Source organism: Diceros bicornis, chromosome 19 (genome assembly GCF_020826845.1).
Source record: "Diceros bicornis minor isolate mBicDic1 chromosome 19, mDicBic1.mat.cur, whole genome shotgun sequence".
Classification (NCBI taxonomy): domain Eukaryota; kingdom Metazoa; phylum Chordata; class Mammalia; order Perissodactyla; family Rhinocerotidae; genus Diceros; species Diceros bicornis.
This window is the reverse complement of record NC_080758.1, coordinates 30676371-30820549: the sequence shown is the minus strand read 5'-3', so window position 1 is coordinate 30820549 and position 144179 is coordinate 30676371. Positions and strand designations below refer to the sequence as shown.

The window sequence follows — 144179 nt, the reverse complement described above, 5'->3', positions numbered from 1 at the left end:
GTCTCCAGCCACTCTGACCTTCAAACCCTGGCTCTGCCATTTACTCGTTTTGTGACCTTGGTCAAGTTACTCAACCCCTCTGTGCCTTAATTTTCTCATCTGCAAACTGGACATAATAATAACACCTATTCCACAGGATTGTTAGAAGACTAAGTGAATTCGTATTTATAATGTGTATAAGACAATACGGTCATGTGTCACTTAACGACGGGGACATGTTCTGAGAAATGTGTGGTTAGGCGATTTCATTGTCGTGCGAACATCATAGAGTGTGCTTACACAAACCTAGATGGTCCAGCCTACTACACACCTAGGCTCTATGGTACTAATCTCATGGGACCACCGTCATATACACGGTCTGTCGTTGACTGCAATGTCATTATGCGGCCCATGACTGTACCTGGCTGTATAGGAGTCTGTTAAACAAATACACACACTGTTCTTTATCTTGATTTTTTATTTATCTTGCTTTTTATAACTTAACTATCGGGCTTGGGGATCATCCAATAACAGTATAGAGAGTATTTCCTGGTTCTGTTTTTTTTGGTTGCAGAATATTCCATTATATGAGTGTACATAATTTTGCAATTAGGTTATTTTAACGTCTTTGCTATTACAAACAGTGCTGCAGTGGAGAAACTTGTCATTTCACGTGTGTGCGAGTGTATATGTAGGACAACATCCTAGAAATAAAATTGCCGGGTTGAAGGATTCGTGTATTTGCAGTTTTGATAGATCCTGCCACATGGCCCTCCATCGCGGTTATACCAATTTACACTCCCACCAGCGGCGTATGAGACGGCTGCTTCCCCACAGTCTCACCACCAGAATAGTTACCGTTTCCCAACTCCTCCTACCCTCACGACAACCCATGGGTATTGTCGCTCTCATTTGCCCGGAAGAAAGTCTCTTTCTTCCAAAGAGGTGAGATGACTTGCCTGAGGGTGATCAGTGAGCTTGAAGAAGAGCCCAGATGGAACCCTCCCCAAGTCTGGTGCAGAACTTCACAGTATGCAGAGCACTTCCTCTCCTGGAGCAGAGGATCCCTTGGGTGCCAGCTCCCAGGATGCTCTCACTCCCGGCAGCCAGCACCTGTGTCGTTCAGAGGACTGCTCTGGGCCTGCATTTATGAGAGCTGGAAGCCTCTGTCCTCCAGAGGGGAATTTACTTCCTCCAATCACTGATGAGTACAGGAGTATAAACACCCCAGCTCCTTTGCCCCCAAGTGGGACAACTCTGAGATGTGACCTACACTATCTCCAGAGCACTGCTGCAGGATCTACCCAAAGTGGGACTTTGAGACGACACAGCCTTGCTTGCTTCTGTCCTTTCCCTGTCCTGGTTTCCCATTCTCTACCAGCTTTCCTGAGAATGCTTCACACTAATTATATTATATTATATTATATTATATTATATTATATTATATTATATTATATTATCAAACGGAATCTTTACTTTCACAGGAATCCTTGTCTCAGGGTCAACTTCTGGGGACCCTAACCTAAGACACCTGCCATAGTCTCCTTCATGCTTCCCTGTCATTGTCCTCACTATACAGATGAGAAAACAGATTGGGGAAGTGACTAGTTGGAAGTTACAGAGTTGCCATGGGGCCCAGGCAGGGACTAGGACCCAAGACGTCTACTCCTCGTCCATGTCCCTTCGAAGGAAGGACTGAAGCTCTAGCCCTGGCTGAGAGTGAAATTTGTCCCTTCCTCTTTTCTCACCTCCTGAGTGCAGTGAATATTCTACAAACACCTCCCCACGTGTGCATCTCCCCATATGGCATGTCTGGGTCCCTGGGCCTCTGCCTTGTCTTGTCTCTGAAGTGATTATACTGTCTGATACTAAAATCAGTTCAGTATTTCATGTCAGTCACATCTTAAATGCTGAGTTTGACTATAATTGCAGCAGGCAGACCATAATACATTTATTTAACATACCTGGAATTAGGACCTCTTGCATACATTTGCATGCTATTTGCATCTACTTGATTGGACTGGGAAAAAAAAAATCAACAGATGCAGCTCCTGAGTCAGGCGAGCTGGAAAGGGGACAGGGGAGCCCCACACTTGGGCCCGCCCCAGGGTCTGCACCTGATCAGGTGCTGAGCAGACTCACACCTCTGTGCCGCCTCCAGGGCTTAGCTGGGCAGGAGCTGGGCTCTTATGTGAGTCTCGCCTCACCCCAGGACTCACCATGGACTGGGATGATGCCCCCTCTGTGTCCAAACCCCCATCCCACACATGTTACCCCAGACCATGCTCCATGAAGGCCATCATCGCCTCTGTCTGCTCACTGCCGGATTCCCGAGACTGTTAGATGAATGAATGAATGAACAAATAAACAAATGAATGCACACCATCTGGTTTATCTTCCTGAAGCACAGTTCTGATCCTGTCCCTCCCTTGCTCAAAAACTCGCCATGGTTTCCTGTGAACTACAGGATAAAATCCAGGCTTCATCCTGGCGTTCAAAGCCTTTCACATCTTATTCCAAACCTCTGAGAGTACAAACGTGGATTGCACACTTACCCTGCCAGGCCTGTGACAATGACCCTGAAACCTGGCTTGCACAGTTGAAGAGGTGAGCTGACTTGCCTGAGTCACACGGTTCCCACTTCTCGCCTTCCTTCTGCACACCTGCTCAGGACATCTTGCGGGCCAGACCCTGGTTGCACTTCCCCAAATGGTCCAGGAGGGGGTGGCAACGTCCCTGGTTACAGGCAGCAGAGCATGGCGGAGCTTCTTGGCAGGATGTGTCTGGGAGTGTCTGAACGTGTGAGCCAGACGAGGATGAGTGTGAGTGTTTGCAAGTGTGGAAGAGGATCTGAGCATGAGTGACGGCCTAGAGGGAGAGTGTCTGTGGGTGCGTTTATTCATTCAACCCTCTCACTCATTCACAAGTGTTTATTAAGTGGCCACTCTGTGCCAAGCCCTGCTCTCGGTGCTTAGGACACAGCAGCGAGCCAGAGGGATGTGGCCCCTACTGTCATGAAACCAGGGCTAGGGAGAGGGGAGACAAAGAATAAAGCAAGCCAACAAATAAAGTGATGTCACAGAGTAATCAAGATGACCTCAGGTCGGGGGTAGGGACTCATTTAGAGCCGGTGGTCAGAGAGCACCTCTCCAAGGAGGTGGCACTGGAGCTGAGACCAGAAAGAGAAGAAGGAGTCAGCCACTCAAAGACGTGGGAGGTCGTTCCTGGCAGAGGGAATGAAGAGGGCAAAGGGCTGACAGGGATGCGGGTAGGAGTTTGAATCTTAGTCTAAGGACAGGAAGTCCTCAGACTTCAAACAGCAGAGTGATGTGGTGCTCTGTTTACAGTTTTAAGAACTCTCTGGCTTCTGAGTGGAAGATGAGTTGGAATTGGGCAGGGAGACAGCGAGGAGGCTACTGCAATGGTCCAGGCAAGAGCTGATGGTGGCTGGGCCCTGGGTGTGACCGTGGAGCTGTGGGGAAGGAGATGGACTCATGCATTTTGGAGATGGCGCTGCCCGTAGGGGCAGGAGGAGGAAGCACTGGCACTCCTGGGTTCTTGGCCTGAACAGGGCTAGGCTTCTAAGTGGACCAGCTGTATCAGGGCAGTTTTGCATTTTAAACGCCTGTTTCTGCCTGGGGCCTCTCTGTCTCAGCCCCCTGGCCTGTCTGACCAGCTCAGACCTCTAAGGGCCAGCCCCTCCTGCCTGCTCTCCTTTGGGAGAGAGGTTCTGGGGGCAGCTGCCCTCCAGGCCTACCCAGGGTTCAGGGGCAGAACATTCTGCTTGGACCCTATATGGGAACCTGTCATCTCCAGGCAGCTCCCTCCCCCAAAGCTGTATTCTCCACTCGTTCAGTCCTTCCTGGGGGAGAACTTGTGCTTTGCAGATAGACTCTCTCAGGACTCTTGCTCTGGGAACCCAGGCGCCATGTCGTGAGGAAGCCCAAGTCCATGGAGAGCTGCTCAGCTGGAGACTCAGCCAACAGCCAGCACCGACCACCCAGCACACGAGTGAAGAAGCCTTCAGAAGATTCCAGCCCCTGCCTCCCAGCTACCCCAGCTAACTGGAGCAGAGATGAGCTGTCTCCACCAAGCCCTGCCCAAACGGCACATTCATGCACACAAGTGTTGCTATTTTAAGTCACGATGCCATGGGGTAGTTTGTTATGCAGCAAGAGATAACAGAATAATAACCTTGAATCCTAGCCCTGCCCTTACCTGCTGTGTGGGCCTGAGTAAGTTGCTTAACCTCTCTGAGTCTCAGTGTCTTCAACTGTGGAATAAAGATAATGATACCCAGGTGGGCTCGAGTGGTTGCTGTCGAAATGGGCAAGTTCATGAAACCCGGGAAGGCGGTGCTGGTCCTGGCCGGATGCTACTCCGGAAGCAAAGCGGTCATGGTGAAGAGCATTGATGATGGCACCTCAGACCACCCCTACAGCCATGCTCTGGTGGCTGGAATTGACCACTATCGCCGTAAAGTGACGGCTGCCACAGGCAAGAAGAAAGTCGCCAAGAGGTCAAAGATCAAGTCTTCTGTGGAAGTTTATAACTACAGTCACCTCATGCCCACAAGGTGTTCTGCGGATGTCCCCCCGGACAGAACTGTCCTCAACAAGGATGTCTTCAGAGACCCTGCTCTCTAACGCAAGGCCCGACGAGAGGCCAAGGTCAAGTTCGAGGAGAGATAAGAGACTGGCCAGAACAAACGGTTCTTCCAGAAGCTGCGGATTTAGATCTGTTTTGTTTCAGTCACTAAAAATTAAGAAAAAGAAAAAGAGAATGATACCCGTTAGAAGTGTCCTCAGGAGAAACCCTCCTAACACCTGGAAGGGCGGACTCCTCTGTGAAGTGTCGCACAGACAGCAGGCAGAGACGTGGGAGCTGGAGCCCGAGGCTTGCACAATGTATAGTCCAGGGATCTTTGTCCCGTACCCGAAGCATTCCCTAAAGACCCCAGCTGGACTGGCTGAGGAAGGGATGAGGTGGCATGTGAAGAAATGGATCAATAGGCTGATGGATTCAGTAGAAATGGAGCCAGAGGCTCAGTGCTTCAGGTCCATGATCCTGAGTGTGTCCACCGAAGGGACTGCCTCCCGGAGCCACGGCCCAGAGGCCATGCAGGCCCGTCCCACCCCGAGTAGCTCAGGACTCCGACCACTTCTCCTCTGGGGACGGCCACCTCCTCTGCAGCCTCTCCCTGGACCTCACATCCCCGGGACTTGGGAGGTATCGGGCCCATAAACGCCATCTCTCTTCACCTCCTCATCGTCCACCTCTCCCACCAAATTGGCCCTGAAACCTGCTACGGCCTCGGGCTCCTCCAGCCTTCCTCCCCTCAGGCCACAGTTGAGGGGCTGTCCGCTGACCCGCCAGCTGATCCTGGGCCAGCCGCGTCTCAGCGTCCTTACCAGTGCGGAGGGGATGATGATGCCCATGTGCCGAGCTCTTGTCAGGATTAAAGACAATGATAACGACACAGCAGTACCTGTGCTTCCAGGAGGTGCTAGAAGGCTGGAGGCAGGGAGAACCATGTGAAAATGCCCCTGCAGAGGGAACATTTGCTCCCAAGCCTCCAAGGACACTCTACCTGCCCTCTCCAGCACCCAGGCAGGTCTGGTCTGGCTGGTGACGTGGGCCACCACCGGAACACTTGCCCACCCACTGTATGTGATGGTGCCTGTTGCCAGGCAACAGGCCTCAGCTCAGGCCCTGAGCCCCAAGGTCAGCCGCCCACCAGCTGGCCTGCTATTTCTGGGCTGTGGGGGCTGCCAGTGGCCTCCTAGATTTCTTTCTTCCATTGAGGCTGGGAGGGAGGAGGGGGCAGGCTGTGCTTTGGGGGCTCCATAAGTTGTCACGCCCCTCGAGAGGCAGACCCAGGAGAGGCCGGAATGAGGAATCCCAGTCCATCATCACGTTTGGGGCCCAGTGAAGGGAAGGGAGCTGCCAAGACATGGAGCAAGTCAGTGGTGGAGTGTGGGCTCTAGAACCCAGATTGATCTCCTAATTCCCATCCCCACTGGAGAGGTGATGCAGATGGCTCAGAGAGGTAAAGTGAGTGACCTAAGATCACACAGCAAGAAAGGGGCAAAGCGAGGATTCCAGCCACATCCATAGATTCCAAGTCATCATTTATGTACACTTGTGGTTTGCAGCTGGGACTCCTTGGAGCCTCAGGTGTCTGCAGAAGTGTCTCGGGAGCCTCGGAGGGGAGGTGACAGAGAAGCCGAGCTCACTAGTGGGACTCTGGTGCTCCTCCCCCACTTCCATCTGTTTTATTTGGGTCTTACAAGGAACAAAGCAAGACTAGAATGTTTTTGAAAAATCGCTGATCCCCTCAGCACCTTAATCACATCAATGTGGAACCTGAGGCTCACAGAGGGGAAGGGACTTGCCCAAGGCCTAGGAGCCAGGGCTCCTGATCTCCCGCCAGGGGTTTTTGGGGGGGAGGGGAGGGGAATAACATGGAGGAGCACATGGGGACTCTGCATGCATTGAGCAGCAGCTAACAGGACGGCCACTCATTCCCTTTACGCAGTCCCACGAGGGCCTCCCTCCACCCCATCACACCTCCCGAGCAGCGCCTTGTCCCTCTCTCCCATTCGTCCCGGCACTCGGTGCTCCCAGGAATCTTCACGTTATTCCTCAATTCACTTATTCAGCCTCCCCACAACTAGAAGGTCAGCCCTGAGGGCAGGGTTAGGTCTATCGTGGCAGTCTTCTCTGTCTCCCTGCGCAACGCGCGGCTCAGGAACAGGAATGACAAAGCCGAGTCCTCGCAGCACCCCCCGGCGGGGACATTTATTACATGTGGTCACCCAGGATCCATCCTCCCCTTCCTAACTGAACTCTGATTTCCTTTTGGGAAACCGCCTTTCCCACATTGCATGGAGCCTTAGTAATCTGATAGATCCCTCAAGATAACTTCTGTGGTTCTCCCCTCCCACTACAGAATATAATAATGATAATAATAATACCAACGAACATTTATTGAGTGCTTCTGGAAGCCTCAGTCCTGTTCTCAGCTTTACACACACCACTTCATCTCATCTCCGCAGTAACCCCAGGACGTAGATGCAGCTCCCGGCCCTTCTACAGAGGCTCGGAAATGAACTTGTTTAAACGTAGCAGACTGGGATTAGGACTGAGATAGGTGGGCTGCAGAGGCTTCATGCTTTATCACTGCCCCGTGGGGGTCTTTCCCTCAGGCCCTGCTTCTTATGATACACACAACCGAGACTGGACGTGTGACCTCGTTCAGCCACATGGGACTTTAACTCCTGAGTGGAATGAGGCCAGGTTGGAAGGATGGTGGAGTTGCTCCTTCCACAGGCAGGGCCTTGACAATCATGTAGCTACCGTTTTGATTCCTGCCTGATCCCAAGCCTGGCTCTCCAGCCCTCACGTCAATTCTGTGATCCCCGGTAATCTCCCAATAAATCCTCCTTTTACCCAGGTACCAAAGAACCTAATGGAGACAAAATGAAGAGGTGATGTATCAGTTAGCTGCCGCTGGGGAACAAAACAGCCCCCAAAATTAGTGGATTGAAACAAGCAATTATTTCTCACAATTCTATGGGTCTACTGGGAAGTTCTTCTTCTGGACTAGCTCATCCGGGGCTAGATGGTCTAGGATGGCCTCACATACTGTCTGGCAGTTGACAGGCTGTTGATCTGAGGGCCCTCCACTGGGATGGCTCGTCTTTGTCTCACTCGGCCTCCCGTCCTCCAGTGGGCCAGCTCGGGCTGGTTCACATGGTGGTCTCCAAGTCCCAAAGAGCAGCAAGTGCTTTGTGAGCCTCTGCTTGTGTCCCATTGGCTACTGTCCCATTGGCCAGAGCAAGTCACATGGCCGTGTCCCAAGTCAGGGCGAGGGGACCACCAGAGGGCACGGATAGAGGGAGGGGATAATGTGCAGCCACTTTTGCCATTTACCACCAGCGGGGATTATTAGAGGGGCATGCTGTGGTGATGCCTATGGTCCAGACGAGGAAACTAAGGTGCAGAGAGGGAAAGTGCCCCTCCCAGCAGCGCACAGAGGGTAGCGGCAGAGTGGGCATTTTCCAAACCGTCTGGAATCTCTCACCTCAGTCCCCCATTTCAGGCAGGCCCTGATTTTCTCTCTGATGTGAAACAAGCTAATACAATAATCCTTGTAAAGCCGCAGTGAAACATTTGTTGTGCAAAATTAGCCAGTGCCACTTCCTGTGTGGAGTGCTGACCTGGGATAATTGCCTTTGTGCACAGGAAAATAAGAAAGGGACCTGAACGCGTTTTCCAGAGCCCAGAAAGGTTGCCTTCTTTAAAAAATCAATTACCTATTCCCACTTCAGAGAAAGCACTTCACACAAGCATTTTACATGCTAAGTAGAATTCAGTGCTCCCGGCTGAAATCTACCTGAAAAATCTTTTCAGGGACCGAGCGGCCAGAGAGAGGCCTCCAGTTACCTCGGCTATCGACGTTTCAGGCGGCGGAATGCAGCAGCCACCTCAATGATGAACTGCTTTTTCCATCCGGAAGAAAACCCCAGAGCGTACAGTAAGCCTCGGATTTGGTTTCTCCTCCCCTGCCTGGCTGCTGATCCTGCCCTCCTCCCCTCCCACACACGCTTAACGGTCACGTAGAAAAGGCGTTGAAGAAACCACCTTCTTCTAGGTCTGCATGAGCTCTGATGTCAGACAGACCCAAGTTCAGTCGCTGTTCTGCCGCTTGCTAATTTTGCAAAATTGGCTAATGACACAACAGCTCTTGATCTCGGTTTTCTCATCTATAAATTGGGCACGATAACAGCACCTCATGAGTTGGGTACAACAGCGATGTAATTAGCCATTCCAGGCATCAGTACTTTGTGGGAAGGCAGGGGCAGGGGAGTGGATGTTTGTCAAGCACTTGCCATGTTCCTTGGGCCCCAGCTCCCACACCAGTCTTGACGGGTGGGCAGGCAAGGGTGGGCTCTGCAGTAGGACTGCCCAGGTTCAATCCCAGCCCTGCCACTCAGTGGCTGGCTGACTTTAGGCAACACTTCACATCTCTGTGCCTTGGTTTTCTCATCCGCACAATAGGGTTATCCATGGTGCCTGCCTAGTAGAGCAGATGCAAGGAGACCGTCAGTTAATACCTGCCAAGCACTGAGGGAGGCACGTGGTGGCCTTGCCCCTGAGATGGGAGGAAGAGTATGAAGGAGGGGGGGCGTGGAGGGAGGTCAGCTCCCCTTTAACCTGTTGACTTTGAGGTGCCCTTGGATGGACGAATGGAGTCATAGGCAAGTTTGGATGCAGGGGTGAGGCCCTGGGCAGGTGGCTGTGTCACAGACAGCTGAAGGCATGGAGATTTCTCCAGCTCTGTAATGTGACAGGGAAACAGTATCTGGCAGCGTTCTTCTGGTAGAAGGAAGAGTGTGAGACGCGGATGGAGGGTGAGCCCTGGCCTGGGCCCCAACTTTTCTGAGAAGGAAATCTCTCCGAGAAACGTGGTGACGACCTTCTGTGTCCGTACCTAGGCTGAACCAGGCTCAAGTCACCCCCTCTCATTGAGCCCCGGTTCCCCATCTTTAAAATGAGGACAATAATGTGCAGCTTTCAGGGTGCTTGGTCGTTAGAGACGTCTCCCGTATGGAAGGGCAGGACCCAGAGAAGCTGTCAGGAGTCAGTAGCTGTCATTACTGCAGCTCGTCCAGTGTCAGCCAATCCTGGTGGCTCTACCTTCGGAATCTCCCCCAATTTCGGCCCCTTCTCCCACCTCCACCTCTACCGGGCCCAGCACGGCCTCATCTCCCAGGGTTATGGTGCTGGCCTCCGGACCCCATTCCTTGCTCCTCTAACTACCCCCCACCTCAAATCTATTCTCAACGGGGAAGCCGAGGGACCCTTTGAAAATGGACTCTGGGTGCTATCACTTGGCTCAAAACCCTCTGAAGTCTCCTCCTACCACTCGGAGGAGAAGACAAAGACCTTGCAATGGCCTGCAGGGCCCTGAGTGATCTGACGCCTCCAACCTCAGCCCTCTCCTCGCTGACTCTGCTGCAGCCAGCTGGCCTCCACCCCACCCAGACCCTCCACTCGGGGCCTTCGTGCTTGCTGTTCCCTGCCCCTAGCCATCGGCCCAGCTCTCCCCTCTCTTCAGCCAGGCCCTGCTCAAGTGTCACTCTGCAGGGAAGCACGCTGCCGCCCTGACCCTCTCTGTCCCATTGCCCTGATTTCTCTCCTTCAAGGCACTCACCCTGCTGCAGACTTTTATTTCTATCTGTCTCCCTGCACTGCGCCCTAAGTGCCGGGAGGGAAGAAGCAGAATGCGTGGACGACTCTGGATCCCCAGCAGTCGGTGCGGCCTGGCTCAGAGTGGCCCCTCCGTGGCTGGGACCATAACAGCTCTCACTTGCTGACCTCTGAGAGGAAGCTGGGCCCCTGACGTGTGTTACATCCCATAACTGTGTGCGGTCAGTTTCCAGTGTGACCCCCCTGCAGACATAGGAGGATGCTGGGGCTGGCAGAGCTCCATGACCTGCCCTGGTCACTCTGTGGGTAAGAGGAGGCCAGAGGCACTGGGTTGTGCCCTTTGAGGCAGCTCAGGCCATGAGTCCCAGTGCAGGAAAGGTCAGCGGGCAGATAGGCAGTCCCAAGTGATCACCTGGAGCCCCGGGCATGTGTGGGCAGGGGGACAGGTGAACTCGGCCTCCCAGGGTCACCAACGCCCAGGCAGGGCTGAGGCCTTAGGCAACAGCATCCGGACGTACCAGCGTCTGAGCTCCTCCCAGGCCCCGAGCGTCCGTGCAGGCTCCTTTCAGAGCCAGTGGGCAGGGTGAATGGGTGGTGGGCCCTGTCGGGGCGATTAGGGAGCACAAAGCTGAAGGGTTGGCAGCTCGGGATGTGGCCTGGGGAAGCTTCTCTGGGCAAACACAGAATAAAGGCTCTGCCTGCCCCTCTCACCCCTGCCTGGTGCCAGATTATGTAATGTGTTGATGCCACAAGTGGCATCCACCCAACCCTCTGAGAGCTCTGCCTACACCCCAGGAAATGAGTCTCAGGAGAACGACCCAGTTGGCTCACACCCCCTAGCCTGCCCAACACACACGCACGCATTTGCATATGCGTGCACACACACGTGCACACCGACGTCCAGAGGGAAGCAGAAACCTGGCTTTGGATTCAGTCACTCAAGAAATCTTTATTGAAAAATGGGCAGAGGATATGAACAGACGTTTTTCTAAAGAAGACGTACAGATGGCCAACGGGCACATGAAAAGGTGCTCAACAGCACTAACCATCAGGGAAATGCAAATCAAACCACAATGAGATATCACCTCACACCCAGCAGAATGGCTTTTATTAACAAGACAAGAAATAACAAGTGTTGGAGAGGATGTGGAGAAAAGGGAGCTCTCACACACTGCTGGTGGGAGTGCAAACTGGTGCAGCCACTATGGAAAACAGTATGGAGATTCCTCAAAAAATTAAAATTAGAAATACCATATGATCCAGCTATTCCACTTCTGGGTATTTATATGAAGAATATGAAAACACTAATTTGAAAAGATATATGCACCCCTATGTTCATTGAAGCATTATTCCCAATAGCCAAGATGTGGAAGCAACCCAAGTACCCATCAATGGATAAATGGATAAAGAAGATGTGGTATATATACACAATGGAATACTACTCAGCATAAAAAACAATAAAATCGTGCCATTTGCAACAACATGGGTGGACCTTGAGGGTATTATGCTAAGTGAAATAAGTCAGACAAAGACAAATACCGTATGATTTTACTCATATGTGGAAGATAAATAAACACGTAGATAAGGAGAACAGATTGGTGGTTACCAGAGTGGAATGGGGTGGAGGGAGGGCAAAAGGGGTAAAGGGGCACTTATGTATGGTGACAGATGGAGACTAGACTTTGGGTAGTGAAGACAATGCAGTTTATACAGAAACCAGAATATAATCATGAACACCTGAAATTTACACAATGTTATAAACCAATGTGACCTCAATAAAATTAGAAAGAAAAAAGAAATTTTTACTGAGCACCTACGATGTGGCAGGTGCTGGGAATACAGCAGTGAACAGACAAAAATGCCTGCCCTTGGGGAGATGGTATTCTGGGGAGAGACGGACAACAAACAGGACAAAGAGACAGTAGGTGAGAGGCGGATGTGTGCTCAGGAGGAAAAAGAATAAGGCCAACAACGAAGACAAGAGGAGAGGGAGTGATCAGGACATTTCAGGAGAGAGGTCAAGTGCAAAAGCCCTGAGGCAGGAATGTGTGGCCATGATGTGTGTCCTCAAAAGACCACAAAAGTGTGGGGCTGGAACAGTGGGAGTGAGGTGAGAAGGAGAGCAGATGAATCGGGGAGGGGACAGTGGCAGACTCAGGGTCTGTATGCCTCGGCAGGACTTCAGTCATTATCCTCAGTGAGACGGATGCCCTGCAGTGTTTCAGCGGACAGGTGTGGGGCGAGCCTAGTCCTGTAAGCACACACTGTGTTCTCATCTACAAACAGAGCTGGTGGCCTCATAACTCCTGAGGCCATTACAGGGTCCATAGGACATTTGCAGGCTGCCATTGTACTAACTGCTCAATGTTTGCTTCCTCCCCTGGCAACTCAGCCATGCTTTATTCTGAGCTCTACTCCAGGGGGTTCTAGGAGGGAAGACACAGAAGGAGGAGCCGGGCAGGAGGGGACAACTGTCCTGCTGTCAGTGGCCCAGGCCAGATGGGGCCAGGCAGGGCCGTGGCTGCTGAGAGGAGAAAGAAGCACCAGGGGAGGTAGGTTGGGAGAGGCCCAGGGATGCCTGGTAGTCAAAGGTCTGAGCCAACTCTCCAAGCTGGAAAGACCCCCCTGGGCCAGCTACCTCTACCCCTTCTCCTCCAACTTTTAACTGGAGTATTTTCATACCGACGGAAAAGTTAAAAGAACCGTACAATGAACACCCCAACTGTTTGCATTTCACCACATACATGCTCCCTTCTCTCTCTCCCTCCCTTCCTCCCTCTCTTTTTCTGTCTCTATAGAGAGGAGAGAGAGAGAGAAGTACAGAGGTATAGGGATAGCTGTCACACCATTTCACCTGTAAATACTTCAGCATGTACCCATGCATCACCCCAAAACAAGGGCATTCTTCTAAACAACAACAACACCAACCAAAATAACCAAAGTGTTTAATGTTGTTATGATGCGATCATCATACATTATTACAGTACAATCAGCATACAGTCTATCATCATATAGCCCATATCCTAAGTTCCCCAGATGCCTTGATAATGTCCTTTATAGCTGTTTTATTTTGACTTTTTTCTGTCTAGGGTTCCATCCAGGATTGGACACATAAGTTGGTTGCTACATTCCTCTAGTGTCTGATCTAGAATGAACAGTGCCCGCTGTACCACCCATGGGCCTTTTTTTTCTTTCATGACATTGACATTTTTTAAAGAGACAGCTTGGTTGTCTTGTTGACTGTCTCTCCATTTGGGCGTATGTGATTGCTTCCTCGTGGTTAGATGCAGGCAGAACATTTGGGGCAGTCACACTGCAGAGGTGAGGTCGCGTCCTCCCCAGTGCATTATGTAAGGAGGGCACCGTGCCAGTTTGTCCTACCATCAGTCATGCTAAATGTGATCATTTGATTAAAGTGGTTCCGACAGATCTCTCTGTTGTAAAGCTAATCTTCCTCTTTGTAAATAATAATTCATCTGTGTAATGAATGATGATGTTTGAGACTGTGTGAATATCCTGTTCCCCCACAAATGATCACACAGTGCTTTTAGCAGCTACTGATATCCTGCCTGAATCAATTATTGCATCAATGACTGCAAAATGGAGATTTTCCTGACTCTATTATCCTTTCCACATTCTTCTGTAAAGAAAAGTTTTCCTCTCCCTCCCTTCCCTCTTTTTGTAACATTATGACACACTTATGGATTCTTTTATTATTACTACTAGTCAATGTGTTAAAAATCCTTTATCATCATTGCTCTTTTTGATGTTCAAATTGTTCTGAGTTTGGCGTGTGGTAGTCCCTTCCAGCTGACCCTTATGTTCCTCCGCGTTTTGAAAAAACAATTTTATTGAGGCATAGTCGACGTAGAATAAATTGCACACATTTCAAGTGCGTTAAGTTTTGACATGTGTGTACACCCATGAAACCATCACAACATTCAAGATAGTGAACATATCCATCTCCCCATAGTCTCCTCAAGCATTTTTGTAACCCTCCCCTGTAGCCCTTCATCACCCCAGGCAACCACTGATGCATCTGCTTTCAAAAGTTACCTTAGATTAGTCTGCATTTTCTAGAGCTTGATAGAAATAGAATCACTTTTGTACTATTTTATGTCTAGTCCCTTTCACTCAGCATAATTACTTTGAGATTCATCCATGTTTTTGTGGTATCAAGAGTTCATGCCTTTTTGTTGCTGAATAGCATTCCATTGTACGGATATATCACAATTGGTTTATCCACGTGTTGATAAGTTGATGGACATTTGGGATGTTTCCAGTTTGGGGCTATTACAAATAAAGCTGCTATGAACATTCATTGAGTCTTTGAACGGACATACATTTGTTTTTCTCTTGGGGAAGTATCTAGGAGTGGAAAGGCTAGATCACGCGGGAGGTGTACGCTTCATTTTTAAGAAACTAAGTGTTTCCAAGGTGGTTACGCCATTTTCCACTCCGTCCAGCAGCAGATAAGAGTTCCAGTTCCTCCACACACTCACCAACCTTGTCATGGTCAATCTTTTCAATGTTGGCTATTCTGTTAGGTGCATAGTGATAGCTCACCGGGGTTTTAATTTAATTTTTTAATTTAAATTTAAATATTTTTTTAAATTTAATTTTTCTTAGTGACAAATGATGTTGAGCATCTTTTCATGTGCTATTTGCCGTATGTTTATCTTCTCTGGTGACATGTCTATTCAAATCTCTAGTCAATTTTTGGGGGGTTGTTTCTTTGCTTATTGTTCAGTTTTGAGAGCGTCTTTAAATATTCTGGATACAAGTCCTTTATTAAATATATGCTGTGTAAAGATTTCCTCCCAGTCTGTGTTTTGTCTTTTTATTCTAAGTATCTCTTGAAGTGCAGAAGTTTCACATTTTGATGTAGTTCAATCTATTCATTTGTTCTTTTATGGATTGTGCTTTTGGTGACATGTCTAAGAGGTACTTGCCTAATTCTAGGCTACAAAGATTTTCTCCTATGTTTTCTTCTAGACGTTTTATTGTTTTGGGTTTTACATTTAGACTTATGACCCATTTTGAGTTCATTTTGCGTACAGTGTGAGGCATAAATTGAAAGTTTTTTCTTTCATATGTTTACCCAGTTGTTCCAGCACCATTTTTAAAAAGGCTATCCTTTCTCCACTGCATTGTCTTTGGGAGACTTGTCATCTTAACAATATTGAGTTTTCTGATCCATGAACAAAGTACAGTCGATTCTCATTAGTTGAGGTAGTTACAGTTCTACAAGGTCTCCGTGAACACTAAATTAGCGAATACTGAACCATTTCTTCTAGGGGAAACACAAGGCTGGGATCCTGTGAGCCTCTAGGCCAAACACTTTTGTCAACTGATCAATACGTAACCTTGTTTTACGTGTGTTTCGGTTTCAAGTCACCTTATGTAATATCTATTATTGACCTGTTAACACTGAATTCTTGGGCAACAGTATTATAATGAATGAAGCTCATTTAACACACAGATTTTCTCCATAAGGCACGTGACAGCCTTCTTGCATTTAGGAACACCACACAGCACTTCAGGACCATGCTTGGGGGCCATTTAAAAATCACCAACAGAGGGGCTGGCCCTGTGGCCTAGTGGCTAAGTTTGGTGTGCTCCACTTCAGCGGCCGGGGTTCGGATCCCGGGCGTGAACCTACACCACTCATCAGTGGCCATGTTGTGGCGGCAGCTCAGTTACAAAATAGAGGGAGATTGGCACAGATGTTAGCTCAGAGCGAATCCTCCTCAATGATAACAAAAAAATCACTAACAAAAATACAGATGCGAAAAACTTGGCACTAAATAGACTGCGGAAAGAACGCTTGCCTCCAGTCCGAGAGCTGGAACAAAGAGGCAGAGTGGCGCCTGGTTTGACCTCAGCTGGGAATGTGTGCTTGGGCTCCTCAAATTTTTTGCTGCCCTGTGCATGTCTGTGAGTAATTGCAGCAGCACTGCCGCTATTGATTTTGGGGTTACAAATAAATTTTAGCGAGTATGTGAATTTGCAAATGCAGAATCCACCAATAATGAGGATTGACTTACATCTCCCCATTTATTTCGGTTTTCTTTAATTTCTCTCGGCAATGTTTTGTAGTTTTCTCTGTACAAGTGTTTCCTATCTTTTGCCAGATTTATTCCTAAGTAGTTCATATTTTTTGATGATATTGTAAATGGTATTATTTTTTTCTATTTCAATTCCCTATGATTCACTGCTAGCATCGAGAAATACAATTGATTGTTGTATATTGATCTTGCATCCTGGAACCTTGCAAAACTCAACTAATTCTAGTAGCTTTTTTGTAGATTCCATTGGATTTTCTATATAGATAATCATGTCATGTGCTAACCAAGACAGTTTTACTTCTTTCTAATCTCATGCCTTTTATTTATTTAGTTTTATTTCTTGCCTCTTTGCACTGGCTAGAAACTCCAATAAAATGTTGAATGGTAGGAGTGGACATTCTTTCTTGTTGCCGATGTCAGGGGGAAAGCATTTGGTCGTTTACCATTAAGTACGATGTTAGCCGTAGTTTTTTCACAAATGCCCAAGGAGGGACAACACACTTGGAAGGAGTTTAGACCTTGTTGGAAAAGGTGTAGTTCAGCCACCAGGTAGCAGAGAAGTTTGATGGTTTAGCCAGGCTGGAGCTGGTCTGGAGTTTCTGGGCAAGCAGTAGGCAACCCTCCAGAGTGTATGTGTGCCGGCAATAGGCCTTCAGCAAACAGTGGCTGTTGTGGGTAGTGAAAGTCTGGGCACCGGTGGGGCAGGGGGCCTGCAGACTACCTGGGCTACACACGGGCTTGCAGAGGGAGCACTGCTGGGCATGTAAGACTCTCCAGGCCACGGGCATCTGTGTGCAGGCCACAAGGGACTTTGGTTTCAAGAGGGAAAGGTTATCACCGGGCTTTGGCTGCAAAGTCACAGAAGGATTGTGTTCTGTGCCTGTGGCTGGGGTAGGACTCTACTGCAGACCTCCCACCCGGAGCTGGAAACTGCAGGGAGCCTTTTCCTCCTGCAACATCCCTCCAGAACCCTCTCCTGAGAACTTAAAATCATGCCACTTTAAAGGAGAAATGCTTAAAGGAATTCTGTTGCTCTTCACAGAGCATATATTGAAGGAGCACTGGGAACTGAGGCCACCAATTAATAACAGATGGGCAGAACTTACTATTCTAACCAGTTTCCAAAGCTGGATACGGGGTGTGAGGGTCTCGAGAATAGGGCAGGGTGGGGAAGAGGTCAGGAACAGCCCTGGGAAGTGAGTTTGGGGCCCTGAGAGCAGAGAACTGGCTGAGTGCTGGGGTGAGGGCAACTGGCAGGGCTCTGCAGGCATCCACCGCTAATTGTCTTTTGTTCCCGGATTACTGCTCATCTGATGACCCAGGAAAATCAAGGGCCACTCTTCTGTGCTGGAATTGGGTGGCCTCCTGCCCTAGGCCCCAACCCCAGGCCCGGCCTGGCTGCCTGTCCAGAATTACGGGACACAGATGTCCACAGGCTGCATCCCACCAACAGAGCCAGGACCAGACTCCACGTCTCTTGCCCCTTAGATCCCTCTTGCCTGGACCAAAGTCCTCAGGAGATGTCCTCTGTGTATCTAACACCTGACTCCACACTCTGTCTTGTCTCCTTCAGCACTGCCAGCTTGTGACATGGAGCTTGGCATATAGTAGGGGCTCAGAAAGCATCCCCATGATGAGGGAATCGGGTCTAGATGTATTTCATCCTTGAATCTCCAGCACCCAGCAGAGAAGGCGCTCAATGAGCGCTCAACGAGGGCAGGAAGAAAGCAAAGTAGGTATTAAGGAGCCCTACAGGTCCATTGACAAGATCAGAGCGATTTTTTTCAGTGTTCCAACACTTTATTTGTATTAATTCATTTAACCCTCAGAATAATTCTGTGATGGTGTTTATCATCCTCTCCACCTTAGAGCCGAAAACAACAAAGCTGAGAGAGGTTAAGTAAATTGCCCAGAATCACGTAGGAAGCAGCAGACTTGGGACTCTAACCCGGGCACTGTATTTCAGACCCCACCCTCTTAATCACCACAAAATACTGCCTCTTCACCCATCTCTTCTGCATCCCCAGCCCTAGAAGAGTGCTGACACAAGCCAGTACTCAATATATGTTTACTGAACAAATGACACACGAGTCAGGAACCCAAGCCTACAACTCTCCTGGCATCAGGTTGTTCCCTGCTTGTACCACACAGGTGGCCGTTGCCCCAGCTCTGAATAAGGCACCCTGGATCCCCTCTGGCTAATTTGGTTATTTCTTTTCTTTTTGAACCCAGGTCTGCAGAGCTGTTATTAATAATGATAATACCTAACCTTTATTAGAACGAGCCAGAGGCACGCTTGTGGGGCAGAGTGGCTACTTGCCTGCCCAACACCCAGTCTGCTGTCAACCGTAGTAACAGGTCCACGGCCTCCTTTTTTTCCCAGCTTCCTTGGCACCAGATGGGGCCATGTGCTAATCTGTAGCTGATGAGATGTAAGTGGAAGGGTGGTGTGGGACTCCAGGGAAGGTTCCCTAAAAGGAGGGGGCAGGATCTCCTTCCTCTCTCTTTGCTGTTGCCTGGGATAAGAACGTGCCTGAAGTTCCAGGAGCCATCCTGGACCAGGAGGTGACTTTGTAGATGGAAGCCACTTGCTGACGATGTTGGAGCGGCAAGACAGAAGGAGATGGGATCCCTGATGACTTCATGTAACCAGCCCGACAGCCCTGGACTGCCGCCTCACACTTCTTTTCTGTGAGAGAAACCAACTTCTCTCTTGTTTCAGCTGCTGTTCTTTGGGGTCTCCTGTTTAGGCAGCCACACTGGATCCTCACAGACAGATGTGCAGTTATCTCTATTTTACATATGAGGAAACTGAGTCCTAGAGAGGTAGCGCCACTTGATTTGAACCCAGGCGGTCTCACGGTGTGGCCTGTGTGCGTAATTGCTAACCTACAGGTGCCTCCCAGCAGAGCATTAATTGCTCACTGCACCGGGTAAACACTAGCTGGAGGGCGGCTGGGCTCTGCCAACGTGGGAACCAAGAATGCAAGGGTTTTGGCAGCGGCTTGGTCTGCTGGCTGGGGAACTGCTCTCTGTGTTCTCACCACATTTGAGTTGTCTGGGCTGGGGCCCTACAGCATTTTGGCAGGGGACCCAGATCGTGGTTATTAAATTCCTCATATTCTGATCTGCCCTCAAGGAATCAGTAGACCAAGCAGAGGCAATTATTGGAGGCTTTTGCAAGAGGGAAGTGATTCCAGCCCCATGTGAAACAGGATGGGGCGGCTAAAGTTCCCTGACAGGGAGTTAGGATCTGAGAGCTGCCAAGATGATCTCGTTTAGCATCTCCCAAAGTGGGCTCCAAAGCAGACGCTACTATCAAGAGATGTGAAGAGATGTCCAGTGTAGATGTATCGATGATTCAAGAAGCTTGGGAAACCGGACTCATGACAGGCCTTCTCAGAGCCTTTAGCATGCACTGGGACACTCTTGGAGGAAAATGAAATATGTAACGTTCCTTCACAGTATTAGAGTTTGAGACCTTTTTTCTGAGGAACATCTCAAAGGATGTTTTTCCCCTTTAAAAAGTATTATCCATAGATACCGTTTATGGATAATTGACTGCATGCCAGGCACTGTGCTATGTATTATATATGCATTATCTCATTAATTCTCAGAAAAATCTATGAAGCGGGCACTGGAACTGTTGCCACTTTATAGGTGAGAAAACGGAGGCTTAGAGAGTAACATGCCATGGTCACAAGGCTGCAAGTGATAAGCAGTAATCCGATCCTTTCTGTCTGATTCCAGAATCCACCATGCTATTTGGCCCAGAGAGGAGAGAATTTGCCACATCCCATACAGCTGGTAGGAGGCCCTGCTGGATCTGGATTCAGGTTCCTTGACACCTGTTCCAATTGTTTTTTCATACTTTGCTGCTTCTGGATTCATGAACATACGTCGGATGATGGGTGACGTCCATCTCCCTACACTGCCCTTCCCTCCCACACACCCAGAGCTGCGGCCAAGAGACCAGCTAGAGATGATGCAGGCCCTCTGGTCCTGGTTCCTGCCCCGTCACCAACATAACCTCTCATTCACCCTTATAGACCTGACATGTGACACAGGGACACACCCCTGAACTGGACCCATCAGTTATGGGCCATGCTCTCCACCACAGGCCCGGCTCACAGAAGCAAGCCTAGACTGCTCTGGGTGTGTGGATTTTACATTTTTAAACGGTTGAAAAAAAATAATATTTTGTGACACTCTGGTGCAAATTATATGAAATCCAAATTTCAGTGTCCATAAATAGTTTTATTGGCACAGGCCACACTCACTTGTTTCCATATTGTCTGTGGTTGCTTGTGTGTTACAATGGCAGAGCTGAATAGCTGCAACAGGGGCCCACGGCCTGCAAAGCCTCAAGTATTTACTTTTTGGCCCTTGACAGGAAAAGTTTGTTGATTCCTGTTCCAGATGAAAGAAATCAAACCCCAATAGTACCATCAGCCACATCTGGCGATTCCTTCTCAAGTGGCTGGTTTCATTATTATTTCTCAGGGGTTGGTGGGAATGAAACGGACTGTGAATAAACCTCAGGAATGGAGAGAAGGTGCAGGCCAGGCAGAGGGAGTGGGCAGAGGAGCCCCGGGTTCACGTCCTGGGCTGCCTCCCACGCTGTAGGCTCCTGAGCAAGTTCCTTCCACTGGGGTTGTGTTCCTACTGATATAACACTCTCATCCATCTACTTAATAAATATGTATTGAATGTCTACTATGGCCATGTCAGGCACTGTTTAAGGATATAGAAAGATTGTCTCTCTCTCTATATATATACATATAGATAGATAGATATACACACACACATACCTGTATAGGTATTATATATATATGTATGTAATATATAAAACTTTCTGCTAACGATAAGTGCTATAAAGACAAATAAAGCACATTAAAGAGAGACCGATGGTGATGAGGTGTTTCTTTAAATAAGGGGGCAGGACATCTCTCAGGTGTATGAGTGGAGACCTATTTGAAGCAATGAAGTATCATGCATTCCAGGCAGCGGGAACAGCAAGTGCAAAGGCTCTGAGATGGAAATGTCCTGTGTGTGCTTGAAGCACAGCAATAAGGCCAAGATGGCTAGACGGCAGAGCCTGAGGGGGTGCGGGGTAGCAAGTGGGTCTGAGGAGTAAGCAGGAGGAAGGTGGAGAGGGCACGATAGACCAAGGAGAGGGCCTGGGTTATACCCTAAGTGCAATGGGAGGCTATAGAGGGTTTTGCGCCATGACCTGTTCTGACTCGAAAGGAAATCTGTTGTGTGGGGGTTGGACTGAGGGGTGGGTCTTAACGCCACAGGCCCTCCTTTGGATCCTCAGGGTGCGGTATGATGAGGCAAAGGCCTCCTGGGAGGCAGGGAGATGCTGTAACTCTCCAAGTCGAAAGGCTAACAAAGGATGAGGGTGCCATGCCCGCTGCAGTCTGCCAGGGCGCTGCAGGCTGAGGGGCCGCAGCACAGCTGGGAGAGGGCCAGGGCTCAGGTCAGGCAGCAGGTTGGCTGAGTGCTGCCCTCAAGCCTCACCTCCCCCAGCAGGTCTCTACGTCCTCGCTCCACAGCCCCTGGATCTTCTCTCTCTCTCAGGCCCAGCACGCGATGACGTACCTGTCTTCTCTGAGTCCTTCCCTCTCTGGACCTGGAGCTCCTTGCCAGCAGGGCCTGTCTGGTTCACCAGCACTGAGCTGGGAGCGGGAATTTACCAAAAGACTAAGCCAGAGGCTGGAAGTGGAAGTTCAGGTGGGAGCAGGTCAGGAGGGGAAGGTCAGTGAGGGCCCGGATGTCTAACTTCTCGTTCCACCAGAGCAGACAGAGGCCTGCTCTGGGGATGCTAGATCCTTCCCCCCATGACCTGGGTGACACACCTCTCTCCTCCATGTAGAGTCTGGTGCTCAGTAGCCCCTGTGTTACAGTGATAGGTCCCATGTTCCTCATCACCCACACCCAAACCCAACACACTGAGCTCCTCAGAGCCCTTTCATCTCTGAACCCTGCCCTAATAACTACACAGTGGCTAGGACCAGGGGAGAGAAGGAAATGCTCTGAGGGAGTGTATTTTGCATGAAAAATTGTTAGACCTTGCAACCATCCTATGAAGTGGATATTTACTACTTTGCAAATGAGACAATGAAGTCAGAAAGGTGATCTGCCTGGGTCAAGGAGCCAGTAAATAGAGCCAGTCTGTTCTTTGAACTCTCCTAGGCACCTAAGACTTGATGGATCAGGGACTGAATCTGAATCTCGTGTATCTATTTGCTATTCTCCTCTTATCTGCCATTAATAATACAACGGTGTTGACATCTGTCACACCCACAAGGATGACAGTGATAAAAAAAGACAGTGACAAGTATTGGTGAGGATGTGGAGGAAGTGGAACCTTCAAACACTGCTGGTGGGAAAGGAAAATGGTACAGCCTCTTTGGAGAACAATTTGGCAGCTCCTCAAAAAATTATAGTTACCATATGACCCAGCAATTCTACTGCTAGATATGTATGTGCCCAAAGGAATTAAAAACATAGGTCCTCACAAAAACTTGTACACGAAGGTTCACAGCAGTATTATTCACAATAGCCAAAAACTGGAAACGATCCAAATGTCCATCAACTGATGGATAAATAAAATGTGGTATTTCCATACAATGGAATGCTATTCAGTAATAAAAAGGAACGAAGCACTGATACATGCTACGACATGGATGAAACTTGAAAACTGTGAAGTGAAAGAAGCCAGACAAAAGCCTCACACTGTACGATTCCATTTATACGGAACGTCCAGAAGAGGCAAATCCGTGGGGACAAAGGTAGATTAGTGGTTGCCTAGGGCTGGGAGTATGTTTTTGAGAGGAGATGAGAAGTGACTGCTAATGGGTATTGGTTTCTTTTTTTGAGGTGATACAAACGTTCTGGAATTAGATAGTGGTGATGGTTGCACAACTCTGAATATACTAAAAAACCACTGACTTGTATACTTCAAAAGGGTGAATTATCTCAACGAAGTTATTAAAAAAACAAACTTGCAGGTTGCCCTTCTCCAAGCTCCAGGCTATTTTCCAGGCTAAGCACAGAAGTCTCCTTTGCAAGAAGCTTCACTGCCAGCTGCCACTGGACACCAAAGCCCAGGCCCGGAATGCAGCTTGCTCACTCAGATTAGGCAGGAAGCCTGTCTTATCTTTTCCTCTAACACACATTCCAGAGCCCTGACCCTGTCCTCCTGCAGTTTTTACTCCTGGGTTCACTGGTCTCCTCAGGAAAAGCCTGAGTGGTGGGTCCCACGTGAAAATACCAACCCTTGCCAGGCTGGTGAGCTCTCCCGAGGCTGTGCAGCGCCAGGAGAGCCAGGGCCTAGCGCTCCGCAGACTCATCCCAAACCTGTCTCTTCAGGAAAGGGAAACTACAGAATCATTTGTTGAGAGCCTACTAAGTGCTGGGCCCAATCCTAGGTTCTTATTTAACCCTCAGCCACTCTGAAGGCATCGATTAGCACCTCCATGTTACGTGAAGAGAGATGTGCAGCGAGACGAAATCACTTGTCCCCCTGGAAAGAGGCAGAATTTCCTGTCTTCCTGAGCACCGAGCACTCACCCAGCAGTGTGCATTCCTCTGGACTTGTCTTCTCATCAGCAGAAGCCATACACCATAGCCACCATGCAGGCCAGTGGAGGTCTCTTAATAAATGCCCGTCCTCAGTCCTCATGGGATGTGACTTTTGCTGGCCAGGCAGAGGGACATGGCTATCTGCTCTTTCCCCCACCCTCAGGCCACCCACTAGGGCCTGGCCTGATTAGAGCCCTCTGCTCTCTGGACATGGTGCTACCCCCTCAGCCAGAGGTGTTCTGCCCTGCTCCTCTGAGAACCCACCTCCCCGCTGAGCTTTTCAGAATGTCCCCTTCCCCTTGCTGCTGTGGTTTGGAGACCCCTCTTATCTCCACATTAACAATCCCTGAGGGCAGAACTTGCAGAAGCACAGGGCTGGGGCTGATGTCTGAGGAGGGGCCACAATGTTGGCTGGGGCCCTGGACCCCGGTGAAGAGCAGCCCAGCCTTGGAGTGGATTCCCGTTCCGGGAGGGCAGGCTCTTCATTCCTGTGTGCCTGCTCCCAGGTGTGGACTGGGACGTTCAGTGGAAGGCCCCCAGGCAGTTTCCTCCTCCAGCTTGAGTGTCCTGTCCTTTTCTTTCCTGCGCTCACCCACGGGGGCCACCCACCCACTGGGACTGGAGCTGTGGCCGGGCTGGCTTCTCCCTCTCCCCAACAGGTGGCAACAAAACCACAATGCACGCGTTTTCAAATCACATATGGCTTCTTTGACCGCATAAAATAACTTTATTCACACAAACGTCCCTTAATTTACAAAGCCTCAGTCATTCATACACATTAGGGGGATCCACAGTGTTCAAGGAACTTAAATATAATGTATCATACCAACCCAAGTAAACCAAGTACAAAAAATATTCATATAAAGTTGTTCACACGTAGGTCCTAGATTACCAGCTTCTGTGCAAAAAAAGAAAATAAAGAAAAATAGATTTATTAACTAGTATTTGAAACTAATTTTGTGCCTGGGTTAAAACCTCCCTCACACCCAAGTTGGCCCCACACAAATGTTAAATCATTGCAACATTCTCCCCTGCTCTGATGGAGAGAGGCCCTGGGCCACAAGAGATTTCTTTAAAATGTCCCTAAATAAACTCCCTTCGTCCTATGGCCTCTCATGGAATAAGATGTGGGGGCCTCCTTCTGTCACCCCCTGCAATCCTAGGGGAGCTCTGGCAACAAACAGCAGTGGACTCATCTCTCAATGAGGGCTGCGGATGCTTACGTTAGCCCACCCTCATGGCACACCTCCTGCTTCCCCCTGAGGGCATCTCTCCAGACAGGAGCCCCTGCCCTCCAAACCTAGGCAGGCAGGCAGGACCAGAGACGGGCCTGTGTTGTCCTGAAGGCTGCGCCTCAGCCTGGTGTGGGAGGATGGCCAAGGCCCTACCGTTGGGCCTGGCGGCCTGAGGAGCTAAGAGTACGAGCTTGGCTGTTGTCAGGCTGCCAGTTCCTAGGAGACTCCAGTAGCCATGTCTGTCTGGGTGCTGCCAGACAGGCCTAGGAAGGGGAAAGGAGTCACTGCGGAGCAATAACCCAAGAGCCCCACTTAGCATCAGAGCCACCGGTGCCCCCAGATGTGTGCGTGTGGAAGGTGCACGAGCAGGAATAAAGGGGGGAGGTGCACTTGGGGGGCCGGGCTGGAAGCCCAGGCGGCCTTGGCATGGAGCACGGCAGGGGCAGAGAGGGTCCCCTCCTCGGGGTGGAAGCCTGACTCCTGCTTTTCCAAGCTTCCAAAAGATACCCCAAGGCTGAAACCCAGACATCCATCCTATTAAGATCTGTCTTCTAAAGAGGTAAACAGCCAACAGCATAAAAAGAAAGAAGATTCCCACGACGTCAGCTCTTTTCCTTTTCTTAGAAAAAGACTCAAGCAAAAATAATCATCTTATTGCTCCAAAGACTGGCTTTCTAGGAGACGACCGATAATGTTAAGGAGCCAAGAATCCTGGAGGAAGGGAATGACAGAGGCGGGGAATGTCCAGGGGAAGAGGGCTGCGGGAACTGTGGTGAGTGGTCTTAGCACCGCAGGGTCAGGGGCAGAGGACGTCCAGGGTGTGCAGGGCGTGCGCTCCTGCTCCTGGCTTCTCCGCCTTCACTCACTCTGGGACCACCACTGGCAGTGCCATAAAGGAGGCCAGGCCCTGTCCAGAGTCAAATCTCCACCCACTGCTGGGCATGCTTCTCCTCCAGCTGTAAACAGGGTATTTCTTCAGTAAACATTTAATACACTCCCTCAGAAAGGCAGCCATGGGGGCAAACCATGTCCGGGTGGGAGGACAGAATTCCCATCCTCCTGTCCCAGTGCCTCTGGGATGAGATGAGACTAAGGCCTGTGACCTTAGTCCCCAGTGCCCAGAAGGGGGTCAGATGGAGCCAGTCTTAAATGAACAGACTGTGGCTTCCTCCTGGCTAGAGGTAAGAGGCAGGGGACCTGCTGGGTAGTAAGAGGCAGAAAGCACATCTGTCTGAAGCAGTTTTTCTGTCCTCAGCTGAAGCTGCTAGTGAGTGCCCTGGTGGCGGGTGGAGAGACACGTGCCTGGACACAGCCCTCAGGAAGGGGTGGGGGGTGACGGAGGAGGAGTAATCCTTCCCAGGGGCTATCTGTGAGGGGGAACGTGAGTTTAAGTGGCAGACGGACACAGAGAGGGAGAAAGCCGCGTACTTCCAAACGAGCCAGGAGGTCTGGTCGGGAGGACAGTGGAATAAGGCACTATGATCTGTCTTGCTGATTCTTCTCCCTGAGGAGACACCGAGCTCAGACCCTCCAAGAGGCTATCCTTTTCACAGATCCAGGGAGAAGAGAAGAACTGACCGCTATTTTAAGGTCTGGAAACTCCTAGAACTTAGACAGGCCTAACAAACTTGGTGGCACTCGGATGATGCACCACAGGGTTGCTGCCAGGTCCAAGACCCAGGTGGAGAGGGTGAAGCAGCAGGAGGAAGCGAGGAAGCAGACCCACGTCGGGAAGAGGTGGAGAGCGAGCGGTTGAGAAAGACGACAGGAGCTCCCCGAGCCGAACCCCAAGGCTGGTCCCCTGACCGGGCCGAGGCGGCATTTTACTTCGGGCTGACTTCCACTCGACTGGCGGGTGCCTGAGGTGGACAAAGCGGAGAGAGTGGGAGAGGGAGGAGAGGGACAGACAGGCACTTGGGGGCTAACGAGCTGGCCCTCACGGGCTAGGGAAGGAGGTCCCGCCAGCAAGCAAGGATGGGCTGGGAGTCCTGCAAGATAAGGGTGCACGGAAGCTGGCTGCCCACTCTCCCAAAAGGTATGGGCGTCCTGTGACCTGCAGGGAATACTGTGGTGCCAAGAAAAATAACAAAGGGGGAGCACGACAGCTCCAAGACCTTGTTCAGACAGAGCTAAGAGACCTGGGAGGGCAGAAGAAAAAGAGTAAGCAAAAGGTAAATAACATGTCAGGCTTGAGCCCTTATTAGGGACTTTAGAGCGTGGGCTGCAGCCAGGGAGAGCCTGAGGGTGCCGAGTTTGGGGACTGTTTTTCCCATCTGCTCTTGTACAGAGACAGCCGCTCCTGAGGGAGGCAGGGTGGTGGGGCAGAGAAGGGGGGCACACTGCAGTTAGGGGATGCCACTCTCCCAACCCTCCAGCTGCAGCTCAGGGCACACTCGGGAGGTTCCCTGGGAAGTCAGAGAGCAGAGACAAGAGACAGGTGATCACAAAGATTTCAGCCAAGGAAGGGAAGGGCCTGGGTACCATCTGCAGCCCTGCTGGATCTGCTAACCACTGCCAACTGTCTGCCCAGGAGGAAGAGAAGCCTTGGTATTTGAGGAGCTTGAGAAAAGAATGTGAGCAAACATATTGCCGACTCTGGTCTGATGCTGTGCTGGTCTCTCCCGAACTCCCAGGGCCGAAGGACTGCTGCTTTGTGGGGAAGCCCCCCTTGGTCACACACCAACTTAACTGCCCTCCAACCCTCTATTGAGCCTACGCTGGCCTAGAGAAAACAAAGCACAAATTAAACACAAAAGATTTCCTTTCTCCTTCCCCAAAGACCCTTTCCTGCTTGGCCATAATGGGGTGAAAAGCCTTTGGAGTAGCCAAAGTCGCTTCCAGGTGAGAGGGACAACACAGGAACGGCTCCCCCTCTCCTTGCAAGGGGACAGAACACCCAGGTTCAGAAGCCCGCGAGGGCGGAGGCCGCAAGAGCATCGGTAGAGAGCGTCAAAATGGCTACACAGAGGGGCTTAGATCCACACTGGTGGTGAGGTTGAAGGGGTCACGGCTGGGGAAGCTTTAAAGTGGCAAGCCCCCAAACGGGCCCCTAACGGCTGTGGGGTGTCCACCCAGTCACCTCCCTGCTCTCGGCAGGCCCATTCTTTTCTCATCAGACACATTTACACGGAGGGTGGGCACCTAACACTAAGTCCCTGGGGGTGAGGGAGATGGCGTTTGACACTGTCACCACATGTGATACCATGGGGCCCAGCACACAGGGCACACCCTTCACTGCGAGGAGACGACAGTGGCAGCCAGTTCAGGACACCTTGTTCTTATGGCAAGGGTCACAACTGGATCTCAGGGACACAGGCAGTCTCTGTGACAACCTGGACGTTTGGTTGGCATGTCTGGGAGGAAGACGATCCAGGAGGCAGTAGGTGGTGGGTGCTGACCTCACAGGAGTGACAGATACCTGCTGAAGACCCAGCTGTGTCCCAGGCAGAGGTCTGGTATGAGTTTTTTCCTGGGGATCTTCCTCTGGAAAGGTGGGCTTGCAGAGCTGGGGGGCTGGCCACTCAACCGCCAGGAAGTGGGAGATGGTCACCTTCACTCCCCCCTCAGAGCTCCCGGTTAGAAAGGGCAGAAGAGGGAATGGATTCCCACCAATGTAAGTCCTGGTGTGGCCCGGGGCTGCCAACAGCGACAAGAGAACAAACCTGCAGGTTAGACCTTCTTTCTCAAGTTCTCCTGGCCAAAGTCTGGCCTTCCTCTTCCAGGTGGTTCTTTGCTTCTGACCATTTCCAAGGCCTTAGTGCTAGCCAGGAGCAGCCCATCAGCGAGTCCGGCAGTTCCTGCATCTGGTGGGGAGGTGGCCCATAGGCCTCCTTCTGTCTTAATGCACCCATCCCAGGAGAAATCCCAAAATTCTCCATGGAGAAAGCAGGCCTTCTCTGGGGAAGTGAGGTGTTGTAAGCAGAACTGAGAGATGGGTACAAGAAAGAAGACAGGGAAATAAAGGACAAAAACAAAATAGCTCCCTAACCCCTTATAAAAATTAAAAATGAAACTTATACATATGCTTTGTCCATGTTGAATTTCTTTAAAGAAACTGATGCCTGTCCACAGCACAGCTTCCTGCTCTTCTGAAGTCTTAATCGTTTAAATTAAAAAAAAAAAAAAAGAAAAAGAAAAAAAATGAAATAAAATTAAGCGAAACTAAAAGGAGGGGAAAAACCCAAACAAAAGCTTCACATTGCCGGAGCTCCAGCTGTCGGGAGATCGCCATCCGACCAAGCCACCACCTGTACCCTCTGCCATCCTGTGTGCGAGACATGATGAGACTGTGGGTCCCGAGGATCAACCTGGAAGACAGAAGGCAGGGAACGAGTGGACATTGGGTCAGTGGGCCTGGGGGGCCTCCAAGCTCCAGGTCCCCCAAGAGGTACCAGCACCCAACCCAGACAAACTCAGGAGCTGTGATGTGCCAGGGGCAGGGGAGGAGGCTTCACTACAACCACTCTGCCGTGGACACACACTATTCTCCCTTTTCAGATCAGGAAACTGAGGCACAGGTTCAGCACCATGACCAAGGTCACAGCAACTGAGGGGCAGACCCTGGCTGGGAACCCATGATGGCTCCAGCTGCAGATTCAATCATGCACCCAGCCCTCTCTAATGGCTTCTCTGAACTATTAGGAAATGATGCCACAGGACCCCAGCCATCTGTCCCCACAGGCCTTGGCAGCCCTGGTTCCCCTCATACTTTCCTCCCACTCTCTCTGACTAACGGTGCTGTACTGAGACTTCACAGCAACTCCCTTGAGTTTACTTATCCCATTTTAGAGACAAGAAAAGCAAGGCTCAGGCCTCTGAGAACATGTACGAGGCAGCCAAGGTTCTCAGGTCTTAGGGGCCAGAGTCCCACAGCCAGGCGCAGTGTTGACTCAGAGCCACCCGCTTGACCCCACACTGCAGGACACGGCCATGGTTAAACACACCTCACTTCCCCAGAGAAGGCCTGCCTCCCCATGGAGAATTTTGGGATTTCTCCTGGAACAGGGCATGGAGCCAGAACCTGTGGCTGAGGTAACAGGGTCTGCCACTGGACCATGGGCAAATTTAGGTCCTCTGTTCTTTGGTCTCATCACCTCTATCTAATCACAGGTTATTATGAGGACCAAAGGAACTAATACATGTACAACTCAGAACAGTGTGTGGCCCTATTATTATTAGCTTTTATTTGGGAATTGCCTTGGTGCTAGACCTCAGGACCAAGAACAGCCCCCCACCCTTCAGGGACCTGTTCTAGTGGAGGCCTAGAATACAAGAGCCTTCAGAGATTAGCCTTGGGCCAGCCCCCACCCCCAGCCCGGCTTTCTCAGTCTGAGCCGCCTCATCAGAGCTAAGTATAGCCCTATCCTGGGCAGGGGGGGCACCAGGGCAGCAATGCTCCACCTGCGCTGCACACAGACTCATCTGAGAGTTTCCAAGGGCCCACTTCACCGTGAACAACTGATCCAGACACGTCTATCACTGTGTACTTGAAATCCTCTCATCAGCTTCAGTGCTCTGCAAGCTCTCTGCAGCCCAAGAGGTGTGCCCTCCCAGCCCAGGGCCCTCCCCACCTTACTCGCCACCTGTGCAGCCTGACCACACTGGCCCGTTGTCCTCAGGTCCTGGAGAGATGCCTCACTAGTCTTCACGACAGGCAGCACTGTATAGCGATACTGGACAATTTACCACCTGTCAGCCTCAGTTTCCTCCTCTGAGAAATGAGGGGCTCTTTTCTGAGGTTTGAGTGGCATAATGACTATAAAGCACCTGGCCACAGCAGGAACTGACACACTCCATGAGCCCATCCTCTGACGGTCATTCGTCCCCAACCAGAAATTACGATTGTGTTAGATTTAAACAGGCCGTGGTCCTCAGCCATTTAACCATCAACACTGCTTCTAGCTGGGTGAGGATGCATGGCAAGGACACACCCCGTGGGAGGAGTGTAACAAAGCCTTGGGGAGTTGTGTTTTCAGAGCTTCAGATGTGTTTTAGACTTGTACAACCTATAATTCCACCTCTGGAAATGTAGCTTTACCAATAATCCTAAATACGAAAAGGACTTGATGAATAAAGATGTTCACTAAAGTATTATTAAAATTACAAGGCGAGAATCCACAAATCCAAAAATAGGAGATTTAAGCAAATGAGGCATCTACTCAATGATACATTACCGAGGAGATGAGAAGGCTGTGTGGCACTGTGAACAACACGACGGCAGAAGCACTTCCCCAGGTTAAGTGGAAAAAAACAGGCTACAAAGTTCTGTGGCATAGAGTACGACCAAACTATGTAAAAAACAAAACACCTCCAAGTATAGGAAAATCTAGCAAGAAATACATCAAAACGTTGTACTTGTCGTGAGCGTATTTTCTTCTTCCCCCACTTTTGCTCTGTGTTTTTATAGAGGCATACCTCAGAGACACTGCGGTTCAGTGTCACACCACTGCAATAAGGCAAATGCCGCAATTAAGCGAGTCGCACAAATTTTTTGGTTTCCCAGTTACGTTTACACTACACTGTAGTCTATTAAGTGTGCAACAGTATTATATCTAAAAAACAATGCACATACCTTAACTAAAAAATACTTTGCTAAAAAATGCTAACCATTGGGGCTGGCCCTACGGTGCAGTGGTTAAGTGTGCGCACTCTGCTTTGGCGGCCCGGGGTTCACAGGTTTGGATTCCGGGCGTGCACCGACGTACCGCTTGTCAAGCCACGCTGTGGCGGCGTCCCATATAGAGTAGAGGAAGATGGGCACAGATGTTAGCTCAGGGCTGGTCTTCCTCACAGAAAAAAGAAAAAAAAAATGCTAACCATCATCTGAGCCTTCAGTGAGTCGTAATCTTTTTGCTGGTGGAGGGTCTTGTAAAAAATGCAGTGTCTGCGAAGTGCAATAAAATGCGATATGCCTATATCGAGTACCCACCACATTGTTTCAAGTATTATCTAAATTACGTTTTACTTTTCAATGGGAAAAACAGTGTACTTTAAGGAAATAAGAAGAGCTGGCAGCTCCCAAGAAAGGTCCCTGGAGTAGCAGTCCCAAAGGGCAGACCCGGGCTCTTCCACACAAGTGGACAATGGAGAATGTTCCACGTGTCAGACAAGGTTGGACTGTGTGGCTCCCTCCTCCACGGCACAGCTGAGGGGTGACCCAGTGTCTGTGTATGGAGTAAAGGGGAGATGAATGATAAAGGCACTGGAAAGAAAAGTATTTGATCTGGAAAGAAAATACTGGACTTCTCAGACCCAACCTTTTCTTCTGCTGCTTCTGTTTCCCTGCCTGTTAAGTCTCCTCAATCAGCAAATCCACTGGTGGGTCTTGTATCCCAGGTTTTTTTTTTTTTTTTTTAATTTATTATTTTCATTGCGAAATTTTTGTTGTACATTATTGTTTATCAGTCACCATATAAGTGCATCCCTCCACCCTGTATCCCAGTTTTTGACTTGGAAAAATCCACTCATCATAAGCCCGTCCTGTGATGATCCAGCAGCCACCTCAAGTCTAGCTTTATTTGACACGCCTATTGTCTTCTCCCTGGGCTTTCCGTAGACGAAGCAGAGCCACCAGAAGACGGGGGGAGGGAATCTCACCATCCAAGACCCTCTTAAGTCCTTGTGAAATATGACAAGAAAAGCCCAGGAAATCACACGGTCGTGTATGATCCGCTAAGATAATCTCTGGAACCAGTTACGACCTTTTCAACACTGTGTTCCTCCCTCCCTTGGTAGGACCCAGGCTGAGGACAACCTCCTCAAAAGGATGACCATCAGCAGGAAGGTGGCCCATGGCAACTGGAGAGCAGGGTCAGCAAGGAGGCAGAGAGACTCAGAAGCCAGAAGTCCCTTTTACATAAACTGGTGGAACAGCGTGTGATTACAGAAGGTCAAAAAAACAGCACAGCATCCTGCAAAAGCTCCTGAGACCAGCGTGTAACGACTGCCGTAACCACCGGGGTCCCCTGCCAGGACTGGAGGCTGACATTTCCCACAGGCTCCTCCGCCCGCCCTCCAGCTTCGGCACTGGCTCCAGGCCTCCTGGTACGAAGCCTCAGGAGAGCCCACAGGTCTCAGTCTGCTTCTCCCTGGTGGGTGGGCACAAGGAAAACCAGAGGGCTCGCTCTTCCGTGGAGAGGACCTTGGCTTTGGGTTCCTCTCGCGTCTCCCCTTAGAAAAGGTACACCTTCCCCACGGAGCAATGGCAGTAAGCACACGGGAAGATAGTAAGGCCCCTTTCTACAGCCATGAGGAGGAACGGCTCGGACCACACAGGTCTGGGTTGAAGCAGCAGCAGACCCTCCCAGGCACTTGCTGGAACAGGAAATGGTGTGGGCCCCAGCCCTTGCACTTCACCCCAGCAGACGCCACACCTCAGCTCCCTGACTGCCCAGGCTGCAGCTTGATGGCCCGGCTCAGCTCCACTCTGGGACTGCCTTGTCCCTTTCAGTGGAACCCCTACCTCCGACTAGAGCCCTCCTCGAGGGCAAGGCCACACCTGCTGAGCATAATGAAAAACTGTGGTGCGCTAAACCTGCACGTGACACGTGTAGTGCACGCCATCTTTCACCTTCCCAGTCCCCTCTTCTTGTGAGGACAGATTTGCCCCGTTTTAATAAGAGAACAGGCCCAGAGAGATGGAGCAACTTGCCCCACATCACAAAGCTGTTGAGCAGTAGAACCAGCACTTAATTTAAAGTTTTCCAGCTGCACTGCCCAAAGTCCTTCCACTACCACAGTCTTCATTTAGTGCTGTCAGAGCTGGCTCAGCAGCGGTTCTAACAGCCTGCGTTTGAGATGCTCTTGAGAAGAAAGGTGTCAGTGACTGGGAAGGTGTGCTGGCACAACCTTCCCTTTCTTATTTCCGTTCTCGGACCAAGTTCCCTCAGCACGTCCGACCCCCTTATTCCTCTATGATTATCATAACGGCAGTCACTCCCTGAGCATTTCATAGGCGCCAGGCGTGGTCCATGGAAGTGCGATACGGTATAGAACAACCTGGTAAGGCAACTTTCAACCCTCCCGCACTGCGTTCCATTCACTGTGTCCCAAAATGGACCAAGTTTTACATCTGCTGCCTCATTTCACCCAACAACCCTACGAGGTAGGGGCTACTGTCACCCCAGCCTTAGAGATGAGGACACTGAAGCTCAGAGATGATCTGCACGGCTAACAAGTGGTAGAGAAAAGGGTGTGAACCTAGGTCTGTCTCCTGACAAAGTTCCTGCTTTTAACATGTAACTTTGTAATGTAAAATCCCTTCCTAAAGAGAGGAGAAGAGCTTAAGTAGAGTTTAAAATCCATTTAATCCCTTCATTTATGAACAAATTCACTGAGAAAAAGGTTCATAGAAGGCCTGGCTTAGGTACCTCTGTATAGGTCTGGTGTCCAGAGCACAAAGGGAGGTGCAGTGCCAACCAGGCAGTGAGCAGCCTTCTGGCAAGCTCCTCTGCCAGCCAAGTAGTTGTCTGGTCTGTCCAAGGAGACTGGGGAACCAAACTGCTCGCATGTGAGGCCATCAGCAGTTTGGAGAACAGAAGCTGGGGAGAGCTGCAGTGGGAGCAAGTGATGACCGGGCTGGGGACCGAAGGGGCTCACACGTCCATCTCCCTCCCCTATTCCTCAACCAGCAGACACGGAACATCTAGGTGAATAAAAGATTATCCTTTATTCTAAAAGTATGGCTTTCCCACCTTGTTGGTGTCAAAATGTCATTTCTTTGATGAAATGATGGAAGTAAATGGGAGTGGTTTAAAAAACTGGTCCCCATCTCCTACTTCCCCTCTGCTTTTAAATTATACTGTCCTTCGACATGTGTAAGTCTGGCAATCACAGGATTTAAAAGTCTCTGGGAACCACAGTTACGTTTTAACTCGGCATCTTCCCTCTAGTGTTCTGCCAGGGAAACAGCACAGGCTATGTATGGTGGACAGTCCTGGGTTCAAGCCCTGCCACTTACTATCCACTTACATTATCTGAGCCTCCTTTTCCTTACTAGCAAATGGGGGGTGCTGCAATATTTACCCTTTTGAGGTCTGCTGTAAGGAGTGACAATTCAAGTAAACTGCCCATCTCAGCACCCAGCATAGAGTGGGGCACTCAGCATGATCTAGCTTGTTGTTAGTTGTGTTAATGGTCACACATTTTGGTTCTTAGGGTGTTACAGACTGAAGTATATAACTTATCTAGAGTCAAAGCTTAATTCAGGGGCCGGCCCCATGGCTTGGCGGTTGGGTGCGCGTGCTCCACTGCTGGCGGCCCAGGTTCAGATCCCGGGCGCGCACCAACGCACTGCTTCTCCAGCCATGCTGAGGCAGCGTCCCACATGCAGCAACTGGAAGGATGTGCAACTATGACATACAACTATCTACTGGGGCTTTGGGGAAACAAAAAAAAAGGAGGAGGATTGGCAATAGATGTTAGCTCAGAGCTGATCTTCCTCAGCAAAAAGAGGAGGATTGGCATGGATGTTATTAGCTCAGGGCTGATCTCCCTCACACACACACACACACACACACACAAGCTTAATTCAGGAACTTTCTGTCCTATGTTTTCATGAAGGCAGTGGAAGTGGTAGAGGAGGGGGAGGGCGGCTCTCCAATCCCCACTGAAACACCTGGCAAAAGTGTCCTCAGCACCTTTTGATCTGCTCAGGCCTCAAGGTGGGTTTTTGAAGCCCAGGGACCTAGAAATCTGGCTGTCTGCTAGGATCTATTTCCGTGGTATTGCAAGAAGTGTCACACCACTTTTGAAAGGGTGGGCCAGTATCCCAGGCGACCACTGGCACTGGTCAGGAAGAGGGCTCATGCACCAGTCTGCAGGCCTCAAGGAGGCACACGAGTTCCTGTACCTGCTGCTAAGGTGAGCAGAAACCCTAGGCATCCAGAATACTGGGTGTGAGTCCTTGCATATACTCTTTCTGCTCTACACCCACATTGATCCATGAAGCAGGTTCTCTCTATAGATGAGGAGTTTTAGTCTCGGAGGTTACTCAGCTGCAAGCTGCAAAAGGTTAAATGGCTAGTAAATGGTTAACTGGGATTCAAACCTAAAGTCCAGTTTTCTCAATTCCTCTCTGCCTCTCATCCATTTAACAGAAACGAAAGTCATCTGGTTGGCATGCCCATAGACTAAAGCACAGTATAAATTCAAATCGTGGTATTATTGGGTGGGCAGCCAAGAACTCACTCTTACCTAAATTGTCCCTGCAGCCCCGCCTGGTGGTATTATCACTGAAGTTAATGATATCTTTGATATACTAGACACCATGCAAGGCTTAATATGCAATGGCCCTTTGTCCAGACACAGGAGCATGTAGGAATCATCCCCATTTTACAGAATGGCAATCTGAGGCTCCGGTTATTCATTTGCAGCATATCATGCTGTGGAGGCATACAGGCAAGGTAATCTCAGGGTCACAGAGGGCAGGTCTCTTCTTCTAAGTAGGATTAGCTTCAAAATGAGTCATTCTTCACTTGTTTAATACACCAAAGCAGCTGGCTTTTCATACTCAGCTATCAATGTGCCAGCCCTGGGGGTTCAGCGCCCCAGCACTGCTGTCTATTCCAATCTGTCAGAGGGACTGAAGCCAGGGAGCCAAGCTCTCTGATGCCTCATTCCCCTAGGGCTTAGCTAGCAACAGTGGTGCTGAGAGTAGGGCAAAAACAGTGACGACTGTGCTGTGAGCAGCCCATGGCACAGTATCTGGGTGGGGCCGTCGTCAGGGTCCAAAGAATGGGGGTAGAGACGACAAATGGGATAATAATGTTTTCATTCTTCAGGTCTACAGAGGGGCATGGGGTTAGGGAAAAGGGGAACAAGAGGCCAGAGGTTATCAAAGCACACCCAACAGGAGCTTCACAGCAGCCACGACAATCTGAAAGGCCGTGGGTGCCAGGCCTGATGGTCTCTGAGCCCTGACCAGGAGACCAAAAGAACGCAGAAGTCTGGGAGCAGGTCCTGAATGTAGGGGGAGGATCAGTCACAGAGCATATGTTACAGAATGGCAAATAGCTGGTGCTCTGTCAAGGCCATAGGCTACGGGGCAAGAAGATCTAAAATTTATACCCCAGCTCTACCAATAAGTAGCTCTGACCTTTACCAAGTCAAGGCCCTCCAAGCCTCAGTTTTCTTAACCTAAAATGTCTACTTGCAGAGTGTTAAGTCCAGTGATGGCATCTGTAACAGGCACAGTGAGGCACACAGGAGGCACTTAATAAGCTGTCATGGTGGCTTTAAATCACATCCAACAAAACAAAACAAAAACCACAAAAACCTCACAATAGTCATCAGCTCAGGCTAAAATTCCAGACAAGATGACTTGGCCTCAAGTCAGTCTTCTCTCAAAGTGACAGCCTCCTTTCTGCCTGGGGTCTCAGCAACGGCCAGTCGGGTTCACACTCCACTCGCCCCAGCCCCCTCATCTGTGCCCTTGCTGTTGGCTCAGACGGCACTCACCTTTTGAGGCCCCCTCCACACGGCTGCTCCCAGGAAGCATTCCCAGGGAACTCCGTCTCTGCAGGACTCTTCTGTGCTCCAGTGAGCAGGCACAGAACAACCACAGGCCCCCAGTAACCCCGCTGTGTGCTCGACTCCTACCACCCCTACTACAAGCTTCCTTAAGGACAGGGACAGTCTCAGGCTTCTCTTAAGCCTCTGGGGTTGCCAACCGCAGGAGGAGCTCAAAGACTGGGTGACTGACAGAAACTGGGAGTTAGGACATGGCAATAAAAATTAATTTACGCACTTTGCAGAATCATTCATTCCGCACAAGAGAATTTTAAAATAAAAATATGGTTACAAAAATCCCTGCCTTTGCTTGAATTCCCACTGAACATCCCAACCAACCAGGTGCAGAGACAGATGCTCACTCTCACCTCAGAATGCCAGGCGGCTTCTCCAGGCTCCAGCGCTGGGGAGGGAGGAGCTGGGTAGGAGAAACAAGGCACGCAGGAATGAAGGATTTTCCTGACACGACACAGCCTATCAGTTACAGAAGGAGGCTCCTGTCTCGATCCCAGCTCTCTCTACTACTCCTTCTCTCACCAACTTCCCATCAGAAGCCCCTAACTTCACAGGGGAAGAAGATAGCCAACCATCTGCAAATACGGTCTATTTAATCTGGAGAGGGCGCTTGAAATCCGGGTGTGGCTAGTTGGAGCTGGCCTGGCTTCAGAGCATGTCCTTAGAGTCTAAGTCAGTAACAGTACGAGGTTAATGAGAAGGGCAGAGTTAGGACTGGAAAACTTGGGTTTGGCCTCAATTCTGTGGACTTCCCCAGATCTTAAAGACCCACCGTGGCCTCCTACCAGGCCCAACCATCCATAAAATGGCAAAAATGCCCAACAACTCTCCTTAGCTGACAAGGGGCTCAAGAGGTGGTGGTGGAGGTCTGGCTGGGGTGCTACCAGGTATGGTGGAGACTCCCATACGCCATGTTCTAAATACACAGATTGTGGAAATAGGCGGCGGGGGCAGGACTGCCCCACGAGGAACTGAGCACCAGCCCTTGTGCAGCCAGAGGTCTATTCTCTGCCTAAGAAGCCACCCCTCCCATCTTCTACATCTTCTTCATCTACTTAGGCATGTCCAGAAGAAGCATCTCCGTGAACTCTCTGAAAGGTAGACTGTCACCCAGGCTGTGACAGCACGATTTTAACGGTAGGAATGCACTCCCAGGTGGTAATCTATTAGGAGACCCTAAAGTAAATTGGAGGAAAATGATAAAGGATCTAGGAATGGGAAACGTGGCTTCTGGTCTCATCTATCTCTCCGTACTGTGCTCTGGGGACTTCGTTTCTTCAAGTGGCAACAAGGGGCTTGGGACCAGGGCAAGGGGTCTTACCCTGGGGTCCTTCTAACTCCAAGGATGCATAGGTTCTGCAAACCCCCTGAAGGTACATGAAACGTCAAGGTGTGTGTAAGTTATGTGCACTTTTCTGGGGGAATATCTCCAACATTCAGATTCTGAGAGGGGTCCACGACACAAGGGATCCTGAGAACCAAGAGGACCTGTGTCGGCTCCTTATCTGTCAAGACAAAAACTCTACCCAGAAGTCAGCACAGGGCTGCTCAGTGGGGCTTTCCACAGCAAAGTGGAGTAGGACCCACGTGGTTGGGGGCAAGTCGGGGAGGGGAGTGCTGTGGGGACAGACTTTAGCTCTACACACCAGAGCCCATCCTCACAGTGAGAGGGGGAGGTCGCTCTCCCTGCAGGTCTTCAAGCAGACCCTGAGCCTCCCTTAAGGTGGATGAATGACACAGAGGGGAGACCGGCTCTACGCCATGTCAGCTGAGCTCCATCCGCTGCCCATTTAACACAGGAGGACACACGCTCTTGCAGCAACGACTGGCAGGCCCAGTGCATGCCAGGGCACGGCTTCCTGAGAGCAGACCTTAAAGCCAAGGCGGAAAGTGGACGGAAGCAGATGTCAGTTTCATCTCAAGGTTCGATCAGGGCAGTGAACGGTTCTATACAAACTGCAGCAAGCAGCTCCTATGGAAGCTCTCAGGCACGGAGCCTTGGTCATATTACAGCAGTGAGCATGTTGTCACCACTGCTGACTCGGTTGGTATTGTTTTAAACCTTTCGATTCCTTGGAGTGTGCTGCCAAAACTGCTAGGATTTAAAAGTTTGCCGAATGCACAAAAAGAAGAACCACTGGGCAAGATCTAAGATTCTGAGATTTGGAGGTCTCTCTGGTGACCAGCAATCAGTGGGGTTATCCCACCTGGATCTAAGAAAAACTGGTCTTTCTGGCCTCGGGAAGTCACATATGGAGGCCCTCGGGCACTGGGGTTGGTGATTTCTCCTAAGCACCTTAGCTGGTAAACAGGTACTGGTGGAACTCATTCGAGAGAAACTAAGGGGGAACTTTTTGTCTCCAGAAACAGCTCTGGTAATTGGCAGCTGGCTACAGGGATACCCTAACTAACTCCTTTCCTCAACTTATTAAGTGTGGGGATGAAACGAAAGCTGCCAACTGTCTCAATTGGCCCCCAAAGAGACTGAGGTTCAGCTGCGGCTCCTGTGATTAGCAGAAAAATGGCTCAGGGCAAGGGCTGGGCTCCTGCGAGAGTTCTCCTTGGGGCCTTTGCCAGGAAGAAGCTGTGTAGATGCTGCTATAGCTAAAGGTGAGAGGTCGCTTTTCCATATGGGGACAGGACAATTTGTGGTTATAAAAGGAAAGGCTCAAACAAGGTCATGCCCAGAGTGGTCTGGGCAAAAGGAGACCATCTGGACTTGTGGTTACAGCAACCAGTCTAAAGCCCAGTACGCCGAGCTCACCGGGGGCACTTGCTAAGGGGTTTGGAGCTCTCTTAGGGAAAAGAGGGCACTGTAAATTGTTCATGAGAAGTGAAGTGGAAACAAACGATTACCCTATGAGAATTTGGTAAAAAAAAAAAAAAAAAAACAGGACGAGGGCAATACACAGAGCCACCATTTACTGCACTCTCACTGTGTGCTAGGAATTGCACTAGATACTTTCTATTTCTTGTACATTTAGTCTCACAATAGCATACAGTGGGCATCAGTGTTAAATGAGCATCATTTAACGGACAAGGAAATGGGGGCCCAGAGAAGTTACGTGACTGCCCAAAGTCACCTAGCTAGTAAGTGGCAGAGCTGAGATTTAAACCTGTGTTTATCAGCATATCAAGTTCAAAAGCAAGTCTCGCAATGTGCTGACACCACTGGAAGCCCAGGGTTTCTAATTGCCCTAGTCAGTTGTCAACCCCTTCTCCCTTCACATGCTTGGGAAGGTGCCGTGCAGTCTCACACCTTCTGAAGACTGGTAGTGTCAGGTGTGGCATCTCATCCTCTTTCGTGGGGGGCTGACAGTTCTCCCCTCACTGTGACCAACTCACCTGCCAAAAATACAGCCTTGTCCACCACCACCACCACCACCCACCCACCCCACCTTTTCTGCAGAAGAAAGTTCACCCTCTTGGCAACTTTGTGCTATTTCGCTCTCCCACTTTAGCCTTTGTGTGAACCAACCCAAAGATCTGCTCTTTCCACAAATTCCCAGTGTTCTGCTTAGAATACCCTCATCTGCCTTCCTGTCTTCAAGGGCCATCTTAAGTCACAGGTCCTACACATCACCATTACTTACTTCTTTAACAAAAACCTAGCATTCCGTCCTCTGAGCTCCTGGGAGCACTGAGACAGCACTGCGCCACTACGGACTTGCTCACGTGACCCGTCTTCAGAAGCTCTATGGAGAAGAGCGTGAGCGCCAGAGCTCTATCGCTGGAGCTGGCACTTGCTATCCATGTGCAGTGGGAGTGGGGAGGACACTACACCCAGGACGCACGTGAGGATTTAACAAGATAAGCAGCGGGAGAGGAAGTATGAAGTCTGGCAAACAGCACATGCTCAGTAAGTTCAGATAAGGGAGAGAAAGTGCTCCGGCCCCCACCCCCCGTTATGCCTTATGGTGATAAAGACTCCAGGCTACACCAGGCTTGTTCCTATACAGAAACAACACAGTGAATACAAGATGGCCAGCAAGCTGCAAAAGCTCTCAGTAAGCAACTGCTGAATGTGTGTAAAAAAGGCCCAGGCTCTCCTGGGTTCCAGGGAACGAGATGTGGTGAATAGGCTGGCTCCGCTCCACGCCCTGTATATAGTTCCAACCAAGGCGTGAAAGGACAGCTGAGGACCGACTTTGAAGCCCCTTCTCTGCTAACTCAACGTCAAGTTAAGACCATAGAGCCACCACCTAGCTCCTGGTACTCACACTTAGAAACCTGAGGTAACTGAGACCAGAGACCTTCTCCCCCCACCTTCTTCCCATGTACTCCTTCCTTAAATCATAATAGAAACTATTTCCCAACTTACAAATTAAAAGTGGCTCTCGAAATCAATTTTATAGCCAGCAATCATGGTCCTGATGTTATATAACTATTAAAAAAACAAAGAGTGAAATGCTGGTGCTAGAATGCTCTTTGGCAGAACCACCAGCCTGCCCATGTGACAGGACAGTGCACAGGTTTTCAGCTCTAAAAAAAAAAAGGTAAATACAAAACAACAAAACGCTATGTTCTTGAGACATAATTATAGCACAGCACATACGCGAATAAAGACAAAGAAGAGCCAGACACATCAGTCACGTAATCAGAAGCTGATTACAAAGGGAACAACAAAACACAGCAAGACTCAGCCACCAAATGAAGACTGTGAAGGCAGCCCTAGGTCTAAGGAGGTCACTCCGTGCCCACAAAGATGCCCTAAATTCAGGATTTCAGCAGGCCTCCAAAAAGATCCACTTACTCACAACTTACCAAATACCCATACAGAGGGGAGAGGATTGGTTTATGTAAACACATCCAAGATATATCTGCGTATTCCCCACCCCGCAAAACCCCTCTCCTCCTGCCGTGTTCACTCTCTCTTAAATGGCTCTGCCCCACTGCCCAGTGACTCAAGCCACAGATAATGGAGTCACCCTTGAGCCACCCCTTCTTTCACCCTCCTAATTCAGTCCACCTGCGAGCCCTCTAACAAACTCCAAAATGCACCTTGAATTCACTCTTCTCCATCCCCTGTACCATCCACCCTAACCTGGAAAACTACAGCTTCCTAACTGGACTCCCAGCTTCCACGCGTGCCTCTCTCCAATTCCACTGGCCACAGAGCCAGAGTTTTCTTGTCACCATGGGAATCGGGTGGTTAAAGCTGCTGTGCAATGATTCACCATAACCTAGGAAACCTGGCATGACGGGCTCCTGTCTCCACCTCGCTCCTGCCAGTTCCTTGCCCCTCTGCCTGGCAGAAGCCTCACCCTTCAGGTCTCAGTTTCAATGTCACCTCCTCACAAAAACTTCTCTGACCACCTTGGGCAGGTCCCCTAATTTCTGTTTCCTCCATTCATACACGCCTGAAACCGTATCTGTAGTTTTCCCTTATGACGTGTCTCTCACACCGAGGTCTAAGTGCCTCAAGGGTGGGACCACGTCTGGTTTTTCACTGACGTACTGCAAGCACCTACCCCAGTGCCTGCAACATACCCAGGCAATGAGAAAATTAATGGGCCCATCTGGGGGGTGGGTTTTCCTTTTAGTGGTGGTGATGGTGGGGGTGGGGGGAGCACAAGAATTGCACACATTCTGAGATACTACTTCTAGTTCTGTCACCAGCGTGGCCAACAACTGGTGTGAAAGGACAGCAGAATTCAACAGCAGTGGAGGGCCTCTGCATGCCTAGCACCCTTATGCTAGCTTTACATTAATTTGCCATTTAACCCGCATGAAAATCCTATGGGGTAAGTGTTAGCAACCCATTTAATGAATGAGGACGCCCAGGCTAAGATGCACACGGTTTAGATAGAATGAGATCAGGGGCTCTTCATCTCCACGGCCCATGCCTGGCACACAGCAGGTGCTCAATACACCTGTGGAATGAACAAGTTTTCTAGTTCGGATTCAAAGCCATGTGTAAGATCCAGTTAGAGACCTAAGCCCTCCCAGTGCACCCACTGTTTCCCCAATCCCTGTGCCTTGCTGCCTCTCAAATTCCGCTTCTCTAACGGTGACCTCCTGTCCACCACCAACACCTCACAGGGACCTGTTACTCTGCTGATGCACTCACCTGAGAGCAGCCCAGGATGTCCACTGTTGTTATGGCTCAGAAGTCCACTTCCCTAGAGCCAGGTGAGCCCATGGAGAAGTTCAATTGTCTTCCTCCTCCTCTTCCCAGGAGCAGGCAGCTACAAGGTCTCCCCTCATCCTTAAGATACATGCACTAAGAGAGAAACTATCGAGGATCAGGAGTCTCTGGTCCTAGAACCACACCCACTGTGGAACTGTGACTGTGCCAGGGCTGGGGGAGTAGGGGAGGGGGGCTGAGAGTGGTCCTTTAGGTACCTCGGTTTTCTGGGTGAGGAACCCAGAAAAGCCCACAGAGAAGCAACTTGCCCAAAGTCCAATGCCAGGTAATTACAGAAGACAGAGCCTAGAAGCTGGCAGCCCTTCCGAGCTCTCAGACCTAGATCCAAGCTTTTGGGGGCAAAGGGGTAAGAGAGGAGGCAGATGGCTAAGTGTCTGACAGATGGTAAGGTGGCAGACTGCGCCTTTACCCTCTTTTGCCAGGGTAGTTCTCAAACCGGAGTGTGCATCAGCATCATCCAGAGGGCTTGCTGAACATCCCTCTCCAGTTTCCATCTCTGCAGGTCTCAGGTGGGCCCAGAAACGTGCATTTCTAACTAGTTCCCAGGTGATGCTGCCAGTCTGGGGACCACGCTTTGAGAACCATGCCACTCACGTTCGTCACTGACACTGTGTGCCGGGGGATGGAAGCTAGTGAGAAGGAGCAGCGAGGAGCGTGGCACTAGCTTGTCCATATCTTCAAGTTCACAGGGCAGAATCTCGACCCATTAAGCAGACAAGTTTTTACTTGTGACATCGTCAGTTCCTTCCACTGATAAAATAGAAGCAATCTTTCTAATGATGGTTAAACTTTACCAAGGCCATGTAATTAGGCTGCAGATTCTGAACACTCACACCTGGGTCTGCCCGTGGCACCACTGTCTTGTGCTCAAGCCAATGAAATTCTAAGAGCAGGTGGGAAACCGGAGTCCTAGTGACAGCTGTCCCTCTGCTTCAGGGCTTCCAAAACACCGGCTGGAGTGACATGCTCTCCAAAGGTGCTACACCTGGTTGGTGCCCGTGCCCTGAGATGCTCAAGGCAGGAGAGGGAGGAGCATTTCTGGATCACACCAGTGGTGCATCTGGATTTCAGTTCAGGCAACTGGCCTAAACCCCCAAACAATTTTTTTTAAAGGTAAAAGTCACCCTGTTGTTTGTCTGGGGTGTGGTATATTCACACTCATTTCTGTTGTCCCATACAAACCAAGGGTTCCTTCCAAGCATTCATCAGATCCAAGTACGCAATCTGGTTACTAACAACAAATGAGTCTTGACTCGTGACTCCCAGTTCTCCTTAAGTCTGGTATAAGGCTGGGCTGTCCTGGAAACGCCCATGCATTCCACCAAGATCTGACAGCACCACACTTCCAGTCCATGCCTCAGATTTGCCCTAGACTAGAGCCTTCTGGGAGAACATATCTGAGACATGTCTGAAAAAAGCAGAAAGAAAAAAACAAAAGGGGCTGTTTGTGACATTTAAGAATTTCCTTTTTCCAAAAGGACAGAAGTCAATGCAGAATGAGTCAACTGGCTCATCATCTGTGACTTTCCCATTGGAACAGACGGTCAATACTAACATCCAACATGGTATCCCAAGGCCAACCTGCCTTTCAATACTGCCATAGTACCACGCCTCGGAATTATGAAAAGCCAAGGTCACCGTTCATGAGATTACCTGCCCAGGCCCCACGTCTAATTCCTTTTTTGCAGCCTGAGAAGAGAGAAGCAATTTCATCTTCCTCACTATGCCCTATGGTGTGCCTGGGTGGCTCTAATCCATTCCTCGTGAGTCCCTAGACATCACTTTCTTTTACAAAGAAACAAAACGCAGAATTCTGACCTGTGTATGATGCAGGCTGAGTTATAGCTTTCCCCTGGCACCTCTAACTAAAAGTGAAATTCCTTTAAAGTTGGGAAATTCATTGCAGTATTTTACCGTATTGATTTATTTTAAACTTGGCTGGCAGTTTTAAAGCCTGCCATGCCTCTGAATACTAGAAATGCTGGAGGAGGTCTCCATTTCCTCTGATTTTGTAATGCCACAGAGGACTCACTAATGGAAATGAAAAGAGAGGCCGGGAGCTTGTCTGCTGCTGCCGTAGTTTATCAAGACAGAACCTTGGGCATTCTCCAAAGGTCCTGGGTCTAGAACGCACATCTGGTTGGGAATTTCGCTACTAGAACAGGACCCTCTCTCCTTGCCAGCTGAGTCTCCTGTATCCAACAAAGCCCCAGTATGCCAAGGCAAGTTTCTGACAAACCCTGAGATGTGACCTCCTCACTTACGATATGGCTTACAAGGTGCCCCTAAATGTACCTTCAAGAACCAACCCAAGGAACCATCTCCAGGAAGGTTCCCCTCCACCCTCTGCAGGCTTTCTGCATCTCTTCCAAGCTACACCTACCACAATCAAGCATCTATGTCTTATCCCCACTGCTAAACTGTGAGCTCCTAGAGGACGACGCTGGGATCTACGCTATCCACACTACCACTGTGCAAGTGCCCGCCGTACACCAGGAGGGTTCTTGCTCACCAAATCCGACTTGGCCCCAGAATCCTTCAACACAGGGCTGCGAGAAGCCACATCCATGATAGGCATGAATGATGAAATCCCTTGCTGTAGTCGAGATTCAATAAATAAACGAGCTCGAAGATTTATCAGGGAGAAACCCAGCAACCCCTGCCATTCTGCTTTGGGTCCTTATCAACCTCAAAAGCCCAGGCTAAGCTCACTTGGGACAGGCTTCTGCCCAGGTACCAGGGAACAGAGACAACAGAGTGCCTTTGGGTTGCATCAGAGCCCTGTCCTTGCACTGTGTCACAGACTGTTCTGCCAGCACTCCCTCAGTGCTGGGGCTTTCCTGGCTGCTGTTATGTGGCACGCACTTTGGGTCTCCCGCTTTCCAACCTTTTGGTAATTTTGACCTCTGCCTGCTTACGTGGGTCTGCCTATTGCTGCTTGACTCTTGATTATGTGGGTGCCTCACTGTCCCAGCCTGGCCTCACCTGCCATGTTTGGGGCTGGATCAGTGTGACACAAGAGGAATCCACACACAGGTGATCTCACCTGAAGGAGCAGATGGTAGCCCTGCTGCAGTGTGGCTGTGCTCAGATCAGCTGTCAGACTCTGCAAGACACCCGTGCGCAACACCAGACACTAATACCTAAGGGGCCACCTGTACGGTGCCATTTGGAGGGGGAGCCCACCATCTGCCTCAAAATATAAATCCATCAAAGCAGCTTTTAAAGAGCCTGTAGGAGGCAGAAATGAACAGTGGAATTTCCATCAGATACCCTATTTCAAATGCTGACTCTCGAACCCTTAGGAAAGTGCTTCTCAGCTTCCTCATCTGCAGAATGACAGCAGATAACAATAGTTACACGGATGCTGTGTGACAATAACTGTAAAGCACTTAATTCAGGGCTAGAGGTAAAAGGGCGGGGTCTCTGCCCTGCAAAAGTCAGGGGGCCCCTCAAAGCAAGTTTTTACAACCAGGGGCTGTTATTGTTGGTGGGAAGTGTCGGTGTCCCTGGGGTAAGAGGAAATGGGAGTTGGAAGGACCCCAACCATCAGGCAGCTTTGCTTACAGCTGGATGATTATAAGAGCTATTTTGATTTCCCCAAAGGGATGCTGCCTGGCCAGGAGGAGCCAAGGATGCCAGGGAGAAAGAGAATGTGAGCAGCAATAGCCCTGGGGCAGGCCTGTCCCCCCATGGCTGCTTTGATGTACAGCAGAGCCTCAAGGGACAGATTATCTCTGAGGGCCACCAGCCCCAGTATGTAATGACAGCTCAGCTTCCAGCTTCCTCCCATTGATCCAGCAGAAGCAGTCAAGGGACAGCAACAGCAGGGGCAAAAGCCAGCCGCGGGGAGCCGCATGGCCTTACAAACTCCAGCCCTCCCTACCTGGGGGAACTCCCAGAAAACACAGCAGTAGACAGACCAGGTCCCAAGGGATGTCTGCTCGTATACCAGTACCTAGGGCTGCCATGTCTTCACAGAGAAAGCTGAGCTTTAAGTTCCTGGGGAAAAGAGAAGCAAACCCTCTGATCTTCACTCTTGCACAGCTCTGTGAGGCACTAGTGAGATAGGGCAAGGCTGGGACTTCCATTTTACCGACTGGGACTCAAGAGGCCCAGAGGTTCTAGATCTGCTTGGATCATAGAATTAATCATTGGCTAGACACATTCCCCTCCCAATGACCTCTCCACTTTAAATAAAAGTTCCATTCTTTAAGGATCCAATCACCCACTTCAGGGTAAGGCTGGCATTTCCCTCCTCCCATCCTTCCTTTTAGCAGTTCAAGGCTCCACACCAGAGACTAAACGGTATGAACCTTGGGTATAAGAATCAAACCTCTCCCCTCTGTCCCTTTGGCAGTTACACCTCCTCTGTGAAGCCTTCCTGCTCATACTTTCCTAGAGGCTCCCCAGCTGTTTACCAGCACGCTGAGCTTTTTCAGAGTAGAAGAAACTACGGTCATGTGCCACTTACCGACGGGGATACAGTCTGAGAAACGCGTCGTTAGGCAATTTCGTTGTTGTGTGCACATCATAGAGAGTACTTACACAAACCCAGATGGTGTAGCCTAGCACACACCCAGGCAGGCTCTATGGTACTAATCTCATGGGACAACTGTTGTATACACGGTCTGTCACTGACCGAAACGTCGTGTGTGGCACGTGACTGTACCTCCCAAACCAGTGTGCCAGGCACCTCACGTCCCTGTTACTCACCTCAGAATACATGGTGCTAGGAGGGAGGAAATCAAATCTACTTGATGCTCAATTGTTTGAATTCAATTACGGAAACATCCGAGTTTTACAGGAGAGTCAATGAGGCAATACACTATACTGGTTAAAGCCATGGACTTAGAGCTGAGCTCAAATCTAGACTTTGCCCCTTATTAGTTCTGTGACCTTCGGGAAGTTTCTTGAAAAGAAGTAAACGAAATAATGGTCACAAAGCACTTCACTCAGGAACGACCATTCTTTATCATCATCTTTGGTCATCTTCAGCACTGTGGCTCTCCTTCAAAGCCTGGAGACCTGTCTAGTCCTGGACTCCCAATTTCTCACCTAAAACTCTTTTTTAATTTACCTCCCAGGGACTCTGTTTTGAAGACTTTACTGTTTAAAACAAACCACATTAATTAAGCATTTCTTTTCTGTTTTTTAGTTTTTAGTATCACTTGTGATTAACTTGATACCAATAATGAGACACAGTTTGGGTACCATTCCAGCCAACAGGAAGCAAATCATGTGAATTGGCTTCAGTGTGAGCAAACACATTGTTGTCAGAGGTTTGGGGACCCCCAAACTTGAGGTTAAAAAACCGCAAATCATATAAAACAGAAGCAAAATCTGAAGCTCAGGTCAAGGGGACAAACCAGGTTACCCAGCATGTTAGCCCAGAGCCACATCTTTGGACTCCAGGCTAAGGATAAACATATCATTTATTAAGTAAAAAAAAATTAGGCCTGACTTCTTTCTCTGATGTTAGGTAGCTACCAAGATGGTATACAGAGCAAAGAATATTTTCTACAACCCCTCAGGTTACACCAACATCTGATTTCCTTCAGCAGGCTTGAGCTGCCCACTCCAAACAAACGTCATTCAAGGGTCCGGCTTCAAAAGGCCCTAGTAACCAAGGTTTGTATATCAGACGACAAACTTGGCCGTGAATGCAGATTCCCTCATCTCACAACACCCTCCCTGGTAACGTGTGGGTGGTGGCACCTGGAACATCAGTTTGGGTAGCTTCCCACTTTGAGTAAGACTTGTGGCTATTTGGTAGAAACCATTAGGAATTATTAAACATCTTCAAAAAGTGACAAATAAGGGAGATAGGATCCATCATTGGAAATAGATAATTTTTCTGGAATAAGCAACTGGACAGAGTTGCCTGGAGTACAGCTTTGTTTAAAAGAAAAAAAACCAGGCTATTTAGTAATCCTTAGAAGCAAATTAAAGACCACTGTCGTTAGAAAGGAACGGAAAACAAGACACCTCAAGCCAAAGCGTGTATCTAAAATTTTACCATTTAACATTTCATCTAGATAGTCTATATAGGGTACTTTCACAACCTCTTGTGATTCCCCTAACAACCTCAAGATAAATATGATCTACTCCATTTTACAGATGATAAAACCCAGAGAGGTAAAATAACTCGCCTGAGGTCCCACAGCTAGTAAACCACAGAAATGGGACTCAATCCTGGACAGTCCACTAGGCAACACTCCTTTCAGAGGAATCCCGTGGTTCCAACCCAAAGTACATTTCCATTCATTCTTGCAAAAAACTAAAACCATTTAGCCCTGATTCAACCATCACTCTGAAATCTACAATCCTAGACAACTGAGGTGTTTCTTCATCATGCTTGTACTGGGGACAAATGTGTTTCCTATACGGAGCTACACTTTGAACCATGACAACAGGTCTAATAGGAAAGCCCGGCTAGGAATCGGGACACACGTGTTCTATGCCTTCATTTGGAACCTGGAATAATTCCCTTCTTTCTAGGTCTCCAGCTAGCCCCCCCTTCTCAGCAACTCTTAACAGTAAAATTCCTCAAGAAGAGTCATCTATACCATTGGTTCTCAAAGTGTGGTCTGGAGTCCAGGAGTCCATGAAGCCAAGCCTTTTCATAATAACACTAGGACATTATTTGCCTTTTTCACTTTTATTCTCTCCTAAGCGTACAGTGCAGTTTTCCAGAAGTTACATGATGAGTGGCATGGCACCAGCTTATGATGCAGAAACAAATACGAGAATCCAGCTGACTACTAAGGCAGATATTAAAGAGATTTGCAAAAATATAAAATGATGCCACTCACTAAATATTTTTGATTTTGAAGTTATTTTTCATAAATTATGATACTTAATATTAACATGTAACCAATTTATTACTTATTCATTTGAAAGGAATATATAAACATTTCTCAGTTTCAATTTCTAATACCACAAATATCCATAGATATAACCCTAAGCAAAAGCTCTCTCGAGTCCTCAATTTCAAGAGTGCAACGGGGTCTTCAGACCAAAAACTTTGAGAAGCATTGGTCTATTCTCTGTCTCCAGTCCCTCTCCTTTCATTCCCTCTCAAATACACTCGAGTTAGGGGTTTCCCCCATTACGTGCCACCAAAATTGCTATGAGCACTAAAGACTTTCCAAATGCTAAATCCCATGGTTAATCCTCAGTCCTCATCTCACTCAACCTACTGGCACATGGGCCGTGGGTGACTACTTCCTCCTCCTGATGTCTTTTTCCACCTGGCTTCCAGGACACCATACCCAGGTCTCCTCTCTCTGGCTCCTTTCCTTCTCCCCAGTCTCAATGTTGGATGGTCCAGAGCTGAGTCATTCTTTGAAATCTTCTCTATACCTACTCTAGTACCTTGGCTGTCTCTAAATTTCTATCTCTAGACCAGATCTCACCCCTGAACTCCAGACTCATCCAATCACCTACTCTACCTCTGTATATGGATTCTAAATAGGCATTTCAAACTTTCAGATGACTAAAACCTAACTTTTCTCCAGCCAAAACCGTTCCTCCCAACGTCCTCCCCATCTCATCTGATGACAACTCTATCCTTCTAATGGCTTCCAAGGCCAAAATCTTGGAGTCATCCTTAATTCCTTTCTCTCATACCTTACCTTCAATCTAGCAGGAAATCCTATTGGCTGACTTCAAAATTCTCCCCAAACCCAATCACCAGTTGCCCTGCTCCACTGTTCAAAGCCCCCCTTCTCTCTCCCTGGGTTAGTACAGTAGCCTCCCACCTTATCTCCTCACTTGCCCCCCTACAGTTTACTGTCAACACAGCAGTCACAGTGATCCTTTCAAAAGATCCAGTATCACACAGCTGCAAACACACCAATGGCTTTCCATCTTAATGACAAATAAAAGCCAAAATCCTCCCAGTGGCCTCCAAGGCCTACTCTAGATGACTGCTAGTTACCTTTCTAGCCTCTTCCTCTATACTCTTCTCCCTGCTCATGCTATCCAGCCTTCAAGCCTTTATACTGTCTTTTCCCTGTCTGGGATGCTCTTTCTCCAGATCCTCATGACTCACCCCCTCAACTCCTTCTCTTTGCTCAAATGTCGCTGTCTCAAGGAGATCCACCCTGACCTCCATCGAAAAGTAAACCTCTATCCCCCACCTCCCAGCCTTCTGATCTCCCTTATCCTGCTTTACATTCCTAGAGCACTTTCTAACATATTACTTATGTTTACTGTCTGTTTCCCCAATAGAATGTAAGCTCCACGACTGCAAGAATTTTTGTCTGTTTTATTCACTAATGTATCTTCCGTGCCTGAAATAGTCCCTGGCAAACAGTCTCCCAATAAATATACTGAATGAATATATGGAATTAACTTCTCCATCTATAAATCTTGGTGGGAGGGAGGGGAGTCTGGACTCAATAGTTCTTCCCAACTCCAGCCTTTTGATTCTCTAACCAGCCAGAGCTCATCTATACCACAACTGATTTGAAGCTTTTGGCACCACAACGCCCAAGTGCACAGACATGGGCCCAGGCCCACAACTGTACGTGCCCAGCTGGAACAGGGCAGGATAGGCTACGGTCAAATAGGCACCAACTGACCAAGTACTGTCTGATCAGCTGTCAGAGCCTGGGACACTTAGCAGTAACTATGTTCCTAACCTTTTCTCAGCTCAAGGTCACCTATCTCTCCTACCTACCTGAAGAAATCACTCCTATTTAGCTCAAACTTTGCCCTGCAAAACCGCACAAATCCCAAGTGTGGGTGTTCAAATGGGAGCCTTGATTTCAACGGGTTGCGACAACCCCACAATCCTAACACAAATTCAGGTCCCTCTTCCAATGACAACCTCTTCCTACTCCAGTGCAAACCTGAATTCTAGGAGTTTTTTTTTTTAAAGTGGGAAAGATAAGATGGAAATGGGAAGTGACAGCATGAACCACAATTAAAACACTGTCTAGCCAACTCTTTTGGGGCTCTAACATGGTAGCACCCCAAACCTAGCTTTAGGGAGCTCTATTCTCTTACTCACTGGGCAGTAGGACAAATTGGTCTGACACCAGGAACATGGTACCACCCCAAACCTAGCTTTAGGGAGCTCTATTCTCTTACTCACTGGGCAGTAGGACAAATTGGTCTGACACCAGGAAGGTACTCAATAAATGTCTGTGGAATGGAAGAATTAAACCTAGTGACTCATTCCAGAAATAAGTTCACAGAGAATAATACAGATGTAACCAGGTTCAACTCAGTATTAACCAACTCCAACTAGAAATCTGAGGGTTGGGGCCGGCCCGGCGGCGCAAGCAGTTAAGTGCACGCGTTCCGCTTCGGCGGCCCAGGATTTGCAGGTTCGGATCCCAGGTGCGCACCGATGCACCGCTTGTCATGCCATGCTGTGGTGGTGTCCCATATAAAGTGGAGGAAGATGGGCATGGATGTTAGCCCAGGGCCAATTTTTCTCAGCAAAAAAAAAAGAGGAGGATTGGCATCAGATGTTAGCTCAGGGCTGAACTTCCTCAAAAAAAAAAAGAAATCTGAGGGTAATGAAGGCAAAAGAAGAGACTAAGAACCCACCCAGGTGATGCAGGACTCTGCACACCATATGTAGAGGCCCCTTCCTTGTGACCACTGGGATCAGCACCACCCCCCAACACCTTATCTCAAGGCTTCAACGAAATATAAAAGGAGCACATTTCCAGCTTGCCATAGTGACACTGAGAAAAAAGGAGGGAGAAGGGAGGGTGTGAGTAAGATATCCTGCCCTTAAATTAATAGGATATTGGGTAAATGACTTAACACCTGCAGGGTTGCAAAGGTGAAACAAAATGGTACATGTGAAAATACCTAGCATATATGATAGTCAATGTTCTTTTCTCTCCCCTTCCCACAAAACAAGGCTGGGATTTCTGCTAAGGAAAATAATTCAGATCTGACCAACAGACTAGCCAGCATTTGTGTCTACTGCCATTAATCTCCCAATATCTATTACTTTCTTTCTTCTACTTCCATATCCGGCCAGTTGTCTTGCCAATTCTCTGCCCTGAAGACCCAGGCACTCCTCTATCCTCATTGCTACTCACAAGTTCAACAACATCCCGTTCTAGTGTGAAGAAAATAATTGGTCCAACTGGTCTCCCAGTCTCCAGTTTTTTGTTCAAGTCAACTTGCAAATGCTAAAATTCTTTTTTTTTCTTTTGTGAGGAAGATCAGCCCTGAGCTAACATCTGCCAATCCTCCTCTTTTTTTTTTTTATTTTTTTGCTGAGGAAGACTGGCCCTGGGCTAACATCCATGCCCATCTTCCTCCACTTTATATGGGTCGTCTGCCACAGCGTGGCCTGACAAGCAGTGAGTTGGTGCGCACCCGGGATCTGAACCAGCGAACCCCGGGCCGCCTTGGGGGAGCGCACGCACTTAACCGCTTGCGCCACCAGGCCGGCCCCAATGCTCAAGTTCTTAATGCTGCATTGTTTCGCAGATGGCTCCCAAATGCATACTAAGTCAAGGTCAAATTCCAGTGCCCCATGTTTCACCTTATTTCTGATCTTATTTCTTTTGCTCACACCACAGACTCTGGTCTAACTCAACGACTCCTGCTGTTCCTGGTACACACTTCTGGATTTTGCACTTCAGCTCTGTCCACTCTCCTGGCAGGTCACTATCCTCCCTGATTACCACTTGTCTACATTCTTCACTAACCCAAATTGGTGCAGTCTCTCAAAGGTGCGAGGTTCCCTCTGGCTTCAGGTCCTTCGTAGAGGCTGGTCCTTTTACCTGGACTGTCCCTCACTACTCCCAATTCCCTACTCTTGCCTGCGGGCACCATCCCCCGAAAGGTCAATTTTCCTTAATACCTCTTCTCCCTCATTGTAAAGCAACTATAGTAGACACTGATTACTGTTTCTCTCCCCGAAGAAGCTGCGGAATTGATGATGGGGCAAGTTTCTGATTTTGCTTACCATTGTTATCCCAGAGCCTAGCACAGTACTTGACAAACAAAAGCCCACATTAAATCTGTTAAATAAGCAAAGATTCCCATATAATATTCAGTCATATTTTTTATGGTATCTAAAATGGAGAAACCATCTGATATCTAAAGTAGGAGAATGGTTACATTATGGCACATATAACGGAATATCAATTATTGATAGCCATACTTTCAAAGTATGACATGAGGAAATGCTCAGATTAGTGTCGAGTGAAAGAATAGGAAATAAAACTATACCTAACTATAGCATAATCTAAACACGTAGAATTGGATGTGTGAGTAGGAAGGAGACGATTAGGGACAGCGTTTTTTTTCTCTGAAAAAAATCGTCCGTACCTCTTTTGCACATTTTCTACAGTAAACATTTATTAATTGATGAAAAAAGGCATTTCTAAAAAACTTAAGAGACTCAACTCAAATGCAATGTCCACTCAAAACTTCTCTAGACTTTCCAACTCATAAACTCAAATAATCCCACATATCTTCCTCATTGACACGTGGGGGGATCTTTAATAACAAGTACTTAGTTCTCTTCAACTCTGCATTTCCCCCAACTCCAAAGGGCCCATCCCAGGGCCCAGGATGAAGAATCCAGTCCAGGAAGTGTGTATGCAGAACAAAAAGTACACTCACCTAGTTTAAAAACACCCAAGATGCTTTGCCCTGAATTTTAAGCAGCACATGTGACCTGGTCCATTCTGGTTTCAAGTTCAAAGGCATCAGGCCGGTCCTGTGGGTTAGCAGCTAACATGTCTTTCAAGAGCTGCTTGATCCCCTCAGACATGGAAGTCCTGCGTTTCTGGGGGATATGCAACTCCATCTTTGGGTTTTCTAGCAGCGCCTCACCAACAGGGACGATCTCGGTCCCCTGTTTGATATAGGTCCCCAGGAGCTCCTTCTTGGTCTCAGAGTCAATGAAAGTGATTCTTTCTATCATTGCCCAGATGATAATGCCCAGGGCAAAGATGTCAGCCTTGGCTGTGTAGTGTCCCTCCCAGACTTCAGGGGCCATGTAGAAGTCTGAGCCGCAAGCTGAGGACAGCCAGTATTTATTCACATTCACATTTTTGTTGTCTTGATTGCCCTCTTTGCCTCGGGGGGCCAGTCCAGCACAGACCTTGCTTAGTCCAAAGTCTGCCACCTTAAGAATAGGGGTGCCAGACCGCTCCGTGATGAGGATGTTGTCTGGCTTTAGGTCCCTGTGCACGATGTGGTTTTTGTGCAGGAAGGCAATGGCGCTTGTGAGCTGTAGCATGAAGCTTTTGTTGGTGGCTGGGTCTGGCCTCCGGGACAGGACGTACTGATTCAGGTCTCCACCTTCACAGAACTCCATGACAAACCAGAGATAGCAGGGCTCTTCAGCATAACCCAGGATCCTTTCTCCTAAATCAAAGGAAGACTGGAATGAGCTTGAGTGAGACGGACACATTCATACCATTTTTAGACTATACGAATGCATATTATAGTAAGTGACAGTGGTGACAACTGCTCCAATCCAAGACCAGCACATCTGGCACTGAGCCAACTCTACACAAGTAGGCCCATCTCTACTCACATGAGTCAAGGGATAACAAATAAGGTATGACGCAGGCTGCAGGGACCGGCGGCAAGACCTGGGTTTAGAATTAAGAGTGCCTGGGTAGCTACTCTGGTTTACTGCTGACCTGTTGAATATCCAGGAGCCAACTTAGTTCACCTTTCTAAGTTTCTACTTCTGCTTCTTCACCTGTAAATGGCCACGTCACCACTTACGGAGTGTCTACACTGGCACCTGACATTCAATTTAATATTTACCACCACCTTCGGAGTAGGAGGAAATAGCCCCATCTTATAAAATGAAGAACCTGAGGTTCACAGACACTTAGAGTTAAGACACTCAAATCCGTCTGACGGTGAGCCATTGTGTTTCATTATATACTGTCTCCAAATAGGCAGCACCATACCTCCCATACCTCCCAGGGCTGCTGATGGGACAAGGGAAAGCATGCGAGAGGACCATCAAAAGTCTGCTACTCCACGCCAGGTAAATGACCTTCCCCCTCCCTTCTTCCCTGACTTGTATAATGGTTCTTGGCAATGCATCTAGAATGGCACTACAATTTTATTCCAGAGGCACACTCCAACTCATCAGTATTTCCTGTTAGTCTACCATACGCCTAGCACAAGTTAGGTACATAACACGCCTGTCTCTATGAAGCTTAGTTTCAAGGAGATAACCGGTGTTTAAAACAGCAAGCATCATAAGCTGTGAATCTGCACCACGGTCAAGTTTTATGAACACTGAAGGGTGGGCAGGAGTTGCCAGATCTCAAGAAGCCAGAAGGGGCAGGACTTGCATCACCCCTCAAGGACAGGCAGCAGACCCGCAGGGAGAAGCAAGCAGGCTGAGAGACGGAACGGACAACACAACACAGGAACGCGGCATGGATCAGAGAAGTGTCAAGAGGAACTGGTGGGAACCCTGGAGTCCGAAGTGATGTGTAAGGTGAAATCAAGTTGTGTGGGCTTCAAACTCCAGCTCTGCCTTTCCAAGTCTTTCCTTTTGAAGCACAGAAACTCCAGGAAAGCTAGCGATTGGCATGTCCAAACAAATCCCAATATTCTTTATAAAACAATGAATGGCACATTGAGCCCTTACATGAAGTTATTTGGTGACTATAAGTACCTCAAAAAGCTAAGCCTAAGTAGGCAGATGTCTTATCTTGCTGATGAAGTGGCTAGGCCCGCCCTGGGTGGTCACCTGAATCATTCATGACTGAGCCAGGGCTTGAAGAAAAGTCCTCTGATCCCCATTACGGCGTCTCCATTCTACCAAAAACGAGGGCTGCACCTCTTCATACAGCCTCTGCCAGTATATGACTTTTACCAGTCATTTACTCTATTACAAAGAGAACTGGTGATGTGGATGATACCCCGCTAACCCAAATGGCCCCGAAATTACCAAGGCACACAGTCTATCAAAGGCCGTGGTTTGGGAATTCTAGGTTGAGGCAAGAAGATGTCTAGATGGACAAGGCCAAAGCTTTAGGTTTTTGACCACCAACTGATAGACTTCACTTCCCCTATAATTATATAATTTGTTTGTTTATATTATTCACAATCAAAGTAATACAGGTAGAACCAGTTTAGGGCAGATGGTTTTTGTGGTTTTTTTTTTTTTGAATCACTTGTTTCCCATCTCATAATCCTCTTTCTAGGTCACTGGCTCTACTGAGCTGAGAATCTTTACCTAAAACACTGCAAAATGAAGCAGTGATCTGACGCCCGAATCAGTCTAGACTCCAGAGTCAAGACCCATAAAAAGGAGGGCAAGAAATATTTGCTGGTGGGAGAGCCAGAAAGGAAACGATTAACAAGCCATCAAATTCCTTCTGCAAAGGCCACATCCAAAAACTGAAACTTTTTCACTGAAACAGTGAGGAAATAAAGGGTGGGGAATGATGATTTTATATACAAAGTTGGTAACTACGGCAACTGAAGTAAAAAGAAAACAAGTCTGCAAAACAGATGACAATGTGAGTCCAGGTTATGAGAATCCAGGGAAAGAGAAAAAGGGTAAAAAGTGCGCTGAGTCAGTGAGTGAGCGAGGCAGACGGCCCGGGACTAAGAGCTTGCTCAGGGGGATGGGCTAAGCTCAGCAGATGCTCAAGGAGGGGCTGTCTGTGCAGAGGAAAGCCCTGGACAGGGAGAGGCATTCTCAGAGTCAGAAACAGCATCAGCGAGCACGAACGCAGGGAAGACTGGGGAACGCAGCCACTAGTCCCCGAGACAGAAAGGACTTTGCACAGGCAGGGCCTTGGGCTTGTTTCATGAGAAGCTGCAGCACCTGTGTTCACACAGGAGTCCCCGGCTGCCACTTAAAAACATAAGCGGCATGGGAGAACTCCGGTCCTTTCCTTCAGGCAGACTGCGTACCTGGACCTCTCCGTTAGCTCGCAGCAGGATGGAGGGAGAGGAGGTGGCACTCGATGCATTTCTGCCAAGCAGCCAGCCAGGATGAAGTAACAGGAAGAGTGCAGACCAGAGGCAAGGAGTGTGGGTGTAGACCTCCACTCTGCCCACTGGCTTACTGTGTGGTGTCTTAGTTCAAAGGAAAACTTGGGGAGACTGGGGTATGACGGAAAGATGGCTAGAATCTTGGGCAAGTCCCTGAACCTCTCTGAGCCTCAGTCTTCTAATCTACTTAACCGTGAGCTAAGTCACAGGCATGAAATACATTTTGCTGAGTGTAAGATACTTTGGGGGAACCACATCCTGACCATCACTAACATCATCATTCCCACCGGACCTCAGTTGAGTCCTAGGAAGTCACCGATTTCAATAACCCCAGCGCTGTGGGCCACAGGATAAAGGTCTCACACGTTAGGCAAAACATGAAACTGAAGTCAGAAAACGAACATGGATGATTACATCACACTTCTCAGGCTGTAACAGCCAAAACTCATGTTCTAGCCAGATCAGGCGACTTTTATTTGAAGTGATCTCCACCTAAAAAGAGACCCTTCTCCCCAAATCTCTGCAGGTATGTCTGAATGTGCACCTTAGGGCCCAGCTTGAATGCCAACCTACCTTACGCTTGCCTGATTTCCCAGTTAACTGCCCTCTTCTGACCAGCCAAGGTTCTAGTCTTATAATTTACCAAGGTGACTGTGCACTGGGGAAGGGAAAGTGGACAAACTTTCAGGGAGTACTGAACACTGGTTCTGAAATGACACTAATTCCCGGACACCCAAACGTCACTGTGGTCTACCAGTCAGAGTAGGGCCTTATGGTTATGGAGGTCAGGTGACCAATGGAGTTTTAGCTCAGGTCTACCTCATAGTGGGTCCACCGGGTCACTGAAGCCACCCTGCAGTTATTTCCCCAGTTTCAGGATGTATCATCGCAGTAGACACACGCAGCAACTAGAAGAATCCTCACATGAAGTTTACAGTCTTGAGCCAATAGAAACGAAATTTACTTGGGTTTTATAATCCCCTTGTTTGGTGTAATCTGACAGTTCCACAAGATTAATAAGAGTTAAAAATTTAGCTTTCCAGAGGGGGAGAAAAGAGTGAGTGTGTTGTTTGGAGGTGATAAGGATTTGAGGCAAATAAACTTTGAGAGCCCACTAGGCTCCAGGCACTATTTTAAAGGCTCAGTATATAAGCTGTCTCATCCTGCTGGATACTGTTTTATAGGTGGGGAGACTAAGGCTGGGAAAGGTTAAATAACTTACCCAAGACCACTGCCATGAGCAGTTGGATAGGATATGAGCCTCCACAGCCAAGTCCTTCCACCAGACCATGCTATCTCCCCCAGGTCACAGGGGGCTAAGAAATGCACTGTGATTAAAGAGACACAAGCCCACGGCGAGGACAGTTTTATTACCTTTCCCTCAAGTACGATAACCAGGAGACCATGAAATAAACTCTGTATTTCAAAACATATCCCATGCCACATTTCAGAGGGAGACAGAGAAAATGAAAGAAAAAAAAAAAAATCAAGCAGGTGTCCCACATCTCATTACTCATGGGACTAAGTAGTGCTGAAGTCCCCCCAAAAATGTGGCCTGCTTTATTTAGAAACTTGAGGCCAGCAGGCCCAGCACAAGGCTAAGTCAGTATGAGCAGTGGAAAGGCAGGCACCTCCTGGAAAGGGATACAAAATACCAGGATTTTATAAGCCTAATCCCTCCAGAAGTTAGATCTCCACGCTCTAGTCATCTCCGTTTAGACATTTCCTGAGCACACAGTGCGTGTCAGACACAGAGATGAGACGAGCAGTGGTCTCTGCCCTTACAAAGGTTTCTGATCATTAGAAGCAGAATGACTACAGTTGTGAGAATAAGGAACAGGGTCCAGTTCAGCCTGAGGAGCAGGGACAGGTGGGCAGGATGCGAGAAAGCAGGCTGCGAATCACTGCCACAGTGGTGGCCCCTGAGCTGTCTCCCAAGATGAAGAGAGTGAGCACACAGCACAGAGGGTTTGAGCTTGCGGCCGGGGACCCCAGTAATCTGGGGTGACCACAGAAGAGATGTAGTAGGAGACGGGCAGAAAGGAGGCTGGAGATGAAGAAGCTGGAGTCAGGTCACAGAAATGGTGTCTGAGAGAATAAAGGATTTGAATTTAGATTAAGAAGTGGGAAGTGACTAAAAATTCTTGATATATTTTAGAAAGGTTTACTGTTTATTGAATCTAAGAAGTCATCCATTTTAAGACACGCCATTTAAGTAAGACATACAAGCTACTGACGACACTGACACACCGCTGACTCAGCTGAGTTCAGATTTCAGAGATGTTAACGTGAGAAAGAGCAAGTCTTAGAATCGATGAAACAAGTGCCCTCTGGAGGCATGAGGAGTTCAACGTGAAGACAGACTAGCAGCCGAGAGACTCAGGAGGTTCTGAAACCCAAAGAGGTGAAGGCGGGCTGGCCAGGGAGGAGGCGAGAAGGGGGTGGAGAAAGGTCTTGGAGGTTTAGAATCAACAGAACTTAGTAACTCAGCACGTCACGTGGGAAAGTATTCTGAGAGTACTCCAGCCAATCTTCTGACTCCAAACCCCTATCTACGTAGGTGATAATTATATCCCCTTTCACAGGTGAGGGAACTGAGGCTCAAAACATTCAATAAGTTGCCTACAGTCTCACAGCTAGTTCGGGGCAGGACCCAGAGCCTCTGCAGCCAGGATTCCTACCATGACGCACCACTACTGCCTCTCTGTGCCCGTGGCAGAATTTCACACCCAGATGTTCTATTTCCCACTTGGACACAAGCTCCTCGTAAGTACCCTCTTATGTATGCCCCCAAGGCGTTTAACGTTCATCAAGTCCCTAGTGTTACAGTCCAACCACACAACATGCAGATTCATTTTTCAGTAGAGGACTAATTATGATTTAACTTAAATGTGCTGAGATGATAGCAATTTGGCAATATGTATCACAAGTCTTAAACATGCTCAATCCTTGGGGCCGGCCCCGTAGCATAGTGGTTAAGTGCGGGTGCTATGCTGCTGGCGGCCCGGGTTCGGATCCCGGGCCTACACCTATGAACCGCTTCTCAGGCCATGCTGTGGTGGTATCCCACATAAAGTGGAGGAAGATGGGCATGGATGTTAGCCCAGGGCCAATCTTCCTCAGCAAAAAGAGGAGGATTGGCAAGGGATGTTAGCTCAGGCTCATCTTCCCCACACACACACAAAATGCTCAATCCATTTGACACAAAAATCCCACCCTAAGAATATATTCTAAGAGAAGAATATCAAAAAGAAAAAAAACCTACCACCAACAGCAATAAAAAAGGAACAACGAACACCAAAAGCACCCAGAACCAGTATTCCATACAGTACGGTAAAAGTGAAGTATTAGAAACAACTGTCTGAGACTAGTTAATGGTTAATTATGGTATTGCCATTTGGTTGAATGCTTTAAAGGGCCATGTTATATTTCAACAACATTTACTTAAATGAAAAGCTAAGAGGTCACAATACATCTTAAGTTTAATGTGAAGTAAAAAATATAAAATTATAAAGTTATGCTTAAGAAAAAAAGATTAGAAAGGAATCTATAAGTATGAGTTTGCTATGACTACAGCCATCCCTGTTTTTGATTCGTTAAGAGCTGCACATTAAAATATTTTATTTACAGAAGTGGCTCAGCTGAAGATCAGTCCTGAGAAGGTAAAGACAAGGATCCACCCAGCATGTCTTCCCAAGGAAAGATGAGCTTATAGACCAAGCCCAGGTCCCAGTCTCAATGACCTTGGGCTGTGTTGTGTCACTATAGAGAGGCTGGGTCCAGTGTCAACACCACAGGGTGTGTTCAAAGTACTTTATAAGTCAAATGTCATTGTGCACTAGAGAATCCCCTTAGGGTGGTGCCAAGGCAAGATACAGTGCCCTACAGAGGCCAAGAGACCAAGTATGAACCCACAGGCCCAGCAAAAGGAAAAGGGCTATGGAGCCAGCCAGGCCTGGGGTCGTCACCACCCCCACTCTCTCACTTAAATGGCTATGTGACCCTGGGCAAACTTCTTAAGACCCCACAAATCTGTTTCATTTTCCATAAACTGAGAAATGACACCTATCTCACCGGGCTGTTGGAAGGCTTCACTGTAACATCGAAGCATCTTGCATGGTGCCTGGACACCAGAGCAGACAACTACTGGGAGTTAATTATGTCAACGTGTCTGGACACCACTGGTAGACCTCCAATATGGTCAGAAGGCAGCATGTCAACAACATGGAAATTGGAAAGAGCACTCAGACGTAAATCTAGACCCTGACCGTTCACTGGTGCAGGACTGGGAATGTTACTCAACCCTAATGGATCTTGATTTTCTCAGGTGTAAGACTAGGTTACAAAAACACCAACTTAACTTAGGATTAAATGAGAATGAATATGAAAGGCTAGCTATTAATACTTGAACATTACAGGGATCTTGTTAAAATGTGGATTCTACCAGCCATGCAGAGTGTCTGGCTCGTTTCTCTCTCCATATGCAACGGGCCTTGCCACATACCTAGGCCTTTCTTCTTGCCAGGACTGCTTCTGATTTACCCTTTTACAACTCATTCTTCCCCTGCCTTAGTCTACATTCCCAGCAGCTGTTGCCCCTTGAGCATCTCTCATGGGCTGAAGGGAAGTAACATCTGTGCTGTGTCCACCTCCTCCACAGACTGGGCACTCACAGTAGAACGAAATCAAGTATCTGGGCTCCTCACAGTGCACTGCATACAGAGCAGGTGCTCAATAACTGGGTGAAATGAAACAAGATTAGAACTGTGAGCTGGAGAGGCTTAAAAAAGAGAACAGGGAAAGTTCTAGTACAAGGCACGCAGAATATGTAAATTAAAAACAACTAGGTAGGCATCCAGAATTTATGAGTCACTAAGGAGGGCTGGTGGCCCTAAGGGTACCACCGTAGTCCAAATTTGAGTTGAAAATAAACTGATGTTCTATTAGGAACCTAAGCTCTCTTTGCGAGTTTACACTATAAAAAGCCCTACCCAATGCAACCCCAATTAACCAAAGCTCTCAATTAAGGGTTGCTTCTATCTCCTGTGGCTGGTATCTAAAATCCCCACGGTGCACAGAAGGAAGGCAGTCAGTCGGTAGCAAGAGAGAGCAGTCTGCACGGTTGTCCCAAGACATTCAAGAGTAGACCAGAAAAGAGGTACAGGGTCTCTGGCAGCTGAGACATAGGGAAGGCACCAGCACAAATCAGCAGTGCCACCAAGTACTGATTAACACATAATTAAAAATAAAGAGTAGCCATTAGTTTGAGTAAAATACAATTATGCCTATTTACCAACCAAGAAAAACAGAAGCCAGAACTTAAGCCACTTGTCTGAAGAGTGCAGCACAGCTGTTAAGGACAGCAGACTCAACCTAGGATGTCTGGGCTGGGATCCCGGTTTGGTTATTTGCTCAGCTGTTTTACACTGGGCAATTTCCTTAACGTAAGTGCCTCAGTTGCCTCACCTGTAAAATAGGGATATTATAGTACTGACTTCAGAAGGTGGTTGTGAGGACTGAATCAGTTAATCGGTATAGAGACTTTAGAATAGCACCTGGCACACAGCAATCAGTAGGTTTTAGCTCTTAGGAGGGTCAAACTGAGACTAAGACCTCTGACCCCAAGTCAAAACCGTGTTCTATTCTATCCCGTTAATTTCCAGGGCCCCTAATGTGTCCTTTTATTTATGTTAGGAGAGGCAAAGATCACCATCCAGGTCTCGGCGTTTATCTGGGGGATCTCTAAACTCTGAGGTCCCAAGCTACAGGAGAGAATTCAGAGTTGCTTTCTAGAGGCCTGGGCAGCGGGTGGCCCAGCTCTGAGCCTAAGCTTTCCCTAGGCACTCAACAGACTGGTGGGAGTCTGCCAGTCCACCACTAAGGCCCTATCTCTCTCCCCACACTAGCTCCTCCCTCAGCTCACTGAAGTCTACTTCCTTCCCTGCTTCCCCATGTCTCTACACTCCCAGAGAGAGCCTCTACTGTTATCTAGGATACCCACCACTCAGGAGTGACCCTGAGTTGTTGTCAACTGGGCATGCTGTGTCTTCTGCATGCCTCATAGAGGAACCTTTGCATAGCCTCTTCTAACACAGTGCCTGGCTCTCAGTCACCACTGGGCATCAGTACACACACAAAACTACCCCCAAGGGCCGAAATTCCCACCCATGTCAAGCCACCTAAAGGTATTGTGAGTACAGCAAACATCAAATAACTGTAAAGCATAACTAGTGCCCTAGCAGGCTGGGATAAGCTCAATTCCCAGCATTTCCAAATTTCTAAATATTCAGTTTTATGAGCCTTGAGAGCTTGTCCTGGATTTTTTTTTTTTTTGTCCTTACTTGCTATTTGTCAGAAGGACCAGCATGCGTTAGCAAGAGCACCAGCACCAGAATTTCCGAGTGTGACAATGACCTCAGGGTTCCTGCTGTCTTCCAAATGGCAGTAATCTTGAACTTAGTTTTAGGTGTATTCAGGACAGGGTCCTTTAGCAATGGAAACAAGGGGATAAAAGCAAACTGTTGGTGCCTTAACTCCTTTTTGTGAAAAGTACTTAAAAATTAAGACATCAACCAAATAATTTATAGGATTGTTAATCTGGTTTAAAAAAGCCTGGGAGGCTGGTTTGAATATTACCACTAACTCATTTGGGGCAAATTCTGTCCCTTTTCTGGGCTTTAGTTTCCTCCCCTGTGAAAAAGGAGGCCAGATCAGTTATCTAAGACAGCTACTGACTCTCTGAAACTTCTTTTCTTTACACAATGCTCTGGGCAGGACTTGTCTGGCCTTTGTTCAGAGAAAGGAAGGACATAAGACATAGAAGTTTATTAAACGAAGTTGGATGAGACCAAGAACTACATTAGTCCCCTCCCCTTTTTGATATAGGGTTATTTCTATGTCAAATAATTTCTTAAGACTATAGAAACACCCTCTGAGTAGTATTCACTAGAGTTGATACTGAAGGGGGAAAAAAACTATTCTCTATTTGGCCCACCTGTGAAATAAATTCCACTTTCTCTCCTCTACCTATCCACACAGTCCTAGGCAACCTTCTTTCAAGCCCACCTTCTCTGCTAACTTCTGGCTAACTCCTGATTATCATTCCTGTTAATTCTGTACAACAAGCTGTACAAAGCCCTTGTTAATAAGCCACCTTGCCTTTTCCTCCTGTGACCTTGATGAGCACTGAAGTCTTCTACAGGTCCTCAAACTTTTCAAATTAAGTTCCTTTGAGGCAAAGAGTGTTTTTTCTTCCCCCCTGCAAATATCACTACAGGGACTCAGTAAAAGTTATGTGGATTTAATTCAGTTGAGACTTTAAGGCAGATTAACACTTTTTGGTCTAGTTCAGAATTATTCTTATTTGTACTTGTCTAGGCAAAAGGTGATTGCAAAGGACTTTCTGTCTAATGATAAAACTGAACTAGATTATCTCTAAAATTCCTTCCAGCTCTGACATTTCGGAATGATATCAGTATGCTGTAAACCCAGTGCCCCAGGGCAGATTAAGACTGCTAAATTTTGGAAGCTGAAGTCAGGAAAACTTAACCTAGAGTGGGTCATTCTTCTCCACTTTAATATTAAAAGCAAAAAGCAAATGCCTATTTACTCCTTGCTAAATTAACACGACTTATAAATCTAAACATCAGTTTCATAAGGCGAGGCGATGTGCATTTTCTATATTGCTCTGAGCCCAGAACACTACCTAACCCATGGTAGAGGCTCAAATATTTTGAAGACTGAACAACTGAAAGGGACATATTAAGTATGTGATCTAAAGCAAAATATTTCATTTCTCTAGGCCTCAGTTTTAGCTCACAAAGGGAGGAAGAAAATACCAGTGTTTCCGTCAATTTGGGGTTGCTGACAATACAGGCAATAGGATGTGTTCCATGGTCAAACAAGTTTGGGAAACCTGAACAAGAATATTGTGACTCTCAAAAAGGATGATGGTGGAAGAGAATTAGAGATGTAGCCTGAACTTACTGTGGCAGTGAATTCCTCCTTCTCTGGAACACTTATCAACATTCCCAGGCTGTGCAGCAAACCTATGACATAGGTACCCTTATCTTATGGATAAAGGAATGCTCTCTACAGGTTTTAAACAAACTTGTCCCATGTCTCATGCAGTCAGTTCAGACAAGCCACGACTGAAAGTGAGTCTAACCCCATAGTATCAACCACTATGCTGCCACTGTTTATTGTGGAGTTTTGACAAATTCTACATGTGAGAATTTGAAGAGCATTTATAAGTAGGGTGAAGAAGCAAAGACTTCAAACCCAGGCCAAAGTTTCAAGCCTGGCATCAATGAACTGAAGGAAGAAAGGGATCCTCTAGCAAAGCTAATTCCCACACCCCAAGGCAGTCGTGTAATATAGAAGAGTCCAGATCATTCACTAACCACAGCAGAGAAGACAGTGAGAATGGAAGAGAAGACCTTGTAGAAGACAGGTAAGCTAAAAGAACCTCCTGGAAAGTCTTTTCAAGACAACTATATTCACCCTGGGGAGAGGGGAGGCTTTTCAGAATGGATGAGGCAGGGATGGACAAAAAAGTGGAAGCCTGTTTTGACAAAGGACCCCAGCTGATACTGATCATGTCCCTCAATCCGCAGTCAAACAACTGACTTGGACAGGGATTTCTCTTGGGATGGGCTTGCAGAGATCATCAAGTTGGGCAAAAGCTCCAAACAAAATGCACTATGCAACCCCACCCCAAATCCTACCCATTCTTAAAGGTCAGGTTTAGCCCATCCTTGGGGCAAGGAGGACACCATTACATGTCTGAAAGGATCTAGGCGTTGAATCAAGACAGATCTGGCTTCATATCACTTAAGCTATGGAAAATTGTAAGGAAACCAGGAGTACAACCCGACTTCCCTTACAAGCTGATTAACCTGCAACTTATTTATTCAACTCTAATCCTTACTTTCTCCATTTTATAGGAACAGGATTTGCTTTTAAAAGTTATTACCTAGGGGCCGGCCCGGTGGCGCAAGCGGTTAAGTGCGCGCGCTCCGCTGCGGCGGCCCGGGGTTCGCTGGTTCGGATCCCGGGCGCGCACCCACGCACTGCTTGGTAAGCCATGCTGTGGCGGCGTCCCATATAAAGTGGAGGAAGATAGGCACAGATGTTAGCCCAGGGCCGTCTTCCTCAGCAAAAAAAGAGGAGGATTGGCGGATGTTAGCTCAGGGCTGATCTCCTCACAAAAAAAAAAAAAAAAGTTATTACCTAAATTCACTTTTGTAAGACCATCTAGGAAATGGTTGGAACTCAGATTAGTAACCTCTCCCCCGAGGAAGTGTCCTCAGACCTTTCTAGCCCACTGGTCCTCTCCTCTCTGAACAAATCCCTGGCTACTTGTAGTCTGAACCAGACATGTGAGTACTGAGCACTCATGATGAACACACCCTCTAAATGCAGTTAAAACCCTGAAATTAGGATTGGCCCTCCCACCGCTGCAAAGCTCCCTTGCCTCACTGTGCCCCATCTTCCCTATAAGAAAAACCACTTTCAAGTCAGCCTCAGAGAATTAAAAAAAAGATTGACAATGTAAAACGGAGGAAAACATGTTAGATGTTGTCATGTGACAGCTCTAGGCCCACCTGGGGCATTATTTTTCTGCATGCCCCAGAGGACTTAGCCAGAAAACTGCCAGTTTGCTTGACTGCCTGGGATGAAGGGGCTGGGGTCTCAGAGGAAAAGGAAGACCAGGAAGCAAGAGTTTGGGGGGTGGAGCTGGAAGGTGTCAGGATATTTGGAACCAGACAGGGAGGGGGTGTGGGTGGGTCCAGTAAAGTTTTTTCTTTTTGTTTGCTTTGGGAGGGAAAGAGGAGAGGCCCTGGAGGGTGAGGGGGCTCTGCAGTTCTTCCACCAACTCTGAACCCAACCCCCTCCACTCCCGACCCGTCTTAAAAGTGCTAGACGTTTCATAATAATGGCTTACACTTATTGAGTACTTACTAAGATAATGGTTAGCACTTAACAAGCGCTTGTTATGAAAATACCAGCTAACGTTTGTGTCAGGGACTGATTCCGGGTTCTGAGAAGAGAGGAGGGCCCGAAAGCCCGGCCCCGGGAAGGAGGGTGTGTCTGGGCCCAGGGTGACAGGATCAGGACCGGGGCCTCGGGGTCCCGCGGTCAGTTTGGTCCGAGCCGTGCAGAGCAGGGGGTTCGGGCCTGCGTGGGGACCCTCCCCGACCCGCAGTGCTCCTACCTTTGAGCGAGGTCTCCACCAGGCGCAGGTAAAGCTGCGAGCTCTTGTTGCCGTGGCTCATGCGCTGGGCTAGACCGTTGCGCTGCAGGACGCACTCCTCAAACTGCACGACATTCTGGTGGCGCCGCTTGAGGCTGGTCAGGGCCCAGAATTCGGCCAGCGCCAGCTCCACGTTCTCGGGGGCGTCGCAGCGGATCTTCTTGACCGCCACCCGGGCCCCGCTGCGCCCGGCAACCGCCTCGTACACCACGCCGTAGCTGCCGCGCCCGATCTCCGCCAACAGGCTGTAGCGCGGCCGCGCAGACCCGCCGCCGCCCTCCGGCCGCCGCCGCGCCAGGTAGGCCTCGCCCGGGGCCTCGGCCGCCACCGGATCCATGGCTTGGGCCGCCGCCGGCCTCAGCTTCGCGCTGGGCGCCCGCGGCACTGGGCTTCGCCTTTTCCGCTCGGGGCTTTGTGTACCTCTGCGGGCGCCGTCCTCCTCCCCCGTTTCCATGGCTGCGGGCGGCGGGGGGAGCAGCAACGGCGCTGCCCGGGCCCCCCCTGCCTCATCCCTCCGTCCGGCCCTGGGACGCGGAGGAGCGGGACCTTGGTTTGTGACCTGCGGGCGAAAGAATCGGTTAAACGACCAGGCCGAGGCGAGGAGGCCAGGAGAGCAGCCGCAGGGCGTCCGACCTCCTCCTCCTCCTGCCGCAGCGGCCCCTTTAAGACGGAAGCCACCGCTGCTGACTGAACAGGGGAGGGGAGGGGAAAGCGGGCAAGAGGAAACCAAAGCGCAATGACTGAGAGGGGGAGCCGGAAAGAAAAGCAAAGTCTTCCCGCCTTCTTAGTTAATTTATCATGTATGAATACGAAAAACAAGGACCAGCAGTCTTCGCGATTTACGAAAATCGCCTTAAAAGAGGCAATTCGGACTGTGGAAATCTTTTCCCTGCCTGGCCCCCTCTGGGATCCCCCTCCCCGCGTCCCGCCTTGTGTTCTCCCGGGTGTAAACAGTCCATTGAATTAAGCCTGAGCGGAGCCCAGCGGACCGACCCAAGTCCCCGAGGGCTGCGGGTGGAGGGGGTTGGCTTAAAAGTTGGGCGTCCCTGAGAGCGCCAAACCGGGGGCCCAACTGCCCTCCCCAAGCGCCCGAGGCGGCGGGGTAGCTCCAGTTTCGGCGCTTGGTTTTAGTCCGCGGACCGGGCCCTTACCTGGCCGGCGCCCCTCCACTTCTGGGCGGCCCGTTTCCCCCTCAGGGTCCCCGGCTGGGGATGGTCCGTTCCAGGCCTGGGCTGCCTCCCGCACCGAGCAGCGCGAGAGGCCGCGGCCCGGGCCGGGCGTGCAGCGGAGCCTGGTGCTGCTGCAGGCTCGGTGGTAGCGGCGCTCGCGGGCGAGAACCGGGCGTCCAGGCTCCCGCGGCTCTCCACGTGTTCGCGCCAGCTGAGCCCTTTACATAACCTCTTTATATAAGCCGAACCTCCCGCCGGCACTCGGGCCAGCGGGGGCTCCTGGTGGCCCATCCCCTGGGAGGCTGGTCGAGTACTGAGCCGCCCGAGTCCTGCCAAGGTCGACCGAGCAGCCGCAGCCGGGGCCCAATCACAGGCGAGAACGCCCAACCAACAAAAAATAGGCGCCAAATTCCCGCGATCCGCTGCGGCCTCCGGGTCTCCGCAGCCTCCTGCGCTCCACAACCTCCTCTCTCTCTTCGCCTGCGCTGCAAGAGGAACTGCACGCAGTAGGCGCCTAATAAATACTGATTGGTTGGTTTGATTGATTCATAGCTGATGCCTGGGAACCGCCCGAACTGGGTTGGAATCCACACCCTGCCTCCAATTAGCCCCTTGATCCTGGGCAAATCAGAGCCTGTTTCCTCTGCAGCAAAATGGGTAGACTGGGCCGTGCCTACCAGGGTTGATAGGACCAAATGAAATATAAATATAAAATTATGTAAAGTGGCTAACTGGGTGCAGGGCTGAGAGTTAGTGCTCAGTGTAAGCTCCATGTACGCATGGATTTTAGAATATTTTGTTCACTGCTTTGTACCCCAATGCCCATGTTTGTTAACTGAATCTACAGATATTTATTGAATTCCTGTAATGTGCTAGGCACTGTTCTAAGTCGCTGGGGAAGGAGCAGTGAACAAGACCATCTCTACCTTCGTTGAGGTTCTGTGCCGCTGGAGGAGACAAATATGGGTGCCCTTGGGCAAATTAATTGACTTTCTTTTGTCTTCCTTCGTCATCTGTAAGATGGGAAGAACAGTAGGAGGAGTCACTGAGGTTATACAGGTAAAGCACTTAGAACGGGATAGGGCCTTGCACACAATAAATGTTAAGTATTATTATTAAATAAACAAATACACAGGATAACTTGACAATAAGTGTGATGGAGATAAATAATAAGCTAAATAGTTCCTGGGGTTGGGACAGGCCACTTCTGATAGTGTGGTCACTGAAAGACTCTAACTTTTCTGTGTGTGTAAAATTTCAAATTTACATATAGATTGCAAGAATAGTAAAGAATTCTCATATGTTCAACCAGTATAGCAAATTGTTACATTTTGCTACATTTGCAGTATCATATTTATTCTCTGTGTGTGTACATACACATATATATTATATATAATATGTATATACTTTTTTCCTAAATCATTTTAGAGTAAGTTTCAGACATAATGCCCCTTTATTACTATATACGTCTGTGTGTATTTCCTAAGAACAAGGACATTCTCTTGCATAATCTCAATATAATTATCAAAATCAGGAATTTTCATGATATGATTCCTTTTTTTTTTTTTTTTGCGAGGAAGATTAGCCCTGAGCTAACGTCCCTGCCCATCTTCCTCTACTTTTTGTATGGGATGCTGCCACAGCATGGCTTGACAAGCAGTGCGTCGGTGCGTGCCCAGGATCGGAACCTGGGAACCCCAGGCCGCCCAAAGGGGAGTGTGTGCACTTAACTGCTGAGCCATCGGGCAGGCCCCTCTTTTTTTTTTTTTTTTTCTGGGAAAGATTGGTCCTGAGCTAACATCTGTTGCCAATCTTCCTCTCTCTTTTTTTTCCCCTCCCCAAAGCCCCGGTGCACTGTTGTATATCCTTGTTGTAAGTCGTTCTAGTTCTTCTATGTGAGCCACTGCCACAGCATGGCTACTGACAGACAGTGGTCTGTTTCCACCCCGGGAACTGGACTTGGGCAGCTGAAGGGGAGCACCTGGAACTTTAATCACTAGGCCATCAGGGCTGGCTCAATATGATTCTTTTATTTAATACACCTTCCGTATTTAAATTTTGCTAATTGTCCCCAAAATGTCCTTTATAGCTATTTCCAAGGATCCAATTTGAGATCACGTGCTGCATTTAGTTGTCTTGTCTCTTTCGTTCCTTTAATCTGGAAAGGCAGTTAGTTACTCAGCCTTTCTTTGTCTTTCATGACCTTGATGTTTTAGAAGAGCATTGGTGAGTTACTTTGTAGAAGTCCCTAACTTTGGGTTTGTCTGATATTTTCTCATGATTAGAGGCAGGTTCTGCATTTTTGGCAGGAATACCACTGAAAGAAAGTTGTGTCTTCAGTGTATCACAGTGGGAGGCACATGACATTGGTTTGACTCAATATTTGTGATGTTAACTTCGATCTTTGATTAAGGTGGTGTCTGCCAAGGTACTCCACTGAAAAGTTACTGTTTTTCCTTTTGTAACTATTAAGGTTTCTTGTGGGAAGATATTTTGAGACTATCTATTCTGTTCTTTTCACTTACTGTTTTTAGCCTTCATTGATGATTCTTGCCTGAATCAATTATTATTATAATGGTTGCAAAATGGGGACTGGAAAACTGTGTTAGTCTGCTACGGCTGCCATAATAAGGTAACAGGTTGGGTGGCTTAGCAGAAATTTATTTTCTCCCAATTCTGGAGGCTAAAAGTCCAAAATCAAAGCTTTGGCAGGTTTGGTTTCTGCTGAGACCTGTCTCCTTGGCTTGCAGAGTGCCACCTTCTGGCTGTGTTCTCACAAGACCTTTCCTCTGTGGGGGTGTCTTTTCCTTTTCCTGTAAGGACACAGTCATATTGGATTAGGGCCCCACCCTAATGGCCTCATTTTAACTTAACTCCTCTTTAAACGTCTTATCTCCAAATATGTGACATTCTAAGGTACTCAGGCTTGTGAATTCAACATATGAATTTGGTGGTAGTGGGGGACACAACTCAATCTATAACAGCTTCTTTAGAATATGACATTTGAGCTGAGACCTGAAGCCAGCCATGCTAAGACTAGTGGACAGGCATTTCAGGAAGAGGGAACAAGTACAGAAGCCATGAGACAGGAACAGGATTGATGTTAACTTAGGCCAGTTGGTGAGAGTGTAAAATGGTACATCCACTTTGGAAAAAAAAAGTCGGGCAGTTTCTCAAAAAGTTAAATATACATCTACTCTCTGTGCCAACAATTTCATGCCTAGGTCTTTACCCGAGATAAATGAAAACTTATGTTCACAAATATACTTGCATAAGAATGTATATAGTGGCTTTTTCCATGAGTCCCAAGCTGGAAACACTCCAATGTTCATCAATAATTAAATGGATAACCAAATTATGGTATTCATATACCATGAAATGCTGCTTAGGGGGAAAAAAAGGGAATGAAGTATTGATACAACAATGTGGATGAATCAAAACAATGCTGAGTGAAAGAAGCCAGGCACAAAAGAGTACATACTGGATGATTTTATATACAATTCTTAAAAATGCAAACTAATTTATAGTGACAGCACATCAACAGATGGGTGAGGAGGGAGGGATGGAATACAAAGGTACATGAGGAAACTTTTTGGGGTGATGGATATGTTAATTATCTTGAAATTATCTTGTGATAGTTTCAAGGGGGCAATATGTTAAAAACACTTTAAGTGTATACTTTAAATAGGTGCAGTTTACGTATATCAATTTTACAGCTTTACCTCAATAAAGCTGTAAAAAAAAAATGGGGGAAAGAGTACGTACTATATGATTCCACTAATATAAAGTCAAGCAATACTGAGATATGGTGGCAGAAATCATATCAGTGGTTATCTTTGGGGTGGGAATTGACTGCTGAGGGCACAAGGAAATTTTCTGGTTGATGGGAATTCTATTGTATGTAAATTATATTGCAATCAAGTTGATTTAAAAGGTGAAAAAACAAAACTCTGCAGCCATGAACACCTGTATCTTTACTTAGAGCTTCTAAGGACCAAAGGTTGCATCGTGCTCAGGCAGGGCTGGCCCTATTCCTCCAGTCGCTGGCCCCATAGGTTGAGCAAGTCCAGTGGAGTCTCTTCCGGCTAATTTCCCCACCTAAATTTTAAGAGAGACGGGAACTGAAGTTCTAGGAGAACCACAAGGAGTGTAAATTCTTCTATATGCTGTGAGAAGGGCTGGGCTACTTGAAAAATTATTGATGACTTGACCAATTTTTTTCTTTATTTTGATTTTTCTTGTTACAAAAATAACCTATTTTTATTATTATGACTAATAGCCAACTTTTGTTAAAGTTTTCTGTCAGACACAGGAATTAATGAAGAATTCTCATGCCAATCTTGTGAGGTAGTTATCATCATTAGCCCCATTTTACAGATGAAGAGACTGAGGGAGGAGGTTGCACAGCCAGGATTTGAACTGAGACCCCAGACTCTTCACACCCCCTTACCCCGCTCAGCCTTCCCCAGGGTAAGTGTTTATGTGAACGTTTATGACAAACATGTCTACCTCCATATCCCTGGAGCCTCAGACAGCACTGGCCCCATGACTAGAGCTCACTATTTAGTGACAGAAGAAGTGAAGGAAAAAGGGAGGGCAGCAGTGAGGTTTTAGGCCCCTGCCTTTGAGGGACTGACATAGAAAATGAGACATAATGGAATTCTGTGATTCCAAATAACAGTAGTCCGACAGAGGACAGTAAAGCAGTTAGAGGGATAGCAAGGGATGGGGTAGGTGCTATTTTAGAGTGGATAGTTTGGGAAAACCTCACTAAGGAGGTGACTGTTGAGCAGAGACCTGATTGAAGTAAAAAGAATCAGCCAAGTGCGTGTCTACTGGAGGAACATTCTGTTCCTACTGGAGGAACAGAGGGAAGAACAGTGCAAAAGCCCTGAGATGGGAGCGTGCGAGGAGGCCGATGTGGCTGGGGCAAAGTGCACGGGGGAAGAGTAGTGGGAAATGAGGAGAGAGAGATGTGGTACGGCCCTGGCCTGAGGCAGGGGCTTGTGGGCCATGGTGAGGACTTTGGATTTACTGAGCATTTACAATATACCAACCATGATGGTAAGCGACGTAGCTGGAGAGAGCTGAGCCTCAGATCCGTTGTTATTCTGAGGACTGCCCCAGAGCGAGAAGGCAGAATGGCGATGCTCCTTTCTATCCCCGTAGTTCTGGGGGTGAGAACATCCAAGGGGCAGCCAACCTTGGGGGTGACTCCATGGGGAAGCAGGGGGCTCCGGGCTGGGATGAAAAGGTTCGGTGGAGTGGGGGAGTGTGGAAGGGATGGAAGCTGGGAGAGGGGGCTGAGACTGGCTGAGACTGCTCTAGCGGGCTGCGTGAGGGGTTAGCAGGGAATGAGGAGGGAGGGTTGGGGGCTATGGCAGAGAATCACATGGAATGGTGGTTGTATCAGGGGGAGCTGAGGGTGGGAGGGGGTTAAGGGAAGAGAGGCTGATACATGGGTATAGGAGGAGGACTTCAGAGGGCCCTGGAGGTGCTGAAGGATGGAAGCTTGAAGTGGGTGCCTCAGTGGAGCCGGTACTCTGAGGCGGGGACACTGGGAATGGGGGGGAGAATGCTATGCAGCCAGCTTGAACTCCTGTCCCATAACCAAGCTGGATTTCCATCTCCAAGAAAAACTGGAGCTTGTCACACTGCCTCGCACCATGCAGCTCACAATAACCATGTAGGTTTGTCCCCATTTTATGAATGGGAAGATTGAGCCTGGGAAACTCACATCACAAACAAGTGGAATAGCTGGGATTTGAACCCCCGCAGCCTCAGGTTTCGGTCCTCATGCTCTTACCCTTTAAACTGGTGTTCTCAAGCTTGAATGCACATCAGCATCCCCTCAAGGGCTGGTTAAACCCCACACTGCTGGACCCCACCCCCAGCGTGGCTAATCAGTAAGTCTTGGGGAGGGCTTGGTAATTTGCATCTCTAACAAGGTCCCAGCTGATGCTGATATTGCTGGTCCAGGGACCACACTTTGAGAACCACTACATGACACTTGACTGCTGCTAGACTGAGCACAAAGCTGAGGCAATTGTTGAGGACTGAATTTCTGGCAATGAATTTGGGGACGGATTGGAGCTATTACACAGAAAACTAAGCAAATAAGACATGAAGTGATTATTAAATGCAGGAAAACAAAAACAATTTATAAGAAAAACATTGTAATCATCATAAACTACAACGCTCAGCTGGAAATAATATTACATTGTCATAATATAAAAACAGCACATTGATTTAACCAAAAATTATGATATAATTATTTTGAGAAAATTGGAGAGGGAGTGTGTGTGTAGAGAGAGAGGACAGAAAGAAAGGAAAACTAAATCCTTATCTTCCATAGCTGTAAGTTAATAGAAAAGGTCTACAATTTAAAAATCTCAAAGTGACGCCATAATCTGGTCTGAAGAGGTAAACAGAGAATTAGTTACTGCTTCATAGGGTGGAACTTGGGGGTAGAACAGGGGATTTTTGTTATAAGCCTTGTAGTAGTATATAACTCGTAGTAGTAACTAACTCTTAAACATTATGTGTCTTTATTACTTGGATTAAAATTAAAATTAAAAATAAAAGTGGATGTGGGCTTTAGCCACCACTGAAGCAGCCTGTCAGCTTGGTGGCGCCGATCAGCTTCTGGCCTTGACATTCACCTGTTGTCCTTGTATTACCTAAAAGCATCTGACAGCTACAAGTAGTAAGTACCCAAATCACACCCCGGGGACACTGCACGAGAGACATCGCACCCAGTAAGACTCAACAGAGAGGACCTCTTGTCTATTTAATGAAGGTCCAAGCCACAGAAAACAAAGATGGAAGCGGATACAGCCACCCGGTTTCCCAAACATAAGGAATTGTTCTAAGTTCAAATGTTCTTCCAATTGGCCGCTGAAAAGTTGCAGAAGTTCCAACCTTTCTTCCTCTGCCATCTGGGAATAGTATAAAAAATTCTTTGTCACGCTACGTATCTGAATATTTGCTGCAGAACATTGGTTGCTAAGTTCTTAGGAGTTGTTTATGATTTTTGGAAAGATGAAGGAACGCAATGCAGAACTAGCAGGGCAAAGTCTTTAATTCTGTGACTACTGGGACATTCAAAATAAATTAGTGGGGAATCTGGTTAAACGTACACAACCACAAGGCAACAAAGCATACTCGATCAGAGTATGAAGCATAACAGCCTTTTAGGAAGGCGATTTGCAAACCCACTGTTTATTAACATATTTAAAAATTCATACACTTTAAACCAGCAATTCCATTTCTAGGATTTATCCTGTAGAAATACTTATTCACATGTGAACAATATATGTGCAACAAGGATTTTTATTGTGGTCATTTGTAATAGTGAAACATTAGAAATACTCAAGGGCCAGAGGCAGGGGATTAGTTACATACAGCCACATATTTGAATATAATGTAGCCATCAAAAAGACGGAATCAGCTCTGTATGTACAACCACAGAACAAATACTCACAATATATTGTTACATAAAAAAGCAAGTGTAAACCGGGATCTATCTTATGACCTCATATTTTGTTTAAATATGTATACATAATTGCTAACCTTCATTGGTTGTTTCTCTGTATTTGGGGCTGTCCTAAGTGCTCTATATGCGCTAATTTGTTATTCCAATAAGCCTGTAGAGTACGTTTCATTATTATCTCCATTTTCCATAGAAACTGAGACACAGGGGCCGGCCCAGTGGTGCAAGCGGTTAAGTGCGCAGCGCTCTGCTGCGGTGGCCCAGGGTTCGCCAGTTCGGATCCCGGGCGCACACCGACGCACCGCTTGTCAAGCCATGCTGTGGCAGCGTCCCATATAAAGTGGAGGAAGACGGGCACGGATGTTAGCCCAGGGCCAGTCTTCCTCAGCAAAAAGAGGAGGATTGGCAGATGTTAGTTCAGGGCTGATCCTCCTCACAAAAAAAAAAAAACAACAAAATAACAAAAACTGAGGCACAGAGAGTTTATGTGACTTTCTCAAGGCCAAGCCACTAAGAAAGTGGTTTGGTTTCAAACCTGCGCATATCTGATTCCAAAGTTCATGTGGTCATAAACCGTTAAATGATACTCTGTACTTATGTGTTAGTTTATGCATACATAAAGGAAACATTTGAATATGTAATACTTGAGATGCCAAGATGAATTCTTTCACTCTCAACATTTTTATAAGATTTGAACTTTTTATGTACGTATTTTTGGTATTAATTTTAAGTACTTGTTTGTAGATGTGAAAAAGCAATAAAATTCAGTTAAAAAAATAATGTGCAGGGGCCAGCCCGGTGGCGCAGGCAGTTGAGTGCGCGCACTCTGCTGCGGTGGTGCAGGGTTGCCGGTTCGGATCCCGGGTGCGCACCGACGCACTGCTTGGCAAGCCAGCTGTGGCAGCGTCCCGTGTAGGGTGGAGGAAGATGGGCACGGATGTTGGCCCAGGGCCAATCTTCCTCAGCAAAAGAAGAGGAGGATTGGCAGATGTTAGCAAAGGGCTGATCTCCCCCCCCACACACAAAAATAATAATAATGTGCAGTAATGTAGACTGCACCTCATTGCTCATTTGCTCAGTGAGTACTGATTAAGCTCCTACTGTTTTCCAGATTGGGGACTGAGATGAATAAAACCCAGTTCCTGTCGTAGAGGAATTCATGGTCTACTGAAGACACAAAGAAAGAAATATCCAGTCTGTAGTCTTTTCCAGCCCTATTGCAATCTGATTTGACTTTAGATTTGGTTGGCCAATGAGAAGTGAGGTTGTGCAGTAGTTATCAACACTCGAAGTGTGGCCTCTTTCAACTAATGGGAACCAGGTGCTGTGCTGGGCTCTGAACATTATACACTGCCTTTCTTTCTCTATTATTGGTTCAGCTAATATTTACTGGGCATTAGGCCCTGTGTGTGAGTTGGGGATCCCGGGATGAATAAGACAAGTTCCTGCTGGCAAAATCTGGTATTGTAAGGAAAACTGCCATGTTTGTAAATAGTTACAGTTCTCCTGTCGGTGAAAATAATAATAACTAACATTTAAGAATGCCTTACCAGGCACTGGTTCAAACACTTTTTACATGTACTAATTTATTGAATTCTTAACCCTGTGAGATACTGTTATTATCTCTGCTTTACAGATGAGGAAACTGAGGCACAGAGAGGTTAGGCAACTTGCCCAAGATCACACACCTAAGAAGTGAAAGATCAGGGAATTCCAACCCAGGTAAGTGCTTAGAAGAACACAACCAAAGAGCCCAGCTTGTGGTAGAACAATCATAATAAAAATAGTATTAACAATCATAACAATACCTGTCACAAATAACATAGAGCTTTATGAGTTTTAAGTGTTTGCATATACTTGTTCAATATTAGGTGGTCCCAAATATAAAATGGCCCTCCCATTTTTCACGATGAGAAGATTGCAAAACAGAAAATATTTGGGGGGCCAACTTGAATATATAAATTCTTAAGGCTGTAGATGAAATAATCAAATGTCTGTGTATAATAATTTATTATTTTAGGTGTGCACATACTTTCAAGGTTATTAATATATTATTTAAATATATATTAATAAAAATATATTAATTTAGAAATATTGGGGTTTTTTCCACTCTCATATTTTACAAAACAGTTTTATTCCATCTCTTCCTGTGCATCTTTGACCTCAGTATCTTCATTATCATGGGGGATGGTTTCTGAATCACCCGACTCACTTTCTAGATCACGTAAATTTCGCTCCTGTCTAAATTGTTTGTGATCCTGCACTTTTTGAACCTTTGTATGATGCTGTCCCTGGAATATTTTATCCTCGAAGTCCCAGTTCACTCAATTTTAGGACAGTATTGTTTTTCGATTTGTCCTATTGGTTTGTGTTTGCGATCCCAACATCCTAACATTTCATGGATTGCTTTTAAAAGTCCTCTGTATAAGGCTTGCCTCTTTATAAGGGGTATGAGGTCAACCCCCAGCAGACTACATCTGTGTCAAAAATTGCTTGCCTTTTTTCAACCACTCCCTTCAGGTGACATCTATAAATTGGCCTTCCGCAAATAATACTTTGTTGTTTAAAATAAAGTAATTGAGAAAGATTTTGCAAGCCTTTGTAAGAACTTAAATATAAGGCAACTCGCAGTTTCTTCTGAGGGATATTTTTTAGGAAAAGCAGCCTGCCTTGTATCTAGGTATATACAACTTGTTAACCCCATCTGTTAAACATGGCAAGCCTGCCTGTACAAATCTGTATGGTGGGCACTGTCCTCACTTAACACGTGAATAAGTTGAGACTCAGAAGGTGACGTGACTTGCCCAAGGTACCTAGCAAGTAGCAGAGCTGAAACACGAGTCCAAGTCTGTCTGATCTTCTGGCCCCCACCTCTCCCATTACAGCACTGGAAAGTTTCTAGACCACCTTCCTAATTTAGATTGCTGGCCCTGGTAAGAATTCAGGGCTGCACTGACAGAATGCTAACGCTGATTAATTTATTATTCTTTTATTGCCTTATGCTTGTATAGCTGTGTGCAATATTTCATAAAGAGAATGGCAAAGCAATTTGCAAATATAAAACCCAGATGCTTAATTTTAATTTCTGGGTTTCTGTTTCAAAATCCGTTGTAAAACAAGGCAGGTTGTTTACAACATAAACTCCCCAGTATCTATCTGTAAAGATTCCCGGAAGCTGCTCTTAGGTCCTGAAGTGGAGTATTTGCTTACATTTGTTTTGTTCTTGAAAAGCAACCCTTTCGGGTATGAAGCGGGAAGAGTCGATGGTGCCTTCTTTGGGAGCGTGAGGTCCCTTACAGGGGTGTGCTGGAGCTGGCTCCTCCAGGCTCATGACAGCTGTTTGTGTGCATCTCTTCCCAGCTCTGCTCAGTGACTTGAAATCAGCCGTGGTGGGAGTATTTACAGCATGGAAATTGGCAAACCTTACACATCAAGGAGCCGTCTGCCCCCACGCCCCACTACTCCTCCCCCAATTGATTTAACCTCCCTGTGCCTTGTGAATAGTAAGAGTACTTCCCTTCTAGGTTATTCTGAAGATTTAGTGAAATAAAGCATGTAACGCACACAGCACTGCTTCTAAATTTGTATACTTAAATAAGTAATACCTATGCAGGGTTGAAAAAATCAAACAACCAAAAAATGTTACTGTGAAAAATAAGTTTCCTTCTCAACCTGGACCTCCACTCCAATTCCTTCCTGAAAGGCAGCCTGTTTCTCTGAATCCTTCCAGAGATGTGCTCTGCATATGTAAGCATATATACATGTATATTTTTTTAAATGGCCGCATACCGCAACAGTGTTCTGCCCCCTGCCATGTATATATATGAGAGAGAGACATACACACATACATATACCTCTCATTCTCTGTCTCTATCTATCTATCTATCTGTCTATCTATCTATCTATCTATCTATCTATGATTATTATAAACTGGCTCATATGGATCTAACTTGTTATTTTTAGGGGCTGCCCATTATTCCATTTTTGGATGCACCGTTGTTTATTTAACCAGCCCTCTGTGTGTGATATTTAGATTGTTTCCCATCTCTTGCCAGTGCAAATGATGGGCATCGAATAACCTGGCTTTTGCACATAAACGTGAGTGTATCTGTAGGCTCAATTCAGGAAGTGGAACTGTTGGAGCAAAGGGTATGGGCATTTTAAACTCTGGTTTGATTGTCAAATTGCCTTCCAGAGGTTGTGCTAATTTTGTCTCCACCCCATGGTGCAGGCAAGTGTGTAAGTCCCCAGAGCCTCAGGACATGGTCCAGCGTTTTGATCTCTGCCGTCTGATAGTCCTTGGCACCCCTGATAGGTAAATGGTCATCATTATTATAATTGATGGAGGAACCCAGGTACAGGGAGGAAGGGGACTTGCCCACCACCATCCATATCCAGGCTTCTGCACACTAGGCAAAGAACTGGTGGGTCCGGGTTGAGACTGACTCCATCAGCCCTGCCAGGAAGTGAGGAGTGACCCTCGGGCCCTGGAGTTCCGTGAACTCTGCTTTGCAGGCTCTTTATCATCCCTATTTTTCTTGAGTGGAATTTCTCAGGAACATTACGGATCAAGAGGGTGAGAAGCTCTAGTGCTCTGGAAGCTTCGGTACAGCTTGTTCCCTCTTGCTGTAACAGAATCAGCTTTCTCACATACAGACCTTGTCATCTCGCTCTTCTCTTTAAAACGTTCCATGGTCCACATTTCTCAAAGTTCCTGGACCAGCAGCACCAGGAACTTGTTGGAAATGCACATTTTGGGGACCATCGACAGACCTACTGAATGATACACTGGGGAGGTGAGGTACAGCAACCAGGCTTCGACGAACCCCTGGGCGATGCTGATGTGCGCTCTAGTTTGAGAACCTCTGACTCACAGAATGAAGTGGCCCCTTTTCACCATGTGGCCCCAACCCACCTTTCCTACTATATTCTCCCCCCTCCCACAGCTTCTAAACCCACCTAGCTACTGGCTTCTCCTCAAACCTCCTTTCACTTCTCACTTCTGTGCTTGGGGCAGAAACCTCCAGTTGTTCCCCAATTTCTTATAGAGCAATAGAAGCTCTCATTTTTAAATTGCACTTCCAAGCCTCCCTTGCAACTATGTTCTGGCCAATGGGATGTGAGCAGAAGTGAAGCATGCAACTTCTGAAGTGTGCCCTCAGAAGGAAGGAGCATGCCAACCCTTCCACTTACTCACTTCCACTGGCTGGGATGCAGACGTGATGGTTTGGACCATGCAAACAGAGGATGGCTGGGCCTCAGGTGTGGTAGAGCATCAGGAGGGAAGGGGTCTTGGTCCTCGACACTGTGGGGTCACCATAGGAACCAGAGTCCACTTAAGCCTAGATTGTGATAATAGAAAGAAATAAACCTCCATTTTATTTAGCCCACTGTTACTTGAGGTCTGTGTGAACACAATTGACTCTCTGTCTTCCCTAATACAATACTTTCGGGTATGCTGTTCCTCCACCTGCCTGGCAACGGCCTTCTCCTTCCTTTCAAGGGCAAAATCAAATGCATCTCCTCTCCCTGATCCTGGGAGAGATGATCTCTCCTTACCGGGTACTCATTTCACTTCACAGTCCTTGTCGGCCAGCACGGAGTCCAGTCACTTTCCCACTAGTGCAGGAGCTCCTTGAGGTGGGGGCCGAGCGTCGTCATCTTGGAATATTCCACACGTCTGGCTCAGTGTCTGACACAGGGCGAATACCGACAAACATTTTTCAGTGGCAATTTTAAGTCAGCATTTGCATTTTTCTATGCTCCCTGCTAAATTGTGCTTTGATGAATATCTTGGATGAGAACTGAGAGCCAATTCATAATCTGGAATGGTGGCTAGAAACTGCTTTCCTCTTCTCAGAACAGCTGTGGACGAAGTGGACTGAGACTGGCCACTAATGCGTGTTTGGGGATGACACAGGGAGTTAGGAGTACAAGGATAATAAATCAGGAGAAAAGAATTTATTATGTCTCTGCACAACCCACTAAGCCCCTTTCTCCCCAGGCTTCGTCTGAACGGTGTGGCGAGGCCTCAAGGACCAGACTTGTGAGAAATGTGACACAGCAAGACCTTTCTCGAAAGGGCACTCAGTCATTGCAGACCCATGTATCATGCCCCGGGAGCCTCCCGGTTTCTCAGAACAGTGTTTGTTCCATGGGACCAAGCTATACCAGAACACTCTGACCTTTATTCTGACTCAGAACTAAAAGTCTAAAGGTCTGAAGCAATATACTGTCAACCAGATTGGCGGCCTCTCCCTCTCTCAGGGCTAAGAAGTCATTAATATTCCATTGGTTCATCAAATATTTATTGGGCATCAGCTTTATGTCAGGCACTGTACAAGGTGCTTGGAATACAAAGATGAAAAGGATGCTCTCCCTGTCCTCACTCACTGAGTGAAGGAGCAGATGTGTGGATGAATGAGCACAAAGTGCGGGAGTTTCTCAAGTGTGGTCCTGGGACCCTTTGAGGGGATCTATTATTTTCATATTTCATACATTTCATAGTAACCCTAAGACATTGTTTTCCTCTTTCAATTTTTCTTACGTGTACAGTGGAATTTTCCAGAGGCTGCATGATGTGCAACATATTATAATGCAGAAGCAGATATGAGAATCCAGTTGTCTATGCAGCCAGACATTAAAGAGATTTGTCAACTTGTAAAACGTTGTCACTCTTCTCACTTTTTTGGACAATCTACTTATTTTTCATAAAAATGTTTTGTTTATATGAACATGTAATGGGTTTATTATTGTTTTAAAGATAGGTTAATAAATAAATTAAAAATGTCTCCATTTTAATTTCTAATATAGTAAATACCAATTGATAATAGCCCACATCAACAAAATCTCTTTGCAGTCCTCAATACTTTTTTTGAATGTTTCATCTTGAGATTATTGTAGGTTCACATGCAGTTGTAAGAAATAATAGAGGTCCTGTATACCCTTCACCCAGCTTACCCCCAATGGTAGCATCTTGTATAACTTTAGTGCATATCACAACCAGGAAATTGACATTCATACAATCCACTCATCTTATCCAGATTTCACCAGTTTTACATTCACTTGTGTGTGTGTGTGCATGTTTAATTCTATGCAACTGTATCACGTGTAGATTTGTGTGTCTACCACCACAGTCAAGACACAGAATGAGTCCATCACAAGGATCCCTCATGCTACCCTTTTGTAGCCACAGCGACCTCCTTGTCTCTCCTCTCCTAACCCCTGTTCTCCCTCTCCACAATTTTGTCATTTCAATAATGTTATATCAATGGAATAATACATTATGTAACCTTTTGAGGATGGCTTTCTCATCAGCATAATTCCCTTGAGATCCATCCAAGTTGTGTGTTTCAGCAGTGCATTCTTTTCTACAGCTCAGTGGTGTTCCATTGTATGGATGTACCACAGTTTGTTTAATTATTCTCCTGTGGAAGGACATTTGGATTGTTTCTGATTTCTGGCTATTATGAATAAAGTTTCTATCAACACTCCTGTCCAGGTTATTTTGTGAACACAAGTTTTCACTTCTTTGGAATAAATGCCCAAAGTACAATTGTTGGGTCATCTGGTAAGCACATGTTTAATTTTATAGGAAGTCACCATACCTTTTCCTGAGTGGCTGTACCATTTTCCATTCCTACCAGCAATTTATGAGTGATCTAGTTTCTCACATCCTTGCCACCATTTGGTGTCATCATTGTTTTTTATTTTAGCCATTCTGATAGTTGTACAGTGATATCTCATTGTGATTTTAATTTGCATTTCCTGATGGCTAATGATGTTGAAAATATTTTCATATGCTTATTTGCCAGCTGTATATCCTTTTCAGGGCAATGTCCGTTCATGTCTTTTGCCCATTTTCTAATTGGGTTGTTTGTTTGTTTTCACTTTTGAGTTTTGAGAGTTCTTCATCTATGCTTGATACCAATCCTTTGTCAGATATGTGGTTTGGAAATATATTCTCCCAGTGTTTTCGTCCTCTTCACAGGGTCTTTCTCAGAGCAAAATTTTTTCATTTTGAATGATCCAATTTATCTTTTTTTTTCTTTTGTGGATCATGCTTTTGGTATCAAGTCTAAGAACTCTTTATTCAGCTTAGGTCTCAAAAATTTTCTCCTATTTTTTTTCCTAAAAAAGTTTTATAGTGTTACATTTCACATCTAACCTGAATTCATTTTGAGTTAATTTTTGTGTGAGTTGTGAGGTTCATTTGCCTGTGAATGTCAGTAATTTCTAAGGGATCCTGGGACCAAGGACTGGAAGACTTCTACAATAAGGTGTATGAGGTACTCCAAGATAGGTGTGTGTAAGGTGCTATGGGAAGGTTCGCTTTGAGCCTGGCAGTTCTGGAATACTTCCCAAAGGAGACGACATTTGCGTTCTGCTTTGGAGGATGAATAGGATTTTACAAAGCAGAGGAGAAATCTTGTTTTCATTTCTCTGTCTTCCATAGCCAGTGACAGTCTCAGTGATGAGGTTAATTTTAAAAGAAGGAGGTGTGGAAAATAAAGAGAAGTCAGGCAGAACTTGGTTGAAATCCTTCTTAACTAGCTAAATTACTTACCTTCTCTAAGCCTCAGTTTTCTTATCTGTAAAATGGGGGAAATATTCTTTCTTTTCAAGGACATTGTGAGGATTGAATGAGATAAGTGTGTAAACTGGCGAGCTTGGTGCCTGGCATATGGGAGGCACTCAGTGAATTACCTTTTCTCACCCGTCATGGTTTCCTTTACCTTTTCTCCATGTTAGGACCCTTCCTTTGGTGTTCAGCCTAGATTTGATTACATTCTTTTTTCCCCATATTGCTCTAAATGACTGTGGTTCTCAAACTTTAACCCTGCATCAACTGTCACAAAGCTGATACTCTGGTGGTGGAGGGCTTCTTGAAACGGATTGCAGAACTTCTGCTTCAATGGGTCTGGGAAATTGGAGACCCGAGAATTTATGTTGTAACAAATTTCCAGGTGATGCTGATGCTGCTGGACTGGAGACCTCACCTTGAGAAGCACTGCTCTAGATATTCCCAATAATTGTCTCAATTAATTGTACAGAAGGAATCAAAATATTCACATTCTATCTGTAAATAGATTTTCCAGGAAATGGCTTCTTGTGTTTGTTTTTCAAAATTCACAGAAAACTCAATGGGGAGACTTCTGGATTTAAGATGGCCGAGTTTTGTTTTGTTTTTAATTGCAGTAAGAAACATAACATTAAAGTTACCCTCTTAATCCTCTTAACTGTATGCAGTTCAGTAGTGTTAAGTATATTAAAGGACGACTGAGTTTTGTTTCCCTCCTGTTCTCTTCTCATTAAATCCACTCCAGACAGTAAGGAGAACATGCAAACACCCTCTCCCTCTTTGATGAAACCAGGAGATATCTCTAACTCAAAACACAATAAATGAAGACCGGAACTGGGTTGGGGCGTGCCAAACGATTTGGCAGAGTGGAGGAGGGTCAACCATCCTGCCTCAGGAGGGGCATATACTGAGGAACAGCCAAGTTACCCCAGAATCCCAGAAGGCTCAGGAATTGGCTCAGGAATTGCAGGAGATGAAGGAAGAGCAGGGTGTGAAAAACAAGAGGACTGGCTGGAAGTTTTTGTCATGGGGCATTCTGACCCCATGCAGTCAGGCACTTCTCCCCTCAGAGAATACCAGGGATCTAATCTCTAGGGAATTTGAACCGGGGAGGTTGCAAATTTAGTGGCCACCATCCCAGCATAGGGGAAAAGATGTGGGCGAGGTGGGGGGCTGAACTAGACATAGGGGTTGACTAAAAAGTTGCATCCTGAATGATGACACCACCAGTCTGTTTCCAGCCAAGCTCCAGAATATTAACATCTAGGCTCATTAAGCAACATCCCCCACCCCCACCCCCCCCAGCCCCTACCCCCTCCTCCCACCCCAAGCAGTGGATTGGAGCTTCCTTTTATGAAGAAACACAACTGCCCCAGAGAAAAGACCTGCTATCATGACATTTGGGCTTCTTGTGAGAAATCTGGCTGCACACTCAGTTGCCCTACAGTGAAACACATCAATTGTCAAACCCTCTCCACGCTTGCAAAGCTGTCAGTCACATTTTACTTGTCTCACTTTGAAATAAAGATCATTAGTCACTCCAGGTAAGTTTCCAGTCTGAGCGAGAGAGACCAAAGAAAATATTGCTGCAGAGGCAATACTTTGCGGTGATGGCCACTCTGGCCTTCGCTGGGCCTGTTTGGGCATGTGCGAATGAGGGATTAATTTATGTAAAGGATTCTTAACCTGGGATCCCTGCATCCTGACAGGGGGTGCCAGTTTCTGCGTATGTGTGCATATGGGCTCAAGTATGGGGTAGAACCCATCATATTCTCCAGGGGAGGGGAGGTCTGAGATGCACTAAGTGACGACCCACTTATTGACTGGATTCCTAAGCTCTCTCCCTGGACTTGTTCCCTGAGTATAGTTTGCCTTCTCTTTTGTGTCTCCGGGACTCTGCACGCACAGGTACTTTGACCGGAGCACATTGTCAGTGGAGTTAATTCCTACTCTTCCTTCCAGACTCACCTGAAATATCGGGTTTTCCAGGAAGTCTTCCCTGATCCCCAACCTCCCCTCTGGGGTGGGAGCCCTTGGAGCTCCCCAGACCTCTGTACACCTTCCTCACCTCCTTCAGAGGGATATGTCTGCTGTCTCAACGCAAAAGCCCCTCTTCTCCCAACACCTGGCTGGAGAGCGGAGTGATAACGTCCCGGCAGCACCTGCTTGACCAGTCTCAGGATAAAGTGCTTGTTAACTGGGCTGAGAGCTGGACTGAACAGGTGCTTGGGAGTAAATCCGCCCAGGCCTTGGAGTTACACTTCAAAGCTCTGCAGAAGGCAGGGTGAGCTGACTGGAAAAAGAAAAAGGGGAAGAGAGGGCAATTATTAAACCTCTTTGCCTCTGTCCTTAGGTTACCCAATAGGGCTGGGCTTACTGAGGCTCCGCTGACTACTATGAACTTGAACTTGAACTTGGTAAAGGGAAGCCGGGGTCAAGGGAACACCTTGACCCTATGATTCAGCACCAGATGCTAGCATCTGTCAGGAGAAGGGTGTGAAGTGTCAGTCCATCCCTAACTCACATGATATGTGGAGTAGACATTATTATTATTAATAGACATTATTATTGGGGAGCCACCCTGCATCTGAATCCCTTTGCTATATTTGGAGAATTCCTCATGTTATGAATCATCCTGGGAGACAGAGACCCCTTAATTTCGGTTATGGGGTTTTTAATCTCTAATATTTCTTTTTCATTCTTTCTTAGAATTTCCATCTCTCTGCTTGCATTGTTCATCTTTTCTTGCATGTCGTCTACTTCTTCTGTTAGAGCCCTTAGCATATTAATCATAATTATTTTAAATTCTCAGTCTGATAATTCCAACATCGCTGCTATATCTATAGAGTCTGGTTCTGATGTATTCTCTGTCTCTTCAAACTGTGTTTCTGCCTTTTAGTGTGCCTTGTAATTTTTTGTTGAAAGTCAGACTGGGTAAAAGGAACTCCGGTAAAGAGGCCTTTAGTGATGTGGTGAGGTGTGGGGGAGGGGAAGCATTCTGTAGTCCTATGATTATGTCTCAGTCCTTTGGTGAGCCTGTCTCTGGGCTGTGACCTTCACAAGCAGTCCTCAGTTTTTCCTTCCCTTAGACAGGACAGGATGGCTAGGGAGAGCTAGAGTTGGGTATTTCCCTTCCCGCAGGTCAGTTAGGCTCTGATAAAACCCCAATAGGTTAGGCTCTGGTTAAATAGTTTCTCCTGAGAGCAGACCTTGTTAAGAAGAACCAAGTGCTTTGGCATATTTCAAAATACGATGTGTTTCCTCTCCCCCTGCCAGAAGGGTGAAGAGATTTTTCTCCCATATTCACTGAAATTCCAATATTCACTGTGAGAACCTGGTTAAGCTCCTAGAGGTAAAACTCACAAAAGCACGGGTGCTCCCCATGACTGGGTTCCCTTAGAGTTTTTGTCTCTAAGTCTTATCCATAGAGTCTCCAGCTATTCATCAATTACAGTTCAGGTTTTCCAACCCCGGCACTGGTTCCTGTGCAAGTTTCTGCCCCCATAAGTTGTGATTCTCTGTATCTGCCCGTCTCTCCAATTTTGGGGGCAGCAGGTTGCCCTGTGACCTCACTTCTCTGACAGACCTAAGAAGAGTTGTTGATATTTCAGTTTGTTCAGCTTTTTACTTGTTAGGAAAGAGTGACAACTTCTAAGTTCCTTACATGCCAGACTGGAAACCAGAAGTTGTTGATTTGTTTTCTACATTTTTTTCATTGTGGTAAAATATACATGACATAAAATTTATCATTTTAACCATCCTTAAATGTCTAAGTCAGTGGCATGAAGTACATTCACATTGTTGTGCAACCATCACCACCATCATCTTCAGAACTTTCTGATCATCCTAAACTGAAACTCTGTACCCATTAACAAGTAACTCCCTATTACATAGGTGCTAACTTTTGTATCATTGTTGATGCTGTCATTATTATTATGTAGTGAACAGCTGCAACTGTTCTACTAAGATGTTGGGCATCATTCTCAAGAACATGTTTGGGGTGGGGCATCATGACGTATTTTAAGAAGGGGCTGATGGGATCAAGGTGTGTGTTTCCAGGAGGAAGAGTCACTAATGGGGAAAAACTGAGGACTGAGTGTGGTGTTGATGCTCCTTCAAGTCACAGCTAAGCAAGCTGCCCTGAAAGTTTGTCCTAAATGGAAACATTTGTCAAGGTAAATGTCCTGGGTCCACATTGACTTCATTTCACCGGTTTTGTTTTATTGTTTCATCTGCTCAGGAATGGAACCTTGAAGCTCCCAGAGAGATGAATGGGAAGATTCTATGTGCTAATCTCATTTCCAAATGTAATTGGTGCCTGAATTATGAAGCTCACTGCTTCCAAAGGCTACGTTAACAGAGCCATCCATCCTGCTCTCCATCTAGGTGGGCCAGCGTGCCACTGTGATGCATGTTCATTGCTCCGGCCATGAAGTAGTGGAGTTGGTACAACCTTTCTGGAGGGCAATTTGGCAATACGTATCAAAATTTTAAATTTGCAGAACCTTCAGCCCAGCAATTTCATTTCAAGGATTTATCTCAAAGAAGTAATTGAACAAATGAGTAAGGATGTTTGTACAAAGATGTTCAATGCAGCTTTGTTTATAATTGTGAAAGATTGGAAACATTCTAAATGTCCAACAATAGGGGACGGTTTACATCAATGATGGTACATCCACACAATGGCATGCTTACTATACAACTGTTACCAAAGATGAGATAGAGCCATATGGAAGGAAAAACCCCACAGTATTCAGACATATCCTGCAGAATGTGTCTCTGGTTAGAATTTTCCCAGTAGACTGAATGTTAGTTTACAATACCCAAACTTGATAGGATACATGTGTCTCTCAATAACAATGCCTTTTTGGGCAAATATTTACATAGGACAACATTTATATTTATATCCTTAAAACTTAATAGAACATTTTAAACAAAATTACTTAGGGGAAAAAAGTTTTGCATTCTATCCTGAATAAAATGGATAGATCAAAATTACATGTAGAAGTGTTGAAAAATCAACATGTGACCCAGACCCTCCAGTACCAAGGGGTTGTGGCCGATAAGTGCAGTAGAATTCACCAGGTGAGACCTCTGGGAAAGCTTTTATAGAAGGAACAGACCCCACTTCCTTGCCTCTGTTGGCCTTTTTGCCCTTTTCTTCATGCTTCCTGCCTGGAACATTGAGGTTGCCTAGAGGTGCAGCAAACATCATGCGACTCTCAGGTTACAGAGCCTGAAGATGAAAGTCTGTGCATTCTGGCAGAGAAGAAAGAAGGAAAGAGGAGGTGTGCCCAGCACTTCTTGTTACATGAGACATATTAGCCTTTTAGTTGTTTGTGTCTCTTTTCTCGTATCTTCTGCCGTATGCTTCCAAACACAATCCTGATGCAGTTGTTTTCATTTTCCCTTTTTTCCTCTTTCTAAAACCAAATGATAAAAATATATCATGTACTCATAAATATACCCAGATAAATCAAATAAAGAGAAGATACAAAAAATCAACGGAGTGATAACAAAGGGGCTGTGCACATTGGCTGTTGCGAGCAGTAAGAGAGGCCATGTTACTGTAACACTAAGCACATGTTTAACAACTGATTTAACTGTTGATGATCTAGAAGTAATGCTGAGCATCTTACAACCTAACGCGATAGTTTTAAAAAACTTATTATATATAGACATTTTACTGAGTTCTAGTAAAATTTCAGGAAAGTGGTTGAGGGTTTTGAGCTAACGTGTATATAATTTTTCCTATTTAATATAATGGGAATAGGTTTCCTTTTGGCATTTTCATTAAGAACATCTGATTTTTTAGGAACTGATCAGTGATATTAATTGGGAGATGCCTGAACTAAGTTAAAAAGCAGGTTATAAACAACTTTTATACTGTACTAGTTAGCAAGCCTTTGGCTGTATTGAATTCAAAATGGTGAAAACATTAATGAAATATTATCTCACTCAAGAAGTTCAGAAGTAGAGTACTTGGAGTTGGCTGATTTGGTGGCGTGATGACATCATCAAGAACTCAAGTTCTTTCCATACTTCTGCTCTGCCATCGCCAGGTCATTGGCTCATCCTCTTAGTCTCATTCCCCTCATGGTCCCAAGATGACTGCCATTGTTCTAAGAGTGGCATGCTGCTGACAACGTATAGAAGCAGAAAAGACCGTAAGCACGTGCCTCACTGAGATTGAGGAAAACTTTCCCAGAACCTCCATTGGCTTTCCCCTCCTTGCTCATGGCAAGAACTGGTCATGTGCACCATTCTTAAACCAATCAGTGGCAGGGCAAATGGGAGCATCGCCAAGAGCTGAGACCAGCAGGTCTCAACCCCAGCGGCATATAAGCAATACCTGCAAAGCCTTGATGCCTGAGCCCACAACAAACCAACAGTCTGTTGTGCAGTATCTCTGGGGGGCAGGGGGGCTGGGGCTTTGTATATATTTTTAATTCCCTAGGTACTTTTGATGGGCAGCAGGGATCAGAATCACCCTTTTTCACTCATCATAATTCATCTCCTGGGGCTGGGGAAGGGGCAATTTTCCCTGGAGCACTTGGCCACCAGACACCTGAAGAGCAGTAGGGCTGTTAGCAGAGAAAGTGATGGAAGTGTTTGTTGTGCAGGCAAATGATAGTGTTTGACATATATGGTGTGCTCCTATTTCTTTAGGTTAAAAATTATATAAATACATAAAATGACATACATGCCAAGAAAAATTCTGGAAGACCATAGATCATGGTGATTTTAATAGTGATTACATGGGGCAGGGTGGGAGAAGATTAATTACAGCTGACTTGCATTTATTGGCTGAACTTTTACAATGAAAATTAATCACTATCAGAAAAACAATCAAGATACATACATTTTGGAAAAAAAGATTTAAAAAAAAGAAAAAAAAAAAGTTGTAAAGGGTGAAATGCTGTTTTATCCCTGTGAGGTAACCTCTGTGGGGTGAGTCCCTTGTTTAGGAACCCGTTGCTATGAGCTTAGAATTTATTACTGACCCAGCGAGTGTTCTTCTCTTTCCCACGTGACCAGGAGAAAGGTACGCTCTGATCAGCACAGTCCCATTTCCCTTGCCAGTGATTGGTTTAGGGCAGGACATGTGATGCAATTGTGGCCAATAAGATGTGAGGAGGCATCCGCTGGGGGTGTGGTGTGTGTTTCTGGGAAATGTGTCTTTACTTTTCAAAGAGGCACAGGAAAAGAGGTTCTCCTCTTCTCCCAGACACGTTCTTGACTGTATGTGAAGCCTGGATATTGCAGCCACCATCTTGTGATTACAGGGGGCGAAGTCCATACACTGAGGATGGCAAAATGAAAATCCTTGGTAGCATGTTTTTAAACCGGAAGCATAATTTCCATACAATAAAGTGCACAAATCTTAAGTGTACAGCTTGGCAAATGTTTGTGTATGTATACACTCGTGTAACCACTACCAGATCAGGATGTAGAACATTTCCAGCACTCCAGAGGGTTCTCGCATGCCCCTTCCGAGTCAATATCCAATACCCACTGTGCTAATTCCTATCTCCATACATTGATTTACCTGTTCGTGAACTTCATATAAATGGATTCATACAGTGCATGTTTGGCTTCTTTTGCTCAGCATATTTTTTTTTAGATTCATTCATATTTTTATCCATATCAATAGTTTATCTTTTAAAAAAGTCAGTGTAGGGGCTGGCCTGGTGGTGCAAGCAGTTAAGTGCCTGCACTCTGCTTCTGAGGCCCAGGATTTGCAGGTTGGGATCCCTGGCGCGCACCAACGCGCCGCTTGTCAAAGCCATGCTGTGGCGGTGCCCCATATGAAGTGGAGGAAGATGGGCGCGGATGTTAGCCCAGGGCCAATCTTCCTCAGCAAAAAAGAGGAGGATTGGCATCGGATGTTAGCTCAGGGCTGATCTTCCTCACACACACACAAAAAAATTGGTGTATAATGTTCCATTGGTACTGCAATTTATTTATCCATTTTCTATTGATGGACATTTGGGTTATTTCCAGTTTTTGGCTATCATGGAAAAAAATGTGCTATGGACATTCTTGTACCTGTCTTTGGGTGGATATGTGTTTTCATTTCTCTTGTGCATATACCTAGGAGTGAAGTACCTGGGTCATAGGATAAACAGCTATTTATTTAGCTTTAGTAGACACTGCCACACAGTTTTCCAAAGTGGTTGAACCAATTTACACTCCTGCGAGAAGTGTGTGAGATTTTCAGTTATTCTATAATCTCACCAACACTTGCTATTGTCAGTCTTTTAAATTTTGTTCATTCTGGTGCGGGGAGTAGTAGTATCTTATTGTAGTTTTAGTTTGCATTTCTCTGATGACATTTTCAAGTGCTTTTTGGTCATTTCTTCTTAGAGGTGACTGTTCAAGTCTTTTTCCATTTTTAAAAATGAATTTTGCCTTTTATTTATTGATTTGTAGGAGTTTATGTTCTGGACATAAGTCCTTTGTTAGATATATGAAATACAAATATCTTCTCCCAGTCTGTAGATTGCTTCTTCACTTGCTTAATAATGTCTTTTGAGGGGCGTAAGTTCTTATATTTAGTGAAGTCCAAATTATCAATCTTTTCATTATAGTGTTTTTTGCACTCAGTTTCAGAGATATTTGCTTACCGCCAAGATCATGAAGATGTTTTCCTTTGGAAGACTGATTCTTTGAACCTTTGCATTTAGGTCTATGAACCACATCACATTAATTTTTATGTATGGTGTGAGGCACAGATTCATTTTTTTCATATGGATTACTTTCTGTATGGATATCCAACTTCTCCAGTACCAATGAATTGCAGTGGTACCCTCGGTGTAAATCAAATGAACATATGTTTGGGTCCATTTCTGGGCTCTCCATTCTGTTCCATCCATCTATTGGTTTATACTTGTATTGATACCATCCTGGCTTAATTACTATAACTTTATATTAAGCATTGACATCCGATAGTGCATGTTCTTCTTCAAGATTGTCTAGGTTGCTCTAGGTCATTTGTATTGCCATATAAATTTTAGAATTAGCTTGATAGTTTCTGCACATAAACCTCATGGGAATTTGATTGTGATTGTATTAAATCTATCAGTCAATTTGAGGATGATTGACAACAATGTTGAGTCTTCCAATCCATGGTATATTTCTCCATTTGTTTAGATCTTCTTCTTGATGACTTTATTGAACGTCTGAATTAATGTAATCAACCTTGGAGCTACCTTACCTTAGTCTCTTTGTTGTTATATAACAAGATTATATAAATATATTATATAATATATTTTCCTTACTGCTTAAGGTCATTTTTTTTCTGGTTACTTGCAGCCAAAAATATCTCAACTGATATAATAAACTTGCCCTGTAGTGTGATGGATTAAGCAGAAGACTTGAATCTATGCTACTCTCTGTGACCATGGGTAAGTCATCTAACCTTTCTGGGCCTATTTCCTTATCCATGGAAATCCCATAGGTTTGGAAAGTTCTCTTTTTCACGAACTGATGAACATTGACTCATCTTTCTTTTTTGTCTCAATTTAAGTTTCACTTTCTTTGGGAAACCTTCCAGGGCTCTTCCAGTAAAATCTAGATATTCTTTTTCTATAATTGCCTCTCAAAGCAATCAGTACACTGTAATGTCATTATTTGCCTGTTTGTCTCCATCAGTGCCTCACAGAATCAGTTAGGGACTTGGTAGGGAACAGAAGGCTCACTTGAAGGGCTTAATTGAAGAGAGTTTAATGAAGAGACAATTACAGAGGAATAGACAGGATTAAGGGAATCCATAAGGGATGATGAGGCACCCTAGGGACTAGCCAAAGAGGCAAGCCATTACCACTCTTGGGTCTGCAGGGTTGAGATGAAGGAAGTGTTACTGGAACCCAGCAAGACCTGTAGCTGTGGAGGAGGGGCTGCCCAACAAATACCATGGGCTATAGGGGAACACAGCCATTATGAGAACCAAGGGCATGTGGGGAGGGGAGAGTAAATCTCCCACCCTCTCTCCTCTCACTCTCTGATTTCCTTCAGCTCTCATTGGATCAACCCACCAGAAGTCAGAGGACAAAGGAATCAGGTGATACATCTACAGAGGTCAGCCTCCTGGGGCACAAAGTAGGGCAGCAAGAGGCAGAAAATGGATATAGGAGAAGAGAGAGGCAATGGTCAGATACTCACCTTCAGCGTAAGCTTCTTGAGAACGGACACTAAGTCTCTGAAAAATAATGTTTCCACAGTGTTTTACACACCTGTTAGAAAAATCTGAACATCATAGAAAATATGATGACCCCCTATTAGCCCCAGAAATAACCATAGCTAACTATTTGTTATACAATATTTCAGATTTTATATACATGCACACTGAATATGTGGGTCTGTGGAAGATAGCATTTCCAAAAATGACCACAGCAGTATTTCTGGTCTCTCACGCTCTTCCTGACATTGCCACTCCCCATCACGAGGTGAATGTTTTTCCCCTCCCCGTGAACCTGGGGAGGGCTTTGTGATTGACAGACAGAATGTGGCAGAAGTGATGCTGCGTGACTTCCCAGTCTAGGTCATAAAAGGCAATATGGCTTCGCCTGGAAATCTCTTCTTCTTGGGATGCTTCTCCTGGGAGCCCAGCCACCAGGTTATAAGGAAGCCCAGGCCACACGAAGAAGCCACATGCGAGTGTTCCGGCTGATTGGCCAGCTGAGGTTCCAGCTGACGGTCAGCATTAATTGCCAGGTAAGTGAAAGAGTGAGCCTCCAGATGATTCCAGCTTCCAATGTTTGAGCCACCTCAGCTGATGCTGCATTGAGCAGAGTCACTTATCCCCACCAAGCCCTGCCCACCTTGAAGAGTCATGAACAAAATAAGTGGGTTTTTTTTTTTTTAAGCCACTGTGATTTTGAGAATTTGTTATATAGTCATAATAACTAGAACAGAGGCAATATTAGGGGGTTGTGCTCTCAGGCTCTGGAACCAGACTTCTCGGGTTTGAATGTGGTCTCTGCCACTTATCCCCTGTGTAATATTTGGCACTTGTTCAAATTCTAATCCTCAGTTTCTTCATCTATAAAGTGGGAACAATGATATTAAAAATCTCACAGAGTAGGATTAGTGTATAAAACAATCTCAGGTCCCAGCACATATTAAATTATTATAATTATTGATCATTGACTCCCTGAAAGACCGCCAGGAAAACTTGTTGATCAAACAAAGCTAAGTGCATTAAACTTACTGCAGAAAGGGACAACACCTTGAAAAAGTCTTAGAGCAGCAGTACAGTCTACTAATATAGTAGTACAGTCATGCACCACATAATGACATTTCAGTCGACAATGGACTGTATATACGACGGTGGTCCCATAAGATTATAACGGAGCTGAAAAGTTTCTATCACCTAGTGATGTTGTAACCGTTGTAACGTCTTAGTGCAATGCATTTCTCACGTGTTTGTGGTGATTCTGGTGTAAACAAACCTTCAGGTCCTTCAGGGGGTACTCCAGAAGAAGGCGTTGTTATCATAGGAGATGACAGCTCAATGCAGGTTATTGCCCCTGAGGACCTTCTCGTGGGACAAGATGTGGAGGGGGAAGACGGTGATATTGATGATCCTGACCCTATGGTGGCTCAGGCTAATGCGTGTGTTTGTGTCTTAGTTTTTAACGAAAAAATTTAAAAAGTAAAAAAATAAAAAATTTTAAAAATAGAAAAAAGCTTGTAGAATAAGGATATGAAGAAAGAAAATATTTTTGTACAGCTGTACAATGTGTTTGTGTTTTAAGCTGAGTTATTACAAAAGAATCAAAAAGTTAAAAAATTAACAAGTTTATGAGATAAAAAAGTTACAGTAAGCTGAAGTTAATTTATTATTGAAGAAAGAAAAATATCTTTTTATAAATTTAGTGTAGCCTAAGTATACATTGTTTATAGAGTCTACAGTCATGTACAGTAACGTCCTAGACCTTCACATTCACTCTCCACTCACTCACTGACTCACCCAGAGCAGCTTCCATCCTGCAAGCTCCATTCATGCTAAGTGCCATACACTGGTATACCATTTTTTATCTTTTATATCATATTTTTACTGTACCTTTTCTACATTTAAATACACAAATACTTACCCTTGTGTTACAATTGCCTGTAGTATGCAGTACAGTAACATGCTGTGCAGGTTTGTAGCCTAGGAGCAATAGGCTGTACCATAGCCAAGGTGTCTAGTAGGCTGTACCACCTAGGTTTGTGTTAGTCCATTCTATGGTGTTCGCACAATGATGAAATCGCCTAATGACGCATTTCTCAGAACGTATCCCCGTCATTAAATGACACATGACTGTATCTGAAAGTGAAGACGTTAAGGGAGGATACTTACAGGGTGTTAAAGGCTGCACTGGGTGATTTTAAGGTGGGTCATAGGAGGCAGGTAACTGGTGGGGATTGGGCAGAATTTATGACAGAAGAGCTTTGGATTGGTGGCCCAGAGAGGCTAGGGCCTTGAAGTGAGTCTAATGAGCAAGTTTTCTGTTTTGATAAGTAAGGTGTTTAGTTGGTTCTGTCTTATCTTCCAAGAGCAGATATTTCCTAGAGCAAGCAGCTAAATTATTCTTTGGTCCCAGTATTATTTAATGCAGGGACAGAAAAGTAAGTTGCTTTCAGTTCTCCTTATTATAAATTTTTTTCATGGAAAAGGGCTCATAGCCTGCCTTACCCCTTATACTGAAACTTGACTTTTCATTGAACAACGTATCTTGGACATCTTTCCTTATCAGCACATATCAATTCATTTTATTCTTTTTAACATCTCCTTGATATCACTTGCATAGATGCGTCACAATTTGTTTGCCCTGTCACATATCAACAGACACTTGATGTGCATATGTAGTGGAGTGGGGGGCCCAGACCCTTAGCATAGAGCCTAGCACATAGTAGGCACTCAGAAGAGGTTTGTTATTGAAAGTGTACCTGAAGTCTGTAAAATGTCATGTACATGTAAGGTATGGGTGAATGATTGGGCTCCCCGATTACTGCATCGTATCCCATCCCAGTGTTGTCACCTGTATTGGGAATCATCTCAGGATGCACACGGCATGGGAGGGATCCAGAAGTCCCTATGTGTGCCCAGTGAGGAATGGGGGAGATTGCTGAGAGGCATGGAAAACGGTGAGCCTGAGGAGCCATAGGGTGGCCAGCTGAGGCCGGGCTGGGTGGAGGACACAGCTGACACTCAGAGGTGCTCAGGTGCCCGGGAGAGAGGTGGCAGCATTGAGTCAGTGCCAGTGAGAACAGATGATGAGTTTCAGTGGCTGTGGACTTGAGCAACTCATGCCATCAGGACACCACTGACCAGGCAGGGCAAGGGGTCCCTCGGGAAACAGCAAGCACCCAAGGACAATACAAGGTTCACCCCGTCCCATTGCCTTGAGGACATTTCCCCACGTCCACGTGTCTTCTTGGGGAGAAGGAAGCTGACGAGGAAACATTGGAAGAAAAAATGCAGCCCCTGTGGGGCTTTTTAAGCCCACAGGGCTTAAAACCCTGTGGGGGTTTTAAATTGCTAATCAGACACAACACTTATCAAAAAGAGGCTGATACAAAACGAAAGCAGAGGTTTTCAGCCAGGGGTCGTACCACAACAATAGGGGGTATTTGGAAATATATGGGGCATTTTCCCCCACTTTTTCATTTTGAAAATTTTCAAACAGAAAAGTAAAGAGAAAATTGAACAATTACACATATAGCCATCACTTAGATCTCTCAGTCGTTATGTTTTTTTGCCATATTGTTTTATCTATTTTTTTCTGAAGTAGTTTAAAGTAAATTACAAACATCCTGACATTTCACCCCAAATGCACCTTTGAGAAATAAGAACATTTTTTCCACATAGTGTGGAGGCGTTCTCAGTGGACTCTGGGGAGTGCTATGGCGGTGACGTGGGCGAGGGGCAGGGATGCTAAATGCGTGGTTTACTTCAGCTCAAGGAGGAATTGTCTGGCCCGAAGCTCCCACAGCATCATGTTGTGGACAGCCTGCTCTACAGAAAGTCACATTTGTGTGGGAGTCTGTGTGTGGCATGGGTGGGAAGGGTGCTATCACATATTTATTCATTTTAGATATATGTCTTTATTATAAATAAAGTAACACATAAACTGAAGATGTGGGGACACCCACAAAAAAAGTTATAAAGAAGCGGTAGGAAAAAAATCACCTGCAATCCCATCCTCCAGGATCAACCACTGTTAAAATTTTGGCATATATCCTTCTAGTCTCTGTCTTGTTACATAGTTGAGATCATAATATATCTATATATAGTTTCTTGTCTTAGAAAGGCCTGCTTTTAGTGGTTATTAAGTCTCCTCACTCCTGCCCACTTACCACAACCTACCAGGATGGGGAGCTGGAGAGCAAGAGGAGATCTGTTTCTGAAATGAAAAATACGCCATATTAAAAAAAAAAATGAGCCTGATTGGTCGCTTGTTAATTTGCTTCGATCCTACCTACTCATGACCTCAATTAATCCTCAGAATGGCTTTGTGGTGTACGACTTATCATGCCCATTTTCCAGAGGAGACACCTAAGGCCGAGAGAGCTTAGGAAGTTACCCAAAGGTTCCACAGCCTGCATGCTTCACCATTCTGACTTACAGCCCCCAGTACAACTCTTGGCTCCCTGACCGGCTCCAGGGAGAGGGAAGCAGAGACACTGGAGATGTGGAGTAGGCGCCTGGGAGGGATCTTGGGAGGTGGGAGACTCACAGGCTCTCTTCTACTGAATCTTCGATAACGAGTAGGATTTATCCAGTTTGGAGGGGCTTCCTTTTTCCTCTTTTGATCATCTACTTCTCGGTTGGAGCGTGTTTTGGGGAAGAAGAGTTGATCCATTTATGTCTGTGTGTGTGTACTCGGGGCAGTACCAGGAGCGAAAACGCAAACTAACTGTAGTAGATAAAAGATGACTGCAAATTCTTTGACATTCTTTCCACTCAAGAGGAGGGATCTGTGTTCCTCCGCTCGGGTCTGGGCGGGCTCAGTGACTGCTTGACTAACAGAACACAGTGGGAGTGAAGCTGTGCCCATTTTCAGCCAAGACCCTAGGAGACTGGAAGCTCCACATTCTGTCTCTTGTAACGCTTGCTCTTAGAACCCAATACTCTTAGAACCCAGGAAGCCCAAGCAGCCCTATGCAGAGGCCATGTAGAGATAATGCAGGCCGCTGGTCTATAGCCCCTGCTGAACTCTTCGCCATCAGCTAACACCAACTTGATACCCCATGGAAGTGAATCCTCCAGCCCTACTCAAACCTCCCCAGCTGATGTTGCATGGAGCAGAGATGAGCCAACCCTGCTAAGCCCTGCCCAGATTGCAGATTTGTGAGTGAAGTACTTGTTATTTTAAGCCACTATGTTTTGGAATGGTTTGTTATGCACTATTAGATAACCAGAATATCTGAGCTGATCTAAGGCAAATTGTATTGCAAAACCTTTCACACATACTGTCTCCTTTAATCCTCATTCTTCCCTCTAAGGTCAGAAAAACAATAGCAGTTTATTGAGTGCTTGTTATATGCCCAGTGCAATTCAAAATCCTTTTCCTATGCCAATTCATTTAATTGTCCCAATAACCTTGATTCAAAGGTATTTCTATCCTCGTTTTACAGATGTGGAGACAGGCACAGAAAAATTGGAGAACTTGCCCCAAACTACACAGAAATGGCAGACCCAAGGACTCAATTGTCTGATTTGAAAGCCAGCAATTCTAACCACTATAATTTCCTGCCTCTCAGGCAGAGGGTTGATGAGAAGACTGAGTCTCAGAGAGGTGAAGTGACTTCCCCAAGGTTGCACAGCTAATGAGTGATTTTGGACCACTTATCCTCTGGGTTCCTCCGTTGAAGCTGCCATGGCCCTGGCAGCATTGACTACCCTTTTGGGCCTGTCTGTGTGAGCCACGGCTGGCTCTCGATCTCTGATGGTGTTCCCTAGCTTGATCTGCTTCCTTACTCTGCAGCTGTGGCACCCAGTGACCTCTGGCTGTTCATGCACATTCAATTCCTTCCTCAAAGCACAGGCTTTTTCCAATCAAGAATGTTCTTTAGAAGAATGTGCCTCAGGCTCAGAAGGATTTTCTAAAAGAACTTTCCAACATGCCAAGGATAGTTTGTACTTTGAGCCCTTCCTGACGGTCTCTTCCCGCTCCAGCACCTTCTGCCCTGTCTGCTTTGCAAATGAGGGAGGGAGATGAGCAGGGCAGGATGCTAGGGGTAAGAGAAAGTGAACATGAGCTCTACAGGCACAGACTTGTGACCTAGGGCAATTATTTAACCTGTCTGAATCCCTACTTACTTGTCTGTAAAATGGGATTATGAATAGCCTCTTCCTTACAGGGTTGTTGTGAGGATTAAATGAGGCAATGGATGTGTTTCCCAGAGCCCCTTTCGGTGTAGGACTTATTGCCTGTAGCTCCCAGGATTTTGGGCGAGTGTCTAGAGGCTGCTGCAGAACCCTGTGTGGCCATCTGCTGAAGCCCATGCCTCTGTCCACTAGTGCAGAGGAGCAAAATGTACCTTCTGCCTCGCTTCTGCCTCCCAGATCTTATGTGAGTGCCTTGCATTGGCAGATCCAACCTAGAAACCCGGGAAGGGATTCTCGGGAATGTATCTTCCAGGCTTCAAGTCCTCGCTATGGGGGAGCAGAGAAGGGGGAGAATGGTGCTGAGATGCCTGCAGGAAATCTAACATGTTTTCTTTTTTAAAGAACCAGTGGGCAAGGGCAGTGCTTAACCCTGATGGGGAGCAACGGGTCTCATTGTACGAGGTGGAAGAGGTACTGTTGAGTGGAAGAGAGTGGAGGGGAGCAGGGCTTACCTGGCGGGAAGCAGAATCTGCCTCTCTTGATGGAAACTGAAGAGGCTAGTATCTGGATCTTAGGCTTTTTTGGAAGAAGTGACCTGGCTCAGCCAGTAGGAGTGTCCTACACTTCAAATCAGGGTCTAGGAACACAAAGATGATGGAGACGTGGAGAACTTACGGTGGGCGCAGAGGCAGCAATGACTCCAGTACTCTATTTCTGGTGAGCAGTGGCGCATACCAAGCCTGCAGTCACATCCTGTAAGCAGTTCTGCTGGGGACGGTGGTGTAAGCCACAGGGTCCAGTATTCCCTGGAAGCAGCGCTCTCATTAGACTAGTTCTGTGGCACGGTTTAGGCTGTGTTTTGGGTTGCAGAATTTCCAAGCCTAGTTCTCTAGGCTTCCCCCTCCCAGTGATTCCCTGGGTTACCTATCTTTTCAGTAAGTTCATTTTCTTCTTAAATTGCTCAGGTTCAGTTCTGTTGCTTGCTACCGAGTACCTGATTATATTGAATTCAGAAGACCATTGTGAAGTTTAAATGTAAAGAACATAGCACAAGTCCTGGTACGTTGTAAGCACCCTGTATTAATCAGGTTCCTTTGCAGATAACAGAAACCACTCAGAACAGGTTAAGTTGAAAGAGACTTAATACAGGGGATTAGGTGCTTGCAGGATTATTGGATGTGCTGGAGGAGCAGGTTCTAGGTAGAACTCCCAGGAATGTCTCCCAGAATGTATCAATAGCATTGGCCCACCCAGGGAGCTTCTATAGCCTCTATGATCTGGAAGATGAAGATGCAGGAAGTCCTCGTCCCAGTTGCTGGCTCCAGGACCATGTAGCCTCAGCTGAGATGCATAGATCAGGAAACTGTGCTGCCACCGTTGGTTCCAGGGCCACGCTGCCTCTGCCTTGATTGATGGCAACAAAACGGATGTCCCATGACCTTCCTTTCAGCAAAATAAGGCTAGACACCTGTCATTGGACCTCTGCTATCACTGTTGCAAGAAAAAACAAAGGCTTCCAGAACATGCTTGCCAGGGCAGAGTGTGGAAATACATTCTCCACCTCACTTCTAGCTTCTGAACAGTGCATCCATTTTTGGAAGATGGGTGACTCAAGGACCCAGGCTGCAGACTTGGGCTTGCCAGGTTCTAGAACGCAGTAAAGCATGTACCAAGGGGTGGTATGGAGTTGAGTGAGCCAACCTATGATGTCAGAAACACGCCACAAATATAGGAACCACTTTTCTTGTTTATTGCATTGGTTTGCATTTATCTCCTGTCGCTTTTTGGTGCCCTGTTTTGCTGGTCCCCTCAGCACATGCTCAATCTGCTCCCACTAGACTGAGAACCCAGTGAGGAAAAGGTTAGCAGCTACAGCTTGAGCCTTCCAAGGCAGAAAGATAGAAAGTGGGCAGAATGTCCATTTCTTTTGTGCTCAGATGAACCAGTTTGACAGAACAAAGAGCCTTCCCATGCCACTTGTCTCTGCCACCCTAGAGGCCTAGACTCAAAATTAATTCCCCCAAGGAGGCATTCAAAAGGTGAGGCTGTGTGATGCCTGTGGGGCATGTGTGGGCAGAAGAGGCTAAAGCTGGAGGGAGGTAGAAAGAAGACTCTCCCACCCACTTGAGCTATCTTGGTGGTATACCAATTAAGAAGGAAGAGAAGCAGTAGAAGACATGCCAGTTCCTGGCAGCAGCTTCTCCCAAAGCTAATCTTTGTTAGCTGGGTCATGTCTGACAAGGGAAGATGCTGATTGAGGCATCTGGCACCTGGGCTCTGAAATCAGCACAGTGTGGGCAGTGTGTCAGAAATCAGCCCTTGGCAGCTCAGTGCAATGTACAGGTTCAGCTCAAGGGCTCTGGAGTCAGACAGTCATGGTGGTTATGTGCTCAGTGACCTGGAGAAAGTGATGTAAACTCTCTGAGCCTCTGTTTCCTCTTCTGTATAAGATGGTTAATACCTGTATCGCAGGTGTGGGTAACACCAAGTACAGAGCCTGGCATAGAGTAAGTCCTCAATATGGTGAAGCAATTGTTAAAATGAAAAGGGTCAGGGAATGGACCCACACTGAGGACTTACCATATGTCAGGTGCCCTTTTTATACCATCTCCTTTAGTTTCCACAGCAACTCAGGGCCCCCACGTTATGCATTGTAACCCCTGGAGTTTGCAATTCAGCAGCACAGTGGCAGCACTGTGAGGTAGGAATTCTCCTGCCCGTTTTATAGAGAAGGAAACTACAGTGGAGCAGACACTTCCGGGGCCTCAGCTGTATCCTCTTGCCTTATTGCCTCAGTGACTTCCAACAGCTGGCACCTGTGTTTCTTTGTCCAAGGATTTCCTGTTGCTGTTGGCCTGGCAGCTGGAAGTACTGCAGCATCAACAACCCGTTCCCCAGCAGCTTTCCACCACTGACTGATGGGAGTTTGTGCATAAATAGCCTATTTTCCTTGACCCTTGGGATAACCCTAGGGCATGGGTTCTACACTGTCTCCCAGCAATCCCCAGTGGGATTAGCTTTCCATCTAATAAGATATAGCTATCCTTACTACAAGTGAAGAGGTTCTCACCCTCTCCCCAAAATGAGGAGAAGCACCATCACAACAGTCATTGTATCCATTGTCTGCTGTATCAATTATTCCTCAATTCTGCCACAGTTCCTCTCAATATTCTGTTATCTAAAGACCGAATTGTATAATCAAGCTTCAAAAATTTGTATATAAAACAAAAATAAGGAGCAGAATAAAATAGTCTATAAAACTAAGCACATACATAGAGCATGCAAACAGAACGTACGCAGAGCTCAACAGCCCTTGATTCTGTAGCTGGTCATGAGGTCATATTTGATATCTATGGCTTCCTTCCTCTACTACTTGTTCTGTATTTCCCTCACTCTCAGACAGAACCTCAGCTAATTAGGATTCTTTATTTGATGGAGCGACCCCAAAGACCTCCCTTCTCGAAAGGTCTGAGTCCACAATTAGTCTACTTTTTTTGTTTGTTTGTTTGCTGTAGTTTTACCTTAATGTTTACTGTTGGGTGTGGAGACACTAAGAGAATCCACTGCATTGCAGACATGGATCTTCTTGTCCTCATTTTCTAGTAGCAATCCAATTTCCTCTTAGTAATCCTATAGAATAGGATTCTATAGAATCCTATAGAATAACCCCCTTTTCTGCTTATTGGTTCAGTGGCATAAGGAGCCCAAAAAAGCCAGCTCTATAAGACAGCCCTATCTTCCAGTTCAATGGAACCATTCTTGTGTCCTTTGGTTGAAGAATTCCCACCTTGGGACTAAGACCTCCAAACCAGCAGAGTTCAAGTTTCCTGAGATAGGAAGCAGAAATTCTGTGTTATTGGGTATAAGAGTGAGAGGAGACACTTCCAATTCTACTCTTTATTCCTGGACCCATGTATTTAGTTTGACCATGGTTTCTCGTAACCAGAAGCAGTGGTGATTCAAAGTACATACTGTATCCTGTAAGACAGAACCCAGTCCTTTCAGGATGTCGTCTCATGACTGGTGCAATAACTGAGTCTTCAGCAAGATATTCCATCTTCCAGTTAGGCCAGCCCAGCTTCCAGATGAGGAGTGTGTGGCAAGAACAATTAATTTGATAGACCTGATTCCGTTTCTGCATTTTCTTTGCTGTGAAAATAGTTCCTTGATCAGAATTAGTACTACACGGAATATCGTGATGGTAGATATGGCATTCTGTGAGTCCATGGATGATGATTCTGGCAGAAGCATTATGGTCAGAAAAGGCAAATCCATATCCAGAATATGTATCTTTTCCAGTGAGGATGGATCTCTGCCCCCTCCATGGTGGAAAAGATCCAGTGTAATCAACCTGCTACCAGGTGGCTGGCTGGTTCCCCTGGGGAATGGTGCCTATTGGGAACTCAGTGTTGATCTCTTTTCTTGACAAATTAGGCAGTCAACAGTAGCCTTAGCCAGGTTGACCTTTTGTTTTGTTTTGTTTTGTTTGTTTGTTTTGTTTTGTTTTGTTTATTGTGGTAACACTGGTTTATAACATTGTATAAATTTCAGATGTACATATACTTCTATTTCTGCATGGATTACATCATGTTCTCATGTTCACCACCCAAATACTAATTACAATCCATCACCACACACATGTACTTAATTAGCCCTTTTGCCCTCCTCCCTCCCCGCTTCCCCTCTGGTAACCACCAATCCAATCTCTGTCTCTATGTGTTCGTTTGTTGTTGTTATTATCTACTATTTAATGAGTGAGATCATGCGGTATTTGACCTTCTCCCTCTGACTTATTTCACTTTGCATAATACCCTCAATGTCTATCAATGTTGTCACAAGTGGCTGGATTTCATCGTTTCTTATGGCTGAATAGTATTCCATTGTGTATATATACCACATCTTCTTTATCCATTCGTCCCTTGATGGGCACTTAGGTTGCTTCCAAGTCTTGGCTATTGTGAATAACGCTGCAAGGAACACAGGGGTGCACGTATCTTTACACATTGGTGTTTTCGTGTTCTTCAGATAGATACCCAGCAGTGGAATAGCTGGATCGTATGGTAGTTCTGTCCTTAATTTTTTGAGGAATCTCCATACTGTTTTCCATAGTGGCTGCACCAGTTTGCACTCCCACTAACACTGTATGAGAGTTCCCTTCTCTCCAGATCTTCTCCAACACTTGTTGTTGGAGAAGACATTTCTGTTTCATGTCTGTTGGAACAGACATTTCTGTTCCGGTCTTTTGCCCATTTTTTAATTGGGTTGTTAGTTTTTTTCTTGTTGAGATGCATGAGTTCTTTATATATTTTGGAGATTAAGCCCTTATCAGATGTATGGTTTGCAAATATCTTCTCCCAATTGTTAGGTTGTCTTTTCATTTTGTTGATGGTTTCCTTTGCTGTGCAGAAGGTTTTTAGTTTGATGTAGTCCCATTTGTTTATTTTTTCTATTGTTTCTCTTGCCCGGTCAGACATGGTGCTTGAAAATATGTTGCTAAGACTGATGTCGAAGAGCGTACTGCCTACATTTTCTTCTAGAAGTTTCATAGTTTCAGGTCTTACATTCAAGTCTTTAATATTTTGAGTTAATTTTTGTCTATGGTGTAAGGTAATGGTCTACTCTCATTTTTTCGCCTGTGGCTATCCAGTTTTCCCAACACCATTTGTTGAAGAGGCTTTCCTTTCTCCGTTGTATGCTCTTGGCTCCTTTGTCGAAGATTAGCTGTCCATAGATGTGTGGGTTTATTTCTGGGCTTTCAATTCTATTCCATTGATCTGTGTGTCTGTTTTTTGTGCCAGTACCATTCTGTTTTGGTTACTATAGCTTTGTAGTGTATTTTGAAGTCAGGGAGTGTGATATCTCCAGCTTTGTTCTTTTTTCTCAGGATTCCTTTAGCTATTCGGGGTCTTGTTGTTCCATATAAATTTTAGGATTCTTTGTTCTACTTCAATGAAAAATGTTGTTGGAACTTTGATAGGGATTGCATTGAATCTACAGATTGCTTTAGGAAGCATGGGCATCTTAACTATGTTAATTCTTCCAATCCAAGAGCATGGAATACCTTTCCATTTCTTTGTGTCTTCTTCAATTTCTTTCAGCAATGTTTTATAGTTTTCAGTGTACAGATTGGTTAAGTTTATTCCTAGGTATTTTATTCTTTTTGTTGCAATTGTAAATGGGATTGTATTCTTAATTTCTCTTTCTGCTACTTCGTTGTTAGTGTACAAAAATGCACTGATTTTTGTATGTTGATTTTGTATCCTGCAGCTTTATTGTATTCACTTATTACTTCTAAAAGTTTTTTGGTGGCTTCTTTAGAGTTTTCTATATATAAAATCATATCATCTGCAAATAGTGACAGTTTCACTTCTTCCTTTCCAATTTGGATCCATTTTATTTCTTTTTCTTGCCTGATTGCCCTGGCTAGGACTTCCAATACTATGTTAAATAGGAGTGGTGAGAGTGGGCATCCTTGTCTGGTTCCTGTTCTTAGGGGGATAGCTTTCAGTTTTTCACCATTGAGGATGATATTAGCTGTGGGTTTCTCATATATGGCCTTTATTATGTTGAGGTACTTTCCTTCTATACCCATTTTATTCAGAGTTTTTATCATAAATGGATGCTGTATCTTGTCAAATGCTTTCTCTGCATCTATTGAGATGATCATGTGATTTTTATTCTTCATTTTATTAATGTGGTGTATCACATTGATTGATTTGCGAATGTTGAACCATCCCTGCATCCCTGGAATAAATCCCACATGATCATGTTGTATAATCTTTTTAATGTATTGTTGTATGCAATTTGCTAGTATTTTGTTGAGGATTTTTGCATCGATGTTCATCAGTGATACTGGCCTGTAATTTTCTTTTTTTTTTGTTGTCTTTGTCTGGTTTTGGTATCAGGGTAATGTCGGCTTTGTAGAATGAGTTAGGGAGCTTCCCCCCCTCCTCAATTTTTTGGAAGAGTTTGAGAAGGATGGGTATTAAGTCTCCTTTGAATGTTTGGTAGAATTCACCAGGGAAGCCGTCTGGTTCTAGACTTTTATTTTTGGGGAGGTTTTTGATTACTGTTTCGATCTCCTTACTGGTGATTGGTCTATTCAAATTCTCTATTTCTTCTTGATCCAGTCTTGGAAGGTTGTATGATTCTAAGAATTTATCAATTTCTTCCAGATTGTCCAATTTGTTGGTATATAGCCTTTCATAGTATTCTCTTATAATCTTTTGTATTTCTGAGGTTTGTCAATTTTGTTTATCTTTTCAAAGAACCAGCTCTTGGTTTTATTAATTTTTTCCATTGTTTTTTAGTCTGTATTTCATTTATTTATGCTCTGATTTTTATTATTTCCCTTCTTCTACTGATTTGGGGCTTTGTTTGTTCTTCTTTTTCCAGTTCCTTTAGATGCATTGTTAGATTGTTTATTTGAGATTTTTCTTGTTTGTTGAGATAGGCCTGCATTGCTATAAACTTCCCTCTTAGAACAGCTTTTGCTGTATCCCATAAATTCTGGCATGTCGTATTTTCATTTTCATTTGTCTCCAGGTATTTTTTGATTTCTCCTTTGAATTCTTCGTTGACCCAGTCGTTGTTCAGTAGCATTTTGTTTAATCTCCACATATTTGTGGCTTTTCTGATTTTATTCCTATAGTTGATTTCTAGTTTCACACCATTGTGGTCAGAAAAGATGCTTGGTATTATTTCAATCTTCTTAAATTCATGGAGACTTGTTTTGTGGCCTAATACGTGATCACTCCTGGAGAATGTCCCATGTGCATTTGAAAAGAACGTGTATTCTTTGGGTTTTGGATGGAATGTTCTGTATATATGTACTAGGTCCATCTGTTCTAGTGTGTCATTTAAGGCCAATGTTTCCTTATTGATCTTCTGTTTGGATGATCTATCCATTGCTGTAAGTAGGGTGTTAAAGTCCCCTACTATTATTGGGGTAATGTCTATTTCTCTTTTTATGTCTTAATAATTGCTTTATATATTTAGGTGATCCTACGTTGGGTGCATAGATATTTACAAGTGTTATATCCTCTTGTTGGATTGTTCCCTTGATCATTATGTAATGCCCTTCTTTGTCTCTTTTTACAGTTTTTGTTTTAAAGTCTTTTCATTGCCATTGGTCTGGAGTATCTTTTTCCATCCCATCACTTTCAGTTTGTGAGTGTCTTTAGGTCTGAAGTGTGTCTCTTGTATGCAGCATATATATGGGTCTTGTTTTTTCATCCAATCAGCCACCCTATGCCTTTTAATTGGAGCATTTAGTCTATTGACATTTAAAGTAGCTATTGATAAGTATGTACTTACTGCCATTTTTTAACTTTTTTTTCCTCGGTGTTTTAGTAGTCCTTCTCTGTTCCTTTCTTCTTCTCTTGCTCTCTTCCCTTGTGGTTTGATGTCTTTCTTTAGTATTATGTTTGAGTTCCTTTCTCTTAGTTTTTTGTGTATTTATTATAGGTTTCTGGTTTGTGATTACCATGGTGTCTATATACAGTAACCTATGTATATAGGAATCTATATTAAGTTAATGGTCTCTTTAGTTTTACCTCTGTCTGAAAGCTCTACTCTTTAACTCCCCTCCTCCCACATTTTATGGTTTTGTTTTTTTTTCTTGTGAGGACGATCAGCCCTGAGTCAACATCCATGCCAATCCTCCTCTTTTTGTCGAGGAAGACTGGCCTTGGGCTAACATCTGTGCTCATCTTCCTCCACTTTATATAGGATGCTACCACAGCATGGCTTGACAACCGGTGCCTCGGTGCGTGCCCAGGATCTGAACGTGGGCCACCAGCAGCAGAGTGTGTACACTTAACCACTACACCACCGGGCCAGCCCCCCACATTTTATATTTTTGATATCATATCTAACCTCTTTTTTGTGCATTTTTATCCATTACCCTCTTATCATGGAAATAGATACTTTTTCCTATTTGTAGTCTTCTCTTTTCCCCTTAAATTAGTCCCTTTAGCATTTCTTGTAGTACTGGCTTCTTGGTGACAAACTCCTTTAATTTTTGCTTGTTTGGGAAACTTTTTATCTCTCCTTCCATTTTGAATGATAACCTTGCCAAGTAGAGTATTCTTGGCTGTAGGTTTTTTCCTTTTAGCACTTTAAATATATCATGCCACTCTTCTAGCCTGTAAGGGTTCTGCTGAGAAGTCAGCTGATAGGGTTTCCTTTGTATGTTACTTGTCTTTCTCTTGCGGCTTTTAGGATTCTCTCTTTATCTTTAATTCTGGACATTTTGATTATGATGTGTCTTGGTGTGGGCCTCTTTGGGTTTATCTTGTTTGGTGCTCTCTGTGCTTCCTGAACCTGGATGTCTGTTTCCTTCTTTAGGTTAGGGAAGTTTTCATTTATTATTTCTTCAAATCGATTCTCTGCCCCTTTGTCTCACTCTTCTCCTTCTGGGACCCCTATAACACGGATGTTAGTGTGCTTGATGTTGTCCCAGAGGTCCCTTAGACTGTCCTCACTCTTTTTAATTCTTTTTTCTTTTACCTGTTCAGCTTGGGTGATTTCTTCTAGTCTTTCGTCCAGCTCGAGATCTGTTCTTCTGTATCCTCTACTCTGCTTTTGAGTCCTTCTAGTGAATTTTTCATTTCCAGTATTGTATGCTTCATTTCTGATTGGTTCTTTTTTATATCTTCCATTTCTTTGTTGATGTTCTCACTGAGTTCATCCATTATTCTCCCAAGATCGGTGAGCATCCTTAACACTCTTTGTTTGAACTCTCTGTGGGGTAGATTGCTCATTTCTGTTTCACTTAGTTCCTTTTCTGGGGTTTTGTCCTGTTCCCTTACTTGGAATGTATTCCTTTGCCTTATCATTTTGCCTCTTTCCCTGTGCTTGTGTTTATGTCTTAGGTAGGTCAGCTACATCTCCTGCTCTTGGAGAGGGGACCTTATATAAGTGATGCCTTATGAGGTCCGTCAGTGTGCTTCCCTCAGTTCTGAATGTTCCAGGAGTGACACCTCTGTGGGCTATGTGTGTCCTTCTGTTGTGACGTGGTTTGGTTGCTTTCCCTGTAGGTGCCCAGGGAGGCTGAGCTATGCCCCTGGCCAGCTGTTGTAATGCTCAGTTGCTTGTAGTTGTTATTGGCCCTTCACTCTCTTTATCAGGTGTGGGGAGCCCCAGCACAGTTGGCTACAAGTTCTAATAGCACATTTGTGTTGCAGTATTTCTTTTAAGTGTGTAGGCCCCCAGCGTGGCATGCTGTTAGGCTCAGGGGCTTACAATTGCTATAAGCCTCCAGCCTTTAGGTCTCTTGTCAGCTCTCTGAGGATTGCAGCTGGGTGGGGCTGGCCTCAGGCATGGGAGCACCCAATTGTTTCAGGCTTTGGAGGGTGGGGCAAACTCCCTATGTGGGTCTTTGAGAAGCACAAGTCTTCTGCAGCTGACAAGCCCCACTGCCCACAGGGTCACACACACAGTCAACACAGTCCTGCCCTTTGTGCGCATCCCAACCTCCTGAAGTGGACCCAGTCTCTCCAAGGCAGGAGCCCTACACACTCCACCACCGCCCCACACTCTCCACCCACTCCTTGGACCCACTCACCAGTCTGTGGAGAATCCAGGCAGCTCATTTAGCAGGCCCACAAGTTGCCCAAGGGCTTGTTGTTGGGTGGGGCCAGTCCCTAGGGTGGGCTGCCTGTTAATAGGTGCTCTAGTGGGTGGGGCAGACCCTGGGCTAGCAGGCCCCAGTGAGAACTCCAATGGCACCTGCCAGCATCTGTGTCAGCACGCCCACACCAGGCCACAACAATGGCCTCCACCAATGTCCCAGTCCCCAGAGAGGTCTCACCTCTCACCGAGTTGCACTCAGAGCCTATCAGGTGAGTCTCTTTTCACCAAAGCACTGTGCACCTTTCTTTCTGGTGATTTTAGGTTGCTTTTTGAAAAAGGTGAATTTGTGCGTGGGCCCTTTAAGAGCCAGTTTTAATTTCTTTGTGAACCAGCTTTTCTGAGGGTACTCCCCAATGTTTTAGTAGCAGGCCAAGTCAGATATTATGCCACTTGTCTCGATTGTTCTGGGTCCAAAAAATGCCTATAGCGGGGTTTCTCCCCGGCTCAGGCCCCACTCCTCCAGGGAAGGCTGTGTACCTTTGGGCTGCTCCCAGGCTGCCACGAAATGCTGCGGCTTGCGAAGGTGGCGTTTTTTCTCTCCAGAAGGGAATTTCTGGGTCTTCCACCTCAGTTAGGATTGTCGTTTGTTGCAGGAGTTCCTCTTATCCAGTTTTCAGTTCTCTCTCAGGGGTAATTTTTCCATGAGTAGTTGTAAATTGGCTGTGTCCATGGGAAGAGGTGAGTTCAGAGTCTGCCTACGCCACCATCGTGACTTCTCTCCTCAGCCAGGTTGACCTTAAGGGGAAATCTATGTTGTTGACCCCAGGCATAGCCTCCATGGCAACTTTGTTCATGGGCCCATTCAGCATGCACTGGGGAGGCTGTGGAAAGGGGATGACTGATATTCACTGAATGCATCATTTGGTCTACCTGATTATTAAGAACATCCTTTGCAGTGGATACCCTTTGTGGAGGCATTCATAGGGGCACAAATATCTTTATAGTGTGTGCCCATTCTGAGAGGTCCATCCATATGCATCTTCCCCAGACCTCTTTGTCACCAGTCTTCCAACTGTGTTCCTTCCAAGTCCTTGACCATCTAGTCAAACCATTAGCAACTACTCATGGATCAATAGAGATCCAAACCACTGGCCTTCTCTTTCACTTGAAACTGACTTATAGACTACTCTATAGATGGGTCAGAGTACACACTTAAATGTAGTATATATTGCCTCCAAAACCCAAGAAAGGCCTACTAGACATTGTACCTATTTTCATTGTAGGTGGTGCAAGGTACAGCAACCTGTCTTTTACCTTGGAGGAGATATCTTGATGTGCTCCAGACCACTGAATCCCTTTACACTTTATCTCTCACCCTTTATTCATCTATGTCTTTCTAAGGCATCTAAGGTACTTGCTACTTCCTGCTCATCAGATCCAATCAGCAAAATGTCATCAATGTAGTGGACCAAGTGTGTTGTTTTGTGGAATGTCGATACAATCAAGAAATCTGTGGACTTTTTTATGGCAGAGAACAGGAGCATCAATGTATTCTTGATGGAAGGTAGACTGTTGTCCCTGATAGGTAAAAGCAAACTGTTTCTAATTGTCCTTAGAAGTTGGTTGGGGGAGGGGGAAAGGCATTAGGCAGTTCGATAGCTGCATACTAAGTGCCGGGCCAGGTTGGTTTGTTCCAGTAAAGATACTACATCTGGAACAGAAACTTCATGGGAAATTACCACTGTATTAAATTTACAATAGTTTACACTCATTCTCCAAGATTCATCTGACTTTTGCATTGGTGAAACTGGTGAGTTAAATGGCGGATATGATAGGTATTACTATCCCTACTTCTTTCACGTCTTTGAAAGTGGCATTAATCTTTGCAATTTCCCCAGTGATGTAGTGTTGCTTCTGGCTTACTTTGTAGGGAGGGAAAGTTCCAAGGGCTTCCTATGTAATGATCCAATGAACCAATGTAGGGATTTTTCAAGCTGTCAAGTATGTCTATTTAAATTATAAATTTAGGGACTGGGAAAATAACCCACAGTGTAAATTTGTGGGTGAACTGGGCCTACCGTGAGTCTGACTTCAGCTGAGACTCTATCTCCCGACCATCACAACCTCCACTTTGGGCTGCAGTGGCATGCTGGGTCCCCATCAGTTCAGAACCCGTGTCTAGTAATCTCTGAAAGGCCTGGGTATTTGTTTTTCCTCCTAACATAGTCACTCTAGCAAAAGGCTGCAGTCCCTTTGGGGAATTCCTAGAGGAAGATTTACCCCATGTACTTGAGGCAATGGTGCAGAGCCATTCTTAAAGGATCCCCTGCCTCCCCTTCAATCAAGGGCTCTTGGTGTGTGAATTGACTTAGGCTTGGAGATTAGGTGAGAGCCACGAGTCTTCACTGTGGAGACTCAGATTTTGGGCTACCAGACCTAGAATTACTCCTGTTACAGAAATCGAGCAGTACTCTAGTAGGCTGCCCATCTATTTCATTCTTATGACTCCATGATTAATCAACCATTACCAAAAATCTCTGTGGACCGAGACATTCTAATTACTGGTACATCCCCACTGCCCCTTGAGATAGATGTGCCCACCTGGTCTTTGGCAGTTAAATGCTGCCATTTGTTCTCTGCTCCTTCAAGATCCCATCATTTTCATTGAAATCAGGGAGCCCATATCAATGGTGGAATTCCCTATAGTTGAACCTATCATTCAAAGAGAGCAACCATAGAGCTTTCAAGGGTGCAGGTGCTCCCCTCCCTAATGTATTTCTCAATGCCGTAGTGAAGGGAGTGTCTTCTGGACCTTCGCATGGAACACAGTTGGTGAGTGGGTCTGCAGGTTGTATGTGATAAATCCAGTCAAACTTTCTCATCTCCCTAGGCCTTTGAATTTCCTCCTCCATATAATTCTAGGCATATAAATCCAGGCTTTGGCATCTCAATCTCTTTAAATGTAGATCATTTACTAAATGAGTCCAAGTTTTAGTCAATCACCAAGTAAGTAGTTAGAGACACCTCCAGGGGCATGAGATAACACATTAAATCTAGAGTCTCTAGTAAGTTCACCTCTATCAATGTATTTGCTCACTCGCGTTATAGTCCACCATCCTGAGCTAACACCCTTCACATCCATACCCACACATGTTCCCAGGTTTCTTCTGATATATATTAGCAAAATTTTGAAATTCTTTTGGTATTTAAGCTGTTTCCTCTGAAAGGTCATAATGTGTACCTGTCTCCATGAAGCATACTGCTATTGGACCTTAGTTACGGGTTTAGTGGCAACAAAGGGTGGTTGTGGTGAGTCTTGAGGAGAATAAGCATACCCTGTCAAGGTATTTGCCTCAGATGAGATTATCATGGTTTTTCAAGCAAAGAAATCCTAGTGTCCTAATACACCAGAGGGGAAGCTACTGCCACTAATAAGGAAGGCTCAGAATGACTTGGGGGTTCAAGACTGTCAGGTTCATCTGGGTCCAATCCAATGTCCTGATTTCAATTTTTATGATCCCATTCTTTCCCAATCAAGTTTCACATGAACAATTTGATGAGGCTGTGAATTCAATTGATGTTGTAATACAGCAACTCACACAATTAAGTTTTCTGTTAGATTTTTAGCAATATCAACCTTGTGTGTATAACAAATAAAAGTCTTTTAATGTCCATGGTTCTCAGACCGTGATTTGAATAGTGCTTGGCATTTTCTCTCTGTTAGCATTCAAGTCCACTCAAAACAATGTATCCCACACTATCATCATTATAGTCATCATTCCTGCCATAACAGTCAAGTGAAGCATCTAATTGGGCTCCCTAGGCACTTGTTTCAGTTGGCTCTTCATGACAATCAACCATGGGTGATAGCCTATTTAATTGGCACTGCAAGCAATGGATGACTAGCACCCCATTTCCCACTGGTAAGGAGCTCATTACTGCACTCAAGCCCAAGGGCATGACCAAACCAATGCCAGAATCCCATTTTTATAGGTCTATCTCCTGAGCCTACTCTTGTATCAGCCAGGGTCCAGTCAGGAGATAAAAACCACACAGTAACTGGAAAAGAGAAAGTTTAACATAAAAATTATTAACTATAGAGAGGATTGGAGTAACAAAGGGTCAGCTAGTAAGAAGCGAAGAACTTGAAAGAATACAGGAATAGTGGATATAAGGCTATGAGAGTAGTCCTACCCTTAGGACTGAGACAGAGTGCCTAAGGAAGAGCCCCCAGTCCCAGGACGTGTTGCAGACTGTTGGAGAGGGCATGGTTGTGGTTCATTGGACAATGGATGAGTCTCTGAGGTACTGCTCCAGCAGGATTTGCTGGAAATCTGCCCTCTGTGGTTCCAATGGAGAGCCATCCACACGGAGATGCCATGTCTTCGAATTTGCCACAAAACTGCCCCAGGGGGTGCTAGGGGAGGCTGTCACAGGGAGGTGCATCATCTGTAGCATTTCACTCTGAAGCCACCTGAAGAGATTCTGGGGAAGGGTGCTTGCCCCTGGCCACTGCTGGCTGCAGCACACTGCAGGAGCTGGTGCCTGCTCTTCAGGAGCTTGGTGTTGGAGAAGCAGCTCATGCAGCAGGAACCAGGTGCTGGGGAAGCCACACGCGCCTGCGTGGAGCACTGCAGGAGAAGCCACGTGTGCTGCTGGAGCTGGGAACTGCAGAGGCTGCGTGCACTGCCAGAGCCTGGCGATGCGTAAACTATGCAGAGCTGTAGAAGCCTCCATAGAGCAGTGGACTGGAAATGGGAGGAGAAACCCCTTCCTCCTTCAGCGTCTCTCCTTCGTGTCCACTGACAAAACAACGTTGTGCCAGCTTGCAAAGGGGAAATAATTACAAGGCTCAACTTCGTTTATTGCAGACCAGGCAACAAGGAGTGAATTCGGAACTGAGGAGCAGGACATTTATAATTCACACACTGGGAAAACATTGTGAATTGTCTAATGCTGCACTGTCCAATACAGTAGCCACTTGTCGCATGTGACTATTCCAGTTTATATTAATTACAATTAGGTAAAAATGTAACATTCCAGTCATTTGTCACACTAGCCACATTTCAAGTCCTCAATAGCCACATATGGCCAGTGGCTAGTATATTAGAATAGTGCAGATATAGAACATTTCCATCATCACAGAAATTTCTATCAAACAGTGCTGATCTCATGAATCTTTTTTTCTTTTTTTTTTTTTGCTAAGGAAGATTCGCTCTGAGCTAACTTCTGTGCCAGTCTTCCTCTATTTTGTGTGTGGGTCACTGCCACAGCATGGCTGATGAGTGGTGTAGGTCTGCATCTGGGATCCGAACCTGAGCTGCCGAAGCAGAGCACGCCGAACTTAACCACTAGGCCATGGGGCTGGCCCCAGATGTTGTGAATCTTGAGTGCCTCTGCTTTGGCTGCTAGAAAGCTTGGAGATAACTTCAATCTCCAAGGTCAAGGATAAGGTCAATCTCTAGCAAACTGCAGGCCTATATTCTTACCCGCGGCCACCTTCATCCCAATTTCCTAATCTATTTATTTTTTCCTGCTCTATTCCTTTTGGTAAACTTTTTAAACATACACTTTTGAATTAGGATGGGTAAAATAAAAACTTTTCAAGTAGAATTTACTTATTTTTAAAGCTAGATAAGTCCCTAGAGATCATCCAGCTCATTTTCCAAATGTAGAAGTCAAAGCCCAGAGAGTGAAAGTAAGTCACCCAAAGTCACAGAGTGATGATGACTGAGATGATGACTCAAGTCCTATGCCTCTCATTCCAGGTCTCACTGCACAGGATTCACTCTGTTTCCAAGATTTGAGAGGCAGGGTAATGTCACCCTAGGACATAACTAGACCTGAGATTTAACCCATGATTCATGACTTTCCTCTGAGGCTCAAAGGTGCAGATGAGAAGAGAAATATCAGCAGGTACAGGAAGAGGTCATGGCAGCCCATGACAGACTTGTCAGGTTCACTTGTACCCTTACAGTGGTCTCTTTATTCATGGATGGGGGCTGGTTGTCCCTTTGCAGCCATCACTTGGAACCCCATTCACACCTGAGGTGTGTCTTGATGCCAGCCTGCCCTGCTGTCTTCCTGTGAATTTCTGTCCCCAGTGGTGCCTCTGCCCACTCACCTGATGACTGTCCCTGTCTCCTTCCCCTTGTGAACCTGTGAGGCCACAGCATGCCCTAATTGGCAGGAATTGCAGACATATATTTGAAAGTTGTCTCTGGATACTTATGGCTTATATAAATGACACAGAGAGAGCAAGTGAGAGTGAGGCTGCAAAGCACCAGCCGTACGCTGAGTGGCACTTTGTGTATGTACTCACCTCCTAACTAGCTCTCGAATCTGCCTGCTTCTCTGTCCTCACCCTCACACGCCAGCACAGACACCATCGTCTCTTATCTCTTATCTGTAGAGGACTTCTAATTGTCCCCTGGCCTAATCTATTCTCCTCCTGTAGCAACCGTGTTGTTTTTTTTAAAGGTATGTTTTATATATAATAAAATTCACTGAACACTAAAAAGTGTAAAAGTTCTGTGAATTTTGACAAACACACATTGTCAAGTAACCACCATCATAATCAAAATATAAAACAGTTCTGTCACCCCAAATTGTTCCCCTGTGCCCCTCCCTCTCCCCCTCCTCCCTGACAACCACAGATCTGTTGTCTATCCACATAGTTTTGGCTTTTCTAAAATATCATGTAAATAGCATAATATAGTAGGTACTCTTTTGAGCCTGCCTTCTTTCACTCAGCATAATTCTTATGAGATTCATCCACATTGTTGCGTGTATCAGTAATTTGTTACTTTTTGCTGCTGAGTGGATCCCTTGACCAGTCATGGGCTTGGATTGTTTCCAGTTTTTGGTGATTATTTATAAAGCTGCTACAAACATTCACCTCTGTTTCTGTGCGTGTGTGTGGACATATGTTTAATTTCACCTGGGTAAACACCTAGACGTAGGAGGGCTGGGCTGGATAGTAAGAGTATTTTTAACTTCATACAAAACTACCAAAGTGTTTTTCTTACTTATTCGTCTATTTTTATTGAGGTATAATTGACCTACAACATTATATTAGTTTCAGGTGTATAACATAATGTTTTGCAAAGTAGTTGAACCGTTTTGTGTTCCCACCAGCGATGTATGTGAGGCCCAGTTGCTCCGCATCCTTACCAGCACTTGGTATGGTCTATATATATATATTTTTTTTTAAATAAGAGGGTTCTTTTTAAAAATTCACATTTGATCACTTCACTCTCCTGCTGAAAATCCTCCATTGCTTCTTATTGCTTATAATTCTCAAGGTGGCCTTCTGGATTCTGCAGTTTTGCCCACTGAATTCAGAGCTCTCAGACCCAACATTACTGCCTCACCTGTCCTTACCAGCACACATCAGAGTGGGTCCCTCTTACGTCATCGTGTATCTCTCACAATTGTAAGAAGATAATTAACTTTCTAACTAGATGTTGACTACCTGTCTCCTTCATTAGAACACCAGCTCCACGAGGGCAGGAGCACAGCTGTCCTGTTCACCGCTGGATCTGCAGGGCCAGAACAGAGCCTGCACGTAGTAGGTGCTTAAGAAGGATCTCTTGGGGGAGAGACCTCCTTTAGTTGTTTCAACAACCTGGAATGGGGGTATGATTATTTTCATTTTACGGACAGGCTCAGGGAGGTGCAACCATTGCCTGTGTCACTCAGCTGGATTTGAGTCCTGGTCGTTCTGAAGCCGTTCCTCTTCCCCTGTCGTCTGGTCTGAAGGCTCTCTGCTTCCACGTTTATAAACGGAGGTGAGGACCTGGAGCCTAGAGAGGAGGAAGCCTCCTGATGAGAGCCACCCGGGGCCTCACCTCTCTGTTGGCTTTCTCTTCACTGTGAAGGTCTATGTTTCCAGAGCCACTGGACCGAATCAGCGGTGGCCTGCCTTTTGTCCCAGGGACATTTTCCTAAGGTCTTCTGGGAAGACAAAACAGAGGTGGGATGGACCATTCAGGCTTGTCAGCCCTAATTTCAGTGGCTGCTCACAACAACCCTGTATTTTCACCCATTTCACAGTGGAGAAATGCGGGGCTCAGACAGAGGAAAAGACTTACCCTAAGTCACACAGTTGCCATCTTTATCCATCTTAGGGGAGTGACCAATGAGGAGTGTTCTAGGAGGAATGGAGGGGTGCCTATGGCAACGGTTCTCAGGCATCAGCCCGCATCAGTGTCACCCAGAAGGTTTGTTAAAATCCAGATTTATGGCCCCACCCCCAGAGAGTCTGATTCAGTGGGTCTGGGTGGGGTCCGAAGATTTGCATTTCTAACAAGTTCCCTGGTAAATCTTGAGGATCACTGCCTTATGGTATGCTTATTTCTTCAGGCCCATGGGGCTTCTCACTGCCCCTAAAATCCTAATAATAATAATATACAACATTTTGTTGAGTAGATACTATGTGCTTGATGCTGTTCTTATGACTTCACACTCAGTGACTCATTTAAACACACAATATCCCTGTTTTCCACACAGGGAAACTGAGACACAGTGATGTTGAGTAACCTGCTTAAGGTTGTGTCATCCATAAGAATTGGAGCTGGGTTTTGAACCCAGGCAGTCTGGCTCTAGAGCCCTCACCTAAAAGCACCACACTCTAGAGCCCACTGCTCATCAGTATCTGCCCTTCCACCAAGACTGAGGGGCCAGTCCTTCCTGAACACTCTTCAGGGCATGGGCCAGAGGCCATGTTCACCATTTGGTTTATAGCTACCCTCCCATCTTCCCCCCCAAGTTTAGTTCCTGGACTACATTTAAATGGAATGCAAACCTTCCTCTGCGTCTCAACCAAGTGACAGTTGACACCTTTGCTGGCATTTCGAGAGCCAATCTCCAGCATAATGCTACTTGTTGACAACTCCTCAGCTAGATGCAATCAGCAATTATACACTGTCAGAGTCTTATAAATAGCTCCCCTCTTGGAGTTAGTGGTTGTGGAAGGCAAAGGTGTCTTGAAGAGGATTCTGTAGAGACGAGCTGGCGATGACACCCGAGGGCCGGGAGAACAAAGCTTTATATTGAACAGTGGCCAAAAATAACTCTTTTATATTGGGAGGAAGAGCCATTGGAGCTTCACGGTAGTGTGAAAAAAAATGCAGATGTCAACTTTCCCGAGGCTGTTATAAGTGGCTAAAACTGGCACATTTAGCCGCATAGTCTCAGAGAACATCAGAGGGAAGTAAAATGTCAGAGCTGGAGAGACTCTTAAGGATCTATGAGCCAGTCCCTTTGTATCCTATAAGGAATCTGAGGCCCAGTGAGGGTCGGGTCCTGCTTAACGTCACACAGTGAGTCAGTTGTCTTGGCCTCTCGTCCAGTGAATGGCTCAGGGACCTGGGAGGTGAGGTGCGGGTTGTCTAGGTAAAGATGGGCAGGCAGAAAAGACCAATGAAAGGTGGGCTTACAGAAGAGACCAGTTTTGTCTTACTCTGTCCAACTTGCATAGTCGTCAGAGGGGAATTTTCTAATACACACATTTTTATCAGGTTATTCTCTTGTTTAAAAGCTTGCAGTGGCTTCCCGTTGGATGAGATAAAAGTCCAAACCCTTGTGGAGTGGATCAAGTTCAAGCTCACATGGTTAACAGCATGGACTGTGGAGTCAGAGGGACCTGGGTTCAAGTCTTGGCTTCGCCACTTATTAGCTGTGTGACCTTCAGTAAGTTACGGAATCTTTCACATGCTCAGCTGCAAATTGGACTAACAGTAGCAACTAATCCCATGTATGTGAGAGGATTAGATGAGATAATACAAGTAAAAGTACTTAGCAGAATGCTTGACTCATAGTATTCATCGCTATTACTTTTAATTATTCTATATGTGGCATTTGAGGCCCTCTATGACATGGTCCCAGTCCACCTCTCTAGTCTTGTCTTTTTTCCTGTTTTGCTCTCACCTGTAGGAAGGACTTCTTACATCTCTTTGGTGCTAGGCTCTCTGTTCTTTCTGGCTTGACAGCCCTTTCTTCTCCTGGCCTTTAAGACTCCGCTCAGATGTCTCCTTCCCTGGGAAATATTTCCTGACTCCTAGTTGGTGTTATGAGCTGCTTCTGTGAAGAGAACAGTCAATCACAGAAACTGACTACAGAGATCAGGAACAGGAGCTTGGAGTTTTCAGCTGCCTGAATCTGAGTCCTGATTCTGCCAGTTACTCACTGTGTAGCTTGGAGATGTGCCTCTCTAAGCTCCAGTTTCCTTACGGGTACAATAGTAACGACCTCAGGATTTTTGTGAGATGACCTCTGTAAAGAGCTTAGCACAGGCTTTGGCACTTGGTAGCTATTAAATTATAATATTTATTAACTACCATTAAGTGGCTGTTATTTTAATAAGGAGTAACTGGGCTCTTAAGTACCTGACTATTCTTGGTTGCTTCTTCATCCCCACTTCACCCTAGGCTAGTGCCTAATCTATAGGTTTTGTATCAGGAGCTTTTAAGTATAAAGCAAGTCTGTGCCTCTGTCCATCTATCTGTCGTCCATCCACTCCCCTATCATCCACTCATCTCTCATCCATTCACCTACCATTCTTCCAGCCACCGTCTACCCATCCATCCATTATACATCTATCTGGCACCATCCATCCATTCATCTATCTACTATCCAGCTATCCATCCCTCACTTACCATCATCCATCTCTCTACAATCCACCCACCATACACCATCTAGCCATCCTTCCATCGTCTCCATCAATATGAACAAGCACCAACTATGCTTCAGCTCTTGTGGAGATGTAGAGAGAAATCAATGATGGCAGTGGGATGTCATAGGAAGATCAGGAGCTTTGGCATCGGATAGACCTGAATTCTAGACCAGGCCAACTCTGTGACCCCTAACATTACTTTCCCATGAGATTTGGCAAGACACTTCTCAAGCCACGTCTGCCTGTAACAAATGTTCTCATTCTGAACCTTTAAACATTTATATACATGTTCACCTGAGCATCTCTTGCAGGTTGATTCTATGCTGATTCCTGCCAGAGATGAACTAGTTCCCGTCCTTGGAAGTGGAGTTCCATTGGTGCTCACTCCAATGCCTGTACTGAGCATCAATGCCACCTTGAAACATCTTTTATAGGGTATTCCTTTTTAATTGTTTGCATTATTGTTTGCCTTGCCCCCGCATTTTGTCCCTTTTCCCCAACCTAGTTGTGAGATCCTTGAGAGTGGGGACGGTTTTCTTGGTCCTTTGCATCTGCCTCCGTGTCTAAGACCATGATTCTGCCTGGCAGCTCTCCATGATTGCTTGTCTCCTCTGTCATCCCTGGATTGTCTGTAATAACTGTTATAATAATAGGTAATATTTATTGAGCACTTACTACGTGCCAGCTTTTGCCATTGCATTCATTATTTCATTTGAGCCTTACCACAGATCAGGTACTTTTTAAACCCCCATTTTACAGATAAGGGAACCGGAGGCTCAAAGAAGCAGAGTCACTGGCCCAAGTTTACAAAGCTGCTAATTGGCAGAGCCAAGGATAAATGCAGGCAGTCTGACGCCAGAGCCCATGCTCTTCTCTGTGACACGGCACTACCCCCTCTGCTATCAGAGGGATGGATATGACTATCTTTGTCCTACTTGCGTCAAAGGATGGTTTGAACACAATAAAATGAAATAGCTGAAGATTGTCTTGAAAAAAAAGGAGTTAGGAGTTCAGAGGAAAAGCATTATCATTAAGCCCTGGGGATTTCCAGAAGTTATTTAATAGTGCAGGTTCCCTGACATTATCATCCGGTACCGTCTCCCTCTATTAATGCCTCCCAGGGGAATGGCATTGACGAGAACGAGTGGTAATTGGGAGGAAATTGCTCCTTGCAGGTCTTTTGGAGAGAACTTTAAATCTCTGCCTTGCAGATAAAGCAGGTTTCTGAGAAGTTCAATTTTGGTGCCTCATTTGAAGGAATGACAGAGAAGTGAAAAGTATTGTTCTTTTTGGGATTTGGGATACTAGGGAGCTGGATCTGCATATTGTCTGTCTCCTTTTCTAGACACAAGGATTGCCTGTGTCCAGGGCTCAGCTTTATCTGCTTCCATATTTCTGGTTCATCGTAGGTATTCCAGACCGTGTTGGCAAAGATCTCCTAGGGAGGACCGTATGTGAGGTGATGCTTATCCTGAAAGTAACCACTGTGGCCAGAAGGAAAGAGCTTTATCCAGGACTGGGTGGGTGGCTACCCGGCAGCAGTCGAGGAGACAGAGTTAACCCAGCTCACACCACATTGAACGTGTTCCCCTCTGTACAGGGGCTTCTTACCCAAAGGAGTTAGGAAAAGGGGCTCTAAATGACAGGTGTCCACTGGTCAGGCATCCAAATTCAGCAGTCGGAGCAAGACTTCTTTCTGCTCCAATCCATAGCAGACATCACCAACTGTGACCACCTTATCTTGCGCTGACAAGAAAATAGCAGCGCTCATTAGCTGGGCGATGACTTTCCTGCCAAATCAAGAGAAACTCAAGACAATGGAATTATGCATCCATTAAAGAGAACGAGGCAGATGATCATGACAGTTAACATTTACCATGTCAGGAACTATGATATGCACTTTGCAGGCATTATCTCATTTAATTTTACAGCCTAGGGAGGTAGGTTCTATTATTATCACCCTTGACAGAGGAGGAAATGGCACTTGGAGAAGTTGAGTCACCTTCCCAAATGGATCATGTAGATCAGACTCCACAGGCCAACTCCCTTATCCCCACCTTTTTATTTTGAAAAATTTCAAGCCTACAGACAACTTGCAAGAATAGTACAATGAACACCATAAATCCTTCACCTAGTTTTACCAATCGTTAATATTTTGCCACGTTTGTGCCACACTCAGGAAATTCAACACTGATACATTAATTAATACATTCTATACATTATACGTTCAAATTTACATTCTGTATTCAAATTTCTCCAACCGTCCCCAAAATGTCCTTTTTGCTAGTTTCTTTCCAATCTAGGATTCCACTACATTTAGTTGTCATATTTCTTTAGTTGCCTTCAATGTAGAACATTTCCCAGGTTTTTTTTTTTCTCTCCCATAACATTGACATTTTTGAAGAGCCTAGGACACTATCTCACATTCTGGATTTGTCTGTTTCCTCCTGGTTAGATTCAGAATGTTCATGTTTAGGGGGATGCCTCAGGAGTAATGTTGTGTCCTTGTCAGTGCATCACATAAGAAGGCGTGTGGCATCAGTGTGTCCCTCGTTGCTGATGCCCAATTTGATCCTTTGGTGAAAGCAGTGTTCATCAGCTTTCTCATTGGCAAAGGGCCCTCCTCCTTCTGTACGTAAGAAACCGGTTGGGTGATGCTTGCAGACTGCGTGAATATCCTGTTCTTCATACATATCAGTCTACTGCATGATATAGACTTATACGTACAGACATGGATGTGTCCCCAGTACAATATTAAGTTTAAAAGCAGTGGCAGAACAGTGTGGGTAATTACAACCTTCCCTCCTTTGTAAGCAATTATACATGTAAATAAACGCATTGGGGAAAGGTGTTGATTGGGAAAGGATGGATTGGCTGGGCTGTTTATTTGGGGGTAGCCCCAGCTGTGAGTATCTGTGGGCCTTTTCTCTTGGGCTGCTCATTTTTCCCAGAGCAGAATCCTCTAGTTGTCTGCCTGGTGGAGTAAAAGCCTGACCCTCAGAATAGAAAGGAGAATGAGACCTCAGCCTTCAGATTATCCCTCTCACTTAACTTAGCCCCCTCCTCATTTCCAGAGGGGAGCCCCTAGGTCCAGAGTCTCTTGCTTCACTCCAGAAAGACATCCTCTACTCTTCTGCCCAGGTGAGGGGGTCCTCACCCAGGGGCCTAACCGCTTCTTTTACAGACTTTTAACAAACCTGCCATTTCCTGCCTTATCTGTACCCTGTTTTAAAAGGCACACGACACCTCCCATTCCGGACCCTTGTGGGGAATCCATAGGTAAATCAGATGGCTTTTCTGCTTCTCCACTGCCTTGCATAGGTTTCAGATTTCTTAGATCTGCTAAGTCAGGTACCATTTGTCCATTTGCTACATGGCTTCAGTGTTTTATTGCTGTTGTCTTCTCTCTCATTCTCTTCCCTCTCGTAGGTCACCTCTTTGATCTTTTTACTTTAATTGTGGTGGGAATTTGGAAGAGTGCAGAGGTAAGCCCACAGGCTTCCTTGGTTATGCTTAACCCCAAATTTATACCTTATAGAGTTTTGTACAGTTTCACTTTTTTAGATGAGCCCTTATTTTGTAAAACAATCTAAAGTGTTATTCAGTCACATGATGCATGACAATGTTTCAGTCAACGACAATGACAGACCACATATACGTTGGTGGTCCCATAAGATTAGTACCGTAGAGCCTAGGTGTATAGTAGGCTGTACCCTCTAGGTTTGTGTTAGTACACTACGATGTTCGCACAATGACGAGATTGCCTAATGATACATTTCTCAGAACATATCCCCATCATTAAGCAGCACATGACTGTATATATAATATTAACATTTAGTTTGTTTAAATATATATAATATATATACTTTTTTTAAAGACACCACATATAAGAGGCATAATAGTCAGAAGCCTTCCGATTGTAGGTGAGAGAAAATCACCTCATACTGGTTTAAGCAAAGGAGGGAATTTATTGGCTCACATAACTGAGACATCCAGGACGAAGGCTTGGGAACTCCATGGACACCAATAATGTCGTCAGGAATCTCTCTTTCCATCTTTGAATCTCTCTTTTCTATCTTTCATTTTTTGTGATAGCCTTTCTGCTCTCCATCTGCACATTTTTCCACCTGCAGAATGGGGCTGTCAGGAAGGATGAGTGATGGAGAGGGCTGAAACTGAACGCACTCGGCAAACAGAAAAGGTGTCTGAAATCCTAACCAGTAATAAGCATAATTGCTTTTCAGCAATCTACCCGAAGCCCCCGCTTCCCAGAACAGGCACACAATGAGGCAGAGGAGGATTTTCAGCTTCTCCTCAGGAACTGCCATCGCTGAGAAAATGGAAGGTGTCTGGTGAATGAGTCAGTCGTCAGCCTTGGTGCAGGCTGATCTCCCCACGTCCTGGGGAGCTGTGCCCCGCTCAAGACTTGCTCCAGGTCTCCTCGTTCTCAAGGCTGAGTGCCGGGGGTGCTGGAGGGAGAGGTCTCGAGGTCACTACCTTCCACGCTGTCGTGGGCGTGTGTCTGGGTCTGAGCTCTCCAGCATCTAGGGGCTGAGTCCTGTTCTGCGGGTTGAAGGATGGGGAGATGGTCTGTTTGTACAGCAGATACTGAGATAATGGGAGAATGTGGTCCAGTCAGTGAGAAGCACAGGAAACAGCAGGTGGGAAGGTGTGGAGGCAAGAAGACGCGCTGCAAGTTTAGGGTAAGTAGGTCGTTGTTGCGAAGGCAGCATCCCTTAGTTTCTTAGGCTGCACACATGCAGGACCTCAGACAAATTATTTTATTTTTTTAGCCTTAGTTTTCTCATTTATAAAATGGGACAGCATTAGCTCCCTACCTTATAGATGTTAAAAGCCTGAGAATACTTCATTTTCCATTTTTTTCCTGTTATTCCTTTGGAGATAAATACTTTGATAAGCCTGTGGAGGATGAGAGACACGTAGTCGCCCTTCCTAGGGCGTGTTTAAACCACTGAAGGTGATCCCTATGCTGCTGTACAGACAGGGAGAGGAATGTATTTTGCTCCCGAGGGGAAAGAGAAAACAACAAATGATGGAGTTGGCCAGACAGTGCGCAGTAAGTCACTTGCCTCCTTCCTGCGGCTCTCAAGTCTTTATTCAAGTTGACAAAACTTACAAAATGCTCTGTGAGTTGAGCTCTTGGATGAGTTAATGAAGAGGCTGAGCAGATAGGGCGTGAAACCCAGACATTCCTGCAGGGGGCGCAGTAAAGAAATCCCCTTTGCAGAAATTTTGAGGGAGACTTTATAGTCGTGAAAGTGGGGGGCTGAGCAAAGCTCTCAGTCTACAAGAGGGGGCCGTAAGTGGCGGGGGTTACGTATGACGTCTGAGGAGGTTAAACACGATGATGAATGGAGAGTGTTGGGCACAACGCTTGATCATAGTAAAGGCTCTATAATGGTAGCTACTATTATTTAAATTATTATTACAATCAGTGCTCTTGTTACTCGCCAGTGCCTCTCAGGCAGTGGGGGCTGTGCGCCTCGAGCCGGTTCACTCTTAGGGACATTTTACTTCTCCACCAGGAAATGCACTTTGTACGGGAGGAATTGAAATTCATTGAGCCTCACTAGCAGTAAAAGAAAGGCAAATTGAAACCACGAAATATCATTTTGTCTGTTTGGCAAAGATTTTGTTTTTAAAGTGTTAGTATCCAGTATGCATATAGGTGGGGGAATTCAGCAATCTTAAACCATGTAGGTGGGAGGATAAGTTGTTACAACATTTCGTGAAGACAATTTGATAAAAAAGCATCAAGAGCATTAAAAGCATGCATGTCCTTTGACGTAGCAATTCCACATCTAGAAATAATGTTTAGTGGATGTTTGCAAAGATTTAGTTAAAAGGCATACTGTGCTGATGGTTGTAGTGAAAAATTGGGAATATCTAAGTGTTCAACAACAGGGAACTTAAATAAATAATGGTGCATCCATTCATAGGGCTGCAAAGCAGTCATTCTAAATGATGTTGTTGTAAGCGTATTCATTGGCATGGATATAAAGTTAACCAGAAAAACGCAGGGAACAAAACTGGGTGTGTGGTATGATCCCTGTAGTGGACATGAGCTTTTCATCGTCCCAGGATATTCTTGGGCAGACCACACCATCAGAGGACCCCTGGGCTCATGACTCAAGCTGAGCCGATGAAGGCCATTCCAGGATGAGGATAAACCTCTCAGGAGAGAAGCAACCTCTCTTTCTACAGGCATAAGGGCTGAGGGCCAATAGCTGTAGTGTCCCTTTTTGCCGTGTGAGAGAGCCTGCCTGAGATGACACCAACCAAGGGAAAGTAGAACCAGTAGGTGTAGTAAGACAGATCCTAATGACATGCACCAAGCCTCTGGATCCACCTGCTCCTGAAGTCAGATCCCTGGGATTTTCAACTCTATGAGCCAATACATTTCTTTTACTGCTAATGCTAGTTTAAATTGGATTTCTCTCACTTTCAAGTGAAAGAGTCTTGACTAAAATAAACCCTGTTTTATCAAAATTAATAGCAGAACAGTATCCATAAAGGTAGACACCAAAATGTTGATTGTGATTTCCTCTGGGTGGGCGGGGTCGTGTTGTTGTTTACTGTCTTCTTTTTGCATGAATATTGTGGTAGTTTTAAAATATGTCCACAAATTCTTTGATAACCCTGCCAGCAAAAGATGGGGTCTGTGTCCTCTCCCACTGAATCTGGAGTGAACTTAGTGACTGAATGTGGTGGGAGTGATGCTAAAAAGTGACTTCCGATGCTAGGTCATGGATGGCCATGAAGCTTGGGTCTAGTTTTTTGGGACACAAGCCTTAGAGCTTTGAGCTTCCTTGTAAGAAGTCTGAGGCAGCCACGCTATGAGGGAGCCCAGGCCACATGGGAAGGTCATATGTAGGTGTTGCAGCCAACAGCCCCAGCTGAGGTCCCAGCTGACAGCCAGCATCGATGGCCAGATGTGTGAGTGAAGACACCTCCAGATGATTCTGCCCCCAGCAATCAAGTGAATCCAGCCTTGGGTCTTCCCAGGTGGGCTCCACGGTGGAACAAACACATGCCATACCCACTGTGCCCTTCCCAAATTCTTGACCTACGGGATGTGGGAGCGTAATAAAATTGTTATTTTAAGCTGCTAAATTTTGGAGTGGTTTGTTACATAGCAATAGAGAGCTGAAACAGATATTTTCTGATTTTTCTGTAATGAACACAGGTTGTTTTATATTTAAAAAAACGGAAAAAATTGCTCTTAAAATTAGCAGACACACACAAAAATTCACAGCACTATCTGGGAACAGAATTTTGTCTCTCATCTACCTGTTCCTCCAGGTTAGGGGTGACAGATATGGTTTGACTTTGTATTCTACTGCTCACGGGGGAGGGGGAGCAATATGAACGAGTCAACATCCTAGCATCTTTGTGACCCCTGCTATCCTGAATTATTGAATTCTCTGAAGCAGCTGTCTTATCTAATAGGTTAAAAACAATTTCTGCCTAATTGCAAGTGTTGACAATTCTTTGAAAAACAATTTGGCAGCGTGTAGTACATGAGTTAGGATGCTTATGTTTGAAAATAAAGTAACAAAAATGCAGCTTAAAGTACCTTAAACAAGAAAGGGAATTTATTGAATCACATAAGTAAAAAGCTGAGAGGTAAGTTTCAGGTGAGGCTTAATCTGGCAGCAATGTGACCACAATTGATGTCTTTTTCTGAATTTCTCTCCTCTGCTTCCTTGCAGGAGGGAGGGGTGCATGCTCTAATCCTCAGCAAACAACGAGAGTTCCCCTTATGGCCACAAACTTGATGTCATCATCACCAGGGTTACATGCTTTCTGGCTCTGGGCAGAAGAGTACATTTTCCTGATAGTCGGGGGTTGGGGGGGAGAGGGGGGTGGGGAGGGAGTATTGGATCTGAGTCTGGTTGGCCCTGATGGGCCTAGCTTTGGTCATGTGATCATCCCTAAATCCATCAATATGTTGGGTGGGTAGGGTGAGTAATAGGATAGCCTGATTGAATTAAACCAGAGATTTACTCAAGGGATTGAGGGTTGAGTCAATCCTATCCAAACTCCATGAGTGACCAATTCCAGGTCTTGTTGACCTTAAACAAATAGACAACCAGTTATTTCTCCATCAAAAATGGGTTCATTTGGGATCAACATAGAATTGCAATTCAGGATCTGCAAACACAGAGAGCCATGCGCAAGTTCCGAGCAACAAAAGGAGGAGAAACTCTTTTACAGAGGGCAAGAGGAAGTTGGGAGGGCTATTGTAAACCGAGAGTCCATTGGAGGAATTGAGAGTTCTATGTGTAGCGGCTTATCATTGGCTGAGTTGTGACAGTCTCTCATTGGCTGAGCTCTTGCACAGCAAGAAGAGGAAGTCTGTCTTCTTCCTGTTGGGCTCTGCCATCATGGTAGGGCATGAGTGCTCCCACTTCTGGCCTCCCAACTGTGTTTTTTTTTGTTTGTTTGTTTTTTTGTGTGAGGAAGATCAGCCCTGAGATAACATCTGATGCCAATCCTCCTCTTTTTTTCTGAGGAAGACTGGCTGTGAGCTAACGTCCGTGCCCATCTTCCTCTACATTATATGGGACGCCGCCACAGCATGGCTCGACAAACGGTGTGTCGGTGCGCACCCGGGATCCAAGCCGGCGAACCCCGGGCCACCGCAGCAGAGCGCGTGCACTTGACCACTTGCGCCACCGGGCCAGGCCCCAACTCTGTTTTAAGTGAGGTTTCTGTTTATTAATTTTCACATTAGGAAGAGGGAAGGGAAAAGTATGGAGTGAGACACATATACTATAGCAAAAGACACATGAATCTTTATGTCCTGTCCCAGTAGCCCTACTTCTGGGGAAAATATTCTAAAACACAAGAAAAGGCTTATTTATGAAGATGTGCACTGTTATTTACAAGAATAAAAATCTAGAAGCATCCTCAATGTTTAATTTGTCCATTTATTCCAGTTATTTAGCTCTTTTACAACAGGGTGGGCATTTATACTAGACTCTGGGGACATGTAAGTCATAAGACACAATCTGGATGTAACACAAGGTTCAGAGGGGAAGAGAAAGTAAATACACACTTTCACCAAGGTATTAGGTGTGAAAACAGTAGACATACAGTGCATTGTGGGAGCTCAGGATGAGCACCCAATGTGGGTTGGAGAATGACGGCAGGAAGGCTTCCTGGATGAAGAGACACTGAAACGGCCAGTGAGAGTTAACCACACAAGGGGAGTGGAAATAGTTATAGGTAGTAGGGTTGAGGGGGAAGGGGGGAATTAAATAAATACCAAAACCTGGGTCCTACTCCAACAGATTTGGTTTCTCTTGGACTGGGGTGTGAGCTGGACATGGGTTGTCTTAGGAGAGCCCTGTCGTTGTTTAAAAGAAATAAGTTGATAAGCTCCTTGGGGTGGATGGAATATGAGACCTTCAAGATCATTGCTTAACTGTCAACAGATGATTGCTATAATGTGGAAACTGAGACAAGGAAAGGAGTATATTCTGGTTCTGAAATGAGTTAGGAATGGTGATGGGGTGGGGTGCTGCCAGTGTGTTTGTGAGCCCTCCCTCCCCCCGTCTCTTGCTCCCTCCAATATGGAGTGCCTACCGGGGTCAGGCTGTTCCCAGCCACCATCCGGCCCTTCAGGACACCTCCCCGTGAACTCACCCCTGGATTGTTTAAAGCTTTCTGTGATGGGACTGCGGTGGAGCCCACGGATGGCGCTCCATATGGGGTTTGGGAAGATGCAGAGATATCAGAGACAGTGGCCCCAGATGCAGTCAACAGAGGGGACCAGGCAAAACCCCATGGAGGCCACAGGAACTTGGGCGGGGGGAGTTCTGTTTTCCATAGGCTGTGGAGTGGGAGGTTCCAGGCTCTTTGAGGGCATCAGGGCAGGATGCCGGTTGAGTGGGGATAGAGGGTCTGGCACATCTGGGAGCTGCGTGTTATTCATTTGACTCAGTGGTGTGGGAGGGAGGGTGAACGACAGGGCAGAGAGAGCACTGGTCAGATCATCAGATAAGCCAGGTTAAAGTGCCTGGACTTTATCCTGAGGGATATGAGGAGCCAATGAGGGCGTGTGATGGGGAAAGTGGCCTGACCAGATTTGTACCCCAGAAAGATCCCAGTGCTGCCGTGTGGAGAACACTCGCCTATGGCAGACATCGCCTCTGTCTTGGGGCTCTCCCACTTACAAGCCGGAGGACTCGGGTAAGCAGTTTTACCGCTCTGAGCATCAGTGTCCTCATCTGTAAAATGGAGATGATACTATTTACCCGCTCGGGGCTGTTGGGAGGATATGGTGTGATAAGGCGAATGAAGAAGGAGGGTGTCATGCTTAGGAGGATTGACCATGGCGCCCGATTGCCTGGTTTGAATCCTGGCTCTGTCCTTTACCAGCTTTCTGACCTTAGGCAAGTTATCTGACCTCTGTCTCAGTTTTCCCATCTATAGAATGGGGATAAATAATTCCTACTTCACAGGATTATTATGAAGATGAATATTAGTAAATGTTAGAACAGTGCCTAGAGAAGTGTTTGTTGAATAAGTAAAGTGCCTGACTGTAGCTGACAGGGCACTGGGGAAACAGACTTGCTCAAAGTCCTACGGCAGGTCAGTGATGTCACAACCTGGTCTGAGTTAAAGCTGCTCCCTGTACTGTGCCTTTCAAGTTAGACTGTTCATCCGCTTCCTATCGTTATGAATCTTTTCTTTAACTTGAGAGAAGAGCATGGATTCGAACCAGAAACACTACACAACACTGCTTCTCCTATATATATATTACCTGGCATCTAACGATAATTAATGATCAAAGAAGCAATTTCCCCGCTGCATCAGGCTAGGCCGGGAGGATCTTCACGGTTAAGGAAAGGGTGCCCGAGGCTGCTAAAGAAATCCCGGGGTGGATCTGTGACCCTCTGGATCTGGGTTTGTATTCTGAGTTCCAGGCCTGGCTCCACCAGTTAGTAGAAGTGTGACCTCGGGCAGGTCACTTAACCTCTTTGTGTCACACTTTTTTCATCTGAAAAATGAGGGAAAGATAACAGTATCTCTTTCCTAGGTCATTGTGAGGATTTAGTGAGTTAATACACATAAGTGCGTTTAGTGCCTGGCACACACTGAGGGCTGAAAAAGTGTTGGCTGTGATGATGACGATGCTGGTGATGATGATGATTCTTGAGTGTTTGCTCTGTGCCAGGCTTTACATTCATTGTCTTATTCCAGATTCACCCAAACTCCAGAAGGCAGAAAAATATATATATACATATATACATATTTACCGAAAGAGGTGAAGTGAGAGCTTGGGCTCAGAGACTTGAAATAACTTGCCAAGGTCACGCAGCAAGTACACGGTGAAGCTGGGATTTTAATCTCCATCTATTTGATTTTGGAGTCTAAATCCTTAACCTCCCACTATCCCTCCTCCTGTCAGTCAGCAGCCTCACCAGACTTTGAATAACATAGAGGCAAAAACTGTGTCTTATTAATTTTCATACCCTCCACCACCTCACTCCCACTCCCAAGTCCCAGAGTAGGCATCAGGAAGTGTTTGCTGAATGAATCGTTGATCTCTCCTCCCACTCCTGGCACACCTGGTCCTTCAAGGGCCTCCATCTCTACATCCTCGAACCAGCTTTTGCTAAATACAAACTGACGAGTGATGAAAAAGCCTTTCTCCCCAAGGATACAATTAATCAGAGTTGCGCACATACCTCTGTCTGTATAAATGCATATATTTGTATCTATATAAATAGTAGCACTCACAAAGGTTGCTGGCTCAGTGATGGGGTTGAATGGGAGACTGACAGCAGCATGATTCATGGCTCAGGTCACATTTAACTCTAACTTGTTTGTGCAAGACAGATTTATTTCAGAGCCCTTTCTGCTGTATAATTGCCATGGGCCCACCTTCTCCCCAGGGAGAGGACATTTCCACATCAGCCCACAATCTCTTGCTGGTGCACACCCAAGTCAGTAGGAGTCTCTTGGCTACTTTCCCAGCAGTGTGGGCCCAGGTAAGATCCAACCAGGCGGTCTTTGTCAGCAAAGGAAGGAGGAATAATCAAAAGCTGCAGCAGGAGGCAGCATACCAGGAAACCTGGGAACATGAGATGGAGAACCCGCTGGGATAAGTGGTCTAGAGAAAGCCTTTCATCCATCCATCCATCCATCCATCCATCCATCCATCCATCCATCCATCCATCTATCCATACATAGCATCTGTCTATCCATCTACAGCATCCATCTATCCATGTGTTCATCCATTCATCCCTCCGTCCCTCCATCCATCCTTTATTCATTCATCCATTCATTACATCCATCCATCCATTGTATCCACCCATCCATCCATTGTATCCATCCCTCCATCCATCCGTCCATCCATCCATCCATCCATCCATCCATCCATCCATCTATCCATACATAGCATCTGTCTATCCATCTACAGCATCCATCTATCCATGCGTTCATCCATCCATCCCTCCATCCATCCATCCATTTATTCATTCATCTATTCATTATATCCATCCATCCATTGTATCCACCCATCCATCCCTCCATCCATCCCTCCATCCGTCCATCCATCCATCCATCCATCCATCCATCCATCTATCCATACATAGCATCTGTCTATCCATCTACAACATCCATCTACCCATGTGTTCATCCATCCATCCACCCATCCATCCATCCATTTATTCATTCATCCATTCATTACATCCATCCATCCATTGTATCCACCCATCCATCACATTCATTTATCTATCCCTTCAGCATAAAATATGTACTGAGAATCTGCTATGTACCAGAGCCTGTGCTGGACACTGGGGATATAGTGAATGAATCGGGTATTTTGCCTTCACAGAGCTTACATTCTAGCACCAGTTCAGACAATAAACGGATAATTATGCCAATATCTTTTTAGTTACAGGCTCCAAGAAGTGCTATAGAAAAGGAGCGGGTTGTACTAAGAGATCCTGTACCTAGGGAACTTGACCTAGTCTTGGAGTGAGGGAAAGCTTCTGAGAGTTGATGGATGAGAAAGAGCCATCCATTCGCCTGGGAGCTGAGTGGAGCTTTCAGGGCAGAGAGAAGAGCCTGAGGACAGCTTTGAGGTTGGAAGACCTCTGTGTGGGCAAGGAGCACACTAAGGAGGGGAGAGTGACAGGAGACAGGATTGGGGAGGCCCTGGGAAGCCAGATCACCCAGAGTTTTGGAAGCTATGGAAGGATTTGGTGTCTGGAAAGGTTCCATTTTCCCAGTGGTTCCGTTTTCTCTGAAGGAGGGAGAGTTTCACAACTTTGTTTAACAGGAAGATGGTAACCATGGTGGAAAAGCACGGAGCTAACCTGAACTCGTGGTTCTACCACTCTCCAGGTGTATGACCCTAGTTAAGCAAGCCGTTTAACTCTTCTGAACCTCGGATTTTTCACCTGTAAAATAATGATAATCCTGCTTTTCTTTCTTCCTTTGTTTACTATTTACAGAGCACTTACTATGTATCAGGTGTTTTCCTGGACACTGGTGATATTCCAATGACCAAAACAGACCCAACTCTGAATTGTTGTAAAGATTAAATGAGAAAATGCATATAAAACATTTGGTACCATGCCTGGTCCATTGTTTGTGCTTATTAGAGGGTCGATTTTTTTTTTTTTTTTTGAGGAAGATCGGCCCTGAGCTAACGCCTGCCACTCCTCCTCTTTTTGCTGAGGAAGACTGGCCCTGGGCTAACATCTGTGCCCATCTTCCTCCACTCTATATGGGATGCCGACACAGCATGGCTTGCCAAGCCGTGCGTCGGTGCGCGCCAGGGATCCGAACCAGCGAACCCCGGGCTGCCGCAGCGGAGCGCGCGAACTTAACCGCTTGCGCCACCGGGCCGGCCCCAGATGGTCGATGTTTTGATTATTATTTTAAAAATTAATCAAGGAACACTTTCCTAATGCTGCTCCGCATGCTGGGAGCTCCAAGGGAACAGCAGGCAGCATGTTTCCCTCTGTCCCAGCATCCCCATTCGCCTATCCTACCAACTCAGAAACCTGAGAGACCTCTTCATTCCTCTCTCTTCCTAATGCGGTGGCCAGTCAGTCACCAAGGTCTGCCCTTCCTGTCCTGTGAATATCTCAAATGTATCTGCTCAGCTCCAGCCCCCATTTGCTGACATAGTTTGGGGCTCTTAATCTCATGCCTGTCTGACAGACATTGTTAATTGTTTACCCAAAATATACATTCCCTCCTTCTTCCACACTAAAAGCATCATGATTTTGTTTGCACCTGTAATGTGCATAATCTTAGGCTCAATACTCACTTTTCCAGCCTCTTTTGCACTTAGGATGACAGTTCTGACCAAGGAGATGGAAGCAAAAGTCTTCTGGAAGTAAAAGGGATAGCTATAGAGCCTTATACCTGTCCTGAATTTTTCCTTCTTTGAACATGGACATGATGTCTGGTGCTGTGGCAGCATCTTGGAACTGTGAAGTGACAACCATGAGGATGAAAGCCCATATGATGGAGCAGAAAGACAGGAAGTAAAGTCTGGATCCTTGGTGAAATAGCTGTCAACACCAGTAACTGCTGACCTCTGAATTTCTTTTAAGAAGAATAAACCCCTCTTTTGTGTAAGCCACTATTGTTTGCGTTTTCTGTTATTTACAGCTGAATGGATTCCTAAATGGTCTACCTGTTTTATTATAACAGCCTCCCAACTTGCCTCCTCCAGGTTTAGCCCTCTAATTCATCCTCTGCAGAGCAGCCACAGGTATTTTTTTTTCTTTTGTGAGAAAGATTAGCCCTGAGCTAACATCCGTTGCCAATCCTCCACTTTTTTTTGCTGAGGAAGATTGGCCCTGGGCTAACATCCGTGCCCATCTTCCTCTACTTTTTTATGGGACACCGCCGCAGCATGGCCTGACAAGCGATGCGTCCGTCTCGCCTGGGATCCAAAGCCGCCAACCCCGGGCCTCAAAAGGGGAGCAGGCGAACTTAACCACCACGCCACCAGGCTAGCCCCCACAGGTATGTTTTGAAATATACAAATCTGATCACTCCTGTGCTGAAAACTTTTCAAAGGTTTCCGAGCACCTGCAGTAGTCCCTGGGCACGATGTTATTTTCTGACTAAACAAGGGTTTTCAGAGAGCATTTCAGCACCTTGATCAGTTTGTTTTTCCTGATGACTATTGAGAGATTAATCCCTCATTCAGCTCATATGATACTGGTGTTATTGCAATCGTATTTTAAATAAAAGTATTAAATTTAACTTTACCTGAATTTAAAGAAAAAAAAGAAACTGAAGTGAAAGTGAGGTAATTGCCGATTTTCAAATAATTTTTCTTCACCCAAGGGATATTATTTCTTCACACATCACTCTAAGGGAATTACTAAGGAGATATGACAGCTAAATGCAATGTGGGATCCTGGATTTGATTCTGGACTGGGAAAAGGAAGTCAGTGGGAAAATTGGCAATACTTTAATAAAGTCTGTAGTTTTGTTAATAGTATTAATTATACCAGTGTTGATTTCCTGGTTTTGATAATTGTACTATGGCATGTAAAATGTTAACATTAGGGGAAACTGATGAAGGACACATCAAATTCTCTGTATTATTTTTCCTACTTTTCTGTAATTCTAAAATTATTTCAAAATAAAAGTTTTTAAAAACCACTTTCAAGTTAAAAACTTTATGAACTACAAGAGATTAGAGTAGTTTTAAATTATGTTTTTATTCTAGACAGTATGGAATCACTCCGTTTGAAACATGATGGCATCAGCACCCTTATATTTCTTGTCATTTTCTCTTCTCCAACTTGCCAATTTTTGTTAATTATTTTGATATTGTCAAGATTTAGAACACTGACATCTTTTTTGGCAGTCATAATTCTTACTGGAGCTGTTTAATCTTAACTATGTATTTAAATAATTCAGTGCTCACTGCTAGTCGTTTTGTTTCCTGAATTCTTTACTTTGATTTATCTCTTTATTGACTGGATTTCATAAATATGTACTTTTTTCAAGAATGCTTCGTGCTCCTGTGCTTCCTGGGCTTGTGCACACTTGAAAATGTCTGTGTGTTGCCGTTACATTTATACAAGTGAAAACTTGATTGGCTATAAAATTCTGGAGTTTGGGTTCAGAACTTTGTGAACAATTGTTCTACCATTTTCTGTCATTGACAGTTTTTTAAAACAAATTTACATACAGTGGCATTGACTTTTTGATATACTGTTTTGTGAAGTTTAATACATGTGCTATTCATATAACAACAACCGGAATTAGAATACAAAACAGTTTCATCATCCCCCCAAATTTCCTCATACTGCTCTTTTATAGACAAACCTCCCCACAACCATTAACCCCTCGCAACCACTGATCTATTCTTTTTCTCTATAATTTTGCCATATACATGTCATATAAATGGAATTATACAGTATGTAACTTTTTTTTTTTTTTTTTTTTGGTGAGGAAGCTTAGCCCTGAGCTAACGTCTGTTGTTAATCCTCCTCTTTTTGCTGAGGAAGATTGGCCCTGGGCTAACATCCATGCCCATCTTCCTCTACTTTATATGCAGGACGCCGCCACAGGATGGCTTGATAAGCAGTGTGTAGGTCTGTGCCCAGGATCCGATCCTGCGAACCCTGGGCCACTGAAGTGGAGCACGTGAACTTAACCACTACGTGACAAGGCCAGCCCCGAGTAACATTTTGATACTTTTTTTCACTCAGCATAATGCCTCTGAAATACATCCATTTTGTTATGTGTATCAGCAGTTCATTCTTTTTTATTGCTTAGTAGTATTATATTATATTGATGATCCACAATTTGCTTATCATATACTGAAGAACAGAGTGGTTGTACCATTTCCCTTCCCACCAGCAATGTATGGGAGTTCCAGTTGCTCTGCATCCTTATTAGCATTTGGTATTATTGGTTTTTTTTTTTCTTAATTGTAGCCATTATAATAGGTGTATCATGGTATCTCAACATGGTTTTAATTTGCATTTCTGTAAGAGCTAATGATGTCGGGCATCTTTTCATGCGCTTATTTGCTACTCTTCTTCTATATATCTATATATCTATCGATATAGATATATCTATAAGATATATCTATATATCTTCTATATATCTTCTTTGGTAAAGTGGCAGTTCAAATTTTTGGCCTATTTTTTGTCGTCTTGTTGAATTTTGAGAGGTCTTTATATATTCTGAATACAAGTCCTTTGCAAAATATGTGATTTGCAAATATTTTCTCCCCATATGTAGCTTGTTTTTTCATTCTCTTAGCAGAGCAAACATTTTAAATTTTGATGAAGTCCAATTTATCAATAATTTTTGATGGATCATGCTTTTGGTGTCATATCTGTGAACTCTTTGCCTAACTAAATGTCATGAAGATTTCTCTATGTTTTCTTTTAAAAGTTTTATGTTTTACATTCTACCTGTGATGATTTTGAGCTAATTTGTGTATAACATGTGAGGTATAAGTTGAGGTTCATTTTTTTTTTTTTGCATATGGATGCCCAATTGTTCCAATACCATTTGTTGAAAAGACTATCTTTTCTCCATTGAATTGCTTTCACAACTTTGTTGAAAAGCAGTTGACCATATTTATGTGGGTCCATTTCTCTACTCTCTTTTCTGTTCCATTGATCTATGTGTCTGTCCTTTTGTTAATACCTTACTGTCTTTATTACTGTAGCTTTACAATAAATATTAAACTTGATAGTATGAGTCCTCCGACATTGTTTCTTCATGAAAATTGTTTTGGCTATTCTAGCTCCTTTGCTTATCCATATAAATTTTAGAATCACCTTATCTACATCTATAGAACAATTCTTGCTGCAATTTTTATTAGAACTGAATTCGTTTGGGGATAATTGATATTTTAACTATGTTATCTTTCAATCAGTGAGCACGGTATGTCTTTCCATTTATTTAGGTCTTTTTAAATCAGTGTTTTGGAGTTTTCAGCATACAAATCCCATACATGTTTTGTTAGGTTTATATCTAAATATTTTACTTTTTTAGGACTTATTGTAAGTGGTACTGTCTTTAAAACTTCAATTTCTAATTGTTCATTGATAGTATATAGAAATATATTTAATTTTTACATGTTGACCTTATATCTTGTGACCTTGCCAAACTCACATATTAGTTCTAGACGCTTTTTCTTTTTTTGGGTTCCTTGGAATTTTGTAGATAGACAATCATATTGTCAGTGAATAGGGACAGTTTTATTTATTCCTTTCCAATCTGTATGCCTTTTATTTCTTTTACTTGCCTTTTTGCGGTGGCTAGGACTTAAGGTACAATGCTGAATAGGAGTAGTGAGCGGATAGCCTTGCCTTGTTCCCAGTCTTAGGGAAAGCATTTAATCTTTCATCGTAAGTATGACGTTAGATGCAGGGTTTTTGTAGATGCCGTTTATCAGGTTAAGGAAGCTCCCTTCTAATCCTACTTTGCTGAGAGCCTTAAAAAAAATCTTGAGTGGATATTGAGTGTGGTTTAAGTGCTGTTTCTGCATTAGTTAATATGATCATGAGGTTTTCTTCTTTACTGCGTTAATATGGTGGATTACATTGATTTCCAAATGTTGAACCAGCATTGCACTCCCAAGATAAACCTCACTCGGTCAAGATACATTGTATGTGCGTGTGTGTGTATGTGTGTGTGTATACATATATTATATGTTTATACATATGTGTATATGATTTGCTAATATTTTGTTGAAACCATATGGGCCTGGAGTTACATTGTTCAGAATGTTTTTAACTACTTATTTGATTTCTTGGACAAGAATATTAAGGTCATCTTTTTCTTCTTGAGTGAGTTTTGGTCGTTTGTGGCTTTCAAGAAATTGGTCCGTTTCAACTAAGTTGTCAAATTTAAGTGCGTAGAGTTGTTCATAGTATTTTCTTATTATTCACTTATGTCTATGGGGTCTATAATGATGTTCTCTACTGTACTCTAGATATTGGTAATTTATATCTTCTGTCTTTTTTTCTTTATTAGTCTGGATAGAGGCTTATCAATTTTATTGATCTTTTCACATAAGCAGCTTTTGGTTTGACTGATTTTTTTCTATTATTCTTCTGTTTTCAATTTCATTACTTTCTGGCCTTTATTATTATATCTATCTTTATTATTTTTATTAGTCTTTATTTTTATATCTATCTTTCTTATTTCCTTCTGATTATTTTGGGTTTGTTTTGCTCCTTTTTTTTCTAGTTTCTTTAGGTGGAATCTTAGATTATTGATTTGAAACCTTTCTTCTTTTCACATACACACATTTAATGATATATATTTTCCCACTAAATACCGCTTTAGCTATATTCCACTAATTTTGAAATATATTTTCATTTTCCTTCAGTTCAAAATTTTGTAATTTCTCTTTAGCCTTCCTCTTTGACCTGTGGATTATTTAGAAGTTTTTTTAAAAATATTTTTAAGCATCTGGGGGATTTTTCAGATAACATTTTGTTACTTAAATACATACATATATAAGAATGTTGTCTTTTTTGTGACTTGACTCTTTTATCATTATTTAGTGCCCTCTTTATCACTGGTAATTTTCTTTTTTCTGAGGTGTACTTTATCTGATATTAATAGAGCCACTCCAGTTTTCTTTTTATTAGTATTTGCATGGTATACTATTTTTCATCCTTTTACTTTTAACCCACCTATGTCATTAATTTAAAATGAGATTCTTGTAGACAGCTTATAGTTGAGTCTTTTTCTGTGTGTGAGGAAAATCAGCCCTGAGCTAACATCTGTTGCCAATTTTCCTCTTTTTGCTGAAGAAGACTGGCCCTGGGCTAACATCCATGCCCATCTTCCTCTACTTTATATGGGACACCGCCACAGCATGGCTTGACAAGTGGTGCATCGGTGCATGCCCGGGATCCGAACCTGTGAACCCCGGGCCGCCGAAGCGAGGCACGCAGACTTAACCGCTGTGCCACCGGACCGGCCCCAGCTGAATCGTTTTTTAACCCAAATCTGACAATCTCTATCTTTTAACTGGTATGTTTAGACTATTTTCATTTAATGTAATTATTGATAAGTTTGAATTTAGGTCTCCTATTTTATTTTTGACTTCTGTTTTTCTGTGCTTTGTTTTCCCTTTCCTGACTTCTTTTGGATTTTTTAAAATATTTTTTAGTATTCTATTTAAATATTTTTATTTTACTAGATCTCTTTGTATAAAGTTTTTAGTGGTTGCTGTAGGGATTACAATATACACACTTGACTTTCAATGGTTTACTAGAATCAAGAGGATGTGGTGACTAATTCAATGTGCGGGTGGGAAAAAGGAAGGAGTTAGGTATGACACTGAAGTTTCTAGATCAGGTAACTGGGTGTAAGGTGATGTCATT

At 45.7% G+C, this 144179-nt stretch overlaps 1 protein-coding gene, 1 long non-coding RNA gene and 1 pseudogene across 3 annotated transcripts; 2 read left to right on the top strand and 1 right to left on the bottom strand.

Annotated features, from left to right (window-relative positions):
* Positions 1-4285: 4285 nt before the first annotated feature.
* On the top strand, positions 4286-4715 carry LOC131418148 (large ribosomal subunit protein eL27-like; annotated as a pseudogene).
* A 22069-nt stretch (positions 4716-26784) lies between these two features.
* On the bottom strand, positions 26785-70587 carry STK35 (serine/threonine kinase 35). 2 transcript variants are annotated; one of them, XM_058563061.1, is made up of 4 exons: positions 70137-70587; positions 68947-69544; positions 55368-56117; positions 26785-29394 (listed from the first exon to the last, which is right to left on the bottom strand). In XM_058563061.1, the coding sequence occupies exons 1-3, from the start codon at positions 70443-70445 to the stop codon at positions 55405-55407; spliced, it is 1620 nt and encodes a 539-aa protein (XP_058419044.1). In that variant the 5' UTR covers positions 70446-70587; the 3' UTR covers positions 26785-29394; positions 55368-55404. The 2 variants fall into 2 exon arrangements, with proteins under 2 accessions (XP_058419044.1, XP_058419045.1); XM_058563062.1 differs by lacking the exon at positions 26785-29394 and having other exon boundaries at positions 55074-56117.
* A 3840-nt stretch (positions 70588-74427) lies between these two features.
* Positions 74428-84912, top strand: LOC131418147 (uncharacterized). Its single transcript, XR_009222857.1, has 3 exons — positions 74428-74624; positions 79283-79368; positions 84202-84912. It is a non-coding gene; the product is annotated as an uncharacterized LOC131418147 (long non-coding RNA).
* Positions 84913-144179: the final 59267 nt, after the last annotated feature.

Bases quoted from the DNA above. Each gene is read 5' to 3' on its own strand.
- STK35 (XM_058563061.1), bottom strand. From the start codon at position 70,445: ATGGGCCACCAGGAGCCCCCGCTGGCCCGAGTGCCGGCGGGAGGTTCG. The intron at 69,545-70,136 runs GTAAGGGCCCGG...TTTCGCCCGCAG, and splicing joins AGTGGAGGGGCGCCGGCCAG to GTCACAAACCAAGGTCCCGC. The intron at 56,118-68,946 runs GTAGGAGCACTG...CCTTTGATTTAG, and splicing joins GGTGGAGACCTCGCTCAAAG to GAGAAAGGATCCTGGGTTAT.